Source organism: Rosa rugosa, chromosome 6 (genome assembly GCF_958449725.1).
Source record: "Rosa rugosa chromosome 6, drRosRugo1.1, whole genome shotgun sequence".
Taxonomy (NCBI): domain Eukaryota; kingdom Viridiplantae; phylum Streptophyta; class Magnoliopsida; order Rosales; family Rosaceae; genus Rosa; species Rosa rugosa.
This window is the reverse complement of record NC_084825.1, coordinates 8,266,642-8,410,273: the sequence shown is the minus strand read 5'-3', so window position 1 is coordinate 8,410,273 and position 143,632 is coordinate 8,266,642. Positions and strand designations below refer to the sequence as shown.

The 143,632-nt window shown below is 38.6% G+C and overlaps 6 protein-coding genes, 11 long non-coding RNA genes and 1 pseudogene across 25 annotated transcripts in view; 9 read left to right on the top strand and 9 right to left on the bottom strand.

The window, feature by feature from the left end:
* The window catches only part of LOC133713887 (uncharacterized), a 2,052-nt gene extending 1,565 nt beyond the window's left edge, over nt 1-487 (top strand). Inside the window, exon 3 of the long non-coding RNA XR_009848302.1 lies at nt 1-487. This exon is cut by the window's left edge and continues 548 nt beyond it. This is a non-coding gene — a long non-coding RNA (uncharacterized LOC133713887).
* Nucleotides 488-4,377: 3,890 nt separating this feature from the next.
* Nucleotides 4,378-6,542, bottom strand: LOC133718077 (uncharacterized). Of its 3 annotated transcripts, none has more exons than XR_009850096.1 (6): nt 6,443-6,542; nt 6,298-6,355; nt 5,391-5,763; nt 4,878-5,103; nt 4,566-4,732; nt 4,378-4,528 (listed from the first exon to the last, which is right to left on the bottom strand). It is a non-coding gene; the product is annotated as an uncharacterized LOC133718077 (long non-coding RNA). The 3 variants fall into 3 exon arrangements; XR_009850095.1 differs by having other exon boundaries at nt 5,391-5,519; nt 5,664-5,763; nt 6,298-6,492; XR_009850094.1 differs by having other exon boundaries at nt 6,298-6,492.
* A 7,995-nt stretch (nt 6,543-14,537) lies between these two features.
* LOC133715238 (NAC domain-containing protein 2-like) lies at nt 14,538-17,016 on the top strand. The gene is made up of 4 exons (XM_062141657.1): nt 14,538-15,208; nt 15,303-16,036; nt 16,142-16,384; nt 16,491-17,016. The coding sequence occupies exons 1-4, from the start codon at nt 15,043-15,045 to the stop codon at nt 16,791-16,793; spliced, it is 1,446 nt and encodes a 481-aa protein (XP_061997641.1). The 5' UTR covers nt 14,538-15,042; the 3' UTR covers nt 16,794-17,016.
* A 425-nt stretch (nt 17,017-17,441) lies between these two features.
* LOC133715239 (uncharacterized) lies at nt 17,442-18,775 on the bottom strand. The gene is made up of 3 exons (XR_009848965.1): nt 18,520-18,775; nt 18,292-18,362; nt 17,442-17,580 (listed from the first exon to the last, which is right to left on the bottom strand). It is a non-coding gene; the product is annotated as an uncharacterized LOC133715239 (long non-coding RNA).
* Nucleotides 18,776-20,290: 1,515 nt separating this feature from the next.
* On the top strand, nt 20,291-21,655 carry LOC133718643 (uncharacterized). The gene is made up of 2 exons (XR_009850440.1): nt 20,291-20,327; nt 21,300-21,655. It is a non-coding gene; the product is annotated as an uncharacterized LOC133718643 (long non-coding RNA).
* A 9,253-nt stretch (nt 21,656-30,908) lies between these two features.
* LOC133714786 (NAC domain-containing protein 2-like) lies at nt 30,909-37,873 on the top strand. Of its 4 annotated transcripts, none has more exons than XM_062141043.1 (11): nt 30,909-31,276; nt 31,389-31,652; nt 31,840-31,971; nt 32,072-32,308; nt 32,611-33,019; nt 33,120-33,356; nt 33,644-34,900; nt 34,992-35,725; nt 35,831-36,073; nt 36,180-37,298; nt 37,411-37,873. In XM_062141043.1, exons 7-10 carry the CDS (start codon nt 34,735-34,737, stop codon nt 36,480-36,482), a joined length of 1,446 nt encoding a protein of 481 aa, XP_061997027.1. In that variant the 5' UTR covers nt 30,909-31,276; nt 31,389-31,652; nt 31,840-31,971; nt 32,072-32,308; nt 32,611-33,019; nt 33,120-33,356; nt 33,644-34,734; the 3' UTR covers nt 36,483-37,298; nt 37,411-37,873. The 4 variants fall into 4 exon arrangements, with proteins under 4 accessions (XP_061997027.1, XP_061997025.1, XP_061997026.1 ...); XM_062141041.1 differs by having other exon boundaries at nt 33,639-34,900; XM_062141042.1 differs by having other exon boundaries at nt 32,611-33,356; nt 33,639-34,900.
* On the bottom strand, nt 35,291-38,649 carry LOC133714787 (uncharacterized). Its single transcript, XR_009848816.1, has 7 exons — nt 38,497-38,649; nt 38,297-38,387; nt 38,123-38,192; nt 36,732-37,273; nt 35,802-35,873; nt 35,564-35,708; nt 35,291-35,427 (listed from the first exon to the last, which is right to left on the bottom strand). It is a non-coding gene; the product is annotated as an uncharacterized LOC133714787 (long non-coding RNA).
* Nucleotides 38,650-43,200: 4,551 nt separating this feature from the next.
* LOC133715516 (uncharacterized) lies at nt 43,201-45,900 on the top strand. The gene is made up of 6 exons (XM_062142031.1): nt 43,201-43,412; nt 43,525-43,817; nt 44,005-44,136; nt 44,244-44,474; nt 44,778-45,107; nt 45,207-45,900. Exons 2-6 carry the CDS (start codon nt 43,557-43,559, stop codon nt 45,588-45,590), a joined length of 1,338 nt encoding a protein of 445 aa, XP_061998015.1. The 5' UTR covers nt 43,201-43,412; nt 43,525-43,556; the 3' UTR covers nt 45,591-45,900.
* A 2,394-nt stretch (nt 45,901-48,294) lies between these two features.
* On the bottom strand, nt 48,295-53,748 carry LOC133716164 (glutamine--tRNA ligase-like; annotated as a pseudogene).
* A 692-nt stretch (nt 53,749-54,440) lies between these two features.
* Nucleotides 54,441-56,744, bottom strand: LOC133715736 (uncharacterized). Of its 3 annotated transcripts, none has more exons than XR_009849195.1 (4): nt 56,433-56,744; nt 56,170-56,364; nt 55,403-55,465; nt 54,441-54,704 (listed from the first exon to the last, which is right to left on the bottom strand). It is a non-coding gene; the product is annotated as an uncharacterized LOC133715736 (long non-coding RNA). The 3 variants fall into 3 exon arrangements; XR_009849194.1 differs by having other exon boundaries at nt 56,170-56,256; nt 56,433-56,740; XR_009849193.1 differs by having other exon boundaries at nt 56,170-56,739.
* A 2,391-nt stretch (nt 56,745-59,135) lies between these two features.
* LOC133716163 (RNA polymerase II C-terminal domain phosphatase-like 4) lies at nt 59,136-60,377 on the bottom strand. The gene has a single exon (XM_062142890.1). It carries the CDS (start codon nt 60,375-60,377, stop codon nt 59,136-59,138), a length of 1,242 nt encoding a protein of 413 aa, XP_061998874.1.
* Nucleotides 60,378-62,697: 2,320 nt separating this feature from the next.
* Nucleotides 62,698-65,532, top strand: LOC133717495 (uncharacterized). The gene is made up of 5 exons (XR_009849669.1): nt 62,698-62,897; nt 62,998-63,710; nt 63,818-64,065; nt 64,170-65,280; nt 65,395-65,532. It is a non-coding gene; the product is annotated as an uncharacterized LOC133717495 (long non-coding RNA).
* On the bottom strand, nt 65,195-68,105 carry LOC133717496 (uncharacterized). Its single transcript, XR_009849670.1, has 3 exons — nt 67,902-68,105; nt 67,782-67,824; nt 65,195-65,255 (listed from the first exon to the last, which is right to left on the bottom strand). It is a non-coding gene; the product is annotated as an uncharacterized LOC133717496 (long non-coding RNA).
* Nucleotides 68,106-71,265: 3,160 nt separating this feature from the next.
* Nucleotides 71,266-73,536, top strand: LOC133717494 (uncharacterized). 2 transcript variants are annotated; one of them, XR_009849668.1, is made up of 4 exons: nt 71,266-71,397; nt 71,508-71,800; nt 72,085-72,321; nt 72,528-73,536. It is a non-coding gene; the product is annotated as an uncharacterized LOC133717494 (long non-coding RNA). The 2 variants fall into 2 exon arrangements; XR_009849667.1 differs by having other exon boundaries at nt 71,335-71,800; nt 71,991-72,321.
* Nucleotides 73,537-82,216: 8,680 nt separating this feature from the next.
* LOC133713811 (cyclic nucleotide-gated ion channel 1-like) lies at nt 82,217-112,332 on the top strand. Its single transcript, XM_062139839.1, has 9 exons — nt 82,217-82,703; nt 83,481-84,129; nt 85,504-85,698; nt 87,523-87,806; nt 95,427-95,538; nt 96,353-96,628; nt 96,745-97,167; nt 97,336-97,587; nt 110,619-112,332. The coding sequence occupies exons 1-9, from the start codon at nt 82,669-82,671 to the stop codon at nt 111,225-111,227; spliced, it is 2,835 nt and encodes a 944-aa protein (XP_061995823.1). The 5' UTR covers nt 82,217-82,668; the 3' UTR covers nt 111,228-112,332.
* A 332-nt stretch (nt 112,333-112,664) lies between these two features.
* On the bottom strand, nt 112,665-113,310 carry LOC133713812 (uncharacterized). Its single transcript, XR_009848255.1, has 2 exons — nt 113,165-113,310; nt 112,665-113,073 (listed from the first exon to the last, which is right to left on the bottom strand). It is a non-coding gene; the product is annotated as an uncharacterized LOC133713812 (long non-coding RNA).
* A 13,716-nt stretch (nt 113,311-127,026) lies between these two features.
* Nucleotides 127,027-128,342, bottom strand: LOC133716162 (uncharacterized). The gene is made up of 3 exons (XM_062142889.1): nt 127,933-128,342; nt 127,258-127,731; nt 127,027-127,066 (listed from the first exon to the last, which is right to left on the bottom strand). Exons 1-3 carry the CDS (start codon nt 128,340-128,342, stop codon nt 127,027-127,029), a joined length of 924 nt encoding a protein of 307 aa, XP_061998873.1.
* A 508-nt stretch (nt 128,343-128,850) lies between these two features.
* LOC133718411 (uncharacterized) lies at nt 128,851-131,936 on the top strand. Its single transcript, XR_009850281.1, has 4 exons — nt 128,851-129,183; nt 129,977-130,044; nt 131,017-131,453; nt 131,620-131,936. It is a non-coding gene; the product is annotated as an uncharacterized LOC133718411 (long non-coding RNA).
* Nucleotides 131,937-143,632: the final 11,696 nt, after the last annotated feature.

Below are 143,632 nucleotides of genomic sequence, written 5' to 3'. Positions count from 1 at the left end.
GAGCTCCAAGTTGTGTGAAGCATGCTGCATATGATTTCCTAAAAAAGGACGACGATGATTGTTTTTGTTTGCATTTTCTTTACTCAATTTTACAAATGCGCACAATCTATATTCTAGTAGCTATTTTACTTATTAGTTTTCAAACCTAACTAAGGTTGGGTTGGCCCCTATTGGGCTAGCGAGGACGAAATGCTCACCCCTACATTTCAGGTTGCAACGAGGTCACTCTGGAAGATCTGTATTTGAAGTGGGTCGTTGGCCGAGTCCGTGTGTTGCTGTCCCTATTGCTTGAAGTCATTTCCTTTTGGTACTCTATCAATTTACTCGCTTTTCTTTCAATGTTGAGCTCAGTTGAACTCTATGAGGTCCGCCTACCTGGGAGCGCGCCTCACCCTTTGTTTTATTGTTGCTGTTGAACTCCTTTCATTTCGGTTATGATGTAAGCCTTAAGGCGTCACAGTGCACTTGCCTACTTTATTTTGAAGTATTTCCAGACTTGTTAATTTGAATATTGGGTTGTTGATCGAAAGTCCTTTCTTAAAATTTTTATTTATTTCTTATTTTCTAAAACTCGTATTTCAAAAGGCCTTGTAGTATTAAGTTGGTAGGTCCTCAACACGTCTACGACGTATAGAGCTCCTATTGGCTTAATATTACGGCGCTGTGGTATTCCCACTTAGGTCACCACACCATGTAATTAAGATAATGCCTTTGAGATACTTGAGACCCTCAATGTATAGATCTTTAAAGTTTATATTGAGGAACCTATGAAAATGAGAGCTATCCTTTCAATGTTCCATTTGTCTTATTAATCCGAGGTTTTTGAATGTAGGATTACTCTGAAACTTATTTGTTTTTATACTTTCTCTAATTTACAAAACTTGGAAAAGGAAATGACACAATTCTAAGAGGTAATGCATATATACACTTACAAGTTTATCAGTTCTAATGAATGGAAAAATTAGTTGGAGAGAGCCTGATCTTGCAATTAATAGACCCTAAAGGGCCTCATGTCACTTGCTTATATTCCAAAATCTCTTGTCAATCACCCAACTTGATCGCTGCAATGGAATACAAGAAGTCAGACTTTTTCAAGAACACATTAGAAATCAACATCAAAATTGGCATTAGTGCATGGAAACTTTAATCTGAAACCGATGCTGTTTGATGATATAACCAAGTACTTTTGCTCCTCTTCCTTAAGGTGCAAGTAAACCTTGTAACCTGGTGAGTTCAGATTAATGTTGTGCTGATTAATTGATGGAATTACTGAAAATCCAGATTTAGTAACTGCTAGCTAATTCCTAAAACCAAAACCTTTAACCTCATTCCAATAAAACATCAAATCTGCATTATTTTAGAACAGAGATGAAAGCCAAATCTTAAAATAGCAGCAAGATTGTTAAGTTTTGGCTTCAAACCTCTATCTCTAGAGTAACATATCTAAATGCATGGCATTATTGCTGGAACTCTGGAGTGGCTGGTGAGGTAGGATCAAGATTCGTGAGAGTCGACTCCGACTTGGGAAGACGATCAAGATTTGCTTGCCTATCAGAAGTCTGGAAGATTTGATCCAGTGGACTCCCCTACATATCCGATCGAGGTGGATGCAGATGCAGAGTAATAGGAGGAGGGAATAGAAAGGTCATCGTCATTGATGATTATTTATTTATTTATTTTTCAAGCATGGTATAAGTTGTTTCGGCTACAGAAATCGGGGATTTTTTTTGTAGGGGTTTGACACATATTGGGAAATATGAAAAATCAAGCCAAACCTCATAAACCGACGAGTTGAAATTTTTTTTTTTTTTTTTTTTTTTTTTTGAGAGAAAGGTGCAAATTCCATTAATAAACAAACATATTACAACGCATTGAAACCATCGTGGAACTACCGGTTACGGGACAGTCAAAACAAATGACATCCATAAGCCAAAAAGGCCCAACCCCTAACCAAATTTTACGCCCGCAGGCAACATTGGATAACATCCAAACCTGACTGGCTACACCAAGGAACAACCAAATCCAGCTGAAACGATACAACCCCGCCACCAACAAAAAGATGAACCGATTAACCCGTTCGAACACCGTGATCCAAAACTGCCAGACCCCGTGTAAAGGTGAATCACCATCTAGTTGACATCCAGAAAGCACCGCCAACCCCAACCAAATCTGACTGGCAACCTCAAGGAACATCCAAGCCCAACTGTAATGATACAATCCTGCCACCAACAAAAAGATAAACTGATTCACCCGTTCGGACACCGTGATCCAAAACTGCCAGACCCCGTGTAAGGGTGAATCGCCATCATGTTGACAACCAGAAAGCACCGCCAAACCCAACCCTCACTCAAAAGAGGAGGGACTTATTGTCAACAAGACAACAACAGAAACCAAACAAGGAAATAAACAACAACCAAACACTAACAGACACAAACAAAGCCCAAACATAGGGGCTCAGCCCAAAATCCACTTCTCCAACCAGAGAGCAGGCGCAGCCAGCACCCCTTCCCGTCGCCAGCGATCTCCACCATCATCACCCCGCTGCCACGCACCATTGCACCTCAACGCCACTTCCCTACGTCGCCGCTCCGCCTGGCCACCTTGGGGACAGAGCCGAGACAACATCGGATCCCTACAGGAGCCGTCACTGCCGCGATTTGATCTCCCCCGCCACACAGCCTCCCTACGTCGCCGCACCACCGTACCACAAAGCCACCGGATCCCACCAAGAAGCGATCCCTCTCCGGGCTCGTTTCTGTCATGAGATCGAAGACCCATCCCATGCCAAGATCCCAGATCTAGCAGTGACACCAGAACCCATCGCCGGCCAGGCAATCCCCGCCGCTGCACCTGAACAGAACTCGCCCACGACCCGAGAAGAAGAGATCCGTAAAGATCTGCCCCCTCAGACATCGAACATCCATCATGCATCCCTGAGCCAAACCCCCACCGTAAAAACTCGCTACCAACCCAAGCCATCAATTCTCTCCCAGACCGAAACGCAGCGGCAGAAGCGCCGGTTTGGCTCAGGGTGAGGCGCGTTCCCCGTTATGCGGACTCTTGAGTTGAAAAATTTTCTTTCTTAAAAGAAAGTGCAATTCATAGCTAATTGAATCTTGTCACACAATGTACACGTGCTAATTATAGATTGCCTGTTATGGCAAGTGAAATGTATAAAATTGACCACAAGAAATATATCTACAATTATAACTATTGCGAATTCGCGATGATGGCTCCATCATGTAAGATGTAATTATGGCAAAAATTTGGTCTTTTCTAATGATTTTTCTCATATCTTTGATGAGAGAAGACAAACTCGATCTAACCAATATCATCATCTCAACTTCGAGCAGTTTGTCTCGCCATTCATTCAAGCATCCTTGAACTCAGAAACCTCAACCTATAGACTGCCCAGTATTTCATCTCTTAGCACCGATCTCTACCTCAAAAACACCATGAAGGCTTCAACAATAATAAGAAAACACAGAGTCAAAAGAGAAAGCAAGCCGAGTTCAATTTTATTATATTTGGGTGGCAAAGTTGGAATGACAAAATGAATTTATATTATAATTAAGAAAGGAATTGAAATTTACCCTCTTAATCTTACAGTTCAAACTTCATGTTTTTTTTTTGGAGGCTTCATGTTTTTTTTTTTTTTTTTTATAACTTAAATTTTATCCTTAGCTACTTAAGTTTTACTATTTTGTAAGAATTTCAACCAAAAAAAAAAAAATGAATGAAACAATAAAATAAGGAGTGTGGATTTCTCACCCTCCGTAAAAAATTTAAAAGTAAGTAAAAAAACACTACTAGAATTATGCCCTCAGACATCGGCCAAAAATCGATGAGAAACAAAATCCCGACCGATATCTTAGTGGGTGATGAGAAAGGTCCGGAAAATCCAGACATCGGTTTTTAGCCGATGTCTAGTATAAGTATACACATCGGTTACCCATAATAAATCGATGTAAATACGTTTAAATAATAACAAACTTGTATGTTTAACTATTGTTAAACCCTCATCTTATTGCCTTTAATGCATAAAGAAATATATATCCTATGGCACAACTATGTATTTTAACATCGTTATTTATTTAAAAACGATGATTGATACTGTTTCACACATCGGTTTTCTGCTCTTCATCGATGACAATACTTATACCGGACATCGATCTCTATCTAAAACACGATGTGCACTAGTTTGTGGCACATTGGTTCTAGCATAGTAATTCGATCTCTTATGGTTAATGGGACATCGATTTCCATTTTGAAACTGATGTATTGCTCTTAATAGACATCTGTTTTTATGGTTATAACTGATTTAAACTTTATGTATAGACATCATGTTCTTTAGATGAGGATGATGTCCACAAAATATGTAGCTGCTGCTATAAAATGCAATCCATATTTGACAAAAGTAATTTGAATATTGGAGTATTCTGTCTAAACTCATTATCCTTGACAGTTCACAAAATAGGCAAAATAAAATTCCAAACGCATGAATTAACATTTTCCAAGCAATTTTCACCTACTCTTTTTTTTTGACTTTGTCAAGGAATTTTCACCTACTCTAATTGTTCTAGTCTCTTGCTCTATTTTCACAATCGTGAAAAGTTATCCTTGCATACATGTCTCCAACTTTCTCCGAGAAATTCATTGATAGCGATGGCATTTTGTCCATAAGTTAATGGTGAGAGCCAATATCCCCACAACAGCCATTTCTTCATATCCTCTGAATAAAAAATAATAACAAAATTAATAAAAAGAAAAAAGACACAAGTTTAGCTTACCATCAGAATTTAATTAAGACACTACAATAACACATAAAAGCCCTGTTATGATTTCTCAGATTAGATTAGACTTTGCAGAGGATTTACCTTGTGATATGACAAAGCCACCCAGACCAAGAATGACAAGTAAAGCACCAAATCCAAATGTATTTGCAATAGTTACGTTCCTTCCTAGCGCCCATACTAATCGAAACAGTCCATTTGCCATCTGGCTAATAAATTTACTGCAGTAGTCAAAGCGATTCTCGGCTTGTTCAACTTGCCATAACCCCTCTTGTAAATCAATTCCTTCACACTCTTCAGGTTGGGGTATCTGAAATCATGCAATCCTATTAGCCATACATTTATATGTTTACAGGTAAAACAAAGAGTTTAGTTGTATGCACCCATAAGTGACATATGGTCCAAACCAGCAAAACTAGTACGGAGTTTCTTAGTGACATACTTTTCTTACTACAAACCATGTAGATATTGATAATAGATATGTCATCAAGAATTTTGATGACTTGAAGCAGAATTTTAATGGTGGCAAGCTTGCAGCACATATTGAGTGGAATTGATATTAACTGATGCAACTTAACTTCATATATAAACCATTACCTTGTGCAAGTTGGTCCCATTTGTTGTCGCTTTGTAGTTTTCAATTCTAGAGGCATTTAGAGATGCAGTAGTTGTGTTCAGATTTTGTTTCAATGAGCCATTTTCTTTGTTCAATCTAGAAATTTGATCCTGTCAAATGCCAAAAGCCATGTATGGCAATTTAGTATCAAAAATGGCACGGGTGTAGGATTTACAAATCCAATTACCTAAGTCAACAAGTTAAACAAAGAAATGAATTGAACACTATAATTTGATAGAAGAGCAAGCAGATACCTCCTTTTCCTTTAACAAAGCTGCATAGTTTTTTTTATAATGCTTTAATTTCTGCCTCAGATTCCTGAAGTCTCTTAATCTCAGCTCGGTATCGTTCAATCTAAAAGGACATAATAATACACAATAAAAATATTACTCATAAAATATTCCATCAAATTTGATAAACCAAACAACAGCAGCAAGAAGACACAAACCATAACAGAGAACGAAAGACAATAGCAATGACCAGCAACCCATCCAGACAATAGTCAAATGCATACACAAGTTGGATTTTCCACAGGTATAGACGTCAAATTAACAAGGACATACAGGCAACAGACTGCTGCCTCATATTTAAAAACTATCAATCGTCCCAAGCAGCATCACATATAGACTACTAGATTACATCCATACTGATAGTCATGCTTTTAGATCTTGTAGCTAATATACACATCTCTTACCAACTTTCCAACAAAGCATTACCAGCTATTCAATCCAAAACGCATGAACATCACCTACAAATTCTTATTTTCATACTCCTAGATGCATTTCCAACTTCTACCATGAAGGAATAGAAGATTCCAATCAATTACCAAACAAACAACACGGCTACAATGCAGATAACCATCAATATTTCCAAAGGTACAAGTATTACCTGTCTCAATCGCAAAAGCTGCAAGATCTTCTTTGTCTTTGGATCAATGGCATTGAAACTGAAAATACAATAATTAAAAGTATAAGGAAAAGAACCAGAACTATAAAGATCTCAATATATAAACAAATTAAGGATCATGACCTACCCACGGATACAAATGATAAACAAAAGCTTAGAGTCTGGCTGGACATAGAATCATCCTTTCAGCCTTGCTTCACGCTTCAACCGGACCAACTCATTGTCCTATATAATGCACACAAGTAGTATATTAACGTGAAGAATAAACATAAAGGGCAAATCAATTAAAAGAAGCAGAGTGAAAATTAATATAATAAACCAAACAAGATGTACCTTCTCTACGTACTCCTTGGTGTACTGTTTGAATTTGTTGTAAATAAGCTTTCTATTCTCAGCATTCTTCTTCTTGGCAGCTTCAAGCCCCTGCTTCTTTGCCAAGGCCCATTCCTCCTCTCTCTTCCTCTTCTTTAGAACAGACTCCGGAACCACTACCTTGACTGCTTCACCCATCTCTACAAATGTGGATCGCAGATAGATGAATGTACTTTCAAAACAAGCCTAATTCAATGTAAACTCACCACTCAAAACAATATCTCTGAGAACAGTGTTTCACACACATCAAAAGGGTGGTTCAAAATATTGAAACAAAAACTAAAAATGAATGAAGCTAAGTATATACGATTCAATCACCGAAACCTCATCCACATCTTAAACTGAAACACACCATACATACAGAAATAAGAAAAGATACCAAATTAAAATAGGTACTTCTAATCCACTTCACTAAAGAACCCTAGAAACCAACTTTCTGCTCAAAAATTTCAAATACACGAATCAAAAACAAGCTCTAATCAACCAAAATGAAAGCTTTCCCAGTGTTAGGCTAACAGAATTGTAGTGAACTTCTATATATACATCAAATTCCAACTAATCCGAACACAACTGTACATTCAAAACTAGTGCTGGGCATAACACACCGGAAATCCGGTAACCGACCCGACCGCACCGGATTTTCCGGCTTGGAAACCGGACCGACCAAAAATGATGCTGTTTTGAAGTCTCACCGAACCGAACCGGTTCATAACGGTTCGGATTCGGGTCCAGCTGTTGAACCGCCCGACGTAAACCGCCCGAACCATATTTTTATTTAAATTAATTTTTGAATTAATTTTATTACTTGTCTAATTATGATTGGTCATAAACCAAGCTTACATAGACTTTTATGCACCTGATCTGCAGAAACCCTAAGACCCTCACAGCCGCACGACCTCATTTGCCAAAACTCAAAAGTTCCAAAACTCTCTTCAGAAAACTCTCCCAACTCTCTCGATCCCTCTCCTACTTGAAAAAAACTCTCTTGATCTATCTCGACCTCTCCCAACTCTCTCGATCTCTAAAAGATCTGCTCCGATCTTGCGAGGGTAAGCTCTCTAAGTCTCTTCTCTTCTCTCTCGGCAGATTTTGATTTACTGAGTATTTGGTTTGGATGCTTTGAAGTTTGAATTCTTGCTTTTAGCTTGAGATAGATTGATTTTCTAATGTTTAAAAGCTGAACAAGTCGGTTTCTTAAACAAACTAAGTCAATTTGTTACTTGATTGTGTGTTACTTTATGATATAAATGGAGATTTGAATTTTGAAATTAGGGTTTCTGAGCTTCATTGAATCATTGTTGTTATGGGTTTATGAATTATTTCATTGTGGCTTTCAAATGGTGTTCTGGGTTTGACTTTTGAGTCTTTCAAATGATGTTGCAGATTAGGCATAGGAAGTCTTTCAATCGGTGTTCTTGCTTTCTGTTTTTAATTGTGGCTTTCAATTGCTTCTCTTTTGTAGATGCAGACTATGGAAGGGAATCAACTCAATCAAGGGATTAGCGCAAGTCCGACTCCTACAGCAACTCCAACTGCAGGTTCTAGTATTGGAACCAATCGAACTACTCCCACACCAACTCCTCAGCCTACAATTGATCAAGCTACAGTACCACCAGTTCCAGGAGTTCCAGCACTTCCACCAATACCACCAGTTCCAACAGACCCTGATGAGAGTTCAAGCAAAGTCAAGAGGAAGAACACTTCAGTCGTGTGGGCGCATTTTGACAAGTGCAAGAATCTAGATGGGAGTATCCAGAAGCCAGCTCGTTCAAAGTGCAAGTACTGCCCACAAACATACGCCAGCGACACCAGAAGCAATGGCATATCAGCAATGAGGAACCATTTGCTCTACCAGTGCCGAAAGTGTCCCATTTATGTCGCCAACAAGAAGCAGAAGTTCCTGACCTTTGACAGCACAGAAAGTGGAGGTAATTTAATTGCTGTGAGTTATGAAAAGCGTGTTTCTAGGCTAGCTTGTGCAAAAATGGATGTTCGTGATGAACTGCCATTTTCTTTTGTTGAGAATGAAGGTTTTAAAGAATTCATGAAGGTGACTCAGCCTTTATTTAAGCCACCTTCTAGGCGAACAATAGCTAGGGATGTTTTGAAGTTATATGAGGCAGAGAGGGAGAGGATTATGGGATTTCTTGTTTCTAATGAGCAGAGAGTGTCGCTGACTACGGATACTTGGACAAGTATCCAAAACATCACCTACATGGTGTTGACAGGGCACTTTATTGATTCAAAATGGAGGCTGCATAAGAGGATTTTGAATTTCTGTGTGATTCCAAATCACAAGGGGAAAACCATAGGAAAGCTAGTTGAATCGTGTTTGATAAAGTGGGGGATTGAGAGGGTTTTTACAATAGTTGTGGACAATGCAAGTCCAAATCAGGTTGCTTTAGATTACATGAAGGAGAAGATAGGAAATTGGGACAAGTTGGTCTTGGGAGGTTCTTTTCTGCATTTGAGATGTTGCTGCCATATTCTAAACCTCATTGTGAGGGATGGAATGGAGGAGCTAGACTCGTCCATTGATGGCATTAGAAATTCAGTGAAGTACATTAGATCTTCACCAGCAAGGCTAGATAAGTTTAGGAAGTGTGCAGCTCAAGAAAAGGTTGAGCATCAGGGAGGAAATGTTCCTTTAGATGTCTGCACCCGATGGAATTCAACATACTTTATGTTGGATATAGCTGTGAAGTATAAGAAGGCCTTTACGAGGCTTGAGGATGAAGACCAGCAGTTTGAGAACTATTTCCAAGAGAGAGTGGGTGGAAATAAGAGAGCAGGGCCCCCTAGAGCTGCTGATTGGGATAAGGCAGCAAGGCTCGTAAAGTTCCTAAAGATTTTCTATGAAGCCACCCTAAAATTTAGTGCCACAAAGTTTGTAACTGCAAATGAGCCTTTGCTTTGGATGTGCACAATCGTGGGTGAGATGGAGAAGTGCTTGAGCAGTGATGATCCTTTATTAGCTAGTATTGCAAGCTCGATGAAAAAGAAGTTTGACAAGTATTGGCTGCATCTTGAGGATTTAAACAAGATTTTGATCATTGCTGTGGTTTTAGATCCAAGATACAAACTGTTTTATCTTGAGTTCTTCTTCCCGAAGCTGCAAGCAGATCAGACTTTACAAGGTCTGATAATCGATGAAGTGAGGGATGTATTGTATAACCTATATAGAGAATATGAAGGTAAATGAGTTGTTACTTTTTGTCGCTTTATAACCTTGCTGTTTTAATAATGATACACTAATCGCAACTATTTTTTTGATTTGTAGAATCTGATCCAGTGGCAGCAGCAGCTTCAAGGGATGTCACACTGCCAAAAATCGAGTCTACATCTGTGCAACAACAAGAGGATAGTCATGCAGCAAACCTGCACCAGTTCAAGCTTCTAAGGCAGAAGAAAGATGTTGTAGTGATCAAGAATGAGTTGGACAAGTATTTGTTGGAGGCTTCAGAAGACCCTTCCAATTCAAAATTCCATATTTTGGACTGGTGGAAGGAGAATGCTCCAAGATATCCTATTCTATCCAAAATAGCCAAGGATGTCTTTGCTGTACCAACTTCAACCGTGGCTTCGGAGTCTGCCTTCAGCCTTGGAAAAAGAGTTGTGGATCCTTTCCGAGCATCACTCACACCTAAGATGGTTGAGGCTTTGGTCTGATTGAGTGATTGGCTAAAGGGAGGAGGCTTTGCTGCATACAAGGAGCCCACCAAAGATGAGATGGAGTTGTACGCTGTGTTGGAAAAACTTGAAATTGGTAAGTTGAAAAACTGGAAAAACTTTCAGATTTCTTGCATTTTGTTAAACATTGTTCCGAATTCTAACTTTCGATTTGATTTTCTGTTTTGTTGCTTTCTGTTGGGATTGTTGAATACTTGAATACTTGGATAGATCCAGCCGAAGAGAATTCTGATGATGAAGATTGAAGAATGGAGGCCGAAGCAATTTTCTGGCATGTTTTAGACTTTTAGTTTGTAATTTCCTGCTGGTTTTATCACTCTATGTATTGTGTTGACTGTTGAACTGCACTTTGCCTTGTTGGTTTTAATTTGAGCAGTTTGGGCTTTGAACTTTGCAGTTTGATACTTTCATGAACTATTGATTGTTGAACACTTGAACTGCAGTTTCACTTGCAGTTTGGATTTTATGATGAATGTTTTGAAACTGCACCTCCTAAATAAACCAGTTACCGGCCCGCACCGAACCGCATTTCGGTGGAACCGAATAATGCGGCCCAGCACACTGAAAAACCGGTTGCGGTTCTGAAAATGGCTAAACCTCAAAATACGGTGCGGATGCGGTTTGGCCTCAAACCGGGCCGACCGCACCGAGTCCAGCCCTATTCAAAACCCAGATCCAAATCAAAATAAGCTTCAGAAAATATAGGCACTCACTGGAGTTGGAGTAATAGTCTTGCAAATGGGCATCGTGGCCTCCATTTCTCCAAAGCAAAGAGACCTAAGTAAACCTAGTCAATTCAAATCAAACAAAGAACAATAATAGTGTCACTAACCATCACAAACAAGTGAATTCTTAGATCTTGAACAAAATCTTTCAGTGACTCTGAAAAGAAATAAAAATCAGAAGAGACGGAGAGAGAGCAGGAAGAACCGGGAATCTGCAAACAAAGAAACAAAGAACAAAGTGTGTATGAGTGAGTATCAACAATCAAAGTTACTTGAAATACAGTGGAAATTAACAGAGTGTGTATGAGTCTCCTTCATTGGAAACAACAAACAAATAGAGCATGGGTTGAAGTACGAAAATTTTTGTTTGATCAGTGAAACTGAAGAAACTTACTTCAATCCAAACTCAAATATATTTCAAAACGAAATCAATAAGTAACAGAGTACCTGATGTTGGTTGCGCCGTCGTAATTGCGGTTGTGTTCGGTTCCTCCGTCACTGGCATTTGGTGCTCGAAGTCGCACCAATCGAGGAGGATAAACTCCTTGGAGGCAGGTTGGACCAGTTGGGGTTCGGATCTCGGAGCAACGACGTGGTGGCTTTGGAAGAGAAGCACCGGCAGAGGCTATGGCGCCGGTGAGGGGACGGAGGCAGTAGTTCAATGAGGGAGAGACAGTAGCCGTGGAAAGAGAGCAGGAGAGGGAGGAGAGCGCTAGGGTTTCAGGGAAGAGCGAGAGAGAAAGAGCTGAACGCAGAGAACGAGCTCAGGTTGGAGAAGGAGCTGAGGTCGGGGACGCGAAGGAGGCGGTCAGAGACTCAGAGTGAGAGTCTATCAATTAAGGTTCAAAAGTTTTTAGATAAAGTGACTAAGTGTTGGGGGGAATTAAAATTTTAGACCCCGCGTTTCTCAAACGTTTAAACTTAGTCCCTCCGCGTTTTTTAAAATTTTTCGAACGAAACTTTTCACATCGTTTAATTTGGTGACTGATGTCCATAATAACAATAGAAATCGGTTTTTTCACAAACTGATGTTAGCACGTTTTTTAACATCAGGTGCAATGTTGACCGATTTAATAGTGGCGATGTCTAATGACATTATTCTAGTAGTGAAAATTTGCTAGAATATTCACTCTGCGCAATGCAGCGATGGGTCATTGTCTTGCACTCTTGCATTAGCCTAAGAAACTCAAGCTCTATTTATGTATAAGCGTGCTCGTGCTTTTTTTTTTTTTTTCCTCACTCTCTCTTTTAGGCCTCTGTTTTTGGTTTTTTATTTTCTGGCCTCTTTTCTTTTTTTTTTCTTTTTTCTTTTTTGGCCTCTTTTCTTTTTTTATGGCCTCTGTTTTTTTTAAGTGGGTTGGGCAGCGGTTTAAGTTGTGTAATCCTATATAAACAGTACTTTCCTAATCCATATTTCCGATGTGGGAAGGCCATGTCACGTCATTTTTTTTTTTTTTGGTCGAAGGTAGCATCAATTAACAAGGCCCAAGGCCAAACAACCGTACAAGGGACACAGCCCAATACATACGAAGTCTGCAAAGCATGATTCACATAGTCAACTGCCAAAACAAGCAAGACTAGAGAAATCAAAAGAAAAGAAAGAACAGCTGAAAACCTAAAGCAAAAGAAAAAAAAGAAGGAAATAAAGAAACAAAGCCCAGATCTTCTTCAGCCGCCACAAATCCAGCACCACCAACGTCCACCATGGCCGTCGTAGCTGAATTCGTACATGGAACTCCAAAATTGCAACTTGTAAGGAGACCCCTACACCAAAGCCCGATCAAAATAACCCTGAAAATGGAAAAACAAAAGAAAAAAGAGGATCTAAACACAGATATATCCTCTTCCCCACGGTACAAATTTGCACCATAAATGTCACGTCATTACTTTGAAATTTTCAATCTTACTTGTCCTACCCAAACTGCGACATCTCATCTCTTCTCTCAGTCCGACTGTAACTCTCAATGCCCTCGTGTGGAGTCGCACGTGCGTGTTCGTCTTCGTCTTCGTCTTCCTCTGAAAACCGCAAAAAAGTTTCAGTTCGGAGAAAATCAAACCAGGCATGAATAATTCTTCTTTCTGCGAACCCATGACGAGGTATTCCCAGATTTCTAGTAGTGGCTTCGATGCCTTAATTAGCTTATTCCCAGATCTCTCTCTCTCTCTGACTCTCTCTCTCTCTCTCTTTCTCTCTGCCTTGAGGAAGAACAGAGAAGCATGAACAGTTGTGAAACACCCACATGGGGGGAATAGGATCAAGCCTTCATTTAACACCGAACTCTCCGATGAGGTAAGGATTTTATCCATACTTGTCATCTTCTGTGAATTTGTTGCGAGCATGTTCTTTGATTTCATTGGATTATGAATTCATTGTACCAAAGAATGTACACCACAGAATGAGTAATCCTTCAAAATTTATTTTCCTTGCTCGATATATCGCTCTAGTCCGCAATTCAATTAGTTGACTGGGATACAACTTATAGAGGAGAAGACTGCCAAAACGGATGAACTGCCTTTTGTATTTGGTACGATTTTGAACTATATTGGGAGTAGAACTACCCTGGTGTGCTTAGCCCAAAAGGCTTAGCTAGAGAAAGTAGTTAGTCTACCATGAGCGCTGGGGAAAGCTAATGTGAGATCATCAACCCCCTTCTCTAGACAATCAAGAGCTGGTAATGCAAGCAGTTTGATCGACTTACCCATAAACCAAATCCACTACTGTCAGATGTTTATGTCCACTCAATGTTGTCGCCGAGAATTGCTTCTTTAACGAAGGCTTAGACACCTTCTAATTGCTAATTATAAATGAAGCTCCTATGATCGGTTTTGTTGGTAAGGAGAGCTCCAGTCATGGACGGAATTGAGCACAACATAACTTGGATGACTGTTGAGTTGCTTGAATGAATGATGCCCCTACAGGCTTCTGAAAGTACCATTTTTTCTACTTTTCCAGTTGGTCATCAAGTAACAAGTCTATTGATGATATTACTACAAAATTATATAGATTAGATTTCAACTTATTTTTGGGGTTCTCCTTCATTAACCAGCTTGCTGTTTTTTTATTTCCGGTCTTCATTTCATCATGAATTTGGGTCTTTCGCCAGGTAATTCAAATCTGTTTCGATCGTTAGTCTTGTTTATTTGAAGAGGAAGTCTATTGCTCAAATGCAGATTGTTCCCCAGTTAAAACTAAAAAATCAAAAACACATTTTATTGAAGGCACTTCCGATATAAAGTCCCTCGGCATTGTGAGGGGTTAGGAGCTTGTCTAATCTGCTACTTATGAAAAGAGAAGTGAAGCAAACGATTGTAATAGATCAATTGAAAGGATTGGGATGCGTAACAGGTACCAGCTTTGTTTGATTTTGAGATTGGTTTGGGATTTGCTGGAGTTATGCTACGATGTTGAGAAGGGGCTGTTATGACTGCTCCCCACAGAAATGTCTCCACAGTAATTTCTAATAGAAAAGATAGTTCCAATTCAAGAAAACAACCCCACTTCTCATTGACTCGTTACCGAAATTGGCATTAACAATAAGCATAAGGAAGAATAAAACTTTTATTCACTGAGACTCTAGAATATTCCCAACAAAAATTTCTCCAATTTTTTGGCCAATGTTCCTGAATGTTCCAAGTCTCAAATGGATAACAAAGGGCCTTGCCACCAGAGGGAGGCTGAACTTCTAAGAGCGGGTAAAGATAAATGAGATTCCCTTAAAAGGACAAAGAAAATGTAAAAATTAACACGTGTTTGGTCGTTACTCGTCACACGTGGGATCCCACTTTTGACTCATGTCATTCCATACAGTTGAACTTGCTTCCAAAGCTCAGGACTTTCAGCTCAAAGAGCACTTGACATTATATATAAAACCTCACTCTTTCCTCTGCACTTCAGAGCAAAAACAAAACTGATCAAAATCAGCTATTCAAAGTGGAAGAGATGAGCTGCGGCGGCTTCACAGTTCCGAAGGGATACCGATTCCATCCCTCCGACGAGGAGCTGCTTAGTCACTACTTGGAGGAGAAGAATCAGTGCAAGGACTCCCAGATCACTACCATCATCCCTGAAATCGATGTGTGCAAGCACGAGCCTCGCGAATTGCCAGGTAAACCATCTCCGGAACCAGAACACCATCAATTTCAACTGTTAATGATCATGATGATAAGGAAAGTCATGTGTATTGTGTTGCATTTTTGCAGAACTGGCGTTCACAAGGGCGGAAAGTCTGGGCAGGAAATTTTTCTTTTTCTTCTTCTTTTGGTTTGCAAGGGAAGTGTCTTGGGACAATCAAGGAAAGTGGTACTTCTTCACTCCGCGTGATTACAAGTACAACAACAGCACTCGCTCCAACAGGACTACAGGGGAAGGGTTTTGGAAGATCACAGGCAAGGACCGTGCAATCAAGGCCCCCGGCTCCAAAGCTGTGATTGGGAGAAAGAGGACCTTGACCTTCTACAAACGTGGAGTGCCGAAATCCCAGAAGACCAGCTGGGTTATTCATGAGTATTATCTCATTCAGGCACATTCTGATCCTCCTAAGCAGATAGGGGACTTTGTTGTCTGCTGCTTGAAGTACAAGTCAGACAACTCTGATTATGATAAGGATGCCCCATTCTGCGATCGAGGTAGCAGTAGCTGCAGTATGGCCTCCAATGTTGAAAATCAAGCAAAAGAAAACTGGGCATCGGAAGAGCTGGTAAATGTTGTTCCAATTCCCAGTGGAAATGATGATGAAACTGGTGGTGGTATGATTACAGAAGAAGAGGAATACCTGACTTTAGAGGAGGTGGAAGAAATTCTTCACAATCCCATTGGCAATCCGCATGAATTTGAAGGCACGCAAACTGATCCTTGTCGTATAGATAAGAATGATCCTTCAACCGCTGTTGAACGCCAACCTGATAGAAGCAATTCATCTGATATGATTGAAGAGGTCAGAACAAACTTGCATTTTGATTTCTTCTATGAAATTTTCAATATGGAGCACAAAAGTATAATGAAAATGTTACCTCACACTTTCTTGTTTGTCATGAAACAGCTACTAGATGACCCAGAAAATCTGGATTCACTCTTTCATCCGCCTGCACCACCTCAACTGCATCAGTCACCGATGCATACCACCAATATCCATAATGATGAATGTCGTAAGAGGACATATCCATTTGAGGATAATGACCCTTCTCTTACGAAGAAGAATAATATCTCAACCAATGATAACGACGAATTAGTAAGCAACATCACATCCAGTTCTGAAAATCAAGCCGCAAATATGATTCCAGAGGTGAGAATAAGCATGCTCTTTTAACAACTTTTTATTTGAACTTCTAAATATGCTGCAACAAAAGAAGTGAATCCAAACTTAACTCTTTCTGCATTTGTTAATTCAGGGATATTCTCAACTAGGAGCAAATCTGGGATCAGAATTTGATTCATTTCTGCTAAAGGATTACGATTATACATTAACATCAATAAACGGAGGACCGAGAGATTTTTCCGATGACAATAATTTCATTGAGTTGGATGATTTACTATCTTCATACGAAGGTATTGACTCTTCTCTCGCACAGTTCCTACATACAGTTATTGATGGAGGTAGAGGAGTAACCAGTGACAGAAACACCGAAGTAGTACATGGATCGGTAAACGATTATTCTGCATCAGCCATTGGAGCAAAGCTCCAGCGTAGCTGATCAACCTTTATTTATAGGAGAATATCAAAGGAGGCCTCAGTAATAATGTGTCTCTAACTTACATTATTCAGTCGGTGATATTCTCCTACAAATGATTCAAAGATCTCCAAGTTATATGAAATGCTCAGCTGTGTTGATTGGCATACAATCGCAGCTTTTCTGCATTTCTTGTCTGGAGGCTTTGGAAACTTCTTAATCGTTTTGGCATTCTATTACAACTCAAGACAGCTGCAACTAGTCTATACCTGTTTCTCTTTTCTTTTTCTTTTGGGAGTGGGGGAGGCATTGCTGGTGTCACAGCGTCCCCCAGTGAACTTTTGGTTGAAAGTGAGACCGGCGAATGCATATGGTTCAAATGCCATCCGGAAGTCTACCCTTCACTGATTGTGACGAGTCCAGGCAAAAAAAGGTGTCTCTTCTCATAAGCAGTTCCTTGGAGGTGGAGCTTCCTCTGTCAACATTACTACCTATATTCATTCCTCAGATCATCTTGTCAATATAAGTACCAATATTCCTTCCTCTGATCAAACATCGTGTCAACCGAAGTACCAATATTTGTTCCTCATATCCATGGTTTTCAAATGTCCTAAAATCAAAGGACATAACTATCCACATCCCTTTCTTCAGATCCCCAATAGTGAATGCCCAGGATCACCAATAGTTGTTCATTAAACAAATAGTCGGCAATTAGTATGTCCTTAAGATCAAAGGACATACGCAAAACATCAATATCATCCAATATCCAGTCATTGAGTCAAACAGGGGAGGTGCTCCTAGAAGAATCCGACTGCAGAGCAGCATCACAAGCCAAGGTGAGATAAACAATCTGATAACACTAAAGAATATCTTTCTTGCATTAAATAAAATATTACACTGAAGAGGCTATTTGCTACAGCCTTAACTAAATCTGGTTTCTGTTTATAGGTAGTGAAGCTGCAGAGGCTAATACTGCTGTTTATCTGCTCCAGAAGAAACTGAAAGTCCTGGAAGCAGACACCAGTTCAAAGCTGGCAGCAATACAAAGCTGGCAGCCAACAGTTCTAGCCTAAGAGGCCACTATGGGCAACACAACTTCTGTATAGTCGCTATCAGGAAGCAGTTTAACAAAAGAAACCTGCTGCTAAATGGTTGCTGGAGTCTTAAAGATATATTAGTAATAATCAGACAGCAGTATTCTGTCTGGTTACAGTCATTTCCAAGATGTATGAATACAATTAAAGGTCATAGAGAGGCCTTCAGACTAAGTCTGAACACCTCATGCCTAAAACCAAATATTGTATCACGCATTAGATCGCTTTTGATTGTATTACACTATTACCCTATAATTCTTGTAGATGCTGTTCGTTGTGAAGCTTTAACGTTCAATGGAATTTTGTATATATTTTTCCCTGTTTCTGTTTGAACTCACATTATATACATGCCTCTAATTCTTAGAAAGGAGGACAAATAGTGACATAAATATTGAAATTGAAAACTGTAAAATACTTTATCATCTAACCTTTGAGTGCCAGTGTTGGAGGATCATACGAATAAATCAATGGTCAAAATCACAGAGGAACATCTCCTGACCTGTAAAAGGATTAGAATGGAAACAAGCATTCAATAGAAGAAACCCCAAAGCTGACTTTCACAATAATCCTTGCATAGTTGTGTCAACAAATCACCATTACTCAAAACCCCAGAAGCAAAAATCTGTGAAAGCAATAAGCAAAACTGATTTCAGTACCTGAAAGGCGGGAGCTTGCGAGTCAATCACATTATAGAGCAAATGGGTATAAGCTTTCTTCTTGTGCAGAATCAAAACAATCCTTATAATCTGACAGTGCCCAACAAAACAAAACAAAAGGGAGAGAAAAAAAAAAAGTTTCAATCTTTGTTGAATTGTGAAAATGAAAATGAAGAAGAAACCAAGATAGAAGATCGCACTTAGCCTATTCACAGTGCCCAACAAAAAGGGTTTCTATTTCTGTGAATAGGCTAAGTACAAGCCCTTAGTAAGCTTTCATCTTGGTTTCTTCTACCTTTTCATTTTCACAATTCAACAAAGATTGTAACTTTTTTTTTTTTTTTGGATTTTTGTTGGGCACTGTGAATAGGCAAAGGCCTAAGTGTGATCTTCTATCTTGGTTTTTTTTCAGCTTCGTCTCTGTATTTGGGTTTTCGGCTAGTTTTCTTGAAATCTTGGGTTAAACCCAAGTCTCTAGGCCCATTAATTTTCCCATTTCCTTTTTTCTGGCCGAGTTTACCAAATATTGGGTTATTGCATGCATAGTGTCAATCGGCTTTTTTTACTTTTTTTTATACTTTATTTGTGTCTATAATATTTTGTTTGAGTTTTTATTAGTTTTTTTTTTTTTAAAGTTTGTTTTAGTAATTTCTCTAAAAAATGTTTATTATGCGCAGTACCATTTGGTCTAGTGGCATAGTCTCCCATTTGAAAGTGGGAGGTTGTGAGTTCAACTCATGAAAGACTAGTTGTAGTATTTAAGTTGTTTATCTGATAAATTTTTTTTTTTTATTATTTATGAAATTATGAATAACTTTTTTTTTTCAAAAAATAAAAATAAAAATAACTTTTTGTTTAATAAGCAATTTTTTTATAGAAAATTACACACAAGTGTTATTTTAAAACTTTAATTAGTCATAAGGCCACTTCATATTTTTTGTACACAGAAGACCACTTTAAGGGTTAAAACTATCAAATTATTTTTATGTTATACCCATTTTGCCCTCACCATCAATTCAAATCAGATCAATCTCTCTCTTTTCTCCAATCCAAATCTCAAACCCAAATCAATAACAACTCAGCCCTCACCGTCTCAACCATTTTTGACTCCGACAAGGCTTCCTCGCTTCCAACGCCTTTGCTCCGTTTCCAATTCGCCACTCTCCCTGTCTGACGATCTACACGTCAAGCCGTCTCTACTCTCCATAACCGCTCTCACGGAGTCCGTTTCGTGTTCCGGCGTCGGCGTGCACTGAGAACCTTCTTAGGAAGAGGAAACGCGTCGTTTTGGAATGCGGACATCTCCAGCCTCGTTGATCAACTCCAGGAGAAGCTCGGCGTTTCCGTCGCAGCCCTCGTTCCTGCCGGTCGCCCTACGGTAAGTGTTTTCCCCAATTTGATTTGTGTTGGTAAGTGACTGAGATATTTCTGTTGGTTTGATTTGATCTATATTGGAATTCTGTGCATGTGTGGCTGCATTTTGTGGATTTATGCTTGTTGATATGTATGAAATTGTTTTCAGATCGATAAAGTCCATTTTGTACAAATTGATCCACTAGGTTTTGAACGGAGTAAGTTTTGAATGGAAGTTTTTGATTTGAGAGGTTTTGATGTTCTGGTTTTTAAAATTAGGTTCATTTTTCAGTTGTGTATGGTGAAGGACCGAAACAGTAGAGGTATATGCTTTAAATTTGTGTCTATGGCTGTAGTGTAGTTCAGATTTGACAAATAAAGGTACCGAGAGTTTTTATAATCGACTATGGCAGTAATATACTCTTCACTTGAGTACTAGTGAATGGAATATCTAGGTATTTAATCACTACGGCCCAATTAGATTACATGGAATATCTAGTAATAGTAGCTTTCTATCCCTATGTTAGTATATTTTCAAGCTGATGTTAGTAGGTTTTTAGTTTTAATTTTGATTGATTTCAATTCAGTAGCTCTCTAAAGTTGTTATATATAGTGGCTTTTCAACATAGTGATAGTAGTTTTCTATCCCTACGTTAGTAGTAATAGTAGCTTTCTATCCCTATGTTAGTATATTTTCAAGCTGATGTTAGTAGGTTTTTAGTTTTAATTTTGATTGATTTCAATTCAGTAGCTCTCTAAAGTTGTTATAGTGGCTTTTCAACATAGTGATAGTAGTTTTCTATCCCTATGTTAGTATACTTTCAAGCTGATGTCAGTAGGTTTTTAGTTTTAGTCAGTATCTCTCTATAGTTGCTATAGTGGGCTTTCAACATAGTTATAGTAGCTTTCTATCCCTATATTAGTATCTTTTCAATCTAATGTTAGTAATTTCTTTGTTTTCATTTTGATTGATTTCAAGTGGTCTTTTCTTAATAGCTTATTAAATTGGAAAAACATGATTATGAATGAAATTCATTTTTCTTCTTGCTGTGCTTTCATAACCCTAGCATTTCTTGTTTGGGATTTGTTTCACACTATCAACATGTATAATGAGCTAGTTTTGTGTAATCAGTATCTATGTTAGTAGGTTTTTATTACTGGTTCAGTAGCTTTATACATGTGTTATAGTAGTTTTCTGTACCTATGTTAGTAGCTTTTTGTTACTGGTCCAGTAGCTTTGTAACTGTTTTATAGTAGTTTTATGTACCTATGTCAGTAGCTTTTTATTACTGGTCCAGTAGCTTTGTAACTGTTTTATAGTATCTTTATGTACCTATGTCAGTAGCTTTGTACGTGTCTGGTAGTATACGTGTGTTATAGTATTTTTATTTCATAACTAATATTTTATTGTATCTTTGTTCTTGCAGAATTCTTCCCTTTTGCATTTGTAGTAATAGATTTCGAAAATCATGTGAATTTGGATATTGAAGTCTCCATTGGCCAAGAGATTATTCGGCTAACCAAGAAGTGTTGAAATGAAGTCTTGTGCTGAAGGTGGCAATATTATGCCTATGGGATTAGGACGTCACTATTGAAAAATGACAGTAGCATTACAAGATTGACGGCAGCTTTATACAACTATTGTAATTGATTTTCACAACTATATTAGTGACTTTTTACACATATGGAATTAGCTTTTTACATAGTTATATCATTATTGAACCTTGGATACTTTTTGTATCATTGAATATGATTTTTTTTCTTGATTGTAGTAGCATTTTTATTTTTGTTGTATCCTTTACATTTCTATAGCTTTGTTAGTATCAGGGAATAGTTTTCTCAATTTTTAGGAGTAGCTTTTGTTATGCTTGACAGTAGCTTTTGTTGGTAGAGATAATAACTTTTGGTTTTGGGGAGCGTAGCTTTTGTTAGTGACAATAGCTTTTATGATATTGTTGGAAATCTCACCAACGTAGCTTTTGTTTGTGACAGTAGCTTTTGTTGCTGGTGATAGTAGCTTTTGTGACCTCGCCGGAGGTTGTCGGAAATCTCATCATTGTAGCTTTTGTTACTAGCCATAGTAGCTTTTGGTATTAATGACAGTAGTTTTTGTGGTCGCTGAGTTTGTCGGAAGTTGGCCGGAGACCCGTCGGAAGTTCGCAGGAGGTCGGCCGGAGACCCACCGGAAGATGGCCGGAGGTCGGTCGGAGACCTACCGGAGTTGACCGGAGTCCTCGCCGGAGAGAAGAGAGAGAATGATTGTTGACTTTTTACTCTAGTGGCATTCATGTAAATATGTTAGTTTTTATATCCTAAATATAACACCCTTTTTAATCTAGTGGCCTTATGAGGGAAAAAATTAGTTGGTGGCCTTATGGCTAAAAAAACATTCAAATATGCACTTATATGTAATTAACCCATTTTTTTATTTAAACTGCCAACTCCAAAAAAAAAAAAAAAAATAGAAACTGCCATTGCAGTTAACAAAACGTCTAAGATCTTTTTTTTCTTTTTTTTTTTGTAATTTCTTCAATTCAGTTTGCTATTATATTTACTATTTTATCCTTCATGCTATAATTTAATAGACTATAATCAAAGAAGTGTTCAAGTAAATCCCTATTTGTGTGTCTGGCCCAAACTCTAGGTTACTTGACCTAGTGGTAAAAGGGTTTAATTAGATAATCTCGGAGAATCTTAGAGATTCATATTCAATGTATGATTACCTTTCCTTGTATGATTCGGATTATATGCATTGTAATCCTCTATATAAAGAGACCCCTATTATCAATGAATAGACACAACAATTCTCTCTCAAAAATCGTTTCCCTAAAACACGTTATCAGCACGAAGCCCTAATCCTGAAACAAATAGTCAAACCCTGATTCAAGAAGCTAAAAACCTTGAATCCGAATACAAAACCTTGAAGCCTTTTCTGCCTCCACCTCACACCTTGAAGAACTCGATCCCAGGAGTCCAGAACTGGCAGCGTCACCCCAAGAATCGGCCGGAAATCTACTGAACCGGCCACCAGAAGCTCCGTACAACCCGCAGCAAATATTTCACCGGTTCACCATCTTCCGGACATCCAATTTCCACCAAATTTTGTCAAAAGAAGACCCTCAATCTGAAGTTTCAGGAACCGGAAGAAACATAACAAAAACCGGTCTAAAAAGTACTGAACCGGTCGACTGATCTTCGTCCAGAAAAACCGGCAGAAGCAGAAAGAAAGAAAAAAAAAAGACTCGCGGCCCAAAGAGAGGAAAAGGAGGAGGCCCAGAAAGAAGAAAAGGACAGGCCCAAGCACTTGACGCAGCCCAGAGGCCCACTGCCACAGACCCTGCCACGTCAGCACGCCGTCAGCAGCCACGTCAGCACCGGTCAACGCGCGGTTGACCGTTTCCTGTCAACTTTCCAGCCACTATTCCGGTGACTTTTCCGACCACTTTCCGGCGATTTTTCCGACCATTTGCAGGTCAAATTTTCCGGCGACCTATTTCGAGGTATTTTTTTATTAAAAGTTCCCGTTTTTGAAGTTTTTATTTCTTTTCTTCTTTTCTTGGGGACTTGCAACCTCCCTTCTTCTTCCCCCCATTCTTCATCATAGGGGAGACCAAATTAAGCCGAACTGTGGGGGTTCGTGCTCACTCCAAGCTTAGAGCTTGTTGAGATCTCCAAACTTAGCTAGAGTTTGTAGAGAATTTATGATCGACCACTTACATCATTGTTTCGATCTAATCCAATACCTCTTGGAATTTAATTTCTTGGAAGTGATTACGCTCAGGAATTTTATATGTTTTCGTGGTAGCTTTTTACACTCCGAAACTAACCCTTTTTTTCTTGTTCTCTTTCAGGATGAGTAACCTGAACAAATTGGACTTTGCTCCATTGGGAACAACTGGCTCTGGATATCACAGGTGGGTTCGTGATGTCCGCCAGCATCTCAAGGCCGATGGAATCCTGGATATGATTCTCGAGCCTAGCCAGGACGTGCTAACTGTTGAGCAAGCTCAAGCTTTGGAAGCAAATAGAGCAGCCTTAGAGGCAAATAAGGCGAAAGCCATCATCCTAATGACACGTCATATGGATGATTCGCTCCAGTACGAGTGTATGAATGAAGAAGACCCCAGAAGGCTGTGGGTCTCACTCGAAGAAAGATATGGCAACGTCCGTGACTCCCTGCTTCCTGACCTAGAAGTGAGATGGCATAGCCTCCGCTTCTGTGATTTCAAGTCAGTTCTTGACTACAACTCGGAAGCACTTCTCATTAAATCCTTAATGGAATTCTGTGGTAAAGAGATCACAAATGCGATGTTGATTGAGAAGACTCTCTCTACATTCCCCGTCTCTGCATTGATGATTACTAAGAACTATCGAATCGATGTTACTGCAGGGCGGATCACAAGGTTTCATGAGCTCATTGGAGCTATGAATGTCGCTGAAAAGCATGACAACATCCTTGTGAAGAACTATAATTCGAGATCCGTGAAAACAGAGCATATTCCGGAATCCAATTATAGCCGCGCCCCTAAGAGAGGGCGCCAAGAGCGAAAACCTAATCTTAGGGCTACTTCTGGACGTTTTGGTCCGTATAATCGCTCTACTTGGAAAGGTAACCGCCAGAATAGGCGAACACGGAACCGAAGAGGTAAACGTGGAAAGAGAGAGGGAGGCAACGACTCTGGCCATGTTGGTGGCGCCACCAACACTAAGAGCCATCTAAATGACGCTTTCAAAGCTCCTCAATCAATGGAGTTTGAGCAAAGAGATGTATGTTCTCGATGTGGAGTGTCTGATCATTGAGCACACATATGTAGAGCTCGTGGAGAAATTGTCACCGCCTACAAAGCATATTGTGAGGCAAGAGAAGCTCACTATGTGGAACAAGAAGATCAAGAAGATGATCTAGAGTGAAGGGTTGAAGACTACAAAATTGACTGGGATCAATAGATCGCCAATTCTGTTTAAGTCTTTATTTTTCCAAGAGATGTAATAGGCAATTGCCATATATTTTTGTAGTAAATGCCAATGGTTTAGTCTTTCTTCAAAGTAGGCTCACCTAAAGTAAGTGTGATGTCTAGGAAGGTTATGAGATTAGTGGTACTTAAGCGAGCCTTGCTCCACCGACATCTCTTTACTCACCTGGTCACATTTATTTTGGAATTACCGAAAGAAGTTAGACGACTACCATTGTTTTGCATTAGCTAGCATTTTGGATTAGATTTTCTTTGGTCAAAGTGACAATGATGTAACTCCGTTGGCTTATGAATAAAATTTCGAGTTCTTTTCATTATGACTCCATTTTGATTCTGAGCATACTTCTTTGTGACTACGATGGCTGGGCCATCAGTATTAATTCAAGGACATGGAATAGCCCAAGTTCCCCTGCCAAATGGCACCTTAATTACTGTCGCAAAAACTCTCTACACTCCTAGGGCAAATTGCACCTATGAATAGCCAACGGATTCCATGCGAAAACGCATGTAGAGAACGGAAATGAGTTCCTTTGCAATACCTCTAATGATTGCGAACAAAGGCGCATCTTACAGAAGTTTATGTGTCTCTCTAGTGAACTCTATGTCACTATTCGAGCTATTAAATCCAATGAATTCAGTTATGAGAGAAGATCTCTTGGATTTAGACACATATTGGCTTTGTCACGACAGGATAGGTCATCCTGGTCATGATATGAAGATCCGTCTACTAAAGACTTCACATGGACATCCTTTCTCTCGAGCGAAATGAAGCATGAATCAAAAGTTGATTCCTGGACTAAGTGTGACCGACGCTGCTGCCTAGGGCACTGTCTCCGTCCACCACCAGCCTAGGGCTGGCGTAGTCCCTATCCATGACGCCATGGATGGCGTCCATCATGGTGATGGCCCCCTAGGTGATGCTACAATCACCAACTTTGCTTCAAGTAACGTTTCAGACACTCAGGCCCAACCACAATCCTCATTGGTTGCTTCTAAAGCCTCTCGCTCGTTTACAAAGCCTGTTCCTTAGGGAAATTAGGACTGAGACCGTCTTATGCAAAGAATATGACAATACTCATTCTGTTCTTACATAGAATCCGTAGGGATTCTGTGGACTGATTCAACCAACTAGCGGACATTTAAATATCTCATAATGTTGGTTGACACGTAAACATGCTGGTCACGTGTTGTGCCATTGTCCACTTGTAAATGCTGCCTATGCTACACTCTTAGCACATATCATATGACAACGGGCTCACTCCCCGGATCATCCTATTCCGTCAATTGGACTTGACGATGTTAGAGAGTTTACATCGAAGACTTTCAATGGTTATTGCAATGGGACTGATGTTGGACATCATATTCCCATGTACACACCCAAATGGTCTCGCGGAAACGACTACGATGGTAGTCCGGACATTGGTAATGCGCACCAATCTCCTTATATCCGCTTGAGGTGATCTAATATCGCATGTAGCTATGCTAATTCGTCTACGACCCACTGCCACTCTATTTACCTCTGCGTTACAGCTAGTGACTGGGTACAAGTATCGTACTTACGCATATTTTAGTGTGCCAATTGCGCCACCACAGCGCTCTATGATGGGTCCTTACAGACGAATGGGCAACTACGTTGGATTTGAGATTCCAACAATCGTCCGCCACTTAAATGCCCTTGCTAGGCGATCTCGTTACCGCTAGATTTGCGGATGTCACTTTGATGAGACAGTCTTCCCGTCGTTAGGGGGAGATAAGAACACGGATATTCAGCAGGAACGACAGGAATTGTCGTAGTCTGTCCCCACTATGTCTCATCTCGATCCCCGTTAAAGTGACGAGATCACACAAATATGCTGCAAACATGCCTGCAAGGAAGGACGTCCCTACGAGAGGACGTAGCGCTACCCTACACGGAGGTAGGCATGGTGCCAACGCCAAAAAGAGTGGCACTCTGGTGTTATAGGCCATGGCCCCAGCTAGGATGCGTGGGAGGCCCGTGGTTTCGAAGGATACTTCGGCACATTCCAATCCTTTGATCATCAAGACTCAATATCTGTCTCATGAGAATCTTCCGGATTATGGTTATCGTTGGGGGGCGCCTCAATGTCAGAACCTATTCCTGAGAATATAGAGCTCTTTGAAAATTACACTAGTGTACATGAGACGTGGGATAGAAACTCCATCATAATTGATGATGTAGTTGCGCATTTCGTTGCGCATGAGTTTGTTGAGTCCGATGATATCGAACCACGCTCCGTTGATGAATGAATGTCAACGTAGAAAAATTTGGCCTAAATGGAAAGATACGATCCAGGTTAAGATAGATTCTCTAACGAAGAGGAAGGTTTTTGAGCCAATGATGTCAACACATCCTAACATAAAACCTATTGACTCAGGACTTCGTTAGAAAGCGTGATGAGAAAAAGATATGGCAATCTCGCCTTATGGCGCAAGGCTTCTCACAAAACGCCCTGGAATCGACTACGATGAGACATATTCTCTCGTAATGGATGTCATTGCACTCCACTACCCTGTCAGTTTGGTAGTTTCCGAATAACTGAACACGCAGCTTACGAATGTGGTCACTACGTATTTCTATAGGGATCTAGATACGGAATGTAGATGAAGGTTCATGGTGAACTTCATTTACCCAAGTCAAGTGGCTCTAGACCATGGAGCGCGTTTACAATAAGGTTGAAACGCTCACTAAAGTGACTACTTGATTGGGAAGGGATATGCCCACGTGTTTCCATAACAAGTTTCGGATTCTATCGTGGTTCATGTTGGACATGATATTCATTGGAAGCCCTTAAAGAGTAAAGGGAAACCGCTGAACACTTGAAATCCGAGTTTGATATGAAGGATTTTGGGAGAACACGATTATGTCTTAGTTTGGAACTTGAGCATCGTGTTGATAGATACTTAGGCATTTTGACAAGGTCAACCCTTCAAGCACCTCCATGATCGTTCGTAGTCTTGATCCTGAAAATGACCCTCTTCGTCCGAAGGATGATGACGAAGATGTGCTAGAGGCGGAAGTGCTCTACATAAGTACAATAGGCGCATTATTGTACTTAACTAAATGCACAAGACCGAACATATCGTTTGCAATGAACTTGTTAGCTAGATATAGCTTTGCGCCAACGCAACGCCATTGGATTGGTGTAAAAGATATCTTTCAGTACTTGAGATGTACGATTGATATGGGCTTGTTCTATCCCTACAGAAAGATGATGGATTCGGACCCATCACACACTAGAAATGCCGCCAACGCTGGCCTGCGTTCTCTATCCCCACCCCAAAACGACATAAGTGTTTTGGAAGGTTTTGCTGATATTGGGTATCTCTCTGACCCACACAAAGGTCATTCCCAAATTGGTTAAGTGTTCACCATGGGTAAAGACCATGATATCTTGAGGTCTACAGAATAGACCCTAGTCGCTATATCTTCGAACAATGTAGAGATCATTGCTCTTCACGAAGTGGTTCGTGAATGTATATGGATTGGATCCAAATTTATGTTTGTTTCCTTAATACATGGTTTATCTATTCAGAACGTGGCCAAGGTTTGACCTATTTCAAACATTATCTAAATCCATACGTTTGGTTTACTTGTATGCCCTTGAAAGAATAATATTTAAAGTTTAAGCAATTTAATAAACGAAGGGCAATTGCTGGGATTTTAGAAAATTTAACCTTAAGCCTTATTGGCTTAATTAATACTGATAATGAGCAGATCTTGTATAACACAGTCGTGCCACATGTTATTGTTTGTCAACTATTAATAAATTCATATAACGACGCACTAGTATATTGTTATCCTAATGTTGGTGCGGAAAAATTTTATAGAAGATTTTCTTACCCACTTCTTCTGATAGGAGCGGAAATGAAAGTTTTTGTGGTTGAGGAATAGGTTAGCAAGCTACGATGTTTGATTTGGTGTTTGGTAAGTCAGGCTTCAAATTGGAGCGGGGTACTTGTAAAAGGCACTTCGATGACTAAGTTAGTAATGGTTTGAGTTGTAATGAGTGTAGATGGGGGTTGATTGTTTACCTCGAATGTTTTCTCCGCCAAGTATTTATATGCGAGCTCAAGCGAATATTCCGTCTAGTGCACGTAGTGGTGTGCTTGATCCGCAAGTCATGTGTGAGTGGAACAATGATGCCACTCTTTAGACAACGTGAGAAAGTATTTCCGCTTGCTTTGGACTCAAATGAGTTAATAACTCGCCGATTGATTCTGCCTCATTCAAATCCACTTCGAGAGAATTCTTCTTCGAATGGATTGTGCCTCGAGTAGATTGTATCTCAAAGCGATTGTACCTCACTCGGATCTTTCCTTGAACAAATCTCTCCTCACTCAGATCCTCTTTGAAGGATTATGTCCTATCGAGATCGACAAGTTATTTCCTCCTCGACTAGATATTTACACCTCGACTAGATATTTCCACTTCGACTAAATATTCTCACCTCGATTGGATATTTTCACCTCGACTAGATATTTCCACCTTAACAGAATATCTCCTCCTAGACAAGAAATCTTCTTACTGAGTTACTACTTACTAAAATTATTCTCAAAAATTTTCACCCCCACACCTAAAATTTGAAAATTAAAAACATGTCTTATAAGATCTCATATTTGAACAATTGGGCATCTATCCAAAAAGTAACATTTATCATAATTTTGGGAAACATAACACAGAGAAGAAAAGGTGAAAATAAGGAATGGTTGCTACAACTTGCTTCAGAGTTTGTACCATTCTAGGAAATTTTTTGAAAATCAAACAAAGGCTTAATACGTACAACCTCCCTAACCAAAACCTAATAAATCATGACACAAGACTGTGAAAGCTGAAAAAGGAAGAGAATAATTCCAGCTAGCAATATTCTGTCTGCAGAAAGAGAGATTTTGCATTAGGTTAAGTGCTATTGTAAAACATTATACTATATATGAAAGATGAGTTCACTGTTATTACTGTTCATCAAGGGCTGGAGGAGACTTTTTCGTCCCTGCTTTTCTATTATATTTCAGGAGTGACTGCTGTCTGAGATGTTCTCTGGGCATATGAGTCTTTTGACAAGAGTTTATGCTTTTGCCCTTGGTTTGCTATGATAATTTCAGGTTTGTACTGTTGGATGACACGATGTCTGCTGGGTATATGCGTCTTTAAGAACCGGAAGTTGTCGTGGTGTTTGTATCAAATACGAACACTAAAAAATATAGTGTTTCACGGCATCTACCTTCTCAATATTTAAAAATACATGCGAAATTATTAAGTTAAAACAATGATGTACACCACATGTGTTATCTCGTTATATATGGACTTTCAAAAAGTTGGGAGCCAAAGTCAAAAGAGAGCTGGGGATTACTTATGTAAACAGCAAGTACATTTCATCTGAAAAACATCACCACAAGTAGAACTACTAACCTCTTATTAAGTCAACACGAATTGCAGAAATTTGCTTGAAAATTCAGTTCAAGTTCGTTGCAAAATCCCTTTCGGTTATCTTATGCACCTCCTCATGGAGACAACCCTCTTTGCCTCCACTGACCACTGTGCTCAAGACTTTTTTAGCAATCATGACTGGCCTAACTGATAACTGCGCAAAACTTAAATCTTCAATGTTAGATATGTAATCTGTAACATGGTCCATTTGGAGATTAAAAATACAAGATTTTGAATGTTTAAATGACAATTTATCAGAGATGATGGTAATGAGCTAAGTTAAAAATTCAAAACATATCACTAAACGCGTAGAGAGAAAAACAAAAACACAGAAAGAGACATACAGTGAGAGAGATGGAGAGAAGAGAGTGATGTAGGGCTATACCTTAAATACGTACAACGTCCCTAACCAAAACCTAATAAATATCCTGACACAAGACTGTGAAAGCCGAAAAAGGAACAGAATAATTCCAGCTCGCAATATTCTGTGCATGTCGAAAATGGGTGACCAACTTAGGAGGAAGTTTTGCTTCTCTCCACTCCTACTTGAGTACTTATAGATTGATTCAATCGACAAAAACAAAAAGATTAATAAAACAAAGCACCGGTTAGAAATAGAATAATAAAGACCCACTTAGACTCCTTCGAATGGAAGGTCCTGACTGCTTATGAAGTCGTGAAGCACGTCTGGAAACCCATGGAAACTCTGTAACAAGTTTAGATTCCTCACTTTTTCATCTTAACTTGCTAGAGGGTTAGACGCAACAGACAAAGATGACACGTACCCGAACACCATCACTCTTCTCTCTGCTCCTCAGGGCTCACCATTGAGAGAAAGGAGATACCACAACAACAATGTGAGCAGAGACAAAACGACCCCGCTTTCAGTGCCGGTAGGCTAAAGATTCCGGATCCCACCGAAGAGGCTTCAACCACATCATCCCTGAAATCGACCTCTGTAAATACGAGCTGACTGACCTCCCTGGTAACTAAAGACTCGACCTTTCTCAATTTTAATTACTACCCATTTCGGAATATGATGCATTATGAACAGGGTAGGTTCTGATTTTCGTGTATTTCTGTTTTGTGTGTTTTAGGCAGCTATGTTGGGGACTGATACAGAGGCTCAGGACATGGAGCGGTTCTTCTTCACCAGAAAGTATTACAAGTACAACAAAAGCTCTCGCTCGAATCGGAGCACGAAGAAGGGATACTGGAAAATCACAGGCAAAGAGCGTGGGAACAAGAGGACATTGACTTTTTACCAGGATCGTGTGCCGAAATCGAACAAGACCAGCTGGGTCATTCATGAGTACTATCTTCCTGGAAATGGAGTTATTTCGTATCTGAAGCAGGCCCAGGTCAGTCTCTGATTCTCTTTCTCAGTTTTTTGTGATTGTGCTGTGTTTAGTGGATTGAGGATTTAGTATGTCATGGACTTTAGTGGATTGACGTGTGTCCTCAATAATGATTTTCAATTCTTGGTTGTTGCATAGTATAATAGAGAATCATACTTATTAACCATGACCTTACCTCAAATTTACGCAGGGCGACTTTGTTATCTGTCACTTGATGATTAAATCAGATAAGAAGGATTCTTCGCTCAGTAACGAAGGAGAACCCGGTAGCGCGGGTGTGTCGAATTGTGAAAATCAAGCTGCTGATGAAATGAATCAAGAGGTAAGAACGAACATGTTCTTTGTCTTGATATGTAGCACGAGAAGTATAACAAACTATGGTCTTGCTTGCTTATAGTTTTGAATCCTGATTTTATACTCAGGCACAGGGAAGAGAGGAGTTGCTATTCCATCAACCTCAGCCTCAGGATGAACGCTGCTCTTCAGCACTGCGGTCACTGGCATCCCAAGAGCTGGAAGCTGTTCTGCAAACCAATAGCACTAATGATGATTGTAGTGAGTTGCAGTCACCATTTGTGGATGGTGATTCTTGTCTTCTAGACGGGAATGAAGTTTCAACCTGTGATGAATATGAGACTCTGTATGATGTGTTTCCACAGGTGAGAACAAACATGGATTTTGTTGTTAAACATTTTAGCTATAAATTCCAGATACTATAGCAAAGCATAAGTAGCAAGACCGAATAAAAACAGAAATTGCTGATTCTTATGTTACAAGAATATATTTCAACCAGTGATGATATAATGAGCCTGCTAACTACATTACGTCTAAGTTAGAAATGAAGTTGTAGATGATATATGAAATCACATCCTCCTTGAACATCTTCTTATACTAACTCAATATGCAAATAAAAGTATGAAACTATGAACTGATGCTTGCTTTCTTGTGATTGTTAATTCAGCTATGTGATCCGCCAGAAGAAAATCTGGATTCACATGCACTTACATCCACCTCAGCAACAAGATTACTGCCCCTCCATACTGCAGTCACCAATATACATAAAGCTGGGAAATGTTCCACATCCGCTTCAGCCGTAGGATTACCAGCCCTCAATATTGCAGTCACCAATATACACAAAGTTGGGAAATGTTTCAGATGCCAATCTTTATTGATAGGCCTCTGAAGGAATTGAAGATGAAGCTTTTCAAAGATGAGATATCAATGCTTGGTGACTCTTGATACACTGTCTTTACCCATTTCTTCTATCAAGTCATGCATCCAAATCTTATCTCTTTCTGTTCCATCCACCCGACTCTTATTTCTCTTTCTGCATTTGTGAAAATCAAGCTGCTGATGAAATGGATCAAGAGGTAAGAACGAACTTGTTCTTTGTCTTGATATGTAGCACGAGAAGCATAACAAATTATGGTCTTGCTTGCTTATAGTTTTGAATCCTGATTTTATACTCAGGTACAGGGAAGAGAGGAGTTGCTATTCCATCAACCTCAGCCTCAGGATGACCGCTGCTCTTCAGCACTGCGGTCATGGGCATCCCAAGAGCTGGAAGCTGTTCTGCAAACCAATAGCACTAATGATGATTGTAGTGAGTTGCAATCACCATTTGGAGATGGTGATTCTTGTCTTCTAGACGGGAATGAAGTTTCAACCTGTGATGAATATGAGACTGTGTATGATGTGTTTCCACAGGTGAGAATGAACATGCTTTTTGTTGTTAAACATTTTGGCTATAAATCCCAGATACTATAGCAAGACCGAATAGAAACAGAAATTGCTGATTCTTATGTTACAAGAATATCTTTCAACCACTGATGATATAATGAGCCTGCTAACTACTTTACGTCTAAGTTAGAAATGAAGTTGTAGATGATATATGAAATCACATCCTCCTTGAACATCTTCTTATACTAACTCAATATGCACATAAAGTATGAAACTACGAATTGATGCTTGCTTTCTTGTGATTTTTAGTTCAGCTATGTGATCCGCCGGAAGAAAATCTGGATTCACTCTTACGTCCACCTCAACAACAAGATTACCGCCTCTCCATACTGTAGTCACCAATATACATAAAGCTGGGAAATGTTCCGTATCCGCTTCAGCCGTAGGATTACCAGCCCTCAATATTGCAGTTACCAATATACACAAAGTTGGGAAATGTTTCAGATGCCAATCTCTATTGATAGGCCTTGGAAGGAATTGAAGATGAAGCTTTTCAAAGATGAGATATCAATGCTTGGTGACTCTTGATACACTGTCTTTACCCATTTCTTCTATCAAAGCCATGCAGCCAAATTTTATCTCTTTCTGTTCCATCCACCCGAGTCTTATTTCTGTCAATTCTTATTAAGGCCTTTTCTTGGAGTTGTTTAATTAATACCGGGAAATAGGTTATGTATCAGCTTTGTTTGATTATGAGATTGGTTTGGGATCCCCTGGAGTTATGCTACGATGTTGAGAATGGGCTGTTATGAATTGCCCACTGCAAGATTTCCAGTTAAATTTTCGATGAAAGGTTATCCAACGTGACTTCTCCTTGCCACAGTAATGTCTCCACAGTATTCCAATTCAAGAAAACAACCCCACTACTTTACACGTTACATTTGATACCGAAAATCCGAAATTGGCATCAACAATAAGGATTGGAAGATTCATACTGAATAAAACTTTTATCCACTAAGATGAGACTCTAGAAATTCCCAACAAAAATTTCTCCAATTTTTTTGGCCAATGTTCCTGAATGTTCCCAGTCTCAAATGGATAAACAAAGGCCCATGCCACCAAAGGCTGAACTTATAGGAGCGGGTAAAGATAAATGAGATTCCCTTAAAAGGACAAAGAAAATGTAAAAATTAACGCGTGTTTGGTCGTTACTCGTCACTGGTGGGTTCCCACTCATGATGCATCATGCATGCATGTCATTCCATACATACAGTTGAACTTGCTTCCGAAGCTCAGGACTTTCAGCTCAAAGAGCACTTGACATTATATATACCACCTCACTCTTTCCTCTGCACTTCAGAGCAAAAACAACATTGATCAAAATCAACTATTCAAAGTGAAAGAGATGAGCTGCGGCGGCTTCACAGTTCCGAAGGGATACCGATTCCATCCCTCCGACCAGGAGCTGCTTAGTCACTACTTGGAGGAGAAGAATCAGTGCAAGGACTCCCAGATCACTACCATCATCCCTGAAATCGATGTGTGCAAGCACGAGCCTCGCGAGTTACCAGGTAAACCATCTCCGGAACCAGAACACCATCAATTTCAGCTATTAATGATCATGATACGGAAAGTCATGTGTATTGTGTTGCATTTTTGCAGAACTGGCGTTCACAGGGGCGGAAAGTCTGGGCAGGAAATTTTTCTTTTTCTTCTTCTTTTGGTTTGCAAGGGAAGTGTCTAGGGACAATCAAGGAAAGTGGTACTTCTTCACTCCGCGTGATTACAAGTACAATAACAGCACTCGCTCCAACAGGACTACAGGGGAAGGGTTTTGGAAGATCACAGGCAAGGACCGTGCAATCAAGGCCCCCGGCTCCAAAGCTGTGATTGGGAGAAAGAGGACCTTGACCTTCTACAAACGTGGAGTACCGAAATCCCAGAAGACCAGCTGGGTTATTCATGAGTATTATCTCATTCAGGCACATTCTGATCCTCCTAAGCAGATAGGGGACTTTGTTGTCTGCTGCTTGAAGTACAAGTCAGACAACTCTGATTATGATAAGGATGCCCCATTCTGCGATCGAGGTAGCAGTAGCTGCAGTATGGCCTCCAATGTTGAAAATCAAGCAAAAGAAAACTGGGCATCGGAAGAGCTGGTAAATGTTGTTCCAATTCCCAGTGGAAATGATGATGAAACTGGTGGTGGTATGATTACAGAAGAAGAGGAATACCTGACTTTAGAGGAGGTGGAAGAAATTCTTCACAATCCCATTGGCAATCCGCATGAATTTGAAGGCACGCAAACTGATCCTTGTCGTATAGATAAGAATGATCCTTCAACCGCTGTTGAACGCCAACCTGATAGAAGCAATTCATCTGATATGATTGAAGAGGTCAGAACAAACTTGCATTTTGATTTCTTCTATGAAATTTTCAATATGGAGCAAAAAAGTATAATGAAAATGTTACCTCACACTTTCTTGTTTGTGATGAAACAGCTACTAGATGACCCAGAAAATCTGGATTCACTCTTTCATCCTCCTGCACCACCTCAACTGCATCAGTCACCGATGCATACCACCAATATCCATAATGATGAATGTCGTAAGAGGACATATCCATTTGAGGATAATGACCCTTCTCTTACGAAGAAGAATAATATCTCAACCAATGATAACGACGAATTAGTTAGCAACATCGCATCTAGTTCTGAAAATCAAGCCGCAAATATGATTCCAGAGGTGAGAATAAGCATGCTCTTTTAACAACTTTTTATTTGAACTTCTAAATATGCTGCAACAAAAGAAGTGAATCCAAACTTAACTCTTTCTGCATTTGTTAATTCAGGGATATTCTCAACTAGGAGCAAATCTGGGATCAGAATTTGATTCATTTCTGCCAAAGGATTACGATTATACATTACCATCAATAAACGGAGGACCGAGAGATTTTTCCCATGACAATAATTTCATTGAGTTGGATGATTTACTATCTTCATACGAAGGTATTGACTCTTCTCTCGCACAGTTCCTACATACAGTTATTGATGGAGGTAGAGGAGTAACCAGTGACAGAAACACCGAAGTAGTACATGGATCGGTAAACGATTATTCTGCATTAGCCATTGGAGCAACGCTCCAGCGTAGCTGATCAACCTTTATTTATAGGAGAATATCAAAGGAGGTCTCAGTAATAATGTGTCTCTAACTTACATTATTACAGTCAGTGATATTCTCCTACAAATGATTCAAAGATCTCCAGGTTATATGAAATGCTCATCAGCTGTGTTGATTGGCATACAATCGCAGCTTTTCTGCATTTCTTGTCTGGAGGCTTTGGAAACTTCTTAATCGTTTTGGCATTCAATTACAACTCAAGACAGCTGCAACTAGTCTATACCTGTTTCTCTTTTCTTTTTCTTTTGGGAGTGGGGGAGGCATTGCTGGTGTCACAGCATCCCCCAGTGAACTTTTGGTTGAAAGTGAGACCGGCGAATGCATATGGTTCAAATGCCATCCGGAAGTCTACCCTTCACTGATTGTGACGAGTCCAGGCAAATAAAGGTGTCTCTTCTCATAAGCAGTTCCTTGGAGGTGGAGCTTCCTCTGTCAACGTTACTACCTATATTCATTCCTCAGATCATCTTGTCAATATAAGTACCAATATTCCTTCCTCTGATCAAACATCGTGTCAACCGAAGTACCAATATTTGTTCCTCATATCCATGGTTTTCAAATGTCCTAAAATCAAAGGACATAACTATCCACATCCCTTTCTTCAGATCCCCAATAGTGAATCCCCAGGATCACCAATAGTTGTTCATTAAACAAATAGTCGGCAATTAGTATGTCCTTAAGATCAAAGGACATACGCAAAACATCAATATCATCCAATATCCAGTCATTGAGTCAAACAGGGGAGGTGCTCCTAGAAGAATCCGACTGCAGAGCAGCATCACAAGCCAAGGTGAGATAAACAATCTGATAACACTAAAGAATATCTTTCTTGCATTAAATAAAATATTACACTGAAGAGGCTATTTGCTACAGCCTTAACTAAATCTGGTTTCTGTTTATAGGTAGTGAAGCTGCAGAGGCATTATACTGCTGTTTATCTGCTCCAGAAGAAACTGAAAGTCCTGGAAGCAGACACCAGTTCAAAGCTGGCAGCAATATAAAGCTGGCAGCCAACAGTTCTAGCCTAAGAGGCCACTATGGGCAACACAACTTCTGTATAGTCGCTATCAGGAAGCAGTATTGCAAAAGAAACCTGCTGCTAAATGGTTGCTGGAGTCTTAAAGATATATTAGTAATAATCAGACAACAGTATTCTGTCCGGTTACAATCATTTCCAAGATGTATGAATACAATTAAAGGTCATAGAGAGGCCTTCAGACCATAAGTCCGAACACCTCATGCCTAAAACCAAATATTGTATCACTCATCATATCACTCTTGTTTGTATTACACTATTACCCTAATATTCTTGTAGATGATGTTCATTATGAAGCTTTAATGTTTAATGGAATTTTGTGTATATTATTCCCTGTTTCTGTTTGAACTCACAATATATACATGCCTTTAATTATTCGGAAGGATGAGACTAAACATCATGAACATTATAAACTAGTTGGATATATGCATTTAGCAGACACCAAGCACAAATAGTGACATAGATATTTAAAATGAAAACTGTAAAATACTTTATCATCTAACCTTTTGAGTGCCACAGTGTTGGAGGATCATACAAAATAAAACAATGGTCAAAATCACAGAAGAACGTTTCCTGACCTGTAAAAGGATTAGAATGGAAACCAGCATTCACTATGAGAAACCCCAAAGCTGACTTCCACAATAAACCCTGCAAATTGTGTCAATAAATCACCATTTCTCAAAAACCCAGAAACAAAAATCTGTACTAAAAACATATAAACAATGAGCAATAAGCAAAACTGATTTCAGTACCTGAAAGGTGGGAGCTTGTGAGAGAATCAAATTGTAGAGCACATGGGTATACGCTTTCTTCTTGTGCAGAATCAAATCGATCAGAATATATCTGACAGTGCCCAACAAAAATCCATAAAAATAAAAAAATAAAAAAAGTTTCAATCTTTGTTGAATTGTGAAAACGAAAATGAAGAAGAAACCAAGATAGAAGATCGCACTTAGCCTATCCACAGAAATTGATACCCTTTTTTCAGCTTCATCTCTCTGTTATCGAGTGAGAAACTCTGTGTCTCTCTCTTGCGCGCACAGTTCTCTGTTACCCAATTTGGGTTTTTCGCTATTCTTGAAATCTTGGGTTAAACCCAAGTCTCTAGGCCCATTATTTTTCCCATTTCCTTTTTCTGGCCTAGTTTAACAAATATTGGGTTATTGCATATATAGGACTAGGAATTTTAATAAGGGCCAACTACATATAAGGCCATTTTTGAATGTTTTTTTTGTCATAGGGCCACCAAATATCTTTTTCCCTCATAAGGCCACTTGATTAAAAATTGTGTTAAATTTTAGATATAAAAACTAACATATTTACGTAAATGCCACTAGAATAAAAAGTCAACAATCATTCTCTCTCTTCTCTCCGGCGAGGTTTCCGGCCGACTGCCGGCAAGGGTCTTCGGCCGACCTCCGGTGACTTCCGACAAGGTCTCCGGCCGACCTCCGGCAACTTCCGACGAGGGTCTCCGGCGACCATAAAAGCTACTGTCACTAACATCAAAAGCTACTGTCACTAGCAACAAAAGCTACTCTGATAAGATTTCCGGCGACCTCCGGCGAGATCATAAAAGTTACTATCACCAGTAACAAAAGCTACGCTCACCAAAATCAAAAGCTACTATCCTCACCAACAACTACTCCCAACACCAAAATCTACTATTCCCAACACCAAAATCTACTCTCACCAACAACAAAAGTTACTCCGATGAGTTTTCAAGAGAAGTAACAAAAGCTACTGTAACCAACACTAAAATCTACTCTCACCAACAACAAAAGCTACTCCGGTGAGTTCCAGCGAGGTAACAAAAGCTACTGACACTAACACCAAAAGCTACTCTTACCAATAACAAAATCTACTTCGGTGAAGTCTCCGGCGAGATCGCAAAAGCTACTGCCACCCACACCAAAAGTTACTGTCACAAACAACAAAAGCTACTTTCACTGACAGCAAAAGCTACGCTCACCAACAAGAAAAACTACTGTCACCAACACCAAATTGCTACTGTCACCAATAATAAAAGCTACTATAATCAATGCCAAAAGCTACTCTCACCAGCACGAAAATGTACTACCAAACTGAACAAAAATTACTCCCGAGAACTGAGAAAACTATTACCATAGACTTACAAAGTTACTCCCAACGTATGAGAAAACCATTACCTATCAATACGAAAGCTACTTCAAAACATCAAAACAACTATAAATTTACAATATCAAATGCTTGAATCACAACCATCCATTGTAACCAAACGCAACTCCAATTGGGCATAAATTTTGCCAAATCGTCCGAAATCAAGAACAAACCAGTCAATAGATATTCACATGCCACACTCCATAACACCTACTAACTAAGAAAATAACATCACAGGTTCAAGGTGTATTCTTTGATTAAGTCATGTCTTGGCTCAAAATTTGAATCCAAATATCAAACTGACAAATTAACACAAACACAAATACCATAGCATCAAAATTGAACAATACCGCATAAAATTAAGATCCAATTTCATTCAAAACATTTAAAAGGTCTGATAACACTCTAAATTAAGTTTACAGTAGCATCATATTATAAACTCTCAATTGCTCAAAATGTTTTCAAATGGTACTGTACTTGCAGATTACAAAGCAATGGTGCAAGAGAAGTCCTCGGTGTAGACAAGCATAAACTCTCAATTGCACACTGGAATTGAGTGAAAGCACCTCTTGCAACTTTCTGATCAGAGAGATATGAGTAGAGTAGGGAATCAGAGAGATCAGAGTTCGCCTCTACTGAGGTAGCTCCAATCGGAGCTTTTTCGTCACCATCGTCTTCTGCACGACCTGAAATTCAGGGGAATTCAAATTAAAAATTTGCTCAAAATCTCTCAGATATGAACTTGACGAAGATAGAAGAGAATCAGATCGAACAAAAACGTTGGAGCAAGGTCCTCTTTCCGTCGGATCTTTCGAATTCCAAAATCCAATTTCGGTCGCCGGAGCTGCGTCCTCTTAGTCATCAACTGACATAAGGTGGTGGAATTAGAGTGGACTAGCACCATCACGCCGGCGCCGTGAAGATCTGTGCGAGGAGAGAGTGTGAGAAAGAAAGCACCGTGCCGGTGGTCTCCGGAATTGAAGGTGGAGACCAAGACGTGATCTGTGATCGAGGAGAGGGGGGGTGAGAGAGAGCTTCTTGCCGGTGGTCGCCGGAATCGGAGGCGGAGACCAAAAGACATGAATATCTGTGGTTGGAGAGAGAGAGAGAGAGAGAGAGAGAGACTGTGATCGGGGGTGGGAGAAGAGAGAGAGAGACTTCTCATCGATGTATGGCGTAAGGCTGATGGAATTGGGTTTCTTAAGTGGGAGGGTAAAATTGTCAGGAATGAATTAATTTGGGAAAGCAAGTGGCCTTATGTATACAAAAAAAATTAAGTGGCTTTATTACTAAATAAAGTTTCAAAAGATCACTTGTGTGTAATTTTCTATTTTAATAATCAGCAGATTTTGTCTAACACGATCACGTGATATGATATGGTTCGTCAATTATTAATAACTCATTATTTATATATTGTGTAATAAGTATGCTGTTGTTGGTGCGGAAAAATTTTGTAGAAAATTTTCACACCTGCTTCTTCTTATTAGAGCGGGAATAAAAATTTTGTGATTGAGAAACTGATCAGCAAGCTTATCTTGAATGTTTACTCCGTCAAGTATTTATATGCGAGATCGAGCGAATATCTCAATGGACATTACTTGGCTGACCAGCTCTGGTTAGTCAGCGCTGACCAGCTTCATACGTGTGCATATCATTGAACACGTGTCCATTCCAATTAAATTACAACAGAGACCAAAGCTAGGCCCAGATCGCTCTCACTTACTCTCTCCCTCCTTCTTCACCGTCTCCATTGTCTGCTATGCTCTCGACGCACCCATCAAAGAATTCGACTGCTCTCATGATCATCTCATCTTCAATTCAGCCTTTGATTGAGGCTCTCTGGCATTGAGAGTGTGTGTGTGTATCCAGCATCAGCGAAACACTGAAACGGCTATGGTCCTCCGGTGAACAAGATCGGCGCAAACGGCAAATCTCGAAACCTTTTTTTTTTTTTCCCAGAGGTTTGGTTATTTATTTTAAAGATCTTCTTTTCATACTTTTTGTAGTTAGTTTAGATAAACCATAGTAGATGATGGCTTCATCTGCTCTTAACTGAGACCAAAGCCATCTATTTTCTGTTTTTGGGAAAATCTGACCAAAACCATGTCATCCTCCTCTTCTCTTCCAATCTTAAGAGAATTCTGCATTCCTCAATTGTAATCCATGAGCGATGAACTTCAAAAACTTCAGAGGACCGGTTTGGATCTACTTTATTTTTTGCTTAAATCAAGAAAATTTGGGTTTTGTGGATCTTGAAAATTGGAAGTATTGGTTTCTTCTGGATTGTATTAATTGTGAGGATTTTGATTATACCACGTCTCGATCAGAATGGGTTTGCTTTTTGATTGATTCTCATTGGACCCTTATTTGGTTGCTGGGGAAGAAAAACATGAAATTGAATGTCCTAGGAATGGATGTGGATTATTTCTGGGCTAGTTGAGCTGAATAGTTTAAGCATGAAACTCTGAGTTCATCTGTGCCAAAGTTCTCTCACTTGGACTTCACTTTGAGGGATCTAGAAGTGAGGAAGCTGTTATCCATTTTGAGAAAAGAAAAAAAAAAAAAAAAATTGGACAGATGTCGATTTGTTAGTGGCTGTGGTCAGCCTACCCTGACCAGGGCTGGTCAGCGAAGTTCCTTCCTATCTCAATTAGTGCACGTAGTGGTGTGCTTGGTCCGTAAGTCATGCGTGAGTGGACCTATGGCGCCACTTTTTGGATAACGTGTGAAAGTGTTTCCGCTTGCTTCGGACTCAGACGAGCTAATAACCCGCTGACTGATTATGCCTCATTCATATCCACCTCGAGAGAATTCTTATTTGAAGAGATTGTGCCTCGAATAGATTGTATCTTAAAGGATTGTATCTCACTCGGATCTTTCCTTGAGAAAATCTCTCCTCGCTCAAATCCCCCTTTGAAGGGTTTTGTTATATCGAGATCCTCCTCAATAAGTTATTTGCTCATCGACTAGATACTTCCGCCTCAATTAGATATTTCCTCCTCAACTAGATATTTTCGCGTCAATTAGATATTTTCACCTCAACCAAATATCTCAACCTTAACAGAATATCTCCTCCTAAACAAGAAATATATATATATATTTTTTTTGACTTTGTCAAGGGGAACCTAAAAGCTTCCTAGGCCCAAGATAAACCCCTTCGGCGCATGTGAAATGCTCCAACTGTGCATTGCAGCACAGTGCCTGCCCACTTTGACAACTTCAGGGTTCGAACCTAGGTTGGGGAGCACACCCAACTAAGCAAGAACCACTAGACCACTATTCTAAAAGTTTTTTCACCCCACACCTAAAAATAAAAAAATATCTTATAAGATCTCATATTTGAACAATTGGACGTCTATGCAATTCAAATAACATTTATCACAAGTTTGAGAAACATAACACAAAGAAAAATGGTCAAAATAAGGAATGGTTGCTACAACTTGCTGTCAAACTCTGAAGCCGAGATAGGAAGAGAATAATTCCAGCTAGCAATATTGATTCAATCGACAAAAAGAATCTTTACAGACATGGAAAAAGTTTAGATTCCTCACTTTTTCGTCTAAACTTGCTAGAGGGGTTAGTCGCAACAGACAAAAGATGACACGCACTCGGTATGGCATAAATACACCTTCCCTCTTCTCCTCTGCTTCTCAGAGCTCACCATTGAGAGAGAAGGAGATATCATAACAACAACATTTTCTCACAAATACGAGTCGACTGACCTCCCTGGTAACCAAAGACTCGACCTTGCTCAATTTTGATTACTACCCATTTCTGAATATGATGCATTATGAACAGGGTCGGTTCTGATTTTCGTGTTTTGTGTGTTGGGCTTGGGCAGCGTTGTACGGGACTGAGGGAGAGGCTCAGGACATGGAGTGGTGGTTCTTCACCAGAAAGTATTACAAGTACAACAAAAGCTCTCGCTCGAATCGGAGCACGAAGAAGGGATACTGGAAAATCACAGGCAAGGAGCGTGGGATTAAGGCTCGACGATCCAAAGCTGAAATTGGGAACAAGAGGACATTGACTTTTTACCAGGATCGTGTGCCGAAATCGAACATGACCAGCTGGGTCATTCTTGAGTACTATCTTCCTGGAAATGTTGTTATTTCGTATCCGAAGCAGGCCCAGGTCAGTCTCTGATTCTCTTTAACAGTTTTTTGTGATTGTGCTGTGTTTAGTGGATTGAGGATTTAGTATGTCATGGACTTTAGTGGATTGATGTGTGTCCTCAATAATGATTTTGAATACTTGGTTGTTGCATAGTATAATTGAGATTCATACTTATTAACCATGACCTCGCCTCAAATTTACGCAGGGCGACTTTGTTGTCTGTCGCTTGAAGATTAAATCAGATGTGAAGGATTCTTCGGTCGGTAATGAAGGAGAACCCGGTAGCGCTGGTGTGTCGAATTGCAAAAATCAAGCTGCTGATGAAATGAATCAAGAGGTAAGAACGAACATGTTCTTTGTCTTGATATGGACCACGAGAAGTATAACAAATTAAGGTCTTGCTTGCTTATAGTTTTGAATCCTGATTTTATACTCGGGTAACAGGGAAGAGAGGAGTTGCTATTCCATCAACCTCAGCCTCTGGATGACTGCTGCCCCTCAGCACTGCGGTCACCGGCATCTCAAGAGCTGGAAGCTGTTCTGCAAACCAATAGCACTAATGATGATTGTATTAAGTTGCAATCACCATTTGGAGATGGTGGTTCTTGTCTTCTAGACGGGAATGAAGTTTCAACCTGTGATGAAGATGAGACGGTGTGTGATGTGTTTCCACAGGTGAGAATGGACATGCTTTTTGTTGTTAAACATTTTGGCTATAAATCCCAAATACTATAGCAAAACTTAAGTCGCAAGAGCGAATAGAAACAGAAATTGCTGATTCTTATGTTACAAGTATATCTTTCAACCACTGATGATATAATGAGCCTGCTAACTACATTACATCTAAGTTAGAAATGAAGTTGTAGAGGATATGTGAAATCACATCCTCTTTGAACATCTTCTTATACTAAACTCAATATGCACATAGAAGTATGAAACTATGAACTGATGCTTGCTCTTTTGTGGTTATTAATTCAGCTATGTGATCCGCCAGAAGAAAATCTGGACTCACTCTTACGTCCACCTCAGCCACAAGATCACCGCCCATCCATACTGCAGTCACCAATATACACAAGGCTGGGAAATGATCCACATCCGCTTCAGCCGCAGGATTACCAGCCCTCAATATTGCAGTCACCAATATACACAAAGTTGGGAAATGTTTCAGATTCCAATCTCTATTTTGGTGAATGCAATAATTGGCAATGTGCATTTAAGAAAAAAGTTTCAACCAATGAAGTTGACATACCAGTTAGACATATCTTGTCTAATTTTGAAAATCAAGCTACAGATTATAGGATTCTAAAGGTGAGAATGGTATGCTATATTGCTATATGAATTTTATCTCAAAACAAGTATGTTCAAGCACCAAACTCAATGCTTGTTTATTTTTTATTCTTAATCCAGGTGCATCATCCTCAATCCAAAGAAAATCTGGAACCAGTGGTTTATTCATTCCAGCCACAAGATTGTACTGTGCAATCAATGATGTACACAATATATGGAGATGCTTTACATAATATTGAATGCAATTATTTGCAATCTTCGCTTGCGAACTATGACTCTTCTGTCACAAAGTTGTTGAATACAAGCACTGCTGACCAGGATTATTACTCTTCTGATCAAACAACACAGACTCCTTCCATAGACTCCAACCTGCCAACGTCACTGAGAAGGGTCTACCATGGGGATAGTGGAGTAAGCAGGTATGATACATACACTGAAGTAGCCCATGGAAGTGTACAATATTTGTCTGCAGTAGCTATTGGAAATACCCTCCAATGTAGCTAATGAACTACAAGAGTATGATATTATCCTGTAGCTAATGGATAGGCCTTTGAAGGAATTGAAGATGAAGCTTTTCAAATATGAGATATCAATGCTTGTACTAACCGCTCCCGGAGGAAGTGGGAAAACTACACTGGCAACAAAGTTTTGTCAAGATGGAGAAGTCAGAGATAAATTCAAGAACAATATCTTCTTTCTAACTGTTTCCAAGAGCCCAACTTAGACCTTGTACAAGAGAACGCAAAGGTTCCCAGATACCCGATTTTCAAAATGAAGTAACTGCAGTTAATTGGCTACACGATTTTCTAGACCAGACGGGAAAAACCTTTACTGTTTGTTTTGGATGATGTTTGGTCTGAATCCGAATCCCTTCTTGAGAAGTTTGATGAATGGAAAATGTCAAGTTGCAAGATTCCAATCTGCCTCTTCTAATTCAGGCGAGTGTAACAATATGCCTTCAATGGCTTCTGTTCCCAGTTATAACAAAGAAGTCAATTCCAGGAATAAGTATTTTCCATGTTAAATGAAAGGGAAAAATTCACCAACGGTGTCTGGACACTTAGGAGACTTTCAGAATGATACCTGAACTTACAAAGTTATCAATGTGATACCTGGACTCATTTTTTTGTATCAATGTGATACCTACGGCCAATTTCTGTCACGGAGCCGTTACGGAAATTGGCTGTAGGTATCACATTGATACGAAAAAATGAGTCCAGGTATCACATTGATAACTTTGTAAGTTCAGGTATCATTCTGAAAGTCCCTAAGTGTCCAGACACCGTTGGTGAATTTTTTCCTATTTTGCACGTGTGATGCACGTGAGTCACTTAATGAAGACAAAATGACCGATTTACCCTCAAATTCTTTCTTTCTTTTCTTTTCTTTTTTTCTTTATTCTTCTTTCTTTCTTTCTTTCTTTCTTTCTTCTCCTTCTTTTCTGGTTTCTTCTTCCCCTGATTTGAATCATCAAGATTCAAATCATCTTGCTCGTCCGATTCCTACCGCCGATCGTCGATCAAACACCGCCGCTGCGTCTCAATCCATCTTCATGCACCATAGATGTTTCTGGTTCCCCCAACTTCAAATCCTATAGCAAATTGAAATTGTGCATTAAGGCTTCACCGCTCACTCCGAGTTCATCCTCGCCGTCGTCGCCAATGACTTGACCACAACAACCTCCACTACCGCACAACAACGTCGTCCTCCGCTGCTTCTCGATTGGGTTTGGGGATAAGGACTGCTTCTTCCTCCACCGCTAGCGAAATCGTGGAGGCTCAATGCCACATTCTAAGGGCCACCGACCGGAAGGACCGCCACAGCAAGGTTTGCACCACCAAAGGCCCCAGGGACCGCAGCATCCGGCTCGTCGCCCACACCGCCATTCAATTCTACGACATGCAGGACCGGCTTGGATACGACCAGCCTAGCAAGGTCGTCGATTGGCTAATCAAGAAAGACAAGGCCGCAATCAACGAGCTTGACTAGCTGCCACCGTGGAACCCAAACTAAATTTATGTTCATACAACATTTTCTCCGACGATGCCGATATCCGCCGCGCAGGACACGCAGAACGTGAGCCTCAATTTCTCGATGGTGGAGGCTCCGAGTTCTTTGTCTACTAATCGGCGAGGCACAATGGTGGGTAGCAGCGGAGTGGCGAAGCTGGTGAATAAGAACAGCTCGAATTTTCTGCAGGTGAGGATGGTGTGGAGGCCGAAGTTGTTAATCTTTGTCTACCTAAAATTGCCTCTGATCGAAGTTGGGCTAAACCGATGAAGTTGCAGGTGAGGATGGTGTGGAGGTGGTGTTGCATGTCGGGAACGAAGGAGAGGATGGAGGGGTGGGATTGGAGCTGTGATTTGAGAGTGGAGGGCTGGCGGAGTCTGAGTTTCTGATCAATGGTGTATAAAAGGGGGTCGGAGGAGAGAACGAGAGTGGTGGTGGTTAAGTCATTGGCGGCGGCGGCGGGGATGAACTCGGAGTGAGCGGTGAAGCCTCAATGCACAATTTCAATTTGCTATAGGATTTGAAGTTGGGGGAACCAGAAACATCTGTGGTGCATGAAGGTGGGTTGAGACGCAGCGGCGGTGTTTGATCGGCGATCGGCGGTGGGAATCGGACGAGCAAGATGATTTGAATCTTGATGATTCAAATCAGGGGAAGAAGAAACTAGAAAAGAAGAAGAAGAAAGAAAGAAAGAAAGAAAGAAGAATAATGAAAAAAAGAAAAGAAAAGAAAGAAAGAATTTGAGGGTAAATCGGTCATTTTGTCTTCATTAAGTGACTCACGTGCATCGCACGTGCAAAATAGGGAAAAATTCACCAACGGTGTCTGGACACTTAGGGGACTTTCAGAATGATACCTGAACTTACAAAGTTATCAATGTGATACCTGGACTCATTTTTTCGTATCAATGTGATACCTACGGCCAATTTCCGTCACGGAGCCGTCACGGAAATTGGCCGTAGGTATCACATTGATACGAAAAAATGAGTCCAGGTATCACATTGATAACTTTGTAAGTTCAGGTATCATTCTGAAAGTCCCCTAAGTGTCCAGACACCGTTGGTGAATTTTTCCCTAAATGAAATGACAGTGCTATCCAAGCTTGGTGATTCAATTTGTTTAAAATCTTACCGTATTCTTTGTGAATACATGAAAAATGTCGTTGCGAAGCCACAACTTACTGCGTCCACTAGGCTCTTCATAAGACTAGTCGAACAATTTCACATCCCATTTCTTGTATCAAATCATGCATACCTATTTCATTGCCTGATGAAATAGTTAAGAGAGATTTCTCAACAAGAACATCTATTGCAATACGAGTACAAACGTCAGAACTGTATTGTAGTTCAATAATAAACTTGGCATGACATTGCAACGAAAAACATGCAATGTGCAGAAAAAATTTCTTCTCCATCTCATCAAGTCCATCATAACTTACTTTTAGCAAATCAAAAATTGTCCTGTTGGGAGTGTTCCGTAGTTTTTCCAATGCAGAACTCCATGCATCTGGTCTTCTTTTATACAAGAAAGACCCCAAAGTTTTAAGAGTCAAGGGAAAACCTCTGGCATAGATAACAAAACGCTCAAAGAGCTCTATGTATTCTTCTTCCGGCTCATATTTCCTAAAGGCTTTCAAACTATACAGCTGAAGTGCTTTATTTGAGTTTAATCGCCTCACCTCATTGCTGAGTCTTAAGCTTTACAAGTCTTGGCACTTCCCCCAGTTTTCAGAAAGCTCTCCATACAGTCTGTTGTTATAACTCAGATCAATGGAATTCAATTTCGGATAAATGCCAAACTCTTCACTTACATTTCCTGATAGTTGGTTTCTTTCAAGCCTCAACCTAGTTGAGCTGGTGCATTTTCTCAAGTTTCTGGGTATGGGACCTGTCAACTGATTATTATGTGCTGTAAATATTTCAAGCAATCCACCACTACATATATCTCCGAGAATAGAACCAGATAAGCTGTTGTTGCTCAACCAAAAATTCTTCAATTATACAAGGTTGTTTATCTCTAGAGGAATGGTACCATTTAGTTTGTTATGTACCAGTCCTTGATCGGTAAGAAACTTGAGCTTTCCTACTTCATTTGGGATGGCTACAGATAATTGATTATCCATCAAGTACAACACTTTCAACCTAGTCAGGTTTCCAATACTGGAAGGAATCGATCCTGACAAAGCGTTTTGATGAAGGTCTAGAACAATTAAGTTGGACAGGTTTCCTATAGATGCTGGGATTGATCCAGTGATATTGTTGACTGATGTCAATCACACTAAGTGAACTTAGCTTGTACAATTTCTTGAGGAATTTGACCAGAAATTTGATTTTTCTGAAATGAAAGAATGGATAAGTTGCCTAGCATTACAAATTCATCAGGAATGGACCATTAATGTTATTTTGGGAAAGATCAAGGATTTCAAGACTAGGACTTGTCTAAACTTGGGGGAATGGTTCTTAAAAAGGCGTTATGGCTCAAGTTAAGGCTTAGGAGATTTGGGAAAGTCGAGAAACTCAAAGTATGAGTGTACCTCTCAAACCAGAAGCAGTGAGGTTTATATGGTTGATGCTTCCAAAGTTGTTGCAGGAAATCCCAACCCAATTGCAAGTGCTCTCCAACCTATGAGGACAAGAGAGACAGGCTTGTATTGTCAAGGCTTGGCTTCCAATTCAAAAGAGCTTCTGCTTCTGCTTCTGTTGCTGCTGAAGATGAAGTTCCAAGGAAAAAGAAACCACCATGAAAACTATAAGTAGGAACTGTAAATCAGGACTCCAATTTAGTGGTTTCTGTTTCTGGGTTGCCATGAAGTTATGTTGAAAGAATCTCTTTGTTACCAGAAACTGATGTAGGACGAGATTTTAGCCAATTTCAACAAAGAATCTCGAAAAGAAAGAAGCGTCTCTACATTAAGAAGAATGATTTGAATATTGGATACTGGTATTCAAATAGACTTCTTAATGATGAAATTAATCATAAATTACTCTTTTGGATATATCGGGATTCTCGAACAAAATCTTGGTTGGGAGATTGCGTAATATTCTTTAGTATCTAGGATTCTATTTCTGATTTTTATTTAATGAGGTTTAATTAGGTTTTCTAGTTTTAGTCTATAATAAATTATTCTTTTTGTTTTCTAATTGTATTAGGTTTATGTTATGTGCCCTATATATAAGACACTTCTTAGATTGTAATTTTAATTCAAGTTATCAATAAAAAAACCAAATATTAGAGAAATTTCTCTATGTTTCTTACGGCTGTGCCCGTAATTGCTAGTGGATTCTAGCTCATCTCATATGGTTTTCGACGCTTGACGGAGCCTCGTACTATTGTGTTCACGCTTCCCGCATCATTTGGTATCAGAGCGAGTATCGCCCGCTTCTTAGCAGACGACGATTCAACGGAGAAGTTCACTACCACCAACCTCAACGACGCTGGTCGTAGAGTATCTATCAAAGAAAGTTTTGTTGAAGAGGAACACGCCAAGGGATTCGCCCTAGGACAATCTCATCAATCCAAAAAAAAATAAGAAACATGGAACGTTGGATATTCACAACACCGGATTACAACGACTTCCGAACTACATGTATCATCAAAGACAATGTATGCTCTGTAATAATTGACAGTGGTCTACGAGAGAACTTTGTAGCAAACAAACTTGTGGATTATTTTCAATTACCGACAGTGAAGCTGAGTGATCCATACTGGATTCCATTTGGGGAGGATGAATATGCACAAGTAACAGAGGTTTGTAAAGTTCCTGTCTCTATGGGAAAATTTTATAAAGAAGAGATTACTTGTCATGTGATTGACATGGACGACACTAATGTGCTTTTTGGAAGACCATGGCATGAAAGTGTCAATGGTGGTTATTGCAAGGACAACACATATTTATTTAGGTGGGATGCGCACAAAATTAAAATCAAGCCTAGAAGGAAGAACATCAAGAATGACCATCCTGAGATGTGTGAACAGAAACATGAAGAAGCCACTCTGAAGATTGAAGAGAAACTTATTAAAGACAAGAAAGCTGATTCATTCATCACATTGATATCCATGTCATGCATGCTTAATAGTGTTCAAGACCAACCCAAAGAGAAGTCAATGGCCATTCCTTTTCAAGTGGAGGAGCTTAAGTTTCAAGATACTTATTCTAAACTTGTCTACGGTATTGGATTCATGGTGATACCTTTTAATTTCGAGAATATTGAAGTTGATGGCTTATCATGTTTTATTCCTACTAATGATCGAGCTGCATTCAAGAGGAACTCGAGGTCGAGTTCTTTTCAAGTGGAGGAGACTGATGTAGGACGAGATTTTAGCCAATTTCAACAAAGAATCTCGAAAAGAAAGAAGCGTCTCTACATTAAGAAGAATGATTTGAATATTGGATACTGGTATTCAAATAGACTTCTTAATGATGAAATTAATCATAAATTACTCTTTTGGATATATCGGGATTCTCGAACAAAATCTTGGTTGGGAGATTGCGTAATATTCTTTAGTATCTAGGATTCTATTTCTGATTTTTATTTAATGAGGTTTAATTAGGTTTTCTAGTTTTAGTCTATAATAAATTATTCTTTTTGTTTTCTAATTGTATTAGGTTTATGTTATGTGCCCTATATATAAGACACTTCTTAGATTGTAATTTTAATTCAAGTTATCAATAAAAAAACCAAATATTAGAGAAATTTCTCGTATGTTTCTTACGGCTGTGCCCGTAATTGCTAGTGGATTCTAGCTCATCTCATATGGTTTTCGACGCTTGACGGAGCCTCGTACTATTGTGTTCACGCTTCCCGCATCAAACACCTTGGAAATTGGAACCTTGTAGGACTCTGCCTCAGAATCGGGCCACTTTCTTGCTTCACAGTCCTTTATGAGGTCATCTTTCCAGTTGGTGATGACGACCTTTACAGGATCAAGCACAACCATTGTGCGAGGAGCTGTTTTGTTGAGCTCTTCTCTGATGTGGTACTCGAGGCGACTCAGATGAATCATACTACAATCACTTCTGGTGATTCCAATTTCTCTAACAAACGTATTAATGGCAGTCGATGTCACGCCCCTACGTCGTAAACCAGCTAGTGTCATAAGGCGTGGATCATCCCAACCATCAACCCAATTTTCAGTCACTAGTCGATTTAACAGTTTTAACTTACGCTTCGACATAACAGTGTTACTGACATTCAGTCTTGAATATTCCCAAACATGTGGTTGATATAGGCCCAGAGAATGCAATAACCAGTAGTACGTATGAAGCACGCCGCGTCTCAAATTCTAAAGTGCACAGCGAATGAGTGATATTCTCAAGAGAATCCACTATGCAATGAGCATAGTCGTAACTGGGATAGATACACCAACTATCTCCAGCATGTGGATGAGGAGTAAACTTGATCCGGTATGCAATAAGGTCATACATGTTAAAATTATCATTCTGCATGTCTTGTTTCATTCTTAGAGTTGCTTTCCCTTCTTCAATCAGGCCACGCCTCATATCCTCAAAAAGTTTCAGCGACTCTTTAATTGGCCTGTCCCTCCAAGGGCTGTTCATTTTTTTCTCCCTGTACTCCTTTATCTCATCCCCCGTCTGATGATCAACGTAAGCGTGACCCCTTCGTATGAGCTCCACTGCTAATTCATACAGATCGTGAAAGTAATCACTAGTGTAAGTGATCTTGTAGGGCTCCCAACCCATCCAACTGACAATCTCCTGAATATGATCAATATATTCTTTCTTTTCAGCTTCAGGATTTGTGTCATCAAACCTCAGATAGCAGTCACCACCTCTCTCTTTTGCCAGGCCAAAGTCAATAAACATTGCCTTGGCATGGCCTATATGTAGATATCCATTCGGTTCAGGAGGAAAGCGAGTTAGAACTCTCCCCCCAGTCAAGCTCAAGTGTTTTTGAAGGAGTTCCTTTGAGTTGCAACATCTCAGAATAGAACCATCACTAAAGAAAACTGAAGTATGAACCTTAAAGTTTTCCTCTGGTTGAGGGAATATCGCATATGGATTAAGAATTTCTTCAGCAGTAGCTTTCTCCTCTACTTTAGCAGGTTTCTCTTTCTTGTTTTTAGGAACCTTTTCATCATCTGCTGCAGTCCTTTCGCCAAGTAATTCACCCAACTTTGTATCAATGGATGCCTTGACAATTTTTGGGTCAGCCCACGGATGTCTCTTCCTAAGATGTGCAAATAAGCCACCCACATTTGTTTTATAGCGCTGCTCCAAAATTGCGGACTTATTCTCTTCAAAAACCTCATTGACAGATTGCTTGATTTCTTCTTCTGAAACTTCAACACCAACACCACATGCTTCTTCAAATTCACTTGTTTTGAAGTTTTCTGGCCCCGTATTTGCAAAAAATAACAAAGCCGCATCTAACTGAGCTGGAGTTTTAATCTTTGAAGACACAATGTACTGTGCCAATACCGGGCGATGCACAAGGGCATTTGCTGGAAACTTTGTAGCAACCGTGTATATAAGATTACCAATGGTTCGACTGCATCCATCAGTAACTGCAGCCTCGTGAATGACAGCCCTTAGATTGGACGTGACCTTGTTGTTGGCCATTGTGTTTTTGGCCGTCCGCTCGTCCAGTCCGACCTTCAACATGAGCTCAAGGATTTTCTCCTTGGCCGGCATCTCGACGGGGGAGTGCAAAAGCCGACCTTGACAATTTCTTGGAGAAGAGCAGCAGCCCACGTACACCTCTGTTTCTCTCCCTCTCTCCTCACTATGCTAGGAATACTCGTCTTTACTATAAATGCAGTTCAGAGCAGGGTGAAACGAAGAGGACAGAGGTGAGTTTCTATAGGCAAGGCTTGTAAATCCTTATCATAGTGGGATTTGGAAATCGTGTAGCTTTCTTTTTTGAGAAAATGTTTTAAATTTTGCTTTATTTCTGGCTTCGGTACATGATCCAAAAGTGGTTTGTGGTATTTGACCCCAAGTCGTTAATACAAGCCCTTGATGATTTGATCGGCAGACACATGACTACAAATGTTAAGGTTGTCTAATGGCGGAGAGTGCAGAGATTATGTTCAGACCCGAGCATAGTTTCATGTAGCTTTTGTTCATAGTTCATGACCGTTGAGGAATACTTATCTGCTCATTTTTACTGTTAATTGATCTTCACTTGCAAGGATGTATGCATCAAATTTGGTATTTTTATTGGAAATGTTGCAGGCTCAATTCAATTGAACTGCATCATCAAAAGATCAGAGAACGCAGTACCTCTCACAGGATGTTTTTAGATGCTGTACTGAATCAACTTTGATATTCATGAACTGGAAAAGAAAGCTTCAACTAAGTGCTGAATTTAGCAAGACAATCTACTAGCATTTGTTTCTTTATAAATATGGTGAAACACTGATTCCTAAAATGAGGTGAGAATAAGTTAAATTAGTTTTAACACTAATATCATACATTTTAACCAAAGTGTAAGATAAAAGAAATTCACAAAACTGAAATACATAAAGCTGGTGCTCCAGTATAAAAAGTAAAGCTTTCCTCTATCTTTATGAGATCCTGGAGATAAGGCATGAAATCCCGATTAAAGCATCTCTACTCAGTTACAAGGTGAAAGCATTATCGATCCCCTGAAAAAGAGTTTGGAAAAATTAATGTACTGGTGAAGCAATTATTGATTGCAGCCCATAATATCTAGTCGCCAATACAAACACGGGGTAAGAAATACAGAATCCAACCATGGTAAAATATAACAAAGTTCAAACAGATTGTGTTCCTTGTCCAACACATTATCAGATATATATAACTATGAATTGTAAATGCAAAAACTAGTTGTTTTGCATCTTCTACCCTCTGTTCCATCTGAGAAGTCTAAATACATGTTCAGAAGATAAGCAAATTACATGTTACTATTCTCCCTGGTAAATAATAGAAAAGGAGAAACTCTATACATGAAAAATAAAAAAATTATTCATATCTCAAATTTGAAGCTTCAAATGCTAAAGGAGAAGCCGAGTTTATGGCAGAATGAATCATATTGAGCATTTGAGGTTGCCCTATTGAGTGTTAGATGCAGATTTCTATAAGTAAATACATCTAATCTAACAGTGTCATTATAGAGGAGCTTGTAATTAGAATGAAAGCAAAATTCAGCCATGATAGCTAGAGAGCAATCAATAACATAGTGACACAAAAAAAAAAAAAAAAAAAACAAGGACATACCTAACAAACATCTCAACTTGCCAGTGAAATAGGCAATGATGAATGATTTTTGTAATGCTTATAAAAATCATCTAAACTGAGGATCACAGCCAAAAGCTAGAGTTACCTTTGATTTGATTAGGAAGAAACTTAAGCTGCTCACCAAGCATGAATTGATGCTTTGAAGCACCTATATGACAAAAATTTTACATGGAGTATAAGTTTAAAATACAACCTTGAGGAAATATATGAAGTTAATCAATGGCAACAATAAAAATTATCACTTTGAAGACAAACCATATAGAACTGAATTAACTAGTTTATTTGAGAGAAATCAGATAAGGAGAGCACATATGCACTTCATGCAGCAAAAAAAGAAGAAAAAGAGGTAGGAACATTACCAGTATTCATTTACATCTCCCAGATTACAAATACATGTTACAGTATGAGTTAAAAATTAAGAATAAAACATGAAAACGAAGCTATATCTTCTTGATCTCAGGAATGTTTAACGGATCCTGAATTATACATATGTTTTTACCATTCATGTTTCCACAAAACAAACGTGTATCAATTTTTTTACGGTGAACCAACATATTATATTTCTTATCATGAAAGAAGACGATGACCTATAGACACCAAGGGGAGCTGCACAAAAGAGGCACTGAGACAAGGAAACAAAAACTATACTAAAGCAGAAGAGCAAAAGTTCAATATTGTAGTCTACTTCCGGATAATATATTTTGAGAAAAAATAATGCAGTAACGCTATATTTTGGGATTACTCATACTTTGGTGTACATAATTTGGAACAATGAATTCATAATCCAATTAAATCAAAGAACATGCTTGCAACAAATTCAAAGAAGATGACGGGTGCGGATAAAATCCTTACCTCATCGGAGAGTTTGGTGTTAAATTAAGGCTAGATACTATTCCTGGATGTCGACTTCCCCATCCATTACTAGCTGCATTAGCTGCTCTGTTCTTCCAATAGAAATCTGGGAATAAGCCAAGGCATCGAAGCCAGTACTAGAAATCTGGGAACACCAGATTCCGAATACCTCCAACACCCGATGAGCAAACAATACTAAACTTATAACCAGCATTGAAACCAATCTGTAAACCTAGCTAAATTTCAAGTAACAGGGCCCTTACGCTGAGAAGACGAGAGATTCCCTGAGTGTCTTCAGAAGCTCGGAGCGAGACGCGTTGTCGAAGCTGCCCAAATAGAAAGAAGCTCGTCGTGGGTTCGCAGAAAGAAGAATCATTCATGCCAGGTTTGATTTTCTCCGAACTGAAAAGTTATTCAGAGGAAGACGAAGACGAAGACGCACGTGCGACTCCACACGATGGGTATTAAGAGTTACAGTCGGACTCTGAGAGAAGAGATGAGATGTCGCAGTTTGGGGAGGACAAGTAAGATTTGATAATTTCAAAGTAGAGAGTAATGATGGCCTTCCCACATCGGAAAGATGGATTAGGAAAGTACTGTTTATATAGGATTACACAACTAAAACTTCTGCCCAACCCACTTGGGCCGAATATTCACTGCTGCGATGGGTCATCGTCTTGCTTTAGCCTCCGCGACCCAAGTTGAAGTTAAGCCCGTTTCGCTCGACTGCCCAATTACAAGAACAAGGCCCACAAAAAAAAAAAAGCAAAAGAGAAAATAAGGCCCAGAAAAGAAAAAGACAAAGAGCCCAGAAAAAAAAAAAAAGGCCAAAAAAAGAAAAAAAAAAAAAAAAAAGAGGCCAGGAAAAAAAAGGAAAAAAAAAAAAGTAAAGAGGCCAAAAAGAAAAAAAAAAAAAAAAAAAAGAGCACGAGCACGAGCACGAGGCTTAACGATACATAAATAGGGCTCGAGTTTCCTAGGCTAATGCAAGACAATGACCCATCGCTGCAAAGTGAATATTCCGAGCAAATTTTTTTTTACTTAATTTCAATTTTTTTGGGGAAAATGAAATTCTCACTCCGCATTCTACAATCTATACTCATTTTTTTATTTATTGAAATTCTTAAGAAAATATAAACCTTAAATCACTAAAGATAAAATTTAAATTACTAAAAAAAGAAACATGAACTATGAGGACAACACATATAGATAAAAATTTACCATTGTAACAGAATGTGTGGTACTGTGCATTTCTCTACAACTGAACCAACCACAAGAGCCAATACATTTCTGTTTCTCTTCTCGGCGTCCAACATTAGGAATTTGAGCTAATCCATCCAATATCTCCAATATTTCCAAACCATTTAGAAATGCATTTGCAAAAGTAGCATCAATACTTGGTTTATTATTTTATATATGGTGATATTAATGAGTTCATACTTACAAGAATTCACCACAAAATCATAGTAAAAAGGAAAATATCGAGAAATGTTGTCATTTGAGTACAAGTACTTAAATATAATGTCATCGACGTCTTACCAATAATGTCACAGAAGTGATCCCCGACACTAAAAAACCATGTTATGGCCAACGATTTGGCTGGCCTGCTACTAGTGTTACTCATCTCTTTAGCAGCCCGGTAAACCCTTTTTGGGGTACAATATAATTGGATTTATCAGAAGGCTTAATACACAAAAATAGAAAACCATAACACAAAAATAGAAACAAGGAATCAGTGTGCTATGCGATAATACTATTCACATTTTTTTCACTTGAATAAGGGTAAATTTATTCTTATATCCCTATAATACATTTCATACTCTAGTAGATAAAACAGAGGACATTTTCGGTGTTATTCTCTGATTGCTAAAAAAAAAAAAAAGTAAAGAGATTGATGTGTAACAAAATGCACTTTTTTTTTTTGAAGGGCACATTTTCTTATATCCCTAACAATATGCACATTTTCTAGTCCATAAAATTGACACCATAGGTTGTTTAGGTGTTCAAATTCTTGGTAAATATTGAGTTAGATCCTATTTTTAATGAGTAATATGTGGTATAATAAAGAACTCTCTGTTGCATAATACAAATCATGTCATAATCGGCTCCCACTCGATTATTGAAGTCAAACTTGGTACCTACAACTCATTAAGATCGTATATTTACCAATACGATCTTAATTGACAAGAGTGTTGCGATAGGTCATTCCCTATTATTTGTTTTATTTTTATTTTTTATTTAGTATCACTTTTGTAAGTAATTAAAAGTGCATACACTCAAGAAAATCGATGAGTTTTGTTGTTCAAACTTTCGGAAATTCTGAGTTTTCACTTTTGAAAATGTTATATGCAGCGACATAATCTCATTGTTTGTATAGGTTAATTTTGTTTTCATAAATTTAACAAGACTTTCACAAAAAAAATAAAAAATAAATTAATAACATAAAATAAAATGAGGGCAGCATGCACTTGTCCTGATAGGTCATGCCCGTATTTTTTTTTCTTCCATATATTTCCTTTCACTGATTTTTTTTTTTGTTTGAGGATTTATTGTATTTCTATTTTGCTCAAGATAGTAAGTAAAAATTTCTGTTCCGTTTGGTCATTTCTATCACGTCCATTTCCTTAACCATGGTTCTTATATATGATCTTTTAAATTGGAACGAAATTGGTGCACCAAGTTCTTTAGAAGCTAAGGATATAGACCCGAGACGAGCAAAGCGGATAAATTTTACGAGTAGGCAAGGTTTTATATAAGATCTACTTTTACAATTCTCTTCATTCAAAAATCCTCTCAGACTTGCAAACGTACGTTTTTGATCTTGCAATTCGATCATTTCACTTTTTGTGTTCATTTGTGGGAACTAGCTTTGACTTGTAGGGTCTGGTAAGGCAACTATTATGATACAGGCAAGTTGAGGGGTGAACAATCAAGTTAAGAGTACGTAGTTCAATGCTGTTAATGAACTAATGACAGGGGAAATTATCTTCAGGTTGCCTTTGCCACATAAAATTTGCAGTATGAATCCATTGGGGATTCACCAAAAATTTTCCTTCTTTAACTGCCCAACATGATTTCTGTGTTCGGGCGTTGGCTGCAACCACATGTGTGACTGATGGATCCACTTGTGTTGAACAAGTAGCGCCTAACTCCTCCGCCATCTTCCACAGAGGATGAGTATCAGCCTGGACATTTGAGGGGAAGACATGGCTGAAAACAATTCTACAGCCCTTCAAGACTTCCTTCTTTAGGATTTTCAACACGAGCCTCACATCTCTGTCGATAAGATCCCACCCTTGTAACTCAACTTCATTAAAGAATATGGTGTGAATATGCTTAAGAAGTTGGAGTACATTTGCAAGATAAGCTCCTCCAAACCGATCACATTCATCGGTCTTCAACTCAGAATAAGGCTTACCATTACTGAGGCCAAACTTTTGACAACTAGACCTAAAGAAATGGTATCTTGGCATTTCTATTACATTGTCCTGGTTGTCAGTTGTCCATACATCTTTCGTATCATCAAGGATCACAACAGCAGAATCTCTTGCAAGCAGGACATCTAGACGCTTTCGATCTGTTTCTGTGCTATCACTACGCGATATGACTCTACCACCAAAGATTTGATTTCCAGGGTCAAGCAGCTTAGCCATTTCGAGCGCATAGGCTCGATTACCCATTGTGCATATGGACAGCTCAAACATTTGACTGGCTTGCACTAAAAACGTCCTAATATAAGGCCTCAACTTGGTCATCAGTTGCATACTGGGAGTGTCCACAATGTGAACATATTGCAGAGAATGATCAGATTGGGTTTGGGTCTTCAAATATTCTTCGTCTGGTGACATATTATCAAGGAAGGTGGTATTCAGCAGGGTGTGGTCTAGATCAAGAACCAAATGAAGTTTCTTATGGTTCAACAACAAGTTTTTAGTGTTTTCGTTGCGTAATTGATCGATTACATCATCATTAAGCCCCAATCCCTTGGGTATGTACCCAAGTCTCACACCACAAGACCTGGAAATTTCATCAGAAGCAAATCTTGCCTCTTCTGGAACTCCCAGATTAGCTTCTATCTTAGGCCTCTTTGTCCTCTCATCTATGAATCCCAAGTCACTGTAATCACAATCTAACCCTCTTCCCCTCTTGAGATACCCAACAAGGTTATCGATATTATGCAAAATCGGAGAGACAGTAGCCACACTCATCATGATGATCAAGAAATTGAATTTATTTATGGAATCTTTCAAGAGTTTAACCAAGAACAACGAAAGATCGATATAGAAAATAGTGATAAATGGAAATTAGGGTTTCACTATTATACACAGTGAATATGAACGAAAACAAGGAAGAAAAGCCCTTGTTTGTTTAGCCTTGTGCCGTCGTCGTCTCTGATCTTCTTCGTTCAGTTCTGCGCAGCTTGGGATCGTCGTCAATTTGGGGTTTTTCTTTTGGTTTGTTTCAGGTCAAAGAGAAATTAGAAATGTAGAGCAGGGTGAAATGAAAAGGAAAGAGCCGATCGAGTTTATATATATAGGCAAAGGCTTCTAAATCCTTATCATAATGGGATTAGGAAACCATTTAGCTTTCTTTTGGCTTTTTTTTTTCTTTTTTGACAAAATGTCTTCTTCTTTTTTCTTTGAACAAGAAGGGCATTTTTTTTTTTTGGGTGTAAATGAGGCATAATGTCCACAAAATTGGTGCAAATTACATGTAGGTGAGAAGTGCTCATCAAGCATGGTTGGGAAAGTTATATGTGGAACTTCATCAAAATTTTAATATTTAAGCTCCAATTAATCGCTGAATTTAGGAAGGACAATTTAGGAACATTTGTCTCTCTATAAATATGGTTGTTTGGAGCCGGGGATCCTAACATTCAAGAACTTGGCCTTTGCCTATGATGGTTGCAAAACCACGCACACAATCTCTATAGCTACACCTAATCACCCCAACACAGCCAATCTTACCTGTATGGCCATATATATCTGGTGCCATCTACATTTAACTTAAACCATCGATCCCATTTCATATTTATTGCACACAATTCAACCCGTCTTGAAGGTTTAATAGTAGCATATTGATTGGCCTTGTTCCATTCCCAAGCATAGTTCAGAATAATCTAGAGTCACGAAGTACGTGAATTTGGAGACTGAAAGGAGGGCTCAAAATATTGGCTATTAATTTCTCCACTTTCAAATGAACCAACATATATAAGTTGGGGACTTCTGGTTCAAAGGAGACTTCGAAGCTTTCACGGGCATTGGTGCATTTGTCAGCAGTGGCGGCAGGTGGTTTCTTCTCCCTGGTGGCTGGTTTTCTGGTGGAGAGGCTCTGTCATGGAGCTGTGGCTGGGCTCTGGTGTTGGGCTTTCTTTGGGCCAAGTTTAGTTGGACTGGGCTTTGTTTATTAGATGTTTTAGTTAGGTTTTGTCCAATAAGGCTTAACTAGGCCTGACAAATAAGGCTTCACTAGGCCTGACAATTCAGCCCATGATTTGTTAACTGCCCGCTAAAAATCTATCTATTTCCGCCCGATGACTTAATTTGTTAATAGGCTGCCAACCCGTTAATTAACGGGCGGAAGCGGGCTGTCCAATGGAACCCATCGAGCCTTGTTAGAAAGGAAAAAAAACCCTCTCTCACTCACACAACGGTTACAACCTCACTTCTCTAGTTCTCTCGCATCGCTCAGTCCTGACTGCTCCTGCCTTTTCATCTTTCCGATCTCCGTCTCTCCCATATCTCTCAGGTACCTTAATTTCTTCTCCTACCGCAAGACTTCGATTTCTTGATGGATGTGGATAGTAGGGAGGAGGATTAGGAATCGGTGCATTTGGGACTTTGGGTTATTCATTTTCATGAGATTCTTGTATAATATGTAGCCTTTTACGTCATCATGATACTTGTTATAATTCGAGAAATGTAGTGTCACCTCAGTCTTCTACACGTTCTTCAAAATTTCAGTACGAAAAGTTTTCTGAATTGTTGATTGAGGCCATTATTCAGCATGAAAGTCCATCGTGACTGCTCCTCGCCACAGTAATGTCTCCACAGGAATTTCTAATAGAAAAGATAGTTCTAATTCAAGAAAACAACCCCACTATTTTACACGTTAGATTTCAACAATTCTCATTGGCCCGTTGTTACCTAAACTGGCATCAACAGTAAGCATTGGAGGAAATAAAACTTTGGAAACTTTTATCCACTAAGCTGAGACTCTAGAATATTCCAACAAAAATTTCTCCAATTGTTTTGGCCAATGTTCCTGAATGTTCCCAGTCTTGAATGGATAAACAAAGGGCCAGGCCCCCAAAGGCCCTTCCAAGAGCGGGTAAAGATAAATGAGATTCCCATAAAAGGACAAAGAAAATGTAAAAATTAACGCGTGATTGGTCGTTACTCGTCACTGGTGCGATCCCACTCATGATGCAAGTCATTCCATACAGGGCTTTTCGGTTGAAAGCACTTTTGACATTATATAGATTATAGACAACCTCACTCTTTTCTCTGCACCTTAGAGCAAAAACAACACTGATCAAAATCAGCTATTCAAAGTGAAAGAGATGAGCTGCGGCGACTTCACAGTTCCAAAGGGATGCCGATTCCATCACTCCGACGAGGAGCTGCTTAGTCACTACTTGGAGGAGAAGAATCAGTGCAAGGACTCCCAGATCACGACCATCATCCCTGAAATCGATGTGTGCAAGCACGAGCCTCGCGAGTTACCAGGTAAACCATCTTCCGAACCAGAACACCATCAATTTCAACTATTAATGATCTGACTCACAGTCATTCACACTCGTGTATTGTACGTCTTGCATTTTTGCAGAACTGGCGTTCACAAGGGCGGAAAGTCTGGGGAGTGTCTTGGGACAATCAAGGAAAGTGGTACTTCTTCACTCCATGTGATTACAAGTACAATAACAGCACTCGCTCCAACAGGACTACAGGGGAAGGGTTTTGGAAGATCACAGGCAAGGACCGTGCAATCAAGGCCCCCGGCTCCAAAGCTGTGATTGGGAGAAAGAGGACCTTGACCTTCTACAAACGTGGAGTGCCGAAATCCCAGAAGACCAACTGGGTTATTCACTTATTCATGAGTATTATCTCATTCAGGCACATTCTGATCCTCCTAAGCAGATAGGGGACTTTGTTGTCTGCTGCTTGAAGTACAAGTCAGACAACTTTGATCATGAATTCATGATAAGGATGCTCCATTCTGCGATCGAGGTAGCAGTAACTGCAGTATGGCCTCCAATGTTGAAAATCAAGCTGATCGATGAAAACTGGGCATCGGAAGAGCTGGTAAATGTTGTTCCAATTCCCAGTAGAAATGATGATGAAACTGGTGGTGGTATGATTACAGAAGAAGAGGAATACCTGACTTTAGAGGAGGTGGAAGATATTCTTCACATTCCCATTGGCAATCGGCATGAATTGGAAGGCACGCAAACTGATCCTTGTTGTTTAGATAAGAATGATCTTTCAACCTCTGTTGAAGGTCGACCTAATAGAAGCAATTCGTCTGATCTGATTGAAGAGGTCAGAACAAACTTGCATTTTGATTTCTTCTATGAAATTTTCAATAAGGAGCACTAAAATTATATTGAAAATGTTACCTCACAGTTTCTTGTTTGTGATCAAAACAGCTACCAGATAACCCAGAAAATCTGGATTCACTCTTTCATCCGCCTGCACCACCTCAACTGCATCAGCTATATCAGTCACCAATGTATACCACCAATGTCCATAATAATGAATGTCGTAAGAGAACATATCCATTTGAGGATTAGACCCTTCTTCTAAGAAGAAGAACATTTCAACCAATGATAATGACGAATTAGTTAGCAACACCGCATCTAGTTCTGAAAATCAAGCTGCAAATATGATTCCAGAGGTGAGAATAAGCATGCTTTTTACAACTTTTTATTTGAAATTCTAAATATGCTGCAACAAAAGAAGTGTATCAAAACTAAACTCTTTCTGCATTTGTTAATTCAGGGATATTCTCAACTAGGAGCAAATCTGGGATCAGACTTTGATTCATTTTGTGTAATTATACATTACCATCAATAAACGGAGGACCGAGAGATTTTTCCCATGACAATAATTTGATTAATTTCATTGAGTGGGATGATTTACTATCTTTATACGAAGGTAATGACTATTCTCTCGCACAGTTCCCACATACAGTTATTGATGGAGGTAGAGGAGTAACCAGTGACAGAAACACCGAAGTAGTACATGGATCGGTAAACGATTATTCTGCATTAGCCATTGGAGCATCGCTCCAGTGTAGCTAATCAACCTCTATTTGTAGGAGAATATCAAAGGAGGCCTCAGTAATAATGTGTCTCTAACTTGCATTATTATAGTCGGAGATATTCTCCTACAAATGATTCAAAGATCTCCAAGTTATATGAAATGCTCAGCTGTGTTGATTGGCATACAATTGCAGCTTTTCTGCATTTCTTGTACTGGAGGCTTTGGAAACTTCTTAATCGTTTTTCCATTCAATTACAACTCAGGACAGCAGCAACTAGTCCTGTTTTTCTTTTCTTTTTCTTTTGGGAGTGGGGGAGGCATTGCAGGTGTCACAGCATCCCCCAGTGAACTTTTGGTTGAAAGTGAGACGGGCGAATGCATATGGTTCAAATGCCATCTGGAAGTCTACCCTTCTCTGATTGTGATGAGTCCAGGCGAATAAAGGTGTCTCTTCTCATAAGCAACTCCTTGGAGGTGGAGCTTCCTCTGTCAACATTACTACCTATATTCATTCCTCAGATCATCTTCTTAATATAAGTACCGATATTCCTTCCTCTGATCAAACATCGTGTCAACTGAAATACCGATATTTGTTCCTCATATCCGTAGTTTTCAAATGTCCTAAAATCAAAGGACATAACTATCCACATCCATTTCTTCAGATCCCCAATAGTGAATCCCTAGGATCACCAATAGTTGTTCCTCAAACAAATAGTCAGCAATTAGTATGTCCTTAAGATCAAAGGACATACGCAAAACATCAATATCATCTAATATCCAGTCATTGAGACAAACATGGGAGGTGCTCCTAGAAGAATCCAACTGCAGAGCAGCATCACAAGCCAAGGTGAGATAAACAATCTGATAACACTAAAGAATTTTTTTTTCTTGCATTAAATAAAATATTATACTGAAGAGGCTATTTATTACATTCTTAACTAAATCTGGTTTCTGTTTATAGGCAGTGAAGTTGCAGAGGCATTATACTGCTATTTATCTGCCCCAGAAGTAGAGGTGGCAAACGGGCCGGCCCGACCCATTTTAAGCGGGCTTAGTCGTGCTTCGTGACGTGCTTGGGCCGGCCCATTTATTATCGTGCCGGGCTCGTGCCAGCCCATTTACTTAAACATTAAGCCCGGCCCGGTCCATGGCCCGAGCCCATATCGTGCCGGGCCGTGCTCGTGCCAAGTCAATAACGGGTCGTGCTCGTGTCTACCCACTATAAAGCACGATTTTAAAATCTTAATTTGAACAAATAAAAATTAATTTTATTTAACTATTTCGAAAATTAAAATAAATTAAGTTCTATAACGTTTTTATTAATCTTAGCTTTTTAAGATTAGATTTCTAATAATTTTTTATATTCCACTATAAGAAAGAAAAAAAAAACTCAAAATATATTATTTTTAATATATTATTGTGAGATTAATCTTTATTAATATAATGAAGATTTAATCAGAGGTGGAGGCAGTAAGGGACCAACTGGGTCCCGTGCCCCAGTAAACTTTCTTGACAAAATATATTAATTATATCACTTTATTGTTGGAAGATTCTGATTTGGCTATTATCATTTTAATTGCACAGAGTTCCCATGTGCCTGATCCTCTGCTAGTCTACTCTTTAATTTGTTCACCTTCATCTTTTCATGTATGTCAACTATATCTAAAGTATTTTATTTTTTAACGAAAATCAAAGGCCATAACAATCTAATTAAGTAATTAACTTCACAAATCATATTGAACTTCACAATCATGACAGGTTTTTAAATGGACAACCATGAAATATTCTCATTGAAGAACAATATAACAGAACGGGTTTCAAGAGGAGTCTTATAAACCAACCCAAGTTAACCTCAATTTTGAAGAGAAAATATTGAAAATCATTTTCAATATGTATTAGTTGATGTGTCCATTCTTCTACCCGTTACATTAGACGGAGGATTGTATGATTTTAAGAAGTTCACATAACTTTAGAGAATTTAATTTTAGATGATCCATATCAAAAAATTATAGTTCTTAAAAAGAGAATTTTCTGCATTATTTTTGTATATTGAGAAATACATTTTTAAAAGTATAGATTATAAAAACTAATTTGAAACGATTTCAGAATCTGAAATCTCATTGTACTAGATATAAATTTCATTTAGAGAGCTTTTATATTTGATGTTATTATTATTATTTTGTGCCCCAGTAAGTTTAAAATCCTGGCTCCGCCACTGGATTTAGTATTTATTATTCTTTCCTTCATTCTATAGTTGTATTATTATGAGATTAGTCTTTATTAATAAACATATATTTAATATTTAGAAAAAATACTTATGTCAAAACAAGGATATAATGTTTTGTTTCATTATTTTGACAATATAAAAGAAAGCATTGGTGAAATTGTCATGAGATTTTAAATAAAAATGTCTCATATTCAAATCTCATCATTGTAGTTTTTTAATATTTTTAAAAACAAAATGAAATTTTGTGTTTATAACGGGCCGGCCCACAATATGTCGTGCTCGGGCCGTGCCGGGCCCATTACGGGCTCGGGCTGGGCCGGGCCAATGGGCCAATATTCTTAGGCTCAGCCCGACCCTTTATTCTAACGTGCTCGGGTCGTGTCGGGCCACTAACGGGCTTGGGCCGTGCCGGGCCGCTTTTAAGCGTGCCGGGCCCGTGCCGTGCTCGTGCTTAGTGGCCCGTTTGCCACCCCTACCCAGAAGAAACTGAAAGTCCTGTAAGCAGACAACAGTTCAAAGCTGGCAGCAATATAAAGGATTCTTTTTCCAGGATGCATATCCTTTAAATCCGTAAAGCATATCTTTCAGACCGAAGTCATAGTTCTAGCCTCAAAGGCCGCTATATGCAACACAACTTTTGCATAGTCGCTAATCAGGAAGAGGTATTACCAAAGAACCTGTTGCTACATGGTTGCTGGAGCCTCAAAGACATATTAGTAGTAATCAGACAGAAGTATTCTGTCTCGTTACAATCATTTACAAGATGTATGAATACAATCAAAAGGTCACAGAGAGGTCTTCAGACTAAGTCTGAACACCTCACGCCTAAAACCAAATACTGTATCATGCATCATGTCGCTCTTGTTCATATTTCACTATTACCCTATTACTCTTGTAGATGCTGTTCATTATGAACCTCTAATGTTTACTGGAATTTTGTGTATATTATTCCCGGTTTCTGTTTGAACTCACAATTATACGTGCATCTAATTCTTAGGAAGGAGGAAACTAAACATCATGAACATTATAAACTAGATGGATACATGCATTTAGCAGATAACAAGCACAAATAGTGACATAGATATTGAAATTGAAAACTGTAAAATACTTTATCATCTAACCCTTGAGGGCCACAGTGTTGGAGGATTTCTTCCACAATAAACCCTGCAAATTGTGTCAATAAATCACCATTTCTCAGAAACCCAGAAACAATGAGCAATACGCTAAACTGATTTCAGTACCTCAAAGGCGGGAGCTTGTGAGAAAATCAAATTGTAGAGGAAATGGGTATAAGCTTTCTTCTTGTGCACAATCAATTCAATCAGAATAATCTGACAGTGGCCAACAAAAATCCAAAAAAAAAAAAAAAAAAGTTTCAATCTTTGTTGAATTGTGAAAATGAAAAGGTAGAAGAAACCAAGATGGAAGCTTACTAAGGGCTTGTACTTGGCCTATCCACAGAAATAGAGGCAGCTTCATCTCTCTATTTTTCTCACTCGATCTCTGTGTCTCTCTCTCGCGCGCGCACAGTTCTCTGTTACCCAATTTGGGATTCTTGAAATCTTGGGTTAAACCCAAGTCTCCAGGCCCATTAATTTCCCATTTCCTTTTTCTGGCCGAGTTTACAACATATATACATATCGTAATAATGAGCGGATCTGGTCTAACACGATCGTGTCACGTAATATGATATGGGTTCGTAAATTAGGTGCATAGAATAATTTCTATAATTAATAACTAATTACTTACATATTGTGCATTAAGTATGTTGTTAGAGAAGTTTTAAATACACCCTTTCAATTACTTAATTCACACCCCTTATATTTTTTTGTCTAATTTTTAATCAAATTTTCATCTATGTCCCTCCTCGTGAAATAAATAAATAAGAAAACTTCAAAAAAAAAAAAAAAATCATCGACTATGTATCTTAAATTTTTCTTTTACTATTTCTAATTTATTGTGAAATTAATTGCTAATTAATTTGGTCACATATCAATAAGGTAATTACTAATTACATTTCTTCTTTCTCACATCAATGATCAAGGTTGGTATATCGCTAGAAGATTGAATAACTTAACTTTCTTATCTTTGTTATTCTTCAAACCACTGCAAGTGGCCTAGTGGTTCTTGCCTAGTTGGGTGTGCTCCCCAACCTAGGTTCGAACCCCGAAGCTGTCAAAGTGGCCAGGCACTGTGCTGCAATGCATAGTTGGAGCATTTCACATGCGTCGAAAGAGTTTATCTTGGGCCTAAGAAGCCTTTGGGTTCCCTTTGACAAAGTAAAAAAAAATCTTTGTTATTCTTCAAGTTGATGTTTCTAAGATTTTAAAGATTCTATATATGTCAATATCTTCATGATCCATATAGTCATGGTCAATATTAAAATCGGTAAAGAATGAGTCATAGTGGTTATTTGGCAAATGAATTGATTGTTGATGATGTACTCATGTATGCAAGATATATTTGATGATTTTATAACCTTTTTTAATATATTTCAACTAATTTGGTTGCTTGCTAGTTATTCACGTGGACCACTTTTTGAACAATGTGTAAAAGTATTTCCGCTTGCTTCGGAGCTAATAACCCGCTGATTGATTATGCCTCATTCAGATCCACCTTGAGAGACTTCTTGTTTGAAGAGATTGTGCCTCGAATAGATTGTATCTTAAAGGAATTGCATCTCACTCGGATCTTTCCTTGAGAAAATCTCTCTTCACTCAAATTCTCCTTGAAGGGTTCTGTCCTATAGAGATCCTCCTTGATAAATTATTTGCTCGTCGACTAGGTTCTTTCGCCTCAATTGAATATTTCTCCTCAACTAGATATTTCTACATCAACCAGATATCTCCACCTTAACAGAATATCTCTTTGCAGACAAGAAATCTTCTTATTGAGTTCTAAAACTATTCTAAAAAAATTTCAGCCCACACCTAAAAATCAAAAAATATCTTATAAGATCTCATATTTCAACAAGGGAAAAGTTCACAAAGAGTACCTCAACTTAAACCCATTCTACACTTTGATACCTCATCTTAAAAAAAAATCACTTTGGTACCTCAACTTATGATTTCTATATAACATTCATACATGCCGTTACTAACACCTTTAACTCAATTGCCGCATGACTTTTTCTATGGGTGTTTTCGTCCTTTATTGTTTTCCCTCTAAAAATCTCATAGCTTTCACTAGATCAACTAGTTCCCTCCAAAAGTTATAACTCCCTCCAAAATGTTTGTTCATGTTTTGCAATATTCCCTCCAATATCCTCCTGTTCTTTGGAATAAATTGAAGCATGTCAACAGCATCCTCATCATTAGTAATTGGTAAATACCCACTCCCTGGTTCATTACTGGGTATTCGATACCAATAGATAATTGGACCCTGCACTTAACCTAAATTGTTGGCCTAGTAATTAAAGTCATTGAACCTTGACTATAAATCATCCCTCCATGATTTACTGCAAGACTAAACAGATCACCTGCATTTGTCAGCAAAATGAATGTTAAAATCCAAAATGACCATGTTAACCTAAGCTGCAATTTCATTCAAGGAAAAACAAAGTTCAAAATATTCATCAATTCCATCTTTTTGCAATGAATATTCCATCCCAATTTTAATTCAATGCAAGTACTTCAACTACTTTTTCCCCTGCACATCAGAACCCAATTTATGACTAGCACCCCAACACCCATAAATAAAGAACCACTACTAACAGTAATACGAGTACATGTGAATAACAAATATAGTGAGGTACAAGTGTTTCTACGTGAATTATCTCTGGTAATTGTACAATCTGTTTCTATGTGAATTATGAGAAAGAAAATAATCCCTTATATATATTACCAGAATCTGGAAATAATATCTCTAACCCCTTATTGACGTTGATAAGGGTAGGGGAAAATGTAACAGGACGAAAACACCCATAGAAAAAGCAATGTGGCAATTGAGTTAACGGTGTTAGTAACGGTGTGTATAAGTGTTATATAGAGATCATAAGTTGAGGTACCAAAATGATTTATTTAAAAAATGAGGTACCAAAGTGTAGAATGAGTTTAAGTTTGGATACTCTTCGTGACTTTTTCCCTTTCAACAATAGGACGTCTATGCGATTCAAGTAACATTTATCACAAGTTTCGGAAACATAACACAGAAAAAATGGTCAAAATAAGGAATGGTTGCTACAACTTGCTGTCAAACTCTGAAGCCAATAAAGGAAGAGAATAATTCCAGCAAGCAATATTCGGTGTATGTCAAAAATGAGTGACAAAGAAGTTTTGCCTCTCCAATCGTAATTATAGATTGATTCAATCGACAAAAAGAAAAAGATTTGGTTAAATAAATGAAAGCACGTTAAGCAGCGATTAGAAATAGAATAATGATGACCCACGAGACCCCTTCGAGTGGAAGGTCCGTGAAGTTGTGAAGCACGTCTGGAACCCCCATTGGAAACTCTGCAACCCCGACATGGAAAAAGTTTAGATTCCTCACTTTTTCATCTAATAAACTTGCTAGAGGGGTTAGTCGCAACAGATAAAGAGTACTCGGTATGACATGTCGGGTTTTTTTTTTTTTTTTTGGGTCTGATACATGTCGGGTTTACTTGAACTTCAACACCATAAATACACCTTCCTTCACTCTCCTCCTCTGCTTCTCAGAGCTCACCATTGAGAGTAATGAGATATCACAACATGACAACAACAACATTTTCTCACAAATACGAGCCCACTGACCTCCCTGGTAACGAAAGAGGTTTCTCAATTTTAATTACTTCCCATTTCTGAATATGATGCATTAAGAACAGAGTAGGTTCTGATTTTCGTGTATTTCTGTTTTGGGTTTTTGGGCAGCAATGTTGGGGACTGATACAGGGGCTCAGGACAAGGAGTGGTTCTTCTTCACCAGAATGTATTACAAGTACAACAAAAGCTCTCGCTCAAATCGGAGCACGAAGAAGGGATACTGGAAAATCACAGGCAAGGAGCGTGGGATTAAGGCTCGACGATCCAAAGCTGTGATTGGGAGCAAGAGGACATTGACTTTTTACCAGGATCGTGTGCCGAAATCGAACAAGACCAGCTGGGTCATTCTTGAGTACTATCTTCCTGGAAATGGAGTTATTTCGTATCTGAAGCAGGCCTAGGTCAGTCTCTCATTCTCTTTATCAGTTTTTTTTTGTGATTGTGCTGTGTTAAGTGGATTGAGGATTTAGTATGTCATAGACTTTAGTGGATTGATGTGTGTCCTCAATAATGATTTTCAATTCTTGGTTGTTGCATAGTAGAATAGAGATTCATACTCATTCACCGTGACCTCACCTCAAATTTACGCAGGGCGACTTTGTTGTCTGTCACTTGAAGATGGAGCACGAGTAGTATAATGAAATTAAGGTCTTACGTATAATTTTGAATCTGATTTTATACTCAGGCACAAGGAAGAGAGGAGTTGCTATTCCATCAACCTCAGCCTCTGGGTGACTGCTGCTCCTCAGCACTGCAGTCACCGTCATCCCTAGAGCTGGAAGCTGTTCTGCAAACCAATGGCACCAATGATGATTGTAATGTGTTGCAATCACTATTTGGAGATAGTGATTCTTGTCTTCTAGACGGGAATGAAGTTTCAACCTATGATGAAGATGACACTATGTATGATGTGTTTCCACAGGTGAGAATGAACATGCTTTTTGTTGTTAAACATTTCAGCTATAAATCCCAAGAACTATAGCAATACTTAAGTCGCAAGACAGAATAGAAACAGAAATTGCTGATTCTGATGTTACAAAGAATATCTTTCAACCACTGATGATATAATGAGCCTGCTAACTACATTACGTCTAAGAAAATCTGGATTCACTCTTTCGTTAATTTCAGCCGCAGGATTACCGCCCCTCCATACTGCAGTCACCAATATACACAAAGCTGGGAAATGTTTCACATCCGCTTCAGCCTGAGCGCAGGATTACCAGCCCTCAATATTGCAGTCACCAAAGTTGGGAAATGTTTCAGATGCCAATCTCTATTTTGGTGAATGCAATGATTGGCAATCTGCATTGAAGAAAAATGTTTCAATCAAAGAAGTTGACATACCGATTAGACATATCTCGTCTAATTTTGAAAATCAAGCTACAGATTATAGGATTCTAGTGGTGAGAACGGTATGCTATATTCCTATATGAATTTTATCCCAACTAAGTATGTTCGAGCACCAAACTCAATGCTAGTTTAGTTTTTATTCTTAAGCCAGGTGCATCATCTTCAAACCAAAGAAAATCTGGAATCAATGGTTTATCCATTCCGGCCACAAGATTCTACTCTGCAGTCAATAACGTACACAATATGTGGAGATGCTCTAGATAATATTGAATGCAATGAGTTGCAATCTTCGTTTGGGAACTATGACAATGAGATGCTCTACATAATATTACTCTTCTGATCAAACAATAGAGACTCCTTCCATAGACTGCAACCAGCTGCCAACGTCATTGGGAAAGGTCTACCATGGGGATAACGAAGTAAGCAGCCAAACACTGAAGTAGCCCATGGAAATGTAGTAATGTACAATATTCATCTGCATTAGCTATTGGAAATACCCTCCAATGTAGCTAATGAACTACAAGAGGTCTGATATTATCCTGCAACGATATGACAATCTTCCAAGTAACATGAACTTTTTTAGCGGTATTGATTGTGTGCTCTCCGCACTCAGATTGTTCGGTACAATGGTCCCAGACCACATACATAATTATGAAGAGAAATGTCACTAAATTAATAGCTAGCTGGGTTACTGTTGAAGTAGTAATTACATTTACTGAAATGTACGTAATAGTTGGTTGGTTGATGGAATTTTATTTACAAATGTGTATGATTGTTGTTGTGTACAACTTTAATTATAAGTAATTTATCAAGCTTAATGGAATTTTGAGTATAATTTTCTCCCATTTTTCATTTGAGGGCTCCATAGCAAGGACAATAATTCACTATAAGACTGAGTTTGGGAATTTGGGTATTTCATGGGCGTAAAGGTTGGTTGGGGGTTAGACCCATTTGGTTCATAGATGTCATTCATAGTGACAAACCCCTAACTATTGATGCTTGTAGGAATGTGTGTCGTGGTGTTGAGGCCGCAACCGGTCATTTCAATACTTTGTAATCTGGTCGTTTACTCTAATCCCAATGTACAACCCACACTACACTATACTATAAACAAAAAGTATACTAGCCATTTTTTTTTTCAATCACCTTTTCTTTTTCTATTTTGATCTTTTGAACCTTTTTCTTTCTTTCTCTTTTTTTTTTTCTTTTGTTTCTCTTTTTTTTTTTTAGAACTTTCTTTTCTAAACACATACTCACCTCCACACTTATTCTTTTGTAACCTCACACTTCTGACTTTTTTTTTTCTTTTAAAGCACTCAAACATAAAGGCATTCTCTCGAATCGCTTCACCAACTACCATGGAAGGGTAAGATAAAAGTGTATAAGCTAGGTAGGAATATGTGGTGCGAATGAACAAAAAGGCTAAAAATATAAATAGGCTCAAAGTGGCCAGGGGCGGAGCCAGGATTTGATGTCAAGTGGGGCACTCACAAAATATTAAAACTCCATAAAAGAAAAAAAAAATTAATTGACAAATAAAAGGAAAAAAAAAACACCCAAAATGATATCTTTTATTGTCTAAAACAATTTATAAATAACTATATTAAAAGTAACTGACGAAGTGGTGTTAACTCCGTGGTTGGAGCACCCACTATCTAAGATCGAGGTCATGGGTTTGAGTCACCATGGGGATATGAGTGAATTCCTTTGATCCTCTTTTATAAAATAAAAAAAACTATCTTAAAAGTAATTTCAAAACTAGTGTAAATGGCCAAAGCATAATATATATTATATACAAAACATAAATGTTCAGGCCAAAAAAAAAAACAAAAAAACAGACAAAAGCTATCCGTGCATGGTAGCCCGAACCCATGACCCAATTGTTGCCAATTGATCAAGCTTCCACCGTGCTAGACTAATCACACTGCATATGAGCAAACTAGAAAATATATAAACTTTATTGGGTCACGGGACCCAGTAGGCCCTAACGTGGCTCCTCTCCGCCACTAAAAGTGGCAATCTAGTGGTAAATATATTTGGGCACATGTTTCTTTGGTCATGGTGGTATTAAGCCTAATGCCTCAATCCTTTCCATCCCATCGTAAGCTAACATATAGCCTCGAGAGGTCTCAAGCAAGTTCTAGATACGCAATGTCATGAAATTGTACCCATTATGAAAGAATAAGTGAATGAACAATGCATACACTATAGATATAGGCACGAAAGCTCACAAATAAGGGCATGCAAGTTAATCAAATCATCTATATACTTTTTTAATTATGATGAACTAACCTAACCACAGGCTCGGTGCACACATATAGTCAAGCATAGATCACATATAAACTTAATCACAAAACAAATTCAAAGCCCTAGATCGTGCTTGATCTATCCACAGTCACAACAAAGCTAAGTCCATATCTCATCATTGGGGTTGGAAAAAGGCATTAACCACTAAAATATAATTACAAAAATCTAATCTAAGAAGGAAATTTTTTTTTTGACAATAATAGGGCACCCAAGTACTCACCCCCACGCTTAAAACCAACATTGTCCTCAATGTTGCAAAGTGAGCTCGAAAGCTAAATTCATGTCGGATTTAGGCATGAGAGTGAAGTTCGGGTGTAGGCACAAGAGATAACTATGAAAATGGAAATCTAAAAGCGGAAGAGATGTGAAAACCCCCTTTGTCGACTCTCCATTGCTCACGAACTTCGGAGAAGAAGAATATAAGACACCAACCTCAAGGCACAAGGCATTGACTTCCTTAATGTATGCTCCAACCTAGCTCTATGTGCTCATTAAAGATCGACTCCATTGAGACATATAGTGTCCAAAGAGCAAAGCGTCATAAATAGCTCATCAAAGAATAAGGACAAGGGTCCTCCATTAAGCTCATAGGCTTGACACCTCCAGAACACCTCACAACTGCCCCATAGATTACCCCGCAAAGATGAAATGAAGTGCAAAGAAGTCCAACCAACCCGAGTGAACAAAACTAGTGAGTGCAGAAAACTTCCAGCAATGATCTTTCTATCTTCAAATGCCCATATTTCATACTCAGAAAGAGTTAAATAAGTGAGACGACTTGGAATAGAAAATAGACTCAGAGAGATTTTTATCCATATAAACTAAGCCACCTATCTCCAACTAAGATGAAAACTATAACTGGTCAAAGTTGCCAGCTTGTAATGAAGTCTGCTGCTTCAGTCACCAAAACTGTAATATCTGAAGCTCTAGAGGTGCAAAGAGGGTGAAACAAACGGGGTATGAAGCTAGACTCACAGGGATACTTGATGGTAAAATTTGACTGAAATATAAGTTCTAAGTAAAAAATCATTGGCCTCCAAACTCACTAATCTGTTCTGCAGTTTTTGTTGTGCCCTATGTCACTTGGAACACAATATCTGAAGCTAGGAAGGTTCAAATGAAAACTGTTGTATCATCATATAGAGGACATACGAAGATACACCTCCGTAAAATTTTAGCTCCAAATTACTTGATATGTAGAGTATGTGGCTCCTCAAAATCACTGTACAGTAGCTTTCTTTGTTCTGACCTTCATCCATTGATCACTAAATAACTAGAGTTCTAGGGACTCAAAGAGGCTGAAACTTTGGCAATACATAGTAGACACACAAGGATATATCTCTAGAAAATTTCAGCTGAAATTCGCGTGTGGATTAGAAGCTATAGTCAACCAAATTCAACTAAACTTTCTGGACAGAAACTACTCACTGCCAAATTCATGCTTTCTCCACATTTCAAACTCCGGACACCTCCCATCCTCCTAAAAAAGATAGCTAAATAGCCTTATTGATGCAAAATGAACAAGTTAAATTCAAAACAATTTAGGGTTGCCTCCCTAGAAGCGCTTGTTTTTAAAGATCTCAAGCTGGTCTTCTTCACTTTTCTTCCTCATCAAGGTGGCTCAAAGGATGTCTTCTTACCACCAACAACAATTGTGCTAGCCTCACTAGCTATCATTTCCAAAACATCTAGTAATTGAGGAAGCAAGCTTGTAGCTTGGAGGTGGAGGCCAATCATACCTCTTAGATCTTTTCTTCTTCTTGACAACTCCACAAACCTCCCTTAATTTCTTGATGGACTCCTCTTGTGCTTCACTCAATGGTGGACTTTTCTTCTTGTGTTGCTCATAAGTCTCAAGAGTAGGGGTTGTTTGCTTTTCAAGCTCAATAGTAGGCTCCAAAATAGGCGTAGGAATGACATCATTATGCTTCAATGGTGGCTCATGGTCATAGCCCCAAATAGGTGAAAAATGATCTTGTGCATGGATTGCAGGCTTGGAAGGATTCAAGGGTCCAAAGATCCGCTCACTCTTGGCTTCATTACCCTTCACTAAATTAATAGAGAGCACATTCTTCACTATTTCCGGAGGATATATGGGTTCAAGACTCTTGAGTAATACCTTTTCTCCCGATACCTTCTTTTTGAGAGTGCCCTTTTGAACATTAATTTTTATTCCCGCGGTTGCCATAAAGGGCCTACCAAGAATGATAGGTATGTCCTTGTCACAATGAGGTCCATCATCCATATCCAATACCACCAAATCCGCCGGTAAGTAGAACTTATCAACCTTGATTAACACATCTTCAACAACGCCCATGGCTCTCTTAGTGCTCCGGTCTGCAAGTTGCATGTATATATATAGGAGCAGCTTTAATAAGCCCAAGGTCAAGTTTCCAGAAAGTCTCAAAAGAAATAATGTTAACACTTGAACCAAGGTCCATCAAACCTTTATCAAAGACTTTCTCTCCAATAGTGCAAAAGATATTGAAGCTCCCCTGATACTTGAGTTTTGGAGGGATCCTTCTTTGCAAGATAGCACTAACCTCCTCACAAATCTTGAACCGCTCATCATTCTTTATCTTCCTCTTATGGATGCACAAGTCCTTTAGAAATTTTGCATAAACCGGAATTTGTTGAAAGAGCTCAATCAAAGGTATGTTAACATTGACCTTCTTCAAAATATCATGCACTTCGTACATCAAGCCAACATTTTTCTTCTTCCTGCCTTTCTTCACATTTTCCTTTCTTGGCACATTAGGGCAGGGAAGTTGAGGTTCCGTTGTGCTCAAATCAAGAGGTGGATCAAAAGTGAGACTCCCGGTGGTGCCCCTAAGGGTAGTCACGGTCCCACTAGGGTTCTTAGTCTTCAAGGCCTCGCCCAGTGATGAATAGACCAGACCACTCCTATCCCTAGAGCTACCATGAACATGTAGGTCTTCCTTCGTATTCCCCCCCCCCTTTCGGTAGAAGTAGATGGCTTTGATAGGAGTATTTTAATGCGATTTTTAATAGTTATTTCCTCATATTTTAACTTAGTTATTTCTTTAAATAAATCAGTTTTAATGTAGTTTCTATTTTTAGGTGCATTGGAGCAAACAAAGAAGAAATGAGCTTAAAGGCACATGAGAAGCAAGGGAACGTTGGAAATGATAGAGGAAAGGCACGAGGGCTGCAGAAATGAGCTAAAATGAAGAAATGAAGATTTCATGATCCAGCCAGGAAATCCTTATCCAACCAGGAAATCTTGGTCTGACTAGGAAACCCAGTCAAAGTAGGAATCCTGGGTCAACTAGGAAACATGATCGGATAAATTAAGAAAAATGGTGAAGAATGCAGAGTCCTAGTTGGACTAGGAAACCTACTCTTGCTAGGAAAATGAATCCTAATGACACAAGGAGTCCCAGTTGAACTAGGAAAGCAAAAGAAGATTTCGGAATGTTCAAGTACATTTCATGTGAAGAGTCCTCGTTGGACTAGGAGTCTTTATGGCAATAGGATACCTGGGTGGACTAGGAGAGCCCAAGAACAAGCTCAAAACGTCCTCTACAAAGGTGATATGGATTGAGAGTCATTTTTGACAAGAAAAGATGGTTAAAAATCAAATTTGGAGTCTGTATTAGACATAGACTGATTTTAGCCGAAATTTCAAGTATATATCTGGATAATGACATCTCAATTAAACCCTAAATACATCTAGACATGATTGTGGCCAAAGGGAGACTTCTACAGATAATGAAGGAGAATTTCAAGGGATTACAACATGCAGAAAGGTTAAAAACAGGTCCAGATACATTCCTTAAAGTCCACATTCATTCTTGGCGGAAATTAAAGAGATAAATCAGAAATTATTTATTTAAATTCGGCAAAAATATAATCTCCCTTAAATCAAGGTGTTAAATTGGAGGTTTCTCATTGGTTGGATGACATAACAAACCTGACATGGAATTAATTGATTGGTTGGAGCTATGTGGCGCAAGCAGATAATTCCTAAAAAATAAAAAGAAGGATCCAGAACCTTGGAGACTAAGAAGCCGTCCCCTATATATAGCATCACTCTTGGGACGTCATTCACACCACTTCTTCCATAATTCTAAATACCAAAAATTATCTCCATTCTCTAATCTTCAGAAGCTCTGCGTCTCAACCAAGGAGGAGAAGAAGTCATGCAATACATCAAAATCCTAACCGCCATCCACCCTTGCATGACTTCTTCTCTTCCTTCTTTGGAATTGTATTTATTAATTATTTATCAACTTTCAGTTTTGGCATTGGGAATGCCTTGGCAATGGTTTCGGATTTAGTTTTGTTCCTAAATTATGATTTATAAATTGATCTTGCTATTTGTTATTAAATTGAGATTTTTTTTTGGCGTGTGGGACACGTCGTTGAATTTATAGAATTATCACAAGATTTACCGAGTACGGTTGGGAATCGTACTCGTACTTACTTTGGCGAGTTTTTGGGGAAGTTTATGGATTTATGGATTTACTTATTTTCGAATATTATTTTTTTTCACCATACTTGGGTTATTTTATTTTTAGTTCTCCTCCTCACGTGAGTTGCAGTCGAGGCTCCTCGTTACTTACTTTGTGTTTGTGGGTCGAAGTCGAGGATAGGGCCTGGGAGGCCCGACCCGAGCCTTGCTTGTTTAACCAGCGGGGCTGTATTATCTTCTTTCTTATTTTTTTTTTCCAAAGTTGAGAAATAAGTTTTGTAAATCTTGCATGCATCGAGAATTTTATTTCAAAAGATAAATTGTGGGAAAGTATAAATTCTTCTCTTATTTTTTTTGTTACAATTATTTATTTTTGTCCACTCACACTAACGTGTTTTTCAATACTTTCCCCCTGGGCCCTTCGGTTTCAAATGTCCAGTTTGCAGGCTAAATTACTTGAGGTCGGGTGTACATGGAGTTGAGGCATAGTTGTCACTGCTTCCGCATTGTAGGATCTATCGATCTTTTACCCTCTTTACTTTTTATTCTAGTATACCTTTTGTTTTATAATTGCTCTGATAACCTGTGAGATTAATGTTATTAAGTTGAGATTTGTGTAATGTGAATTGGAAGGTGTTGTGATTTGGGGAGCAGGGTGGCTCCAGAAGTTGAGGATGGTGTTTGACATTAGAAGTGTAAATGTCTTTCTACAGGTTTTGAGTAGTCCATTTATAGGGGAAGTTCCGCCAAATTTTTGATAGAATTTCTTCTAAGGTGGGTCCCGTATGACCATTTTAGATTTCAGGGTGAAATCTATGGTGGGCCCTGTCAGGCCTAACATAAAATTTGGATATAGAAACTTCACAAAGATCATCAAGAAAACTAGAAAAGCAGTAGCAAATTTGGGGAAATGAAAAACTTTTTTTTCCCTTTGAAATCTTCATATAATTGAGGAGATTTCTCCTTAACCGGATTTCTCTCAAGAGGATTATTCTTACTCAGATTCGCCTTGAGCAGATTTCTCCTTACTTGAATTCCTTTTGAGGGGATTTCTCATCACCTAGATTTCCCCTTAGGGGATTACTCCCTACCTATATTCGTCTTGAGTAGATTTCTTCTCACACGGATTCACCTTGAGAGAATTTCGTCTCACTCAAATCTGCATTGAGAGGTTTCACCTCATCTAGATTCACCTTGAGCAGATTTTACCTTACCCAAGTTCGCTTTAAGAGATTTCACCTCGAGGTATTTTTCACACACATATTGAGCTGACTCTCTATTAGACCATTTCCTGTCTCTCTATGAGGAGATTAATCTCGAAGATATATTAGATATTTGAGATATATCTAATATTTTTCTTTCTTCATATAGATATTTAACGATATGAGAGAAATTTAGCAGAAACAGTGGAAAATAAAATATTTTTCTCTATGATATATCGGTAGGTTGTGAGAAAGTTCAAGTTATCACATAATCATTAAGCGATAACCAATAGAAGTCGTCACCTAATTGGTCTTTTGTGAGAAAATTAAAGCTTTTACATAAACATTAACTGACAATTCGTACAAATCGTCGTCCAATTGATTTTCAGCGAGAGAGTTCAAGTTGTTACACAAACATTAAGTGACAACATGTAGAAGTCGTCACCTAATTCGTCTTTTGCAAGAAAATTGCAGTTGTCAAATAAACTTTAACCGACAACTAATAGAAGTTGTTGTCTAATTGGTTTTTAGTGATGAATTTCAAGTTGTCACATAAACATTAAGTAACACCAGTTGAGATCGTTGCCTGATTTATTTTTTGTGAGAAAATTAAAGTTGTTACATAAACATTAACCAACAACTTGTCGAAGTCGTCGTCTAATTGGGTTTCAGTGAGGAAGTTCAAGTTGTCACATAATCATCAAGCGACAACATGTAGAAGTCGTCGCCTAATTAGTTTTTAGTGAGGAAATTCAAGTTGTCACATAAACATTAAGAGACAACCCGTTAAAGTTGTCGTCCAATTGATTTTCAGCGAGAAAGTTAAGGCTGTCACATAAACATTAACCGGCAACCCACAGAAGTTGTTGCTAAATCATTCTTTAGCTACAAAAATCTAGTTGTCACATAAACGTTAATCGACAATTTGTAGAAGTCGTCGTCTAATTAATTTTTTGCAAGGATGTTAAAGTTGTTACACAAACATTAACTGACAATTGGTAGAAATTGTCGCCTAATTGACAATTTGCGAGGAATTTGGTGTCGCATAATGTTAAATGGGCAACAACTATTAATTTGTCATAAATACCTACTTTATGCGATAAATTGGTTGTTGTTTATGGGATCATGTGCGACAACTGAAATTTCCTCATATTTGTCAAGTTTTTGCAATGAATTTTGAGTTGTCACAATGAAATTCCTCGCTTTTGCTATTTCCTCGCGTTAAAGTTGTTTAAGTTGTCCTTAGAACCGGCCCGTACGGTCTGGGCCCTGTTAATTTTGTTGAGAAATGGTCCAGACCTGGGCCGAACTACACATAAAACGGTTTGGACCCGAGCCTAGTAATTTCAAAAAGCAAAAGCCCGTTAGGCCCGAAACATAGACCAAAAGACATGTCCACACTTTTACCATACACCCCCTCACATGTGATTTATGCTCTAGGGCTTTGACTTTTCCACTCTCATTCACATAATCACATCACATCAGCCGCAAACCTTTTCTCTGTCTCTTTGTCTCTCTGTCTCTTTCCCTCTCCTCCTCCAGCTCCAGTACTCCTTCTCCTTCTTCTTACATTTTTCTGCATATCCACGTTACCTGCCACCGAGATGACTCCCTCCTCTTCATTAAATTTCGGCATCACCCAGTACCCCAACTCCTTTCTGCAAATCCATGGAACCAGTTTCTCTCTTCTGTAAAAACGAAGATCCAACAGGTTTTCATGCTTCCCATGACTCCATCCTCTTCATTAGAAGTCTTTGAAGAAGCCATTTGTCCATCAAAACTTCAAATTACAGAAGAAGATTTCTCTCCTCTTATGCCTGCTCTCTGCTCAAGTTGTAATTAGTACCAAGTTCAAGCGAACTGCTTAGTCCCAGCTTTGTCTGGTACTATATAAACCCTCAAACTTCTATCATCTGTATAAGAAGTTCTGAAGCAAACTTCTACTTAGTACTTGTATATAGGATTGTTTGAAGTTATGTCTGATCACCAAGTCGAGAGCGTTGTCGTAAGGTTAGTTTCTTCATTTCATTGCATTTATAATTTTGTATTATATGTTAACATATATAACTGTAATGAGTGGCACTGCGCGTGCGTATATATTAGGATGAGCTTAAAAAACCAGATTAGTGATTTCTTACATATTGTCTCATACTGGCCAACAAGATAATTCAATGGTTTTTGTTTCTCTATCTGAACAATGGAAGTGTTTTATGTGTTTTTTTTTTTTTGGCAGTTCACTTCTTTGCAGCAATTTTTGCATTGATGGAGCGAGCTTACGATAGTCTTAGTTTCATACCTAACTAAATTCTTTAATATGTATTATTAAGTTATGTTTGAATAATATAATATTAGCCTTCTTCATATAAGCTCTACATATGTAATAATTTTTTGTTTAAGGGAAAAAATTTGCAGAGCGAAAATAGTGAGTCAGAAAAGTGGGGATTGTGAGATAATTTATTTTTAATTTTTTTAATAAAAATCTACTTTATAATTGTCATATTTAGCCTTGTGATTTAATTTATTCTCAAAGTTTTGTAATCTTTCAAGGTTAAATCTGTCAAAAATTTCAGTTTTGGCTAACAAAATCTCTTCTCTTAATAATAGTATAGATATATTTTTTAAGAAAAGTTGATTCAGGCACGGAACCGGTTCGTCTTCTTCTTTTTTTTTTTTTTTTTTTTTTCATGACTACCCAGTTGGTCTCTGAGTCCGCCTCTATGTGTGAGTTTGTGTGGGGATATCTTCGAATACATGCTATAATTTGTTTATCCTTTCCAATCTTCTCAGCGTTGCATCACAACCAGGATCCAGTTCCGAAGGTACGGACGGGCAACGCTCAGATATTCGGACTCTAATTAAGAAATCATTGTCAACAGATACAACTTCAATTAAGATTGCATTGTCAGCACTTAAATATTCCCTTGCAGATATATGGGTACCATTGGGACGTCATGTTTGGGGGGCAATTGTAGGTAAAATCGAGGTGAATCTCAGTATGCGACAACGGAGGGAACTACTAGTGACATTAGTTCCCCATATGGTTCTCTGTTTGACCATGACATTTCTTCTGCCCATCAGTTTTCTGCGGAAACTGATATTAATAACAGGGAATTTTCTGCCTAATACGCGGGAAAGGATACTACTTGCAATATCTTGTATTGGGTTGTTAGTGGATCCTTTGTTCTTTTACATTCCATTCATCGATGAGAAAAGAAAGTGTATTGGAATGGACAAAAAGTTAAGGGATGTAGTTCTTGCATTGCGATCACTTACAGATCTCGCTTTCGCACTCCATACTGATGCTCAGATTCGTGATCTGACTGACGTGCCCTCCGACCCCTTCGACTTTGAGTATGAGGATATCGTGTATAGGGGTTTAAAGTGGATATCTCAAGATATCATAATCGAGGTCCTTCCTATTCTTCCCATCCAACAGGTATGAAGAAAGAAAACTTTGTGGTATAAAATAAGCTAATTTGTTATTTTTGAGTTACTTAATACGACAAAAATTTTCTGTAATTTCTTTTCCTTCTTCCCCTAATATGAGTTGGCCCAAAAAGTGCCTAACATAACATGTTGGTGATTTGGTGTATGTCCGTGAGTACCCATAAACTGTTGTCTAATAATAAAATGACTGTCCATGCCAGGACATTTCTAAAATATGTTTGTTTTTTATGTTTATTCAAATTAGACATGGTTGTTTATGTCAACTTAATTCGGTTTGTATATTTATTATGTGACATTATAATAAACCGTTAATTTAATGTATACGAAATGTTAAAACCAAAATCATTAAATTTTATAGCGGTTAAAACCGATTAAGACCCATTAGAAAAAAAAAATTCTTATAAACTTATAGAACTTATAAACATAGAGCAACACATGACGGTTAAAACCTAGTAAGACCCATTAGAAAAAGAAAAAAAAATCTTATAAACTTATATAACTTATAAACATAGAGCAGCACATGACAGTTAAAACATATTAAGACCCATTAGAAAAAAAATAAAATCTTATAAACTTATGTAACTTATAAACATAGAGTAACACATGACACACACCTAAAATTTATAAATTGGAATATATCCTTTTCTTCATGAAAGTTGAGAGTTGAAATTGAGGTGTACGATGAATTAGAGAGATGCACTCATTTCTAATATATATTAGATAGAGAAACTCAAACTTACAAAAATTACTTTTATGTTAATTAATGGCTTTATCTTGTTAACGGATTAATACTAGACCGAACTATTAAAAAACGTGTTCTTATCGAATGACCCAATATGAAACCAAACCAATATATTTCACAGTTCACACCAAATTCTTATAATATCACTTGTGTTATTTTGTCACGTCAAACGAAATGTGTATAATCATATACCTAAGTTAAAGGGACCATATGAGAAAGTTTTTAAAGATTGGGAAACAAATATTCTTCTGTAATTAAATGGAGAAAAAATAGTTGTCTTTTACAGTGAAGTTTTCAGGTTTCATATTGCTCAAATTATCCTTTAGTTTAAAAAATAAAATTTCATAATGAAATCATCTAAACAATTATTTGAGTAAAATAAAAAAAATAAAAAAATAATTACAAAAAAATTTAAAAAGTGGGTGACAATTAAAAAGACTTTATAAATCACACGTGCATAGCAAAAATATGAGGCTAATGATTGATAGATCACAGTTCACCAATATAATATAGTTACTTGAAATGCAATCAGACTTTATTTTATTTTTTCAATAATGTCATCTGCACGTAATTAAGTTTACTTGTTGACTCTAAGTCTCTAACCTGTTTCAATTTGTACAGGTCATACTAGTAGCTATATTTTTCAGAATGAATGATTCTGGATATCTAAATGAAGCAGCAACTGGCAACGTTTTTCTTACTTTGCAATTAATTGCAAGGGGTTGCCAAATCTACCACTTCTGGAAGCCATTTAAAAGGGTTGGAAAATGGGCCATAAGTGCATTCTTTATCCTCATGTACATCTTGGTTGGCCATGTAAGTTTATCTCTTCATTCGAAATGGGCCAAAAGTGCATTCTATTATCAATAGAAATGCTAACAAACTTCCTCTCTAACCTTTTCATTTCTACCTTCCCCACTTATCTTGTATCATGTGGATTCATTTATGATTACAATCTATGTATTTATTATCTTAAAATAACAACTAATTTTATTCCATGTTTTACCCTTATTATGTTTGACCTTATTAAATGTTCTCTATGAATATGATTAAAAAAAAACCTCTTGACTCTTTTGTTTTCCTAATTTTTTCTAACGTTTTTTATTTTATTTTTTTATATTCCCTAAGTTTTTCAACGGAAAATTTTTCTTTCATTTGTTTGGTCATGTTCATACTGAGTCCTTTTTTTTTTATACATTTATTTATATAAAACCTACAAAAAACAAAAAGAAACAAAAAAAAAACAAAATGGTAAAGCTCATTCACATGGCAGCTACAAACGTTTTTTTTTCTTTCTTTTCATTAAAACACATGTGATATTAGATGAGTACATCAATTGTCTCTCTCTCTCTCTCTCTCACACACACACACACACATTCTCTTTGATATATGTATATAAAGGAAATGTTTGACCATTTTCTTGGATCCAATTCTGTTTTCTTTATTTTTGAACAATATTTGAAATATGTTCTTAAACATATATGTACGTCTTTCTTAAGTAAATATGTATGTAAGCCCACAAGAGTAATTTTTTTTTTTTTTGACTTTGTCAAGGGAAACCCAAACGCTTCCTAGGCCCAAGATAAACTCATTCGGCGCCCACAAGAGTAATATAAATTGCAAATAAAAAAAATTCACAAAAGAAAAAAAAAGTTGAGAAACTAAAATTAATTATTTAATTAAATGTATGTGAAATTAAATAAGGGTAAAGAGGGGAAGTGAAAACTTGTCTTTTAATCTATACTATTATTAAGAGAAGAGGGTTTGTTAGCCAAAATTTAAAATTTTGACAGAAATGACCCTAGAAAATTAATAAACTTTGAGAATTAATTAAATCACAAGGACAATTATGACATTTATAAAATATAAAATATATTTTATTAAAAAATAAAATAAAAATATAACCCACAACCCACTTTTCTCTTCCATTATCTCTTCTCTACAATAACCGTTTTCTTTTTTATTTTCAGAAAAAAAAAAAAAGAAAAAAAAAACTTGCACATGCAGAGCATGTGTAGAGAAAGGCTAGTTATTAATTATTTGAAGTTTTTAGATAGTGGAATACACATGGCATTCAATGAATAGGGAATGTAGAAAGGGAAAAGTTTGCTAGTATTTAACTGGTTTAGGAAAAAAAATCTGCACCGTGTTGACTTACAGTTTGATAAATTGTTACTTTCATCAGAACGTTGTAAGGTAGTGGCATTTGGAAGAGGGCTTGTAGTTTACTCGTCCACTTTTTATTTATTTTTATTTTTTATTCTTTGTTTTTTTTCCTTGTATTCACTTTCATCAAAATACTGTAATTTTATTATCTCAGATCCGCACATGACAATAGCACGCGGTATTCCAAGATCATAAAATAACTATTCATGAACTACCAACAAATATTGTTTTTGGTGTATCTTGGGTAATTCACATGAAAAAGTTGGATTAAAGTCATTAAACGAATAAATTTTTTTTTTTTTAAAATGTAGATGGATTGTTACAATGTGCAAATAATAACAACATTTTTCAGTAATCTTTTTCTTAACTGCAGTTCCTAGATGTTATCATCAGATTTATGATAATTTTTGTCTTATTTTCTTATGTTTATTGGTGGGAGAGTTTTCTCAAATCACTTAATTACTTAACTTTCAGGTTTTCGGTGCATTTTGGTACTTTATGTCAATTCAACGAGAGATATTATGTTGGCATCAGACATGTACAAATACTTTAGGTTGTGTAGCCACTAATTATTGCAAGGACACTAATTATTTGACAAATATCACACTCTTAGATGAGTTTTGTCCTATAAATCCATCAAACGCAGAGCTGTTCGATTTTGGAGTATATCTTAAAGCCCTTCAATCAGGTAATACGGGATCAAAAAGTTTTTTAACAAAGTACTTCTACACTTTGTGCTGGGGCATCAGAAACCTCAGGTATGTTTATACTTACAATTTAGTGCAATATTTTCACAAAAAGATTTTCCTATTCCCTCTTTTTCTTAATTGAGTAACTTGATATATGCGTGGAGAGAGAGATTTATTGTTTAGGTACATTTTTATATGTTCATAGATTAAGCACTCTCTATCTTGGCTCCATAGCTATTTAAGAGAACGTGTTTAGGATTTTTTTTTTATTATTATCAATTTTAGCAGCTGCACCAAACTTTTAAGTGACTATCCATTTTATTTTTTAGTTATCTCACTCATAAATATAGAAAGCAAGATGAGGCTCTCTATTGTGTTTGTTAACATGGAACATTCATTTTAAGTTGTTATATGTAATTTATAAATAAAATTATACTATTTTTGTTTATTCAAAAAATAATATAAATTCAGAACTAGCTCAAATAGATACGATAAAAAGAATAGCTAAAATAGAGAAAAATGATGCATATGTATTTTAAAAGTGACTAGCCAAAATAACTTTTTAGCTACATTTTTTTTTTTAGAATAAGAAAATTCCACTAATAACCAAACAGATTATAAAGCATTGGAACGACACACATTCCTAACATGATCCATAGTTACGGCTCCGTCAATATGAATGACATCCATGAGCCAAAAGGGCCCAATCCCTAACCAAATTTTACGCCCATACCTGCGGGCTACAATGAATAGTAACCAATCTTGATTGTAACGATACAAACCCGCCACCAACTTTAAGACGAACCATTTCACCCTTTCCGACATCATGTCCCAAAACAGGCAAAACATGTGTAAGGGTGATTCACCATCACGTTGACAACCAGAAAGCACCGACAACAGAACGAATAGTCCTCGGTAATAACGCCGTTAAGATGGCACAACAGTATGAACATGACACCATAACAACGGCATCGACACTACACTAAAACACCCAAACCCTTGCTCAAAAGAGGAGGGACTGTCACGCCCCTGATTTTACACACATGAAAATCGATATATATAACCCCATAATTATATATGCGTGAACGTCCAGTCATCAATACAAAATACCTGAAATCTTTTTCCCTTAATCTTACACACATATTGATGTCATGAACCCTCAAAGTTAATATACACTCACTCCAAAGAGTTATATATTACACAAGCTTACGAATTAAATTGTCAACAACAAGATAAACGTAATTGCTCCTCAGAGCTCACTACAACGGAAGTCCAAATAACGATAAAGTCACAAAATTTGCTTCCTACCGTAAAGCTGCAAAGGCGCTACCTCAGCTTTAGCACGATTATCCTAACCTGCAGGATTAACCCCTACACCGTTGAAATGGTGCACCGGGTTGTCACACAACAAACCCGGTAAGCTTTTGCAAGCCCGTATGAGTAACTCGAAACAACTCACACCAAATCACAACCACAACCACACTTAAAAATCAAGTTAATTAAAATCAATAATCCCTGCATTTAAACTTAGTTCAGGAGATCACATCAAAACAACAATCCAAAAAGCAGTAATCCCTGCATATAACTTAGTTCAGGAGATTACATTAAAGCAATCGATTCAAAAAGCAATAATCCCTGCATATAACTTAGTTCAGGAGATTACATTAAAGCAATCGATTCAAAAAGCAATAATCCCTGCATATAACTTAGTTCAGGAGATTACATTAAAACAATCGATAAAATCATAGTAATCCCTGCATATAACTTAGTTCAGGAGATTACATTAAAACAAACAATCTCAGTTTAAACATTGTTCTCAAAACAACTCACACTTGAATTCTATCAAAATAACATAGAAAGCAACTCACACCTTGATTTCTATCAAAATAACATAGAAAGCAACTCACACCTTGATTTCTATCAAAATAACATAGAAAGCAACTCACACCTTGATTTCTATCAATCGTACCAAAACGTACCAAGTCGTTAATAAGGAAAACAACTTACACCTTGTCCCCTTAAAAACCGTTAATAAGGAAGCAACTCACACTTTATTCCCTAAAAACACGTAATGTCATGAGTTATCAATAACCAATTCCCGTTACCCCATGAATTACCTAGATGGCAGACAGACTAGAGCTCTAACTGAACGTAACCACTCGTCCGGCCAAAGACGTGATTACCTGATATTCTGCCCAAGGTCATAGACCTTCGATCCTCGGGCCGCACTGTCCCTTGGAGCAAATCATTAAAACAGTCGCACAAGACTCAAAAACATTACACATATCTTACGCTTTTCAAAACAATCGAAATCGACATTTCCAAAATCATTGTTTTCCGAAAAGCCACAAAACAATAAAAAGCATCATTTCATGCATATTGTTTTCATACACAAATCTCAACGCTTTTCAAAACAAATCGAATCAACAATTCCAAGTCATTTGTTTTCCAAAAGCCACAACCCAAAACAATAAAACGCATCATTCATGCCTATTGTTTTCATAAATCCACAACCCACTAAAACATATAATTTGCAGTTAAATCAATAACTCACAAAACGATAAGGTGTTCCGTTCCAAAATGAACCTTGTGAGATTACTCACCTCGAAACTCCCGCTGCGTCTTCTATACAGAACCGAACCAAAACTATCATCAACAACTCGTCCAATTCACCTTTAGAAGCACCTAATCACCAATGACCTCAAATCAGTAACGATTCACAAACGATTTAAATCCGAAACCCCTGTTTTGAACTAAAATCCTCAAAGTGGTGCCAATCGAGGCAAAACCACATCCGAGACCTCCCAAAGTCTCCGGAATACGTCCATGATCGATGTGACCAAACCACATGTCGACCGGACGCTCGAATCCTCACGGATCGAATAAATCGATCGGTATGAAACTGCAAAAATCATAACAATTCCATACGAACTCCAAAATTTGCATATTATATATCGAAACGCTCGTATCAACGAGTAGAACATATATAATACCACAAACAGTTCCTTAAGTGGCCGGAACACCGCCAGAACGCCACCACAGACGGTGGAGCACCGCCACCGGCCAAAACTCATTATTTCACAAAACTCCCAACATCAAAAAGCTTCATCTAAGCATGCTTGTGCCAACACATAACTAGCTCGAAGTCAGAAAACAACCATAATGGATCGAAAACTACCTCACAAGCCGTGAACAGTAATCCCAACTGAGTTGATCGAAGTTTCACGTGAATCGATCCAAACAAACACCAAGGATCGATCGGCGAGGCTGCTCTGAGCTCAACCAAGAAAACTCGAAGCCTTGCCGACGTCGGAACAAGGATTTCCGACCGGGTCCGAAAACTCCAATCTGCACCGCCTTCTATCGCCGTCTCCACCGAGAATCGGCGCTAGAGAACACCACAGGGAGGAGCGCACGGAGGAGGCGAACTGATCTGGAAAGTCTCGTCGCCGGAGATGGCCGGAGCTCGCCGGAAAAGTCGGGTCGGATCGACCGGGTCCGGGTCGGGTCAGTCGAAGATTTTCGTTTCTGAAGGCGCGGACGAGAGAGAAGAGAGAGAGAGGAAAATTATTTCCGGAAATGGAAATGAGGAAAATGAAATAAAATTCTGATTTTCCATATTTATACTAAAACGGAAACTTCTTCCGATAGCCATAACTTTCTCATACGAACTCCGATTGACGCGTTCCACATGTCCACGAACTCGTATCGACGCGCTCTACAACTTTCGTGAAGGAAGTTTCCGGAAAATCCCAACGAATAAAAAGTCAACCTTTGCAACCCCCCTAAAGTCATACTTTCCGAATAAAAATTCGTCCGAAACACTTCCACTCCATCCACGAGCCACGAAACCGTCCGATGACCACAATTTAAATTCCGGAAAATCCTCGGAAAATAAATACAAATTTCCGGGGCATCACATTCCACCCCCCTTAAAGAAATTTCGTCCCGAAATTTACACGCACTAACCCAAAAGTACGTATAAATCATCCCCACATCAATTTGTCATTCCTCAGCAACCTGTTCTTGTCTCCCTATACAACATACTTAGCTCAATAATGGATACAGGTACCCTACCCAGTATCACAACACTAGGAATTTTTTTTACCACACCACTTGGTGATCACTCAATCGTTTCATGGATCTCATCCACGCACACTACGTACCCAACAAAGGCTCTGTGACTGCAACACTATACACAGATCACACAAGAGTCCAGAATCCTGTTATCACAACAGTATCTGCCTCATTTCCTCGATAATGCAACCCTTACATTACAAGAATTGAAAATGAAACCGTCAATTCAATTCAACCCAAGCCTATGCATCACAACATGCCACACTCATAGGTCAACTAAAATCAACAAGTAAAACCTATCACAACTCAACACACGGAAAGAAGTACGCAGCTATCACACATCATTCTAACAACCCAAGTAGAAATAGATAAGGTACCTTCTTCCTCGGTATCCTGCTGACCAATAGCAAACACCCTAGCCTGCTCCTGAGGCAGTTGCCTTTGCTGGTTCCCTTGTCCCCCACCCTGCTGCTGGGTACAATCCCTTGAGAAGTGCCCCGTCTGGTCACATATGAAGCATGCCAAGTTCTTCGGTTTCGTGCAAGCTCGAGCAACATGGCCCATCTCATTGCAATTGAAACACTTATGGTTTGCCACCTGCCCCACAGGTGCAACCCTAACCGGTGCAGCTGCAGCCCTAGCTGGCGCATGTGGATGAATCATCTCTCTTATAACTTTAGGTTGGGTACACTCCCGAACAACATGTCCCTTCTGCCCACACTTATAACATTTCCTGCACTTCGGTTTCACACACTTCCTAGCCACATGCCCCAACTCGTTGCAGTTAAAACATGTCAAAGGTACAGCTTGCCCAACAGGTGCAATCCAAGTAGGTTCAGCGGCTACACCAATAGGAGCCTGCTGACAAGTCTTCTGTCTTTTCTGAGACCCATCTTGAACACCTAGTGCATTACTGCCTTCCGCAATTGCCTTTCCCTTTCCTCGGGAATCTCCCATGATTGTTGACTCCCTCCGAGAAGCCTGGAGTTCCCGCTCGATTGCCATAGCCCTATCCAATATCATTGCCACAGTAGGCAGTCGAAGGATAATCACCCTTTCCCTGATCTCATAGTTCAGTCCTTGCTCGAACCTACGAGCCAACTTTTCTGCATCCATCGGCCAAACAACCCGATACAATTGTGAAAATCGAGCCTCATAGTCTCTGACACTCATAGTTCCTTGAACTAATGAGATAAAGTCGATCCCCAATTGCTCCCTAGTAGAAGCCGGAAAATACTTATCTCGAAAGAGTCCCACAAAACATCTCCAGGTCAAGGTGGCTACATCCTTTGTCTTCAATACAAAATCCCACCACTGCTTTGCCTCATCCTGGAGGAGAAATGTAGCTACTATCCACCTCTCAACGTCAGTACAGATAATCATCTTAAAATAGGTCTCCATGTTCTCAATCCAGCATTCAGCTAACATGTAATCTGTACCACCATGAAATGCGACTGCTCCCAATCTAGTAACTTCCCCAATCAACCATGATAGGTGAGTAGTATTGATGCCCTCAAAAACAGGCAGAACAGGCTGCATCAAAAACAGTGCTTGCACTTCATCTTTCCGGTAAAACTCCTTCAGAGGGAAAAATCTGCCCCTACCCTTAGCACTGTCTCCCTGAAGATCCATTACCTAAAGAACATAGCGTAACTATAAGGTATTCTCCCAATCATAAGTATAAGTCAACGTTATGACCAAATTAACCGCAACACTACGAACTCCGATTGACGCGTTCCACATGTCCACGAACTCGTATAGACGCGCTCTACAACTTTCGTGAAGGAAGTTTCCGGAAAATCCCAACGAATAAAAAGTCAACCTTTGCAACCCCCCTAAAGTCATACTTTCCGAATAAAAATTCGTCCGAAACACTTCCACTCCATCCACGAGCCACGAAACCGTCCGATGACCACAATTTAAATTCCGGAAAATCTTCGGAAAATAAATACAAATTTCCGGGGCATCACAGGGACTTATCGAGCCTAACTACGAACTAAAAAGTAAAACCCTCAAAAAATAAGATGAGCTGCCACAATCAACTTTCCTTCTCCACAAAATTGACTCTAGCTTCCCAGAAACCGCCATCATAAAGTTGGGATTGAGGTTGTGAAACTCAACCCCCATGTTTTGCCATCCAAGCCAAGGACAATTCCACCATGGAGAGAATTCTCAAATCTCCTTCCCAGCACCACCGAACTAGGCTTCACCAGACATCAGCATCAGCCTCATATCACACCAATCTAGACCCTGAGGTTGTGGACCTTCCAACAACCTTGCCCAGCATCTCTAGCTCTGATGTCTCCCTTCATTATACACCTAGATTCCGGCAAAACTTTCCTACCCAGCACTGCGCCAACAAAGATCCGATGCCATTACGCCTTGCAACCATGCCGAGATAACCACTCCTCGCTGCCCCAACCATTCCGTTGCAGCCCGCCGCCAAGAGGTAGGCGACCTTGTGGACTGATACAAAAGTTGGAGCCCAGATCGACCACGTAGTTCCTTACCAACGCCAAACCACGACAGATTTGCAGTAGAGCACCGATCTGCCATTGCCATCATCTGAGAGAAAGAAGCAGTCTCCCGTTGCAGCCCCCAAGCTTGATTACCTCTTGCAGTCGATCAAAACCTTGCCCATCCAGCTGCACTCATCGCATGTCGATGAGGCTAGAAGCCGTCGTCGACGGGAGGGCGTAGCCGGAAAAGCAACACAGTCGCCTCTGTTTTTTCCAAACCCTAGATCGCTCCTATTTTTGTGGATCAAAAAAGAATAGTCAACTTGATTTATTTCATTTTCATTAATCACATCTCTGAGGGCTAATTTTAGCTACATTAGCTAAAATGTGACTTCAAAATGGCTAGCATATATTGCTAAAGATGCCTCATCCTAATATAATAGAGCCAAATATTTTATTATTATTATTATTATTTTATTTATTTATTTTTTTTTTCAAATCCTATCCTTCCCCATCCTTGATGGGGCTCAAACATATGACCTTACAAATGGAAAGTCATTGTCTTACTACCTCACCAAACATATGCACCCAATAGAGCCAAATCTATAGCTATTTGGTCTAGTTGCAAAATTTCTTTATAAAATGACATCCTGAATTCAACTCAGAATGACCATTTGTTGTATAACGATGGAAAAATGAAAAAGGGCCAAAATCAAATCCAATCCAATACTAGCTATAAACAGTAACCAATGATGACAATCTTTACTATCCTTTTTTTTTATCAGATAAACAACTCAAATGTTACAACTAGTCTTTCGTGAGTTGAACTCACAACCTTCCACTTATGAAGGGGAGACTATGCTGCTAGACCAAATGGTATTGGGCTAGTTTACTATCCTTTTGGCCTCGTTTGTGAGAAAGTGAGAATGGAAAATGTTACTCATCCCCTTTGAATAAGTGAATATATGAGAGAAAGTGAATCCCTTCATTTAGTTACACAATTTAAGCACTATAAAACCATTTTTATGACTAAATTGCTCATATTGAAATTGTAATTACCAATCGACCTTATATTGATATTTTCTCTTTGTAATTAACTCGTATCATTAGCATATATCGATCCTATCTAGTAATTGCTATATATTTTTTGCAGTAATTTTGGAACGAATTTGGAAACAAGTAACCACCTGTGGGAAAACTGTTTTGCTATTCAAATTTCTCTTTTTGGGTTGCTACTGTATATCTATCTCATGGGAAATGTTCAGGTAAGTGGGTGGTGAAAATATAATGTCCTCAATAATTTGCGTTTGTAAATGCTCACTATGGATTCTTGTAGCTTTCCTTCTCATAAATCTTATGTTAGCCGACCAGTTTACCAATATTGGTTTTGATTAGTAGTCATACATATATGTATTTGGTTTAATCATTTTGCACCTAAACTGTATCAGAGTATCAGTATATATATAATCTTTGATAAATTGTTGTTAAAGATCCTGAGAGAAAATTCTTTGGAACTAGGATTCATGTTCCCTTTTCATGGATGCCTCCTCTTTTTTTTTCTTACTCAATAAAATAAAATGGGGGTGGGTGCTGGGCAAGCGATTCTTAGATATTGTTGGTCAATTTCTTTGTGATTGTTGACAAGGAGCACCAATTAGTCAGCATAGATGAGATCATCTCTCACCTAACTCTCTACATTCTAATCCCATACTCGTGTGATTCACGTGATTGGTAAAGACCCTTCAATTGTTTTCATCCGCTTCCTTAATATTTTTTGTATTCATGTTTGTGTGTTTTTTCTTTTACAAATATTTTTTGTGTTCATGAAATTAATTTAATCAGAACAAAAATAAGTTTTAGTTGAGCAATTTATATGTATTCATACTCTTATATCTTCTCGTCCAAATGAACCAATAATTTTTATGCCAACATAATATTATAAAGCTCTTTAATTCCTTTCAAAAAAAAAAAAGGCTCTTTAATTATCTTGTTCCAAAAAAAATAAAAGCTCTTTAATCATCCTTGTATAAGACATTAACTTGGACTGTGTTTTCCTTTAAATTTATATTGGTCAACCAGACATATATTCTGTGGGAAACTCAACAAGCATTGGACAATGAGAAGGAGAAAATTAAATCCAAATTTGAAGCTCTAGGTACATGGATGGTAAGAAATGGTATCCCTGAAGAAGTGAAGACCGAAGCAGTGAAAATCATAACAGAAAAGGAAGTAGTGGAGAAAAACTACGATGCTGATGTGGACTTGCTTTTTGTTTTCAATGCTCTTACTGGGGATGAAAACATGCGTATCAGGAGTGTTTTGAAGAGGCATTTGTGCCTAAATGCCCTACAGAAAGTATGTTTCTCAAGGGTCAACCTTTCTGTAATATATATATTATTTCTTATGTCGACGAAATAAAACGGCAAATCAATCTTGTTCTTATATTGATTACAAAAACAATATATGAACAGGTATCCATCCTTGATCATGTTCTTCAAGCAGTAGTGATTAATGCTCTCAAGCCAGTAGTCTACAAGGAGAATAGCTGCGTGGTTCAAGCAGGAAAGTCAATTGATAGAATGCTCATCATCACAGAAGGCGTAATTTTCTATACAGACAACACCAGAGCTAATGTTGCACCTGAAGCAGGCACCTCATCCACAATGAAAATCCGTAAACCACGTTTTGAGAAAGGTGAAGTTTATGGAGAAGAGGTTCTGACTATCGGCGAGAACGACCCTTTTCCTACATCAGCCCGAGATGTCAAGTGCGAAAGAAAAGTAGAAGCCTTCGCTCTCGCATGCAGAGGTTTTCCTAACTTCAAATACGTATCCGACATGATGCGGCGGTGTAAGTCCCCAGATGGATCGAATGATCCGGGGCTAGTATACAAGGTTAAAATGATTCCCAAGTAATTGATTTGCTTGGTCTTATTGTCATTAATTATTATTCATTATATCGACTGGCAAGAATTATAAAGGGGGCCCCAAAGACCATCCTTTTCCGCTTGTGATGCATTATAAATGAGATTTGAGATTCTTCATCTCTAATTTGTAAAACAGGCATATGGGGAGCTGACAACTACAAGATCAGAGAAGTTAAAGCAAAAACAGATGAAGATACTTGAGTGGCTGTCAAGAAACGTCCGGGACGAAGATCTGAAGACATTGGTCATGGAACACATGAAGGCTAGTAATGTACTGGAAAAGAACTTTGATGCTGAGGTGGATGTCAAGTATCTGTTCTCTGTTGGTCTTTCCTGGGATATCGAATATCGTATAAAGAAGCAGATCTGCATCAATTCTCTGAGTAAGGTATGTAAGATCCATCTATCTTTGCTACTATAAATGAATGCCCTCTTTTAGTGTTAAAAGAGCTTCACTAAATTTTGAAGTTATATCATTCAATAACATAATTATTAAATTAAATTAATAAAATATAAATAGATAAAAATGTAAATTGAAAAAATAGCCAAACCACTGTTATTTTATGTCCAAAAAATAAATAACTGTTTTAGGAAATCAGAAATTGGAAGAGAATGATATGTGCTTTCATTGATAATAGGGATCTCTTTATATAGAGGATTACAAGCAGAGAATATAAGTCTTACATGAAAACTGAATCATACAATGAATAAGATATTTCCGAGAATATATGTAAGACTAACCCTATTACAACTCCAGACAAGTAATCAGAGTTTGGGCCAGGCACACAACTATACATTCACAAACCGCTTTATGAAGAGTAATAATCTCTGCATGGTTCGAAGATGTAGCGACTATGGTCTGTTTTGTAGATCTTCAAGATATCGCGGTCTTACCCATGGTGAACACATAACCTGTTTAGAAATGACTATTGTGTGGGTCAGAGAGATACCCAGCATCAGCAAAACCTTCCAAGAAACTAATGTTGATTTGGGATGGAGATAGAGAATGCAGACCAGTGTTGGCGGCATTCCTGGTGTGTGATGGGTCCTAATCCATCATCTTTCTGTAGGATAGAACAAGTCCATATCAATCGTACATCTCAAGTATCGAAAGATATCTTTAACACCAGTCCAATGGCCTCACGTTGGCGCAGAGTTATGTCTAGCTAACAAGTTCATTGCAAATGAGATGTCCGGTAAAGTGCATTGAGCTAAGTACAATAATGTACCTATTGTACTTAAGCAGGGCACTTTTGCCTCTAGCACATCTTCGTCATCATCATTCGAACAAAGAGGATCCTTTTTAGGATCAAGACTATCGATGATTATATTATAGGTGTGCTTGAAGGCTTGACCTTATTAAAATGTCTAAGCATCAATACGGTGCCCAAGTTCCAAACATAGACAAAACTGTGTTCTCCCAAGATCCTTCATCTCTAACTCGAATTTCAAGTATATATTCAGCGGTTTCCTTTAACACTTTTAGGGCTTCTACTGAAGATCATGTCACCAACATGAACTACGATAGAATCTGAAATTTGTCATGGAAACGTGTGGGCATATCATTTCCCAATCAAGTAGTCACTTAGTGAGCGTTTTAACCTCTTTGCAAACGTGCTCCGTGGTCTAGAGCCACTTGGCTTGGGTAAATGAAGTTTACTAGGAACCTTCACATATATTCTGTATCTAGATCCCCATAAAGATACATAATGACCACATTTGCAAGCTGTATGTTCAGTTATTCGGAAATTACAAACTGATAAGGTAGTGGAGTGCAATGACATCCATTACGAGAGAATATGTCTCATCGTAGTCGATTCTAGGACGTTTTGAGAGAAGCCTTGCGCTCTAAGGCAAGATTACCATCTCTTTTTCTCATCACCCTTTCTAACGAAGACCTATTAAACATGTTTTATGTTAGGAAGTGTTGGCATCACTGGCTCGAAAAATCTTTCTCTTCGTTAGAGAATTCAACTGAACCTGGATCACATCTTTCTATTTAGGCCAATTTCCTCTACATTGGCATTCATTCATCAACCGAGCGTGGTCCATTATCATCAGACTCAACAAACTCATGCACGAATACATCATCAATCATGATGGAGTTTCTATCCCATGTCTCACATACACTAGTGTAATTTTCAAAGAGCTCTATATTCTCAGGAATTGGTTCTCACGTTGAGGCGTGTCCCAACTGATAACCATAATCCGGAACATTCTCATGAGAGGGATTTTGAGTATCGATGACCAAAGGATTGAGTTGTGCCCAAGTATCTTTCGAACCCACGGGCCTTCCATGCATCCTAGCTGGGGCCATGACTTGTGATTCTAGAGTGCCACTCTCCATGGCATTGGTGTCATGCCTACCTCCGTGCAAGGTGGCGTTACGTCCTCTTGTAAGGACATCCATCCTTGCATGCATATTTGCAGTAGATATTTGTGATCTCGTCACTTTAGTGGGGATCGAGATGAGACATTGTTGGGACAGATCACGACAATTTATGACGTTCCTGTTGAACATCCGTGTTCTTACCTCCCTTTAACGACGGGAAGACTGTCTCATCAAAGTGACAATTCCGTTAATCTAGCAGTAAAGAGATCGCTTAACAAGGGTATTAAGTGGCAGCCAATTGTTGGAGATTCATATCCAACATATCCATTCGTCTGTGAGAACCTATCATGGTGTGCTGTGGCGGCACAATAGGCACACAAATGGTGCACTCAAATATGCGTAAGTATGAGATACTGGTACCTAGTCACTAGTTGTAATGCAGAGATAGATTGAGTGGCGGTGGGTCGTAGACGAATTGGCATAGCTGCATTTGATATTGCATAACCCTAAGAGGATATAGGGAGATTGGTACACATTACCAATGTCCGGGCTACCATTGTAGTCATTTTTGCGAGACCATTTCAGTGTGTACATGGGAATGTGATGTCCAACATCAGTTCCAGTGATATGCAATAATCATAGAAAATCTTCGATGTAAACTCTTTAGCATTGTCAAATCGAATTGATTAAATAGGATGATCCGGGGAGTGAGCCCATCACCATATAATCTGTGTTAGGAGTGTAGTATAAGCAGCATTACAAGCGGACCCAATGGCACAACACGTGACCAGTGTGTTTACGCGTCAAACAATATCATGAAATATTTAAACGTCCGCAAGTTGGTTGAATCGGTCCACAGAATCCGGATTTTATTTAAGAACAAAATGAGTATTTTTGTATCCTTTGTGTAGGACGGTCTCAATCCTAATTTCCCTAAGGAACATGCTTTGTAGAATGAGCGAGGGGCCTTAGAAGCAACCAATGAGGATTTTGGTTAGGGCCTAAGCGTCTTAAAAGCTATTGGAAGAAAAGTTGGTGACTATAGCATCACCCGAGGCGCCATCACCATGATGGACGCCATCCATGCCGTCATGGATATGGAAGGCGGCGGCGGTCATACTTAGTCCAGGAATCAACATTTGATTCCTTCGTTTCGCTCGAAAGATTGGATGTCTGTGTGAAGTCTTTAGTAGATGGATTATCATACCATGACTAGGATAACCTATCCTGTCGTGTCAAAGCCGATATAAATCCAAGAGATCATACTCGACATCAAAACCGTCCTCGACATCATACTCGCTTTGGATGAGCCTAGTTGAAGAAAAACTAAACCAGTTCCATTTAGTACAAAATATATGGCAATTGCCTATTACATCTCTTAGAAAAATGAAGACTTTATTCAAAATCGCTAGTCTCTTAATCTTGGCCTGATTTGAAGCCTTCAACCCTTAGTTCAAGATCACCTTCTTGATATTCTTGTTCCACATAGTGAGCTTTTCTTGCTTCACAATATGATTCGTAGGCGATGTCAATACTCTCATGAGCTCTATAAATGTGTGTCCAATGACCGGATGCTCCACATCGAGGACATACATCTCTGTGCAAAGACTCCCTTGATTGAGGCACTTTGAAAACGTCATTAGGGTGGCACTTAGTGTTGGTGGCACCACCAACATGGCCAGAGGCGTTGCCTCCCTCTCTTTTTCCACATTGACCTCTTCGGTTCCGTGTCCGCCTATTTTGGCGGTTACCTTCCGTGCCCTCCCATTGGGGCGTGACTATAATTGAACTCCGGAATAGTTTCTATTCCCACGGGTCTCAAATTATAGTTCTTCACAAGGATGTTGTCATGTTTTTCAGCGACATTCATGATCTAATGAGCTCATAAAACCATGTAATTTGTTTTGCAACAACATCGATTCGATAGCTTTTAGCAACCATGAATGCAGAAATGGGGAAGGTGGAGAGAGTCCTCTCAATCATCATCGCATCTGTGATCGTTTTACCACATAATTTCATTAAGGATTTAATGCGAATGGCTTCTGAGTTGTAATCAAGAACTATCTTGAAATCACATAAGCAGAGATTATGCCATTTCACTTCTAGGTCAAGAAGCAGGGAGTCATGGACGTTGCCAAAGCATTCTTCGAGTGAGACCCATAGCCTTCTGGGGTCTTTTTCATTCAGATACTCATACTAGAATGAATCAACCATATGACGGGTCATTAGGATGACAGCTTTCACCTTATTTGCCTCCAATGCTGCTATATTTGCTTCTAAAGCTTGAGCTTACTCAACAGTTGGCACGTCCTGGCTAGGCTTAAGAATCGAATCTAAGATTCCTTGAGCCTTGAGATGTTGGCGAACATCACAAACCCACTTGTGATATTTAGAGCCAGTTGTCCCCAATGGAGCAAAGTCCAGTTTGTTCAGGTTATTCATCCTTAAAAGGAACAAGAAAAGGGGTTAGTTTCGGAGCGAAAATAGCTACCACGAAAACAATAGAAATTTCTGAGAGTAATTGCTCCCAAGAAATTAGGAATTTCTAAATGTAATCGCTCCTAAGAAATTCGATTCCAAGAGATATTGGACTAGATCGAAACAATGATGTGTATGTGGTCGATCGTATATTCTCAACAAACTCTAACTTTGGAGACCTCAACAAGCTCCAAGTTTGGAGATAGCACGAACTTCCACAGTTCGACTTAGGTCTCCCCACAAAAGATGAAGTGGAGAGTAGGAGAAGGGAGGTTGCGAGTCCCCGAATAAAAAAAAAGATTGAACTCTTAAAGAAAAGTACTAGAAAGTTGGAACTTTTTGAAAAATTTACCTGGAAAAGGGTAAACAGGGGTCGCTGGATCTTTTGGTTGGAGGTTGGTTGGAAAAAAATGAGTCTGGCCTGCGGTTGGCCGGTGCTGGCCGTTGGCTGGCCGAAGCTGTTTCCAGCGGGCGGTTCAGTTGTTCAGGCGGCCGGTTCGGTACTTTTCCAGTAGAGGATCTCTTTCTGCTTCTGAGGCTCTGGCGGTTCTGTCGTCAGCTCTGGACTTCTAGGGTCGAGGGCTTCAAGGTGAGTGGCCAAGGCAGAAAAGGTTTTAAGGTTTTGTATTCAGATTTAGGGTTTGGGTATTTGTTTCAGGGTTAGGGTTTCGTGTTGATAACATGTTTTAGGAAATCAAAAATACGGAGAGAATGATCTGTGCTTTCATTAATATATAATTGGGGTTTTTTATATAGAGGATTACTGATAAAGTAATCTGGGGTTCACATCCAAAACCAATTGGCAATGAATGGAGTGACCCAAACCCTTATAAACCCATAGGTAAGGTCCAATTTTTCCCATGTGGGATGTATATATTCTTAACACGCCCCCGCACGTGTGGTGAATTTTCAAGCCATACACGTGGACAACTTTGAGTGACGTGAAGCCCGTGTAGCTATGAGGCATGCACACATGGGATAACCTGGCTCTGATACTATGATAAAGTAATCTGGGGTTCACATCCAAAACCAATTAGCAATGGATGGAGTGACCCAAACCCTTATAAACTCATAGGCAAGGTCCCATTTTTCCCATGTGGGATGTATATATTCTCAACAATTACAAACAGAGAATATAAGTCTTACATGGAAACTGAATCCTACAATGAATAAGATATCTCCGAGAATTTGTAAGATTAACACAATTACAACTCAGACAAGTAATAAGAGTTTGGCCAGACAAACAAACTAGGTGTCCTTAAACAATAACCACTAATCTTTTTAGTCAATCTATTTTTCATTAACATCACAATATCACCTGCGAGAAACGCGGGCATGTTGCTAGTATAAATAAACGGGGAGTACGAATAATAAATGGTAGTGAAATCCACATTTCCCATTTTACAATGCACACTTCATATATTATTTTTTAGTAACTTAAATTTTGTCTTTAATAACTTAAATTTTGTATTTCATATATATTTCAACTAAAAAAAGGAAAGAATGAGTGTGGGTTGTAAAATAGGGAGTGTGGATTTTACTCATCAAATAAATATGTCTTAGGGCATATCTCCAAAAGAGTAGCTAAATTCAATTTTTTGCTATATATAACCATTTTTGAAGGAAAACTCAACTCCAATAGACTAGCTATAGCTAAGTTAAATCTAACTTTAGCTAAAATGGCTAGCTATATTTAGCTAGACAATCAAGAATAGAATAGCTAAAGCAAAAGTTATATTTCTCTCTTCTTTTTTGTCTACATGTCAGTTTATAATTTGATAAAATATAGTATATCACTTGCAAATAGCTACTACTTTTTTTGAAATAGAAGGTTCATTTCATAGATGATCAGCTAAAAAGCCAGAGTCTACATACCATTTCAAGACAGAAAAATGGCGGGGTAACAACCAAACTCCTATCTAAGTACTGCAAACTCATTACAAGTCAAATGGAGCCCACTTTTAAAGTGGACTCATAAACAAAGAACAACTCCGTGTGTTCTGAGGCAAAATCATCTTCTAGCCAATCATCCGCCACTCATGCAATTGTGGTACGAAATAGAAAGCTACTTCCCAGCAAACAAATAGGAGCCAATTCCTCATCTATAAGCCACTTTCTCCAGTCCAACTCGAGATAATTACCAATTCCGGAGAACCTTGATCTAAGTTATGACTGGCACTTTAGAGACCATAAAGGCCCAACATCGCCCAAGGAGGTCCATCTCTCGGGCTAGGCTAGCCCAAGCACTAGGTAATGAATGAGGGTGTCAATGCACCCTCCAACCTGGCCCAACTCTGAAGAGAATTAAACCAACTCAATTGGGCCCAAAAGAGATGAAGCCCACATCGTCCAGGCCCAGACCAGAGGCCCAACCCTAGACAAAACCATTGGCCAGAGCTCTACTCCCCTGTTGCCAGCCTGCCGCCGCCCCGTCCGGTGGACGTCCAACCCAGACAGTCATCCCTGTATCCATTCCCCTTCCAATGAAAACCAGTTTTTCGATCAGAAGCGGCACCACTCGATCGCAACACAGATGGGGAGAAAACCGAATTCAACTGTCAATCCTGACGCCGATCGATCAAGCACCAACAGAAGCAATCTCTGGCTCCCCAAACTACTGTACTCTCCTCGACACCGGCAGCCGAGACGCACCAAGCTTCCGCTACCAAGTCGACGCCAATCTGGTTTATCTTTAAATCGGAGGCGATTCAATCGTCAGGCACCACCAAACCACTGTGAAGCAAGACGCCCAAGGTTTCCCAGCCACGATGAGGCACCTTGCCGGTACTAACAACAAACGACAACCAGAAATTTTCCGCTGCTGCCGCCGTACACTGCTCAAAACCCTAGGGCTTTGCTAGAGAGAGTTCACACTTTTTTCATATAGAAATCATTTATGGTCAGTCACTATGCCAAAATCTTTATCAGACGACAGAAGAAAACTGTTGTCTGATTTGGAGAGCCAACCATTGTAGATCGAGCCGTTGTCTGATGAAAATTCAGACAACGGTGGAACACAGTTGTCTGACAAACACACAGAAGACGGGTATGTGTTAAAAGTGTTGTGTGATGGCTCGGCAGATGCCAGGTGCAGCTGCACAGCAGTTGCAACGCTGCCTTCAAACAACAGTGCATGTTTTCAAGTTGTTGTATGTTGAACTTGTCAGACAACGGAGGTCTAGTGTTTTCTGTTGTGTGAGAGTAAGTTAGAAGACTTAATTTTTGATAAAAACCATTGTCTGATATATGAGAAATCTGTTGTATGATCATTTAAACATCCATTTTACCTAATGAACAGTAGTGATCAAATGGAAATAAAATTTGATGCAAACCATCAAATGAACTAGCAGTACTTCAACCCATGCTATAAACTTCAAAATACATTGGATCCACCAAGATATATTCGTATTAGCTAGTCATTGTTCCCCAAAGTCATGAATCAGTGACAATTTATTGTCTTACATTGCATCAAAGACAAAAACAGAGGTGTGCTAGAAATGGATCAGTGATTATTGGACTATTTATGATTGCTTGCCCACTTCGTCCACTACTAATGCCTGCTCCTGCTGCTCCTATTTTCTTTCTTCTACTTCTGCAACCACTGATGTAATGTTAGTTAACAAGCCAAGGGAAGGAAACCTTTAAAAAATTGACTTGAGAGAATAAATTAACTTCTCTGCAATTGAATAATCTACAACCACAAACACAAAACAACAACTTATTTCAAGAGGAAGCATACAATATTCCCACATCAAAAGCCACACTACACATGAGTTGCTACACGCAAGAAGCTGCAGAAAAAGACAAAAGAAAAAGACTTGCATCTACATCTCTTAATGCAAACCCCACTTTGGAAGACAGGTGATCTTTCAAAACACAAACTGTGGGAGAATCAGTTCAGTAGCTTTAACATTTGAATATTCACATTGCTGCACAATATTCCTGAAACAATAATTTAAAGAGGCTAAGAGTACATGACTACAATGAAATTACAAGCTAATAACCAGTGCAGAATATATTAGACTTCAAACTCTAAACAGACATATCAAGAAGGACGCAAGTACGCAACCAAACTCAGGAAATTTAAATAGAGAAGTGAATCTCACGTGAACTAGAAGAGGAATAAAAGTTTCTGTAAAATTCAGTTAGAAACTTGTTTACTAGAATAAGTTATGTAAATTGAGTTACATATAGCATCCAAAGTTTCCGATATGCTAGTAAGTCAGTAAAAAGAGGGGTAAAAAGTTCGTCATGCTTAACCTGAAATGACAGAAATGCAAAAACTTAAATTCGTAGTGACTAGCAACCAGAAACAATTTCTCTGTGGTATTTCTAAATCAACAGACACAACTAAAAAAACCATATGAAACAGTGCATCATGTGAGAGAAGTAAATATTAGTCAATTACCTTGACGACACGTTTCCTTAAGTCTTGAACAAAGAATTGCTAGATTGTTAGCTTCAACATAAGAAACTAAATAATTGCTGCTTTAAAAAGGGACCAAAACAGAGGCAGCAGAAAAACTTCTGGAGCGATTAGCTCCAAAAGCATGTCCAAATTCACTTTCTAGTGACTTCTTCATCAACTTTGCATATTCTGCGGACGAACTCTCACCATGCACGCTGGTGAAACCTGTGGAAAAAACTGCATAAGAGATGACAAAGTTAACCAAACAATGCAAAAAAAAAAAAAAAAAAAAAAAAAACTGCATAATTTTTGGAAATACATTTCCATTGTGTAGGGAACAAAGAAATATCAAACGATTCCATTAGCATACTGCTCAGAAAAGTAGCTGCATGATTCTTCTCATGATAACTTAATACCGAATTTCAATGATGCAGCTAAGCCACTTAAGCAATCATGATTTGCAAGGGGTACTGATTTTAAAATAGTAAAGCAAGAACTCATAAATGACAGGATGGCGCACACACACATAAAGACTTATGATATTCTACAGCAACTATTTGGTAATACATAAAATCACATCTAACTATCTTATTCTGAACAACTTCCCAGCCTTTCAATACTACTCTCTGTCCATGATAAACTCACCGCACTACATTACATTGCAATGCACAAGCCCCAGATGTTCCTAACTTGCATAAATTCCCCACTTAGAGCCAAATAAGAAAGTGAACACAATTTTGAAATCTTGTGCTCCAAAACTGGTCATCATGATCCCACATTACAAAAAATGTTTGTCATTTTGAATTACAAGGATGGAAGGATGTAGTTCAATTCTAATGGAATACTACCATGTCTCATTGTGTACAACCAAAAATTAGAAAAAGAGGAGCCATAATAAGGTTTGAGATTATCAAACATATATTAAAATAAGAACTATGTGTGCTGTCATGATAATCTAAATCCCTTGTGCATAAATGCATGTTGATTATAAAAAATATATAAAAGCCAACCAAAAAGAACACTAATCACAGCCTGTCCCCAAATGGTTTTTTTCTTTTCCGGTAAAGCAAATAAGATATAATAGAGAATGAACCAGACCTTGAGATGCCTGATTTCACTTTAACAACCTGCATTGTTTATGCTTCAGAATAGCTAGTTACAACATCAAGGAGGACGACATCATATTTCATAAAGAGGGTTTCCTAATCAAAGAAAAACCATAGGAAAGACTTGAGACTCGGATTTGAAACATATCAAGTACCAATATTAATTAATAGTTTTCTAGAAGAACCAACGTCTCGTTAACAAAATAGTATTTGCAAACTAAATAAACATCTCCTTAAGTTTGACATTATCAAAATTCACCAACAATTACATGTTTTTGGATCCTTCATATTTCCAACTAGTTTTCAGGTATTATTTGCATTTGATTATTAGGCATGAAGAATATATGTTGCAGATACTAGACACACATAACCATGAGTCCATGAGGACATGACTTTATACACCTTCTCTAATCATATGCAGTTCAATCTGTAAACTATACTGCAATATAATATAGGAGAATGATATGCTTTTATTGGTTTGTAAACTCCCCAATTCTTCCCATGCACAATTTTAAAATCAGTCATACATTGAATGTCAACCTGCTAAGAGCATCACCTCGAACGATCATAGCTAATTAACTAAATGTCTAAATCAGTAAACCAGAATTCTAGCAAGCATCTCCAAAACTTTCAAATCACTACAATGACTCGCTGAATGTTTCCGGTAAGCAAGATTAAGGTGAGGCCAATTCTAAGTTATGCTACGCATCAGAAAAGTATTGTACCCCAACCAAAACTTGGAGATCCATCATATACAATCAAACACGGCAGAATAATTCATAGTGAAAGCCAACAAAAGACTATATGAGAGAAAGAACATTTAGTAGCGAGATTACCTCTTTGTCCATCACCATGACTAAACCATAAGTTGATAAGGAAGACAAACCCCCACAGAGCAAAAATTAAAGATAGAGACACCTTATACAAGCGGCTCCTTCCAGTGGTGACTTTTTCCAAAGCTCTTCGATGCAAAAGAGCTCTACGGGACCTCTGCATTGCACATTAATCCATTCCATGCCACTGCTGACCTCTGGAAAAATAGAGGAATCAGTACCCTGTATGAGAGAAAACACGGACTTGACTTGGCTTCTACTCTCCAAAAGAAAAAGATCATTAAAGTGATTAAACTAACAAAAAAAAAAAAAACAACAACAACAACGGCATGATGCCTGTTTTTAAATTTCCAATCCAAGTCAATGAAGCAAGCTGTAGTGGCAGTCATATCAATCAATACACATAGCTTGCAGTTTCATATATATGTATGAATTAAGTATCTTCCATGGAACATAATGTTAGATTGAAAATGAAGCCAAATACCAAGACTGTTCAAAGAAAAACTTGATGAGTATTATCAGTACAAATCGAAAAGAAGACACACTAAAAGAATCCAATTTGAGTCAGTCGAAATGGATGTTCTCAAAAGGAGCCAAATTTACCTTAGTACTCAAGCAAAGCAACTTTTGATTCTTAAAAAGAAACACACTTTCACCAAAGCTAATGATGAAACAAGTAAAACTCACAAAACCCATTGACTATACTTAAATAAAAGGCAGCAAGAAGCAACCCAATTCATGCCACAGCTTGGATATACTACTGTTCTTCCGCCCGACTCGGAATCGTTCCCCAACTCGAGGCTTCATAGCCCAAGAAGCCGCTTCTCTTCACTGCTAGGAGAACGAGAATTGAAAACTGAGAAAACCATAAACGAAATCGAAGTCAATTAATTAGTGAATTTGCTGTAATACCTTCGGCTTTAGCGATAGAGATAGTGGAGAGTTTGCATCGATCTCTAAGAAGCTCACTCACTGAGTCGGAGCGAACGGAGGCGAAGACGAGGCCGGAGAGGTGGGCTGTCCCGATGCCAGGTCAGAGACGAGCTTCAGAGTATGGTGGAGTACGAGGGGGCCGTGAATGAGTTAGAGAGAGCGAGTTAGGGTTTCGATGATTGAAGAAATTGTAGGGGGCGGGAGTTGAGAGTTTGATGATTAGGGATGTGAGGGATGCAGGTCTCAGTGGAGAGAGGGTGAAATCCACTAGACGCTCAGGCTAGGAGCTGGGTGCTTCGGTTGGATGCCGAATTAGCTTTTGAGTCAGACGCGAAGATTGGCTGTGGACGAAGAGGTAATCAATGACTTGTGTTTCGGGGAGAGAAGAAGACTGTTGGAGACATGGTCTTACAAAATGGCAAGGTGTATTGAGTTTGCCCTGATGCGAGACATAGTTTGTCTTCTATTTTTTATAATAAAATCAGACAACACATAAATGATGTTGTGTTGTGTGATTGTCTACACTTTAAACTTCAGCTGAGGGACACAAAATGAAAACTCCCGCCTATTATGTGTAAGCACAAGCTCATTTTTGGCGCTCGGATGGCTTTCCCATTCACACAACAACAAAAAAAGTCATTCTGTTGTAGGAGCTTGCAAATCATTTGCCAAAATTTGGTCATTCTGGGGGGAATGAAACTCATTTTGGGGCACATTAATCTTTTCAATGTTATCTCCCTCAATTGGACAACACAATGAATATACATGTTGTGTGACAATTTCCAAGTTTCGATCCTACAACACATATAAGTATTCTGTTGTGCAAAGTAGTACTTTGGTAGTGCATTTGAGTCAGAAATTGGAGCCAAATATGAGTAAAGGTAGGGGGAAAATGTCCCGCTATTTTTTTTTTCATTCAAACAACATAACATTCTTTATAACTGTTGTGCAATATTGTTCTCTCTGAAAATTTTTGAACTGTAGCATCTTTGTACAACGAAAGTTTCTTAAATGTGTTGTATGAAGAATTTCCATCAACACACGACGGAAAAAAAAATTTCGTTGTGTGAGAAGCGTCGTCTGTTGAGATTTTTGGCATAGTGAGTTACAAATAGCTACTACTGCTAAAACAACATTATTAAATCAATAGCTATATTTATTAACTTTAGCTAAATTTAAATAAAAAGTAACTTATACCGTTAGATATGCTTTTACTTTGGTAGCTATTCTTAGCAAAAATAAAAACTATCGAGAAAATTATTTAGGCTCGTACATTCTGTCATGTCCAGTTAATGTATTTAAATATAATCCATGTATCTATATATATAGGTTCCTGTACTTAAAGACGTTAATGAAGACGTGTTGAGTCGCTTCTGTATGTCTCTTGAGCCGCTGGTACTCCCGCAGCATAGCTGCATCTTCTATCCACTTAGCGTAATTGATCGGATGCTCATCGTTGTAGAAGGTGAAATTACAGTGACTAAGACGACTTACAATGAAGGAAAAATAGAAACGGAGAGAGGCGATGTTGAAAGAATGATAAAGAAACACGGTGTCATTGGGGAAGAGCTTCTGACCTGGGCAAACCCCACTGCCCCTGAGCTGAGACATCCTACTGTGTTGGAGAAATATGTAGAATGTCCTACAAAAGTAGAAGCCTTTGCTCTCACAAAGGAGGGATTGGAAAGTGTGGTCGCCTACTATACAGATGGAATCAACAAGTTTGAGCAGTTGGAGAAGGGCAGAGATGGTGTGGCAGATACTGAGGGTGCATCCAGATCCACTACCACTATTGACCAGCTTATCCAGCTCCAGAGTGACATGGTTCAACAGCATCGTGATGAAATGGCTAATCTGGGACGGAGATTGGAGGAGATGGCTGCATTTTTATCCAGAATGGGATATACTGCAGGCACATCTCCTCCTCCTGCAGCTTGAACAACTAAATTCTCTTGTTGCTTCTGTAGTACTAGAAAGAGCACCCGCGCTATGTCACGGGACTCAATTTCAATTTTATTCCAGCCTAGTGGGCTTCAGAGATTGCTTGCAATTCCACATGAATTACAGATTTTTCCACTATGATTGATAATCAAAACCATGACATGTTTTCCAGCTAACCCCTAATTACCTGCAAATCGAGAAGACAGACTCATAGCACGGTTATGAATTCCACAATAACAAACAAATTTTATTAACAAGTGCTAACAGAACATGAGTAGCTGATTTCAAGTCAACAGGAGTGACCATGACAAATGGCACTGTACATAAATCAAACAAATTTTATTAACAGGTGCTAACAGAACATGAGTACCTGATTTCAAGTCAACAGGAGTGACCATGACAAATGGTACTGTACATAAATAAAACCCATGGTAATGGCAATTTTTTCTATTCACCTTGACCTTGTCAATGCAACATCCACAAAAGTTAGAACCCTTTACATAAATATAATGTTCCATATGCATCATAGTGATTTCCCAAGATTGTTGTACTGGAAACAGGAAAATGAACAACAATGAAGGGCGGATTTGTAATTAACAACAGAAGTTTCCCTGTTACTCCCACCCAATGCAAGGGGACCAAACTGATTGATTTGAGTCTTTGAGCAAGTTGCCAAAAAATTATGATCCCTGTTTCTGCAGTCCTATGCTCATCTCTCAGAAAACAGCAATCCAATAAAAGGGAAAGAGACTCGGGTTTAGGTCTTCTGAACTAAATTGTCAAGCAGTTGCTTTCCTTTTAGTTTCAAGTACACAACGCTCTTTGAGGGCTACTTGTGCCTCATCATTGTTGGAAAGTGTATCTTGACATTCAATTAGATTGATAGTGTATCTTGGTATGATTAGGATTGATCTATTAGAATGTGCTGTATCAATTAGCATTCAATTGTAATTGTATTAGTTATCATTCCTTATTGATCTCCTGACTTGTTGGAGATCCTTAGCTGTACAAGTAGGTGTTCTGTATATATGATGAATGAATCAATACAATAATTCTGCCTAAAATATCTTTATTCTATAATCATCCCTTCCAAGTAAAAAAAGAGCTGCAGCTTGCAAATAGGATGCAATATGCCAAATAGGGGAAATCACCTGGGCTTGTGATGCATTATTCAAGGCTTCCTGTGGCATTTCACTCATGAGATAAGACAAACTACGGCGTGCAAAAACTATCGGAGAAACCATGGTTCCAACATTAATAAACTGTAGACATTTACACTACTACTTCGCATGTATAAACAGTTCAAGTCCTCCCAAAACTATAAGCAATCACACAGCAGTTTCATTCCAAAGTGATTAGCTAAAAATCTCTAACAGCTAAACAATGTAACACCACAGCTGAACAGAAACTAACTAAAAAATGAAGAACCGGAAAGAAACACTAATGGAAAAAATAAAACCTAATAAACATTACAATCGAAAATCAAAAGTCACATATATGAAACTGTTCCCCTGCGTCTGATTCCCATCGTCCAACACTGCCATTGCTCAAACCACGGAAATCAATACACAAAGTTCAATTACATGAATTATAGAGAAGAATCAGAGAGATAGATATAAACCCAGTTTCTCTCAAAGAGCACACCTAGTTAAGATACTGTCCGAAGCATCAGATCCTGCCTTTGAATCACAGAGTACCCCTTGATGGCTGGAATTCAATTAATAAAAGATTAAAAATAAAAATTCCACGAGACAAATGGAAGCTTTTTAAATCAAAAGAAAGGAAGCCAAAACAAACCCCGACCCAAATCCGTCCTCTTCTCCTTCGCTCAATCACTGGGCTGCTGTAAATTCAACTAAAATCAATTCTCATACTAAATTCAACGCGGGAAGTTAATCGATACCCAACAAAAGTTTACATAGGAAAAATCTTACCTAAGGTGGTGGTCTTCGCCAAGCCTCCTATGAATATGTTTCTGCACAAAAAAAAAAAAAAGAACGCCCAGAAAGAACACGCATCACAAAATTGAGCAATCGACGACAAACTGTTGGAAAATATGGACTTCACATTATCTCATAGCATTAAGAGCAACTCCAACAGCTTCCCTATAATTTATGTATTATAGGGAAACAAAAATCAAAGCTTTAGCCTCTTTTTCTTTTCCAACTCCAACAGATTCCCTATTTTACAACAATCTCTAAAATCTTCATATTCTTCCATAAAATTTTAGAGTTTGCTGTAAATATAGGGAATTTGGTTTTCTCTTTCCTCACTTTCCCTAAAATAGAGATAGTTATAGGGAATCTGTTGGAGCAAAAGAGACTTATTTTTCCTTAAAGTAGAGAAAAATCAAAATATAGGGAATCTGTTGGAGTTGCTCTAAGTAAATGAGAACTGATTTAGTTTAAGATAAATAACAAGACTCTATCTAGTTACCTATTGAGAAGTCAGACAAAAAAAAAAAGTTACCTATTGAGAATGTATATCTCTTAGGGCTAGTTTGGGATTGCTATGACTTTTAAAAAAAAACTACTGCTGCTGTGTTGTGAGAATAATCAGCTGTGAATTAAAACAGTTTCGTGTTTGGTAAATAATATTTTTAAAAGTGCTGTCAATACATAAAACAAATGCAGAGTATGTTTTTATCCACAACAGCTTCTAAAAGCAACCTCTAGGCTGCTTCTAAAATCTGCTGCCAGTGACCTATAACTTTCAATTAAAGCTGTTTTTTATTTATTTACCAAACACAATAAATGTGATGCCCCGGAAATTCGTAATTATTTTCCGAGGAATTTCCGGAATCTAATTTATGATTATAAAACGGTTTCGTGGCTCGTGGACGGAGCGGAAGTATTTTGGACGAATTAAGTATTTGAAAAGTATGGTTTTAGGGGAGTGCTAATGTTGACTTTTTATACGTTGGGATTCTCCGAAAACTTCCTTCACGAAAGTCGTAGACCGCGTCGATACAAGTTCGTGGACATGTGGAACGCGTCAATCAGAGTTTGTATGAGGAAGTTATGGCTTTCGGAAAAAGTTTCCGTTTTAGTATAAATAGAGGATTTCCAAAATTATTTTCATAATTCCTCATTTCCATTTTTGGAAACCATCTTCTCTCTCCCTTCTCTCTCGGTCGACTCCTTCAGAAACGAAACCTTCCGTCTGACCCGACCCGACCCGACTTTTCCGGCGATCTCTGACCGTGAAAATTTCCAGACTAGCTCGTCTCAGCCGTCTGCTCCTCCCTCTGGTGTCCTCTAGCAGCGATTCTCCTCCACGGCGGCGCTGCAAGAAGGCAAAGATTGAGGTTTTCAGACCCGACCGGAAAACGTAGCTCCGGCGACGGCACGGCTTCAAGTTTCATTCTTTGACTTTGTGGGAGCCTTCTGGATCGATCTATGGTGTTTGTTTGGATCGATTTACGTGGAAATCGGTTCAACTCGGATTGAGCAAAAATTCAAAACTTGTGAGGTAGTTTTCGACCCTTTATGCTTGTTTTATGACTTCGAGCTAGTTATGAAAATTCACAAGCATGCTTAGATGAACAGCTTTGATGTTGGGAGTTTTGTGAAATATTGAGTTTTGGCCGGCGGCGGTGTGCCACCGCCTGTGGCAGCGTTCCGGCCATGTAGGGAACTGTTTTTGGTATTATATATGTTCTACTCGTTGATACGAGCGTTTTGATCTATAGTATGCAAATTTTGGAGTTAGTATGGATTTGTTATGATTTTTACCGTTTCATACCGGTGGATGTATTCGATCCATGAGGATTCGAGCTTCCGATCGACTTGTGAGTTGGTCATATCGATCGTGGAAGTATTCCGAAGACTTTGGGAGGTCTCGGATGTGGTTTTGCCTCGATGTGCGCCACTTTGGGGATTTTAGTTCAAAATAGGGGTTTCGGACTTAAATCAAATGTGAATCGTTACTAAGTTGAAACCGTATGTGATTAGGTACTGGACGAAGTATTTTGGACGGTTATTTTGTGGATTGGCTGCTTTGTTCTTTATTGAAGACGCAGTGGGAGTTTTGAGGTGAGTAATCTCACCAATGTTCTAAAAAACGCTAGGCGCTAGCCGGGCGGAAGGCCGGGGACTAGGTGGTTTTTTTTTTTATTTGTTTTTTTTTTTATAACATATAATTATATAAAACTGCAAAAGCAGCAAAACAGAGCCAAACAGAGGCTAATTCAAAACTCAGAAGTCCAACACAGGTTACACATTAACTAAAACAACCTGCAATTCAATTTACCAAAACTGCAAAACAAAGCCTAAAACAACTGTCCAACAGGACCAACATTCCAACCTGCAAAACTCAGCCTAAAACAACTGCAAAAACAACCTGCAAATCTGCAATTCAGTAACCAAATCAAAATCTGCAATTCAATTTACCAAAACTGCAAAACAGAGGCTAAAACAATTGTTCAACAGGACCGACATTCCAACCTGCAAAACTCAGCCTAAAACAACTGCAAAAACAACCTGCAAATCTGCAATTCAGTAACCAAATCCAAATTTGCAATTCAAAGTCTAAATATATCTAATTCAATATTCATCAAGCAACATTCCAACCAAGCATTATTCGAACCAACAGCGTTCAGCAACTAACTAAGGCAGCATCAAGATTCAAGCATATTCAATATTCATTCAATCTACCATTCCAACCAAAAGCAATATTCAATATTCAACCAAGCATTATTCGAACAATCGAACCAAAAGCAACTAACCAAGGCAGCAACTTACCCAGAAATTGAAGATTCAAGAATCGGGGCTGGCGAGCTATGCAAATAGAGCTTCAAGAATCGAGCTTCAAGAATCAAGCTTCAAGATTCGAGCTTGAAGCCTTGAACCCAGAAGGCCAGAAATCGAACCCAGAAATGGTGCTTGAAGAATCACCAGGCTTCGTCCTTGAAGAATCACCGAGCTAGAAGCCTTGAACCCATAAATCGAACCCAAAATCTAACCCAGAAAGCCCTGAAAAGAAATCGAATCGAACCCAGAAATTGTGAGATTGAAAGTTTGAAACCCTAGAAATTGAAATTTGACTAAAACACAAACACACAAATTCGATTTACCGGCGAGCTGGAGAGCTAGAGAGCTGGCCGGAGACTCGGAGAGTGACTGAGAGTCTGAGGGACGAGGGAGCGGCGTTCGGCTTTCGGATTTCGTCGAGACTCGAGACTAGTTCGAGTTTAGGTTTTGACTTTTGAGTCGAGAGTCGAGTGACTCGAGTCTGAGAGATTTTATTCTTTTAACAAATTAACAGATTTTAAGAAGAAAAAAAATTACAGAACGCGCCTAGGCGCCGACGGCTCAGAGCCCGCCCAGCGCCGCCTAGGCGGCCGACTTTACTCCCAGCGCCCAGCTCTCTCGACTAGGGGAGAATCGGGACGGAAATGCTGCGCCTAGAGCCCAAGCGCCGCCTAGGCCGATTTTTAGAACCTTGAATCTCACAATGTTCATTTACGAACAAAGTACCTTTATTGTTTTGAGAGTTATTTAGTTAACTGCAAACTATAGTTGGTATTAGTGGCATTCCTGAGTGAATGACCACGTATATATATATTTACGTGAAATATGTATATTCTTATGGATTGAGGGGTGAATTATGCAAGAGGTAATGATGGGTTTCATTCTATTGTTTTTAGGCTTGACTTTTCGGGAAACGTTGTTTTAGGAATTGGGAATTCCTATTGTTTGAAAAGTGTCAAGATTTGGTGTGAGTTGCTTAATGTTTTGATCTAGCGACCGGGGGTCGGAAGATCTGAGAGTCACAAGTGGTGATTTCTCCTTTTGATTTGATTTAATGTTTTGATTTGACGACCGGGGAGGTCTGATGATCGGAGGTCACGGGGTGACATCTCCTTTTGAGAGTTAAGTAACTTTTGGTCCTGAGTGACCGCTTTGAAATGTGTTGATCTGATGACTGGGGAGGTCTGAGGATTCGAGGTTGTTGGGAGTGACCTCAGGCAAATATATCGGGACTTCACGCCTTTGGCCGGGTGAGTGGATACGATCAGTTAGAGCTCTAGTCTGTTGCCATGGTACATCATGGGGGGTAGCAGGGAGCTATCTGATGCTCATGAGTACGTGTTTTTTTAAAAGGGAGTTTCGGGGATTCTTTCTTTTAAATGTCCGGGAAGGACTTGTGTGTCATATTTAATTGTCAAAGTTTCAATTATTATGATTTTGTCACGGGGTGACATGTGTTGATTTGAGAATGTGCTTTGAAAAGGGAGTTTTGGGGATTCTTTCTTTTAAATGTTCGGGGATGACTTGTGTATCATATTCGATTTGTTAGGTTAATAATCAATATGATTTGATGTTTTGTCCAGGTTGGACCGATGTGTTGTTTTGTCCAGGTTGGACCGACTTGATGTTTTATCCAGGTTGGATCGATTTATCATATTTGAATTGTTAGGTTAACGATTTATATGATTTTGTCACGGGGTGACTTGTGTTGATTCGAGAATGTGTTTTAAAAGGGAGTTTCGGGGATTCTTTCTTTTAAATGTCCGGGGAGGACTTGTGTATCATATTTAATTGTCAGAGTTTCAATTATTATGCTTTTGGTCACGGGGTGACTTGTATTTGTTTCTTTTGGGAAAAGAATGTGTTGTTTTGGGAAAACAGGGTGTGTGTCCCTTTTTATGAGTTGATGGGTTTCCTCATTGGGCGAGTTGTGCATGTGTGGTTTTGAGTTACTCATACGGGCTTGCAAAAGCTTATCGGGTTTGTTGTGTGGCAACCCGGTGCACCATTCAAACGGTGTAGGGGTTAATCCTGCAGGTCAGGATAATCGTGGCTGAAACTGAGGTAGCGTGCTTGCAGCTTTACGATAGGAAGCCAATTTTGTGACTTTACCGTTATTAAGACTTCCGCTTGTAGTGAGCTCTGAGGAGCATTTACGTTTTATTTTGTTGTTGACAATTTAATTCGTAAGCTTGTGTAATATATAACTCTGTGGGGAGCGAGTGTATATTAATTTTGAGGGTTCAGGGCATCAGTATGTACGTGGTTTAAAGGAAAAAAGTGTCCAGGTATTTTGTATTGATGGCTGAACGATCACGCATGTATAATTATGGGATTATATGTCGATTTTTATTTGTGTTAAAAATCAGGGGCGTGACAATAAAATCTAAAATTTTGAACAAAAGCTGATTTTTTTAAAAGCGAAGCAATCCCAAACGGGGCCTTAATAGGAGTTAGAGGTTCAAGTTAACTCTACCTGATTAACATCAAGTTAATGTGATAAACTTGAGTCTCCTAATCGATAAGCTTAGGCAGATAACATGGACTCTTTTATGGAGAGAGGACTCTTTGGATTTATGTCTATATAATAGCAGGAGAAGTCCATGCCTCTACTACGAGTAACAAACAGTTCATTTTCCATAGAGTGAGGTTAAATAGTAGTAGAAGGTAGAATACTCTTCCTTGGTAAGTTTGCTGTGATAATCATCTGCGGAAATGGATGTCAACATGGTTTCCCTTGGTCAGACTATCTTGGATGGAATCAAGAGTGTGGATGCAGGTGGGTTTCCTAATAAAATTAGGAATTCTCTTCTGCTGATCTCTTGTTCATATGTTTATGCTTTTGGTATGTGTTTGTGTAATTGTGAATTGATCTTTATGTTGTGATGATTAAGTTGCTGCATCATGGTTTTATCACAAACACCCCGAAATAGGGAAAAAAAAATATCTAGCAATCTAATGACCTTGATAATGACGAATCCAAGAGAAGATCAAAATCGAACACAACTATTAAGGAATGCGCAGACCAACTAATGGATGTAGAACACAAACAATCCTTTATTTCATATGTTTCATTATAGTACTGCATATTTGAGTTGGTCCACTAACCGGCCTGTCTACAGAACTGGTTCTTGCTGACATGATATAGTCATATTATATATAGTTGAAACTGTAAAGAGGGATGCAGCTGAAAAGAAATCAAGTAGGTGAAATATTGTTAGATAATGGAAACCATCGAGATTGATAAACTGAAAAAGGAACCAGCAGGAAAAACCATCAACCCAAACTTCACCTGTCAGAAAGCAAAGCGTTGATTATGAGGATCCTCTAGTGCATGTTTGAGCAATATACGCTCTACTTCAATCATGGTTGGAGGCAGAAGCGAGGAGAGCGATCGAAAAAGAGAGAAGATCAGGCACGAGCTGATGGCTTTTCATACGTAAGGGTAAACGGCAGGGTCGTAGAAAACAAAAAGAGAGAGGGATAAAACCGTAGTTTATGGATATATCTGTCTGTAATTAGAAAACGAATTATTTAGATTATTAAACTACATCCTCACATTTCAAGTTGGATGTCACTTTTAGGAGGTCCTCCCTCTATATGGTGTGTGCATGTGCGATTCATTCTTGTTTTATTTTTCATATGGAAAATGACCCAAACAGTGTCCTACATTTTTGCTATTCTAAACTTTCGTACCTCAACTTCCAAAACTTTTAGATTGGTATATGAGGTTCTCACCCCGACTCAGTTTTGGTATCTAGAGCCGTTAGTTCCGTTACAGTGCGTGCCACGTGGCATATTTTGAAGGGTATTTTCGTCCCTTCATATTTTAATTTATTTTTCTTTTCTATACTTTTTTTCCCCTACTGTTCTTCGTCTACTCACTATGCCAAAAAAGCTATCAGACAACAGAGTTCAGACGACAGAATAGTCATTTTCTGTCGTCTGAGTGTTTCAGACTAAACTCAGACGACACATAAATTAAATGTGTTGTCTGAATACAATGAGAAACCATGCTTGTTTCATTTTGAAGATATGGTCAGACTCAGACGACATTTAAGTGTCGTCTGAAAACATGAAAATTTTCTTAGCAGAAAGTTTAGATTTCCCTCCAACAAGATTAAGTCTTTTCCTTCCCAAATGCCTAAACCCTATCGGTGACTAGTGAATGTAAAACTATTCAGACAACAGAGCTAAGAAATTCTGTTGTTTGAATAAGGTGAGTTTGACTTTTTTTATTTGAAGTCTCTTTTGACATAACACAAAACCTAGCTTCGTGTTTTTCATTCCCACAAACATTACCTCTGTCTAAAACTCTCTTACCAACCAGAAACTCGGTACCTCACAGCATCTGGAGGAAAACTTAGCCATCTATACCTCTCAAAAATCGGCCATCTCTCAAATCTATTATCTCCTTACCCAAAACTAATCTCTCCTTCAACCCCGACATCCTTACTGTTTGCATTCAAGTCCGGCTTAATGGAGTTCTCCACCAGCGACTCAAGAGATTAGAAGAAGCTGGACTATTCTATTTTCGATTGGGTTATTGGTAAGAATTTTGCTTCATTTAGTTTAGGGGTTTCGATTGGGTTCAGTGTTCCATTTTAGGGTTTTTCTGGAAATTGATTTGGGGTTTTTCATTGCAAATTCGATGTAGTTGTTAGGTCTTTGTTCGATTGAGTTTCGATTTTGCTTCATTTAGTTTACGGTCAACATTCAAAACGACGAAACCCTGGTTCAATCCCCAGAAGGCTGCTTTTCAGTTCTTTTTGCTTCACTCTATGGGTATAGTGTTTGGATCCATATCTCATTTGGGCACCCATCTGCCCTTTCTTCACAAAATTACAGGAGGAGGAAAGAGATGCTTAGTTCAAAATCGGTTTGTTCAGCTCACCCAATAAAAATTTCAATTTTTATTCTTTTCCATCTTCATGCAAACCCAGAAAATCCTGCCTTGTAGAGAGCCAAGATTGATTCCAAAACGCCACCACTTATATGAAGCCCAGATTGATTCCATCCAATTCGAAGGAGAGAGAGGGTACATCCCGGACCAGCGGCGCCCCTCATTGGCTACCTACTCCTCCGCCGCCCCGGCCAACGCCCTCCGACATCCCACACCACCGGCTTCTTCTTCAGGCTAGCTAGCTACCCTTTACCCAGACTCCGAGACCGAAGTCACAGTAAGCATACAAACTTAGCAACCAATTTCCAGAAGCTAACTACACAAGGCAATATCCAGATCTTTCAAACAGATTTCAACTCACCATGTGATCAAACTTGATCAAGATCAAAACTCCAAATTTGCAGGTCTGCATATCCGACGAAGAACACAACAGCCCAATTTCCTCACTTCGGCCACCAACCAAAAATTTCCAGACTTCACTCCCAAATCAAGGTCAGCCCTCACCTACCAACGCATACAAGCCAAAAGCCAAGCCAAGCAAAACCTGAAAAGTCGTCGGCGGTGAAAAATCACGACAAGGCCGAAACTATCCTAAAATCGAAAATCATTAAAACTCGATCAAATAGAAAAACTAAGTATATCAACACGTAGAGCGGGACGAAAGGATCGATTTCTATACCAGATTCACGTCAAACGGCGGCTGGAGTCGGTGAAAAATGCAAAATCCACCGGAGTAAACTCGAAGCTTCCGGTCGTTGATTCTCCGACCACGAACGATGCATGGATGATCCAAGGCCACAGGGTTGTCGGCGACGTCGAGACAAAGAGGTTGATGCCAGTGCGTCGTCATGCGGTGGCCGGACGGCGGGAATACGGTCAGACCCAGTCACCGGTCGTCGGGCCACCGAGAATGATCGAGAGCACTGAGATGTTCGAGGTTGATCTAGAACGTTCAATATGCCTTTCTGCTATTTATAGTCTCCCTCTAATTAATTTCAATGGCTCGGATGAAGAGATACCCATATGATTTTGCAAGGAAAAAGAAAAAAAAAAAATTATAGCAAAAGAAAAATGAATTAAAACATGAAGGGACGAAAATATCCTTCAAAATATGTCACGTGACACGCACCGTAACGGAGCTAACGGCTCCAGATACCAAAATTGGGTCAGGGTGAGAACCTCAGATACCAATCTAATAGTTTTGGAAGCTGAGGTATGAAAGTTTAGAATGGCAAAAAAGTGGGACACTGTTTGGGCCATTTTCCCTTTTTCATAATGTTTTACACATCGTAACTAAACTATCAGCAAGTGAAGTATATGAAAAGGCATAATCCACATTACACTATATATATATATATATATATATATATATATATATATATATATATATATAGGGCCCTTTCACTAAGGGATCCTTTTTTTTTTTTTTTTTTCTAGGAATAGGGCATTAGACCAACTTTTCGATCATATTTTTGCATCTCAAGAGTTCAGTTTTTAGGTCATAATGTGTAGATCATTTATGCAAATTTTTAACCAAATCGGTGATCGTTAAGGTATTAAACTAGATTAAATCAACGGACGAACCAAATCTGTCAAACTTGAATCGTTCATACTTATAATTATACATTGTCGTTTTGAATGCCTTAACAATCACCGATTTGGCTGAAAATTTGCAGAAATGATCTACATATTAAGACTTAAAAACAGAACAGTTGAGATGTAAAAATATGATTGAAAAGTTGGTCTAATGCCCTATCTCTATAAAAGACCAAAAAAGAGATCCCTCACTTGAAGGGTCATATATATATATATATATATATGTGTGTGTGTGTGTGTGTGTGTGTATATATACAGGTATATACCTACATATATATGTATATATATATATATATATATATATATAAAAGTACATAACCAAAGATTTACACATTTTCTCAATAGAAAAACTTTGCTATCCCTCACTTGAAGGGCCCTATATATATACATATATACATACACACACAGATATATATATATATATATATATATATATATGTGTGTGTGTGTGTGTGTGTGTGTGTGTATAAAAGTACATAACCAAAGATTTACACATTTTCTCAATAGAAAAACTTTGCTATCCCTCACTTGAAGGGCCCTATATATATGTGTGTGCATGTGTGTGTGTATATATATATATGTATATATATAATATCATCTTGAAGCTAATGAAATTACACCCTAATATCATTGATAAAGGAAATATCTAGAAACTACCCGCTCATGAATCTCCTCTTCTCTATTAACTACTACAAATTAACCAACATAAATGTATCAAAATTAGGTTTCTTCTGATGAAAAAAGTTACAAAAATATCTACATTCATTACAAAAATGATTGCCCAGGCAGTGGTGGGTGTTGATCCATTTTGGTTAAAAAACTAGTGGATATGTATCTGCAACACTCAAATGTGGCGGTACTTAGATTGACTTTTGGGAGCCATTAAGTCATTAACATTATAAAAAATAGCAAATGGTCTTGGGAGCTAATCCATGACAGGATTAGTAGTAGTAAGCGCAAACCTAGAAGCAAAATCCATTACAACTTAGGAGGGTGTATTGTATCTGGAATTAGTGGAACTTTTAAATAAATCTATGAAATTTAATAGTCTGGGTGTATTCAATATAGACTTTTAGCAATCCATGAAAGTCTTGAGGTATTCAATTAGGATTTTTAAAGACTTCATGAATTCCACCAAAATCTAGGGGTATTCAATTAGAACTTTTAAAAATGAATAAAAGTACACATGTATTCAAAATATCATTCATATTTATGGAATTAGAAAATCATGGACTTTGTAGTGTTAATTATACATATCAAACTCCAATAATTTGCCAACCTCCAGACCAAAGATTTGAAAAAGTCTATCAAAGTTCCCTTTTTTTTTTTTATAAAAAAAAAAAAAAAAGTCTATCTAAGTTCATCTTTCTACTCACCGAAGAGGTTGGTCCTTCATCATCTCTCTTTCTTGATTTTTTGTCTTTTCTCTAATCTTTTACGATATCAACGTTTTTTAATACTCAACATGTTCATTGTAGTTGTTAAATGTGATTTTTTTTGTTTTTCAATTGTGATACTTCGAACCCTAATAGCAATAAATGATTTATGAAACCCTAAATTCAAATATTGTGGTCTACCCCTAAAATTTTGAGTAGTGTTGGTATTACATACTAAATTTAACTAGTAAGTAGTTATTCTCATCTATTTGAATTTATATTATGGTTCAAAGAAAGGTTGAACAATTGAATTTCAATTGACTTATTATAGATCAAGACATTGACCACCAATATTATTATGATATATGTTAATCGGCACAAACAAAATTGATGAGAATAATTGACCATAAATATCAAGTAATCTATATTGTATCTTTATGTTTTTGGGAGATTAGGAATGAGAACAAACTAGTTAGACAGAGTAACAATCATTCATTTGAGTCAATTTCTTTTAGAAGATTCTTGAGTATTGAAGAGGCAACGAGTTATTATATTTTTTTTGTTTGGGCTACATTGGTTTTGATTTTTGTTTTTATATTTTGTCCATGCTAGGAAATCTATAAACGTCATTCATAATAAAGTATATAGATTTTCATGAATCAATAAAAGTCTGTTGCTAAAATCAATGGTTTTAAGAAATCAATAACAATCTATCAACTTTTTAAAGAATCTGTGGACTTTTCAAAAAGTCTGTCACTTAAAAAAAGTCTGCACAAATCCAAATACAATACACCCTCCTTAATATCAAAAACAACATAATCAATCTATTTGCTAATTGTGTAAGCACAAAATGATTCAAAGTGTATTAAATGATCCTAAAAAAATGCATATCAGTCTCTCTTACATATTTAGAAAAACTCAGAAATTGGATGAGGTATATGTGGCACAATAGTAAACACATAATATAAAACTTTTGTTTGTGCACATGTAGTTTTAAAGAGAGATTATAAGCTGTTAGCCTAAATTTATCAAAGAAGTAGTTATGAAAAGTGTCCAAGGAAGAGCCTGTACCGTTTCACCAAATGATAACTTATTCCTGCAAATTTAATTGGCAGTTTCTTGCATCATATGTACGTACATTGTCTTTTAAAAGTTGTACGGTAGTGAACTTGTTGATTAACTTGAAGATGCAAATGCATCTGACAACATCAATTAGTTGCTTCCTCTCAATCAAATTCTAAACAAAATTTGCAATGAGTGAATGACCCATTAGAGGGCTTTGATTTTGGATTGAGAGTAGTGTTTGGACAAATTTGGTGTAAGTAAACAAGGGATTCGATTTAGTGTCTAGGACGTGGTTGGATATAGGTTAATTTGAATCCAGATTGCCTACATACCCTTTGCCAGATCATACCACATGTAGTTCCGGCATTTGCTATTTAAATGGGTAGATGGCCCATTAATTTGGAATTTGTGTTTGAGAAAATTTGAGAGGGTTTATAGCCCTTGAATTTTGTGTTGGAAGAATTTAACCAGAGTCAGTAACCCAATTTGGGATTCGTTGAATTTGACTGGCGGAGTCAGGGATTTTGTTTGGATTTGGAGTGAATTTGACTAGTGAAGTTAGGGATTCTGTTTAGCGTTGTGGTTGAATTTGACTAGTGAAATCAGAATTTTGTTTGGATGTTGTGGTTGAATTTGAGTGGAGTCAGAGATTCTGTTTGGATTTGTTGTTGCATCTAGTTGGTCGCTAGATTGCCTACATACCTATTGTGGGATCAAACCAACCGTAGTCCATAAATTTGTTTTTTCAATTTTGTACCGATTTTTGGGTTTGATGGATTTGCATATACTTTTGAATCCGTCAAATGTAATTCTTTTGGACACCCAATTTAATAAAGTGTCTGCTAATTTGATTTGGGTACTTGCCGTGTCGAGCTTTTGGTTGGGTTTGAAACTTGAAATAGACTTCATACCGGGAAGTTCAAATGGGCCTGAATTTCCATGGCAAATAGGCACAAGTACACAAATGATTTGGACAGTCATCGAGCTTCTTGGGCCTTTATCTTCTCATTTATATTGTTTTCACTTGCAATTTGAGTGCGCACAGAAAATAAGCATTTTGTTTCTTTCTTCAAGTCTGCCACCTGAAGTGTGTAACAAATCCCAAACATTTTCTATTCACGTGCAAGCATCACTGGCTTCAAATGTAGTCATGCATTAAGCCCATCGATATTTGTCTGCAACCATCATGAAACCAATTTTAGAAAAGCAAAGGCTTAGTCATTTTTCCCTTTGCTGTTCATTCTCATTCGTCTGTGTGCAGCAAACCAATACGACGACCTTTGCCATACATAGCATTCAAGAAGGCAGAACTGGCCTTTTAGATTGTTAATCACAACACTCCTTGAACACGCACCAATTATACACTTCCAATTGCCAGCTTGCAACAACTTCTGTTACTTCCTTTTAGTCTTATTGCAGCTCCAGTCTCCAGAGCCGTGTCAACAAACTTTCTAGCATTAAACGTGGCTGCTGTTCATGAATGATCACTGCTATATTCGAATTGAATGTTTGAATATTTTTTTTCGAAGAAAAAGTCCTAATTATTAACAAACATATAAAAGAAAAAGAGATGATTGAATTTTTGTAGTGCCAGAAGATGATTGCATACTACTTCAATCTTCTAAGCCACTAGTGATACCGATGCAGCCTAGCTTGTCGCTGCCTTTGTAGCCAGGGCCGTCCCGAGGAAAAGTGAGGCCTAAGGCAAAAGTTAGAGAGGCTTTCCTTAAAAAAAACAAAAAAAGCTAAAAGGTAACAATGTCGACAAAAACAAGAAGATAAATTTTCATTTGAAGATTACTCTTCTTGCCTTTTGGGATGCAAAAATGTTGATTAAGTTAGTGTATTTAAACTTTTTGAACAATTTTCTTTTAATAGATAACATGGCTAGTCCATTCAATCTTTCTTGTGACATGGTTGATCGTAAATATGATTTTGTTAGTTTCAATTTTGAAAAGCTTCTTTCAACATAAGTAACTGTAACAGGAATAGTTAACAGTATTCTATAAGCAATCATGGTATTTGAGAAACAATCACATCTTTGAACAAAGTGCAGAACTTCAATTGGTGTTTCTACTTTTCGATCTGAATCTTTGTTTAGCATTTCAGTTAACAATCTTAATTCCAAATGCAGCTCTGAACCATCTATATTAGAAACATTATCATGAGTAAGAAACTCTTCAAGTTTGAGACACTTTACTTTCAAATCTATATCAACTAATGACTTTAATTGTTTCACATCACATAAAAAACCTAAATCACTTTCATATAATTGAAATTGTTAAAATCTACTGTGAAGGGAAGATATGGCTTGATCTACTATATATAAAAAATACTCAGTCCTAAAAGTATCTTCAACAGATAATGTTGGTTCATCATTTGCATTCTCATCAAACTGCTTTTTTCTACAAGTCCTACGTTTTTCACAAAATATAGGTTCTATTTCCATTTCAAGTGCAATCTCTCTAGCTGAAATCATAGCAGATGTAAATCCATATTCTCTATACTTTATAAAAAAAGAAACCAAGCCTTCTAACAATTTAATAGCATCACCAATATCCATGTCTTTAGATTGTAGCTTTTTACTAACCAAGTCAACATCATATAGCATATCATACCAGATAATCATGCCTAATAAAAATTCAAAGTTTGCAAAAGCATAGTCTGCTAACATTTCAGCTTCACATTTTTGTGCACCATCTAAGTCATCTACATTTGCTAATTGTTGTAAAGCAGCTCTAATTTGTGGAGCTTGATATCTAATAGCCTTGACACTTTCTACCTGACTTCCCACCGTGTTGTAGCCAATGCTTTGATAGTTAAATCACTTACATTATCTTCCAAAATTTTCCACCTCTTTGTTGAAGAAGAAAATAATACATATATTTTCTGTACAATTCCAAAAAAAAGTTTTAGCTTTAGGACAAGAGTTAGCCATGTCAGAAAGCACAAGGTTCAGATTATGAGAGCCACATGGTGTGTAGAATGCTCTTGGATTAATTTCTAACAACCTTTTCTGGACACCTTGATGTTTTCCCTTCAAGTTAGAACCATTATCATACCCCTGCCCTTTAGCATCATTAATATCAAGTTCTAGTTTGGCTATAATGCTTATAAGTTCATCAAAAAGTCCTTTTCCAGTGGTGTCATCTACTCTTAAAAACTCTAAGAAATATTCTTCTAATTTTGCTGGAGTTTTTGATATATTCACACATCTCAAAATCAAAGTCATTTGTTCTCTTTTACTAATGTCAGGAGTACAATCAAGAATGATAGAAAAATACTTTGCCTCTTTTACTATTCTTAGGATTTCATTTTTAATTTCAGAAGCCAGGAGATCTATCAATTCATTTTGTATTTTAGGTCCAAGATAATGACTATGAATTTCATCATCTTTTATACGCCGAAGATGTTCTTTCATTATTGGATCAAACTCTCCAATTGTCTCAATAAAACTCAGAAAAACTCCATTGTTGTCCTCACCTATCTTCTCATTTGTTCCCCGAAATGCCAAATTGTTTTTAGAAAGACCTTTAACAACAGCAATAATTCTTTTCAATACTTTTCTCCAATGAACTTTTTCTTTGTTAACTTGTTGTAGAGCTCTATCAATTGTCTTATTTTTTAAGAGTCTCTCTTCTAACTCAAACCACACTACAAGAAAATGACTCTTTTACCGCGCACATTTTACGGCGTGCATCTAATGCGTGCCGTAATAGACACACATTTACGGCACATTTTCACGCAGGCCGTTAATACCCTTTCTGATATAGTCTTTTACGGCCGTTAATGACATTGTTCATTTAGTCTTTTATGGCATGCATTGATGTGTGCCGTAAAAGTAAAAGGCGCAAAAATTTTCACCAAAATTTTTATTTCCCTCCATCTTTTCCCTCTACACATTTCATTTTTATTTTTTTCATTTCATAACACAAAAACTTTTCTCTCTCCCTGACACATACCTCAATTTTCGCCATCTCTTCCTTCCACGTCTTTTCCCACCGCCAAGTCGCCGTTCACTGGATTTGCTCCACCGCCAAGTCACCGGCCGCGTATCTCCCACCACCACCACGTTCTCTGCTCCTCTCATCGAGATGTCGTGGATCGATTGAGCTACGAATTAAAGAACATTGAAGTGGTTGCAGCTCTCGGAGATTGGGGCCACCGGTTTCAGGGTCTTGAAGTTTCTGAAACCCTTTTGGAGAAAGTTGAGAACTTTGGCCTTGTCTTGCTCATTGGTTTTTTTCTCTGGCCAAATCAAGGTACAATTTTATTCACTTACACTGTGAATCTAGGGTTCTATGGTTTTCGTTTTTCGTTTTTCGATCACTAATTTGGGCGATCTATGGTTATTTGTTTATTATACTTGAAAGTTCTTCAATTCTTCCCATGCTTTTCTTTATCAATTTTGATGCGATTGTTTTGGGTTGTGTTTGAGGGTTCGTCTGTATTGCTATTGATCAAAACAGAGCTTTAACTATCTATAGTATCTGTAATGGGTTTGCTTTCCATTGTTTAGTTTCGTTTTAGTTTTAGTTTTAGCAACACTGCATAACTGGGTTTGAGTCTCTATATTTTCATATCTGTCTTGACATTGGTTTACGGAAAGTTAAGAATTGAGATGGGTATTTGATGGGTTTGGGCTGAGTGTGAGTATTTCTTGAGATTGAAATACATATGCATTTGTTCTGATCCTTTTGTCTTTGCTGATTCATCTAGAATGGCACAAAAGACTCAATCAGCAAGCTAGTGTCAGACTCAATTTCAGTAGATTTACTAGACTGCACTGGTAATCTTCTCGCTGTGTAGTGAAATCCATACGTTTCTGAAAAAAAGATAGTGCTACTGTCTACATTTTGGTTTAAATGCTTTTCAGTTTCTGAGTTCATTCTCGACGAGGTATGCGTAATTTAATCAAATGTACAATCGAGAAAAAGAATTAGAAGTCATTTTAAACAGAGAATGCTTGAGTAGATAGCTGAAATGTTTTAATGAAAACATTTCTATCAATATTCTTTAGATCACTCATTCAAACCTTTTATTCTGTATTTGTAGGTTGTGGAGCCCATAGTTCCAGTTATTTTTCAACACACAAAGGCAACCACTTCCATATAGAGAAACAGGTTAGCAGCCTCTCAAATTTAGATTAGTTTCTATTTGACTTCAGATACTGCAATCTGTGGATTTGGACTAAATATCAGTAGGTTTGGTAGATGCTCTTTCTGAAATTCTCTCTGTCACGAACTATAGTTTTCCACTTTTCCCAACAGCAAACAAATACATATGAGTTGCTCATATGGACCTAACTCTTCATAGTCTTTTCATGTCTTTTTGTTTAACTGTATTCTTATTAACATGGAAAGGTGATTAACTAGGAGACTCGATCTATCAAATTTCTTTTGCCTTCTTATGGTCTCAGATTCTTCTTAGTGGGTTCTGAATGGGAAAACTTAAGACCACAAATTAAGCATCTTGTTTGAGCCGAGCAGGTTTAGGTGTGTGTGTGTATATTATAGAAATTAAGATGCTTGTAACATATATAAATGTATATAGAAGTATTGACTGTATTGGCTGTGTGCTTGCCTTGGATGAAATTTGAATGATTAGCTTTTTCCTTGTGCTGTATGGAGTTCTTGTGTTATGTTCAGTCATAGCTTTCTACATTTTCTGCCTGCTTTTCTTCTTGTGATGCAACTCAGTTAGCAAGAACTAAATTAATGCAATTCTGATTCACAAAAAGCATTAGACTTTGTGAGTTTCTAAGGATTAGTCTCTGACTTTTCTGTTTCACATCTCTGATTGCATATTTCTTTGGTCATGATCATTATTTCTTTGGTCTTTTAATTGTCTTAGACATTGATTTTCTGTGCCATGATTTGCTTGGCTTTATATAGATTGCTTCCACATCACCATAATAAAAAGAAAAGTCAATTTGACAGATGAAATATCTTGGTAAAAAGAGAATAAGAATTTCTTACAATTGCATGACCTCTTTCAGGATAATTATTGAGATTAGATAATAATAACTATTCTAGACGTGATGATTAGTATCCTTTTGGTCTTCATCTCACATATGGATGCTTTGAAACTTGCAGGCAGTGGGATCCATTATTGTCGGACAGTCGGACTGTAAGTTCATTTTCTTTCTATATCACCTTTGATCGATCTAACTTACCATTTAATTCACTTTGTTCACAGTAGACTTGAAACAATATTTTGATTATGCAGATAGATTTTCTGTAGACCCCAATGGTGGTATTCCTAATAATCATCAACCGAATGGCCCTTCTGAAGTATGCGAACCAACATAGAGTCCTCTACGTTATGGAATTTGTGATGATTGTATCAACCACCACCTTTCAAGTGGCCATGCTGGTCATAGTAATGGGGTTTCAGTTCCAGCTGGAAACCTGGGAATTCCTAGCGCTGATGTTAATGCCATTCCCAGTGATTTCATAATTCCTCCTGCCGGTTTTGATGGTGTACAGAATGACATAAGAATGCCAACGGCCACCTATACAAATGAGCAGGAGTAAGTTTTGATAAACTTGGTTCAATAGTGACCTCCCTGGAGTTAATTTAATTGATAGTGTGGACATTGACATTTCTGAAACTTGCCCTTCATTGTCTGTAGTTCAGTCTTTCAGATTTTACATCGCATCTCTGATATCTTACATATATGCACCTTTTCTTTGTAGAATCATCGTCGTGAGTGCTACATCCATGTAGGATAGAGACAGGTTTTGGAGGATGCGTGAGTGCTACATCCATGGAAATACTACTAAGTATCTGCGAGTTCCTGATGGGGTAGTTCCTAGAGTCGTTGCCCTCGTATATCAGGTGATTGAGCAGTAAAGAGAACTAGATGATTTGGTATATATTTTCAGATTATGTGGGTTTAAGTTGTAGAGTTGAAGTTTGATGTAATGTAATCTGCTACTTATACATTTTCAAATATTGTCATGCATTTTGTAAAAGAAATTAATTATAATTTGATTAAATTGTTTCTCATTCATTTAATTTGTCATGGATGCATGAGTGATCAGTGGTGATAATAATGTGAAATTGGTACAATTAAAATTTATTAATTTTTTTTTTTGTTTTTGAAACCTTATTTACAGCGTGCAAAGTACGCCTTAAATAGGATCTCAATAGCTCTTTTACTGCACGCATTATACGCCTTAAAAAGAAAGTCTTTTACGGCGTGCAGCATATGCCGTAAATAACGTGAGTGACATTTGTGATATTACTTTGACGGCGTTCTTGGATGCACTTTAACAGCGCATTTTAGTGTGCCGTAAGTGAGGTATGTCTTTTACGGCTCGAGCATTTACAGCTTGCTTTTTTACGCCGTAAATACCCTTTTACGGCGCACATTGTGGGCGGTAAAAGTCCATTTTGGGTGTAGTGCCAACTACACATATTAGTGACATGTTGAATACTTCTTTCATGACCTTTAAGCCTGTCACTAAGATTTTGCCAATCTCTAAATCCTTCATTAGCTAATTGACTTCTACTATTCTTTGCATTAAATAACTTGCAACAAAAACAGAATACTCTATCTAGATCTTTTGAATAGACTAGCCATTTTCTTTCACGAATTTCACCATTCGATGATCTGCAAGTATAGTGTTTTGAAGCAAAATGTCTAGACTTTTCATCTTTGGGAAAATCTAAGTCCTTATGCCTAACAGGACCTTTTTCTACTAATAAATTTCTTAAGTTTGCATCAATGTTTTTCCATTGGCTGGGATAAAAAATATTTGTGTTAACATCGTTGAATTATGGCACCCTATCTACTAGATTTGGTTCAACACTCTCTGCCAGATTTTCTTCCACACTTGGTTCAACACTCTCTGCTAGATTTTCCACTACATTTGGTTCAACACTCTGCTAGATTTTCTACCACACTTGGATTAACACTCTCTGCTACATTTACATTTTCAACTACATCTTCTTCTACAATTGGCACTGAATTCTCTGCTGGATTTACTACTGTCTCTTCCACTGATCCTGTAGCTTTTTCTGTGACAGTAACATACTTATCTAGTGCTCCTTTTTGGAATTGAATTAGCTTTTCTATCCTTCTCTTTTTCTTAAGTTTATCAAATCCACATTCAAACTTCCTAGTAGACATATTCAGTACTAAAACAATTAAACAAATCAAACAGCTATTCAACTATTCAAGGCTTCCAATAAAAAACAAAACGAACAAGCATTTCAGATTCCAACCAAAAACAAGCAAATTCAAACCAAAAACAAAGAGAACAATTCAACCTTTCCAAAAAGATAAAGAACAATAGAACCTGGTTTTATTAACCACAAACTTTGTGACTTGAAGCCTCGACAGCTTGTTACAATTGTATCACCTTTCTGATTACAAAATTAGAACAGAGAATGGAATTCAGAAATTGAGGAAGAGAAATATTACTTCTGTGCATCTATGAGGGTTTGTCAATGGTTTAAATAGACATAAAATGAAGAAATATTACCGTTTGTCTTTGAAAGAAGCAGAGGGGAATCAGAAATTTCTGAATCAACAGCCAACGTTCCATCTTTGCCCAAATTGGTGAAACTGAGAACAAGGCTTTTGGTTAACTTCTTTTCTAATCCCAGAATGATGAAGAAAGAGGAAATTTTGGGGTGTTTAACCCAATAACACTTACCAATACAAAAGAAAAAGAGGAAATTTGGAGGCCTCATATAGTCACGGGTCTTTCTTCATCGGTCTCACGCGTCGTTTTCAGTGTAGAAGACTGCGTTCTGCGTTTTATATATATAATGAGCATTTTGAGATGAGGCCTTCCCCAAACTGAGGCCCAAGGCCACTGCCTTGTCTGCCTTGGTCATGGCCCGGCCTTGTTTGTAGCTACTTATTTGGATTGCAGCCTATTGTTTGGCTCCAATTTTGTTGCAGCTGGTCAACAGTCTCTTTTCTGCGCGGGCGTGCCAGCACCGTTCGGGTGCGGTCGTCGGGGGTGTCCCTTGACCTGACTTCTATCAAGCGATTGTAGACGAGGAGAGCACCAACCTCGTCGCGGGATTCTTTGTGCCTTGTGGTAAGGACTTTGCTGTAGTTTCTTCTTGTTCACACAATCGATACTCAATATTGTAGATTGAGCAGAGCGACATCACCGAGAAGTGTTGAGATCCTGCTAAAGCGTGACTTTAGCTTGGCTGGGTTGCTAGGGCGTTACCCTTGCTTGGCTGGTTCTGTAACCGTTGTGGTCGCGGCACTACCGTCGGCTCCCGAGGAGACTAGGACCGAAGCACGTTGACAGAGGGTTTGGTGACACTGAAAGTCGGCTTCCGAGAAGACTATGACTAGTAGTGTGATCACCGATAAGAGAAAGAGAAGGAGAGGAGTTGCTCTTAGAGAGGTTTTCTCTAGAGAGAACTTAGATCATCTTAGAGATGTTGTTGTTGTATGTGAATGTGTTTGTTAGAATGAGAGGAGAAGGTGTTTATATAGGGAAGAAAAAGAAGAGTGAAATGATGAGTGCAAGAAAAATAATGAAAATAGATCTATGTTCACTTGTAAAATATGGAAAAGATAGAGAAAAGATGAAATGAAAGCAAAGCATGAAGGTGCAGTAACATGGAAGTGGTGATGATCTATTAAAGAGATTGTAGAAGAAAAATATATCCAAGGAAAAAGAGAAAAGCATCTAGCTTTCTTCATGTGGGTAGGAAACATGAACATGTGAATATTGAGCTGGTTTTAGGTCAGTTTCTGCCCCTTTATTCCTTCAATTATTTCTCCAACAAGACTTCATTATATGCCTTCGACTTATTGATATGAAATGTTCCACTATGAGTTTAGATCATCCTGACAAATTTTCATATTTTTATTCCATGTGGTTGGGCCGAAAATGCTGCTGGACCTCTTACAGGTCCAGTTTTCCAGTTTTGCTTCTGTAGAAAATTGGGCTGATTGTTTGAAGGCCTTCCACTCAAACAAAGCTCTTGCACTCTTCATAACAAATGATCCTTGGGCTGTCTAGAATGGATCTGGAAAGTTTCAGCTCATTTCAGGTTCATTTGGTCAGTCTGCCGGCCCTCCTTCCTTGTTTAGCTCTGTTTCTCCTAGCCGAAGTAGGAAAATGTGCTAAAGTTAACTTTTCATGCTTCCATGCTTCCATAGTAGGCTTTATTTAGCCTCTAAATATATATTTCGAGCTTGTTGACAATATATAGCTTGAGCCACTGACATTGACTCAATTTCTCCAAGACGTGCCTTGTCAGGCCAAAATACTTATTTTGGGTCCAAACACCTATATTTTGATCTTCTAAGATATGACTAGGCAAAAAACAATATAGAAGGGAAAATAATCACATTAGAGATCAGGTGAGTTATGGTCGATGGAATGTACCTCACTGAAAGGAGACCGAATGTCAAAACACACTTTGTAGCAATGCCTTGTTTATAGAAGAATTATCTGTACACTGCTGCAAAACATCATAACTGATAATTATATATATAGATGAATAATTTGTCCCAACCAAATGAAGTGTATCAAAAATTCAAAATGAAGGATCATGAACTTGAAAGTCTTCGTGGGGAATGATCACAAATGAAATTGAGGTTTTCGATCAGTGCCTTTTTCATAGCTTGTTCCCTTGCAGTTTAAGATCACCACACCACTTGAACTGCAAAACCGAGTGATGGACTTCAACATCACACCCTGAGTGTTGGTATAGTCCAGAACTCAAAACTAAATTATCGAAACGATTTCACATGAGAACCAAACTAATGAATCTTTGAAATAAAAAACTAATTACACAAATAAAATCAAATCAATCTATTCACATCAAAACAAATGAAAATGAATCCCAAGTACTAAAACTTCCATAAAGCTCGCTGCATAAAATTTCACTTTTGTTGTAGAGAAACTGAAATTGAGAGGAATTTTGCTGTGTATTCTCATTGATAATAGGGGCCTCTTTATATAGAGGATTACAATGCATAGAATCTCAATCATACAAGGAAAGTAATCGTACATTGAATAGGAATCTAGATCCTTCTAATTTAACCCTATTACCACTAGGTCAAGTAACCTAGAGTTTGGGCCAAACACAAATTAGGGTTTACTTGAACACTCCCCCTTGTGTTGCCCAAATGCGGTGCTTCTCTCGTTGCCTCGTTAAAAACCTTGCCGAGTAACAAAAACCCAGTGGGACAAAAATAACCTCGGTTGAAGGGGAAAAAGAGCACAACACACCCTTCACATTTCGAGACCATACATGTAGACATCTCCCCCCTGATGTCTGCATCTCCCCTTGATGACTACGGTCATGGGAGTTTGGATAACTTCCGCAAATGATGCTACCAACATGTTTCTCGAAAGTGGAATTTAGGCAATGACTTAGAGAGCAAGTCTGCCACACTGTCCTCAGATTGAACTAGTTCACTTTGATCTTGAGGAGAGTCTGTTGTTGCTGATTATGCTTCGCGTTGTCTCTTTTGATGTAGCCTTGCTTCATTTGTTCAAAACAAGCAGCATTATCCTAAATGCTCGTAGGCTCATCTGTGGTAGACTTCAAACCACAATTATTCGAACATGCGTAATTATGGATCCAATCCATATACATTCACGAATCTCTTCGTGAAGAGTAATAGTCTCTGCATGGTTCGAAGATATAGCGACTAGGGTCTATTCTGTAGACCTCCAAGATATCGCAGTCTTTACCCATGGTGAACACTTAACCAGTTTGGGAATGACCTTTGTGTGGGTCAGAGAGATACCCAACATCAGCAAAACCTTCCAAAACACATGTCATTTTGGGATGGGGATAGTGGCCGCATCCATGTAGAGATAAAGCATACAGAGTGTTGGCGGCGTTCCTGGTGTGTGATGGGTCCGAATCCATCATCTTTCTGTAGGGATAAAGCATGCCCATATCAATCGTACATCTCAAGTCCGAAAGATACCTTTTACACCAATCCAATGGCATCGTGTTGGCGCACAGCTATACCTTAGCTAACAAGTTTACAACATATGAGATGTCCGGTCTTGTGCATTGGGATAAGTACAATAATGCGCCAATTGTACTAAGTAAGGCACTTCTGCCTCTAGCACATCTTCGTCATCATCCTTTCGACGAAGAGGATCCTTTTCAGGATCAAGACTATGGACGATCATGGGGGTGCTTGAAGGTTTGACCTTGTCAAAATGCCTAAGCATCTATCAACACCATGCTCAAGTTCCAAACCGAGACATAATCATGTTCTCCCAAAATCCTTCATCTCAAACTCGGATTTCTAGTGTTCAGCGGTTTCCCTTAACTCTTTAAGGGCTTCTAATGAAGATCATGTCCAACATGAACCGCGATAGAATCCGAAACTTGTTATGGAAACGCGTGGGCATATCACTTCCCAATCAAGTAGTCATCTTAGTGAGCATTTCAACCTCTTTGTAAAACGCGCTCCGTGGTCTAGAGCCACTTGACTTGGGTAAATGAAGTTCACCATGAACCTTCATGTACATTCCGTATCTAGATCCCCTAAGATACGTAGTGACCACATTTGTAAGCTGCATGTTCAGTTATTCGGAAACTACCAAACTGATAGGGTAGTGGAGTGCAATGACATCCATTACGAGAGAATATGACTCATCGTAGTCGATTCCAGGGCGTTTTGTGAGAAGCCTTGCGCCATAAGGCGAGATTACCATCTCTTTTTCTCACCACGCTTTGTAACGAAGACCCATTAGTCAATAGGTTTTATGTTAGGAGGTGTTGGCATCACTAGCTCGAAAACCTTCATCTTCGTTAGAGAATCCATCTTAACCTGGACCGCATCTTTTCCATTTAGGCCAAATTTCTCTACGTTGGCATTCATTCATCAACGGAGCGTGGTTCGATATCATCAGACTCAACAAACAGGGATCGAGATGAGACATAGTGGGGACAGACTACGACAATTCATGTCGTTCCTGTTGAACATTCGTGTTCGTATCTCCCCCTAACGACGGGAAGACTGTCTCATCAAAGTGACATCCGCAAATCTAGCGGTAAGGAGATCACCTAGCAAGGGCATTAAGTGGCGGACGATAGTTGGAGTCTCAAATCCAACGTAGTTGCCCATTCGTCTATGAGGACCTATCATAGTGAGCTGTGGCAGCGCAATTGGCACATAAATGGCTCACTCAAATGTGCGTAAGTACAAAATACTTGTACCCAGTCACTAGCTGTAACGCAGAGAGACATTGAGTGGCGGTAGGTCGTAGACGAATTAGCATGGCTGCATGCGATATTGCATCACCCCAGGCGGATATAAGGAAATTGGTGCGCATTACCAATGTTCGGACTACCATCGTAGTCGTTTCCGCGAGACCATATGGGTGTGTTCATGGGAATATAATGTCCAACATTAGTCCCAATGCAATAACCATCATCGTCAAGTCCAATTGACGGAATAGGATGATCCGGGGAGTGAGCCCGTTGTTGTATGATATGTGCTAGGAGTGTAGCATAAGCAGCATTACAGGTGGACAATGGCACAACACGGGACCAGCATGTTGGCATATTAACCAACATCATGAGATATTTAAACGTCCGCAAGTTGGTGGAATCAGTCCACAGAATCCCTACCGATTCTATGTAAGAACATAATAAGTATTTTCATATCCTTTGCATAGGACGGTCTCAGTCCTAATTTTCCTAAGGAAGTGGCTTTGTAAAATGAGCGAGAGGCCTTAGAAGCAACCAATGAGAGTTTTGGTTGGGCCTGAGCGTTTGAAACGCATATTGAAGCAAAGTTTGTGACTACATCACCCATCATGGTGTCATGACCATGGGAAGTGGCATCCATGGCGTTATAACCATGGGGATTGACATCCATGGCGTCATGGCCATGGGTAGCGCCATATATGGCGTTGTCACAAGGGACTTGGGCGGCCATATGGCGCCCCAAGACAGCTGCAGCGCCAGATGCTGCAATTGTTGCGGTCTTGCTAAGTCCAGGAACCAATTTTTGATTCTTGCTTCATTTCGCTCGAGGGTGTCCATGTGAAGTCTTTAGTAGACGGATCATCATATCATGACCAGGGTGACTTATCCTGTCGAGACAAAGCCAATATGTGTCTAAATCCAAGAGATCTTCTCTCATAACTTTATTGGATTTAATAGCTCGAATAGTGACATAGAGTCCACTAGAGAGACACATAAACTTCTCTAAAATGCGCCTTCGTTCGCAATCATTAGAGGCATTGCAAAGGAACTCATTTCTGTTCTCTACATGCGTTTTCGCATGGAATCTGTTGGCTATCCATAGGTGCGAGTTGCCCTAGGAGCGTAGAGAGTTTTTGTGAGATTAATCAAGGTGCCATTTGGCAAAGAGAAATTGGGCTATTCCATGTCCTTGAATTAATACTGATGGCCCAGCCATCGTAGTCACAAAGTAACATGCTCATGAATCAAAATGGAGTCATAATGAAAAGAACTCAAAATTTTATTCATAAGCCAACGGAGTACTGTTTGGCTCCAATTTTGCTGCAGCTGGTCAACAGTCTCTTTTCTGCGTGGGCGTGCCAGCACCGTTTGGGTGCGGTCGTCGGGGATGTCCCTTGACCTGACTTCTTTCAAGCAATTGTGGACGAGGAGAGCACCAACCTCGTCGTGGGATTCTTTGTGCCTCGTGGTGAGGACTTTTGCTGAGCTTCTTGAAAATCACCAAATCGATACTCGATGTTGTAGATCGAGCAGAGCGAGAACCACTGGGAAGTGAGGAGAACTTGCTAAAGCGTGACTTTAGCTTGGCTGTCTATTTACTTTAGGAATTTCTTTTGGTAAAGATTTTCCCCTGGCATCTCAATGATGACGAAAAAAAAATTCTAACCTTGTCCCACTGGGCGTGCCAAAATGTTTGGCTCCAGTTTTACTGCAGCTGGTCAACAGTCTCTTTTCTTGCGCGGGCGTGCCAGCACCGTTCGGGTGCGGTCGTCGGGGGTGTCCCTTGACCTGACTTCTTTCAAGCGATTGTAGACGAGGAGAGCACTAACCTCGTCGTGGGATTCTTTCTGCCTCGTGGTGAGGACTTTGCTGAGCTTTCTTCTTGTTAACACAATCGATACTCAATATTGTAGATCGAGCAGAGCGAGAACCACCGGGAAGTGAGGAGAACTTGCTAAAGCGTGACTTTAGCTTGGCTGGGTTGCTAGGGTGTTACCCTTGCTTGGCTGGTTCTGTAACCGTTGTGGTCGCGGCACTACCGTCGGCTCCCGAGGAGACTAGGACCGAAGCACGTTGACAGAGGGTTTGGTGGCACTGAAAGTCGGCTTCTGAGAAGACTAGGACTAAGAGTGTGATCACCGCTAAGAGAAAGAAAAGGAGAGGAGTTGCTCTTAGAGAGGTTGCTCTAGAGAGAACTTAAATCATCTTAGAGATGTTTTGATGTTGTGTTGTGAATGTGTGTGTTAGAATGAGAGGAGAAGGTGTTTATATAGGGAAGAAAAAGAAGAGTGAAATGATGAGTGGAAGAAAAATAATGAAAGTAGATCTAAGTTCACTTGTAAAATATGGAAAAGATAGAGAAAAGATGAAATGAAAGCAAAGCATGAAGGTGCAGCAACATGGAAGTGGTGATGACCTATTAAAGAGATTGTAGAAGAAAAATATATCCAAGGAAAAAGAGAAAAGCATCTAGCTTTCTTCATGTGGGTAGGAAACATGAACATGTGAATATTGAGCTGGTTTTAGGTCAGTTTCTGCCCCTTTATTCCTTCAATTATTTCTCCAACAAGACTTCATTATATGCCTTCGACTTCTTCATATGAAAAGTTCCACTATGAGTGTAGATCATCCTGACAAATTTTCAGATTTTTATTCCATGTGGTTGGGCCGAAAATGCTGCTGGACCTCTTACAGGTCCAGTTTTCCAGTTTTGCTTCTGTAGAAAATTGGGCTGATTGTTTGAAGGCCTTTCACTCAAAAAAAGCTCTTGCACTCTTCATAAGAAATTATCCTTGGGCTGTCTAGAATGGATCTGCAGAGTTTCAGCTCATTTCAAGTTCATTTGGTCAGTCTGCCGCCCCTCCTTCCTTGTTTAGCTCGGTTTCTCCTAGCCGAAGTAGGAAAATGTGCTAAAGTTGACTTTTCATGTTTCCATGCTTCCATGCTTTCATAGTAGGCTTTATTTAGCCTCTAAATATATATTTCGAACTTGTCGACAATATATAGCTTGAGCCACTGACATTGGCTCAATTTCTCCAAAACACGCCTTGTCAGGCCAAAATGCTTATTTTTATTTTGGGTCCAAACATTGCCCCCCAGACCTCGAAGTCAAAGGTTTTCGTCTTGACTGAAGAGGTCTTGAATCAGCACTCCTCTTATAATGTCGTTGCTCCAAAGCCACTTGTATTGGCTTGACTAAAATTACTTGAACAGTAGCCTCTCTCCCTCTTAATTATACATAGTGAGCATACATATATTAATCGCCAGTCTTCCTTCGCGAACCATCCTTTGCGAGACCATGTAATTAAAACCACTTCGCTGCCAACAATTCGCAACCCAGCTTTCGCCACAATTATTGGCAAAAATATTGATTTGACCTCCTCCACTGCTAATACCATACTAGGCATATTAAATGCCTCTTGTATATGTGCCCAGACCAATACCAATGGCCTCTTAAGTATATTAGTAAGTTCCAGCCACTATTAGGCAAGAACACAATTTTTTGCATCCTCCGCGACGCACAAATTTGAAACTCTTTTTGTATTTTTTGTATTTTTTTTTTAATTTTAATAAGACATTGTGAATCAAGGTTTAGACATGCGGCCCAAGTATGGTCGTCTAGACACAAATTTTCTTTCAAATCCTTTGAGCAACCTTACTGAAATGGCCAGGTGGGGGAGGGCGAACAAGAGAGGCAGAATCCATTTTGGCATGAGCTACTCCCACATAGTGGTTTAGGCCCATTTGCGCGCACTTCTGGATTCAAGAACCTGTCATGAACGTTGTCCCCTTTCTAGACACCATTTCACATAGGCTATACTTACTAAGATGAGAAATGTCATAGGTGTGAAGACAGTTCAACAAGTGTTAATAAAAGCCGCCCTTAACCTTAAGGGACCTGAACTAGGCACCAATAAGGAGTTTAGGCCAATATTAACAAAAGAGACTTCACCTATTCCGTTATGATTCACAAATGACGAAAATAAAAATGAAAACTGAAAATTGACAGGAAATTTAAAAACAAAGAAAGAAGTTAGCAGCACTATATTTGGCTAACCTCCAGAAGGCCACGGGGGAGGCCATCTATGCTTCATTCCAAGCTCTGATGTATCAAAATTTGTAGGGTAAAAATCCCTCCTGTGAGAGCTTGTAGGAAAAGAACAAAGATACTTCTCGTCGAAGAATTGGAAGCAATTTGGCTCGTAGGAGGAGTAATCTTGCCCCCCAAGTATCTTTGTTGGCATAGAATTAGCCACAGATTGGCCATTATAGACGACCACTTGTTGGTTTGAATTCTCATGATCAAGAGCCTCAAAAACAACAATTAGGTCGCCTAGATCATATTTAATCACCGCTTGGCTATTAGAATTTTTAAGAAATTCCTTTTGGTGATCAACAGAATGAACATGGGCTCCATCTTGCCCCCCATGCATCTGATCAGTAGCCACGTATTTGGCTTGATCAGTGGAGAAATCAGATATTTGTTCAGCGACAATTGTATTGTTAGAAGAATAATCTTGTTGATGACCTTTTCCATGCACAGCCTCTGTGTAAGGCTGTGACTCACCAGTGAGACCCTTAGGTTGATTGCCACCTATAGGCAAGTTAGTCTCATAAACGACCTCTTCTCGAGCATTCTGCTCAATTTCTAGGTCCCAATCGCGAAACCTCTGCTTTGTTTTTGCGATCAAAATGGCCATGTCCCTGGCTTGCTTTTCTTTATTCCTCTCGATGTTGGCCATGATGATCGCGAGCTGTTCATCAATGCTTGCCCCCTCTGGGATGGGAATAGGCATAAACTCATCATTAATGGCAGTATCGCCAGTGGTGGCAACATTGACCATCTATTTACTTTAGGAATTTCTTTTGGTAAAGATTTTCCCCTAGCATCTCAATGATGGCGAACAAATGCAAAAAGACTCTAGTGTAGTCCCACTGGGCGTGCCAAAATGTTTGTTTTGAAGCCCGGTGGTTGAATGTCTTCAAGAGAAAAGAAATTCTAACCTTGTCCCACTGGGCGTGCCAAAATGTTTGTTTTGAAGCCCGGTGGTTGAATGTCTTCAAGAGAAAAGAAATTCTAACCTTGTCCCACTGGGCGTGCCAAAATGTTTGGCTCCAATTTTGCTGCAGCTGGTCAACAGTCTCTTTTCTGCGCGGGCGTGCCAGCACCGTTTGGGTGCGGTCGTCGGGGATGTCCCTTGACCTGACTTCTTTCAAGCAATTGTGGACGAGGAGAGCACCAACCTCGTCGTGGGATTCTTTGTGCCTCGTGGTGAGGACTTTTGCTGAGCTTCTTGAAAATCACCAAATCGATACTCGATGTTGTAGATCGAGCAGAGCGAGAACCACCGGGAAGTGAGGAGAACTTGCTAAAGCGTGACTTTAGCTTGGCTGTCTATTTACTTTAGGAATTTCTTTTGGTAAAGATTTTCCCCTGGCATCTCAATGATGACGAAAAAAAAATTCTAACCTTGTCCCACTGGGCGTGCCAAAATGTTTGGCTCCAGTTTTACTGCAGCTGGTCAACAGTCTCTTTTC

Excerpts from the sequence above, each read along its gene's own strand:
- LOC133715238 (XM_062141657.1), top strand. The coding sequence starts at position 15,043 with ATGAGCTGCGGCGGCTTCACAGTTCCGAAGGGATACCGATTCCATCCC. Across the intron at positions 16,037-16,141 it reads CATCTGATATGATTGAAGAG|CTACTAGATGACCCAGAAAA; the intron begins GTCAGAACAAAC and ends GTCATGAAACAG. Across the intron at positions 16,385-16,490 it reads CCGCAAATATGATTCCAGAG|GGATATTCTCAACTAGGAGC; the intron begins GTGAGAATAAGC and ends TTGTTAATTCAG.
- LOC133714786 (XM_062141044.1), top strand. The coding sequence starts at position 34,735 with ATGAGCTGCGGCGGCTTCACAGTTCCGAAGGGATACCGATTCCATCCC. Across the intron at positions 35,726-35,830 it reads CATCTGATATGATTGAAGAG|CTACTAGATGACCCAGAAAA; the intron begins GTCAGAACAAAC and ends GTGATGAAACAG. Across the intron at positions 36,074-36,179 it reads CCGCAAATATGATTCCAGAG|GGATATTCTCAACTAGGAGC; the intron begins GTGAGAATAAGC and ends TTGTTAATTCAG.
- LOC133715516 (XM_062142031.1), top strand. The coding sequence starts at position 43,557 with ATGGAGTGGTGGTTCTTCACCAGAAAGTATTACAAGTACAACAAAAGC. Across the intron at positions 44,137-44,243 it reads CTGATGAAATGAATCAAGAG|GGAAGAGAGGAGTTGCTATT; the intron begins GTAAGAACGAAC and ends CTCGGGTAACAG. Across the intron at positions 45,108-45,206 it reads CAGATTATAGGATTCTAAAG|GTGCATCATCCTCAATCCAA; the intron begins GTGAGAATGGTA and ends TTCTTAATCCAG.
- LOC133716163 (XM_062142890.1), bottom strand. The coding sequence starts at position 60,377 with ATGAGTGTGGCTACTGTCTCTCCGATTTTGCATAATATCGATAACCTT.
- LOC133713811 (XM_062139839.1), top strand. The coding sequence starts at position 82,669 with ATGTCTGATCACCAAGTCGAGAGCGTTGTCGTAAG. Across the intron at positions 85,699-87,522 it reads TGTACATCTTGGTTGGCCAT|GTTTTCGGTGCATTTTGGTA; the intron begins GTAAGTTTATCT and ends CTTAACTTTCAG. Across the intron at positions 87,807-95,426 it reads TGGGGCATCAGAAACCTCAG|TAATTTTGGAACGAATTTGG; the intron begins GTATGTTTATAC and ends TATTTTTTGCAG.
- LOC133716162 (XM_062142889.1), bottom strand. The coding sequence starts at position 128,342 with ATGAAAGAACATCTTCGGCGTATAAAAGATGATGAAATTCATAGTCAT. Across the intron at positions 127,732-127,932 it reads CATCAAGGTGTCCAGAAAAG|CATTGGCTACAACACGGTGG; the intron begins GTTGTTAGAAAT and ends TAACTATCAAAG. Across the intron at positions 127,067-127,257 it reads GAAGATACTTTTAGGACTGA|ATGGTTCAGAGCTGCATTTG; the intron begins GTATTTTTTATA and ends TTTCTAATATAG.